Consider the following 144,179-nt stretch of genomic DNA (forward strand, 5'->3'; position numbering starts at 1 on the left):
CCATGACAGCAGTGTGAAGGTCCCTGGAGCAGTTTTAGTGGGTGAGTGCACTTCAGACAGGCAGAGCCAGCACCATCCCCCCCCTACCTGTTACGTTTGTGAAGGAAACAGCGAGCCCTCCAAAACCCACTGTACCCACATCTAGGTGCCCCCCCTTCACCCGTAAGGGCTATGGTAGTGGTGCACAGTTGGGGGTAGTGGGTTTTGGGGGGGGGGGCTCAGCACACAAGTTAAAGGAGCTATATTCCTGGGAGCATTTTATGAAGTCCACTGCAGTGCCCCCTAGGGTGCCCAGTTGGTGTCCTGGCATGTCAGGGGGACCAGTGCAGTGCAAGTGCTGGCTCCTCCCATGACCAAATGGCTTGCATTTAGTCGTTTCTGAGATGGACATCTTTGGTTTTGAAAATCACCGAAAATCAGAAATGTTCATGTCTAAGGACGGCGAAATTTAAGGATTTGGATGTCCATGACAGTATTTTTGAAATGAAAGATGGGCATCCATCTTGTTTTGAAAATACGGGTTTCCCTGCCCCTGGATTGGGATGTTTTGCAAGGACGTCCAAATTGAAACTTGGACGTCCGTTTCGAAAATGCTCCTCTAGGTATCCCAGCCTGTATATGTTCTTACTCATCCCCAATTGAGCAGTCAAATCCTGTGGATCACTTTTATAAAACCCAGACAGACTCCTATGGATTATCTGAACAGTGTAGTGGAAATGAAAAGACATCATTATTCCCCTCCATCCCTCTCCACTCCCCCACCAAAACCCCTTGTAAAGGCGAGGTAGAGACTGGCAACTCCCAAAGCACTCATTATATAGGAAATTATCCAAACCTTTTTAAAACCCTGCTAATCTAACTGCTTTTTACCACATTCACTGGCAATGAATTCCAGAGTTTAATTACACATTGAGTGAAGAAATATTTTCTCTGGGATTTTTTAAATGTACTACTTAGTAGCTTCATTGCGTGCCCTCTAGTCCTATTTTTGGAAAGAGTAAACAAGCGATTCACGTCTACCTGTTCCGCTCCACTCAGTATTTTATAGATCTCTATCATATTTCCCCTCAGTTGTCTCTTCTCCAAGCTGAAAAGCTGTAGCTGCATTAGCTTGTCTTCATAGGGAAGTTGTCCCATCCCCTTTATCATTTTCACTGCCCTTCTCTGTACCTTTCCAAATTCCGCTGTATCTTTTTTGAGATGCAGTGACTAGAACTGCACACAGTATTTGAGGTGCGTATGCACCATGGAGTGATACAAAGGCATTATAGCATTCTCATTTTTATTTTCAATTCCTTTTCTAATAATTCTTAACATTTTATTTGCTTTCTTAGATGGCATTGCACACTGAGCAGAGGGTTTCAACATATCAACAATGACACCTAGATACTTTTCCTGGGTGGTGACTCATAATGTGGAACCTTGCATCACATAGCTGTAATTTGGGTTCCCCTTTCGCACATGCATCACTTTGCACTTGATTACATTAATCGTCATCTGCCATTTGGATGACCAGTCTTGTAAGGTCTTCTTGCAATTTTTCACAATCCTCTTGCAATTCAACAACTTTGAATAACTTTGTGTTATCAGCAAATTTAATTACCTTACTAGTTATTCCCATCTCTACATCATTTATAAATATGTTAAAAAGCAGCAGTCCCAACACAGACCCCTGGGGAACCCCACTATCTACCCTTCATTGAGAATACTGACCGTTTAATCCTACTCTGTTTCTATCTTTTAACCAGTTCTTAATTCACAATAGAACACTATCTCCTATCCTATGACTTCTGATTTCCTAAGGCGTCTTTCATGAAGTACTTTGTCAAATGCCTTTTGAAAATCCAGATACACAATATTGACCAACTCACCTTTATCCACGTTTATTCACCCCTTCAAAGAAATGTAGTAGATTGGTGAGACATTTTCCTTGATTAAGTTCATGTTGGCTTTGTCTCATTAATCCATGCTTATGTATATGCTCTGTAATTTTGTTCTTTAATAAGTCTCTGTCATTTTGCCTGGCACCAACGTCTGGCTCACCAGTCTGTAATTTCCCGGATTACCTCTGGAAACTTTTTAAAAATGTTGGCGTTATATTAGCCACCCTCCAATCTTCAGGTACCTTGCTTGATTTCAAAGATAATTTACATATTTCTCTGACTCATCAGCATTGAATACCATTTCTGGTACTGGTATCTCTCCCACATCTTCCTCAGTGAAAACAGAAGCAAAAAATTCATTTAATCTTTTCACTATGGCCTTGTTTTTCCTGAGTGCCCCTTTTACCCCTAGCAGTCTAACTGATTCTTTTGCTGGCTTCTTGCTTCTAAAATACCTAAAAAATGTTTTTACTATGGGTTTTTGCCTCCAGCGCAATTTTTTTGTGAAGACATATGATTGCTACGGTTCCCTCATTATACCAAAGGCGTGGCCTTTAAGGACGAGGTGTATCCGAAATGTCTGAAGTCTTTTTTTCTCCACTTCTTTTTATGATTGGCCTGCCATATTTGCCCCCAAACAAACTGTATGTAAGGTAGAATTTTTTTTGAAGTTTGTTGATTATTGGTTCTACCTATTCCAGAGATATACACGGTAATTGAAATCACCCATTATTATTGTGCTCCCCAGTTTGTTAGCCTCCCTAATTTCTGATAACATTTCTGCATCCGTTCATCCTGGCCAGGTGGATGGTAGTACATTCCTATCACTATCCTTTACACATGGAAATTTCTATCCATAGGGATTCTAAGACGTGTTTTGTGCCCTGCAGAATTTTTAGTCTATTTGATTCAAGGCCCTCCTTAACATATAATGCTATCACTCCACCAATTCGATCTACCCTATCACTTCGATATAATTTGTTCCCTGGTATGACAGTGTCCCATTGATTATCTTCCTTCCACCAGGTCTCAGAGATGCCTGTTCTATCTATCTTTTAATTTAGCGCATATCTGCCCCTTTAAAGTCTTAGAAGAGAACGTAGGTTTTCCATTTGTTCTCACCAAGTCTTTCCTTCTCTTCCTATCTCATGCTCATTTAATAAATGTCCTGTTTGATTTCATCAAACATCTCTTTTAAATCTTGGTGAACTGGCAATATTAGGGACATAAAAGTACCTGCAAAAAGTAGTATATGTAAACCACTTTGACTATCTACAGAAAGGCAAAGATAAATGTATTTCATTTTTCTGTTCCTATGTATATCCCTCCCTATGCCTGGTCTGCAATCTAGGCCTGTAAACACTCAGATCTGCTGTCATCAGCATAAGTTTTTTTCTCCCTACAGCTGCCTGTATACAGAGTGCATGATCAGTAAATAGCAAATATTGGTATGCACTTCTTGTAAATCACATGACAAGGAGAAACACATGACAAACTGAAGTTATGCAGCCAATATATGGCAGTCAAAAATTGATATAACCTTGATGGTGAAGTGAGACTGAGGACCCCTCCAAAGAAGGAGATGTTCCTCCACAGATGTGTTTAGAGAAGAAGGAACCAGGTGTTTCATGCTAAAGCAAGTTGTATGTGTATGGGGTATGGGAATTGGCCAACGAGCACGTAGTGTGCATGTGAGAAGAAGCTGGTAAAATAAAGGAAGTAACCTTTTTTGTATAATGAAGAAAACAGGAACAGAAATTCCTTTTTAGGTACAAAAGAATAAGAGGCATCACATAGGAGAAATTAAACTTAAAACAGTGTAAAATTACAGAATGAGAAAGCCAATCTGAGCAGCCTTTTGCTCAGCCTATATGTCTTGTTTGGCTGTGTGACAACACTGCTCCAGAGGGAACAATTTTTGTACTGACAGAGAAATTCCAATAAAGATTTATTTGGTTGAGCTTTATCTGAGTCTAATTGTCTCTCTTATTCCAGCCGAGGAATTTACCTCTGAGGGCTGAAGTGTTTTTTCCTCCCAGGGGGCAAGGGATTGAGAAGATAACACCTACATCCAGAGCTGTAGATCACTTATGTGCACTGTTTGCTCTGCCCCCTCATTGTCCAAGCTGAACTCCTGTTCTGACTCCAAGCCATTTGGTGCCATCTTGGATGCACAACATCAGCTACATGACTCTTTACTGCACAGTTTGTCTTTGACATGGGCTGCAACTTTGCTCATTGTACTGCATTTCCCTTAGAAATTAGGCAAAGTTGTCAAGTTTTATGCTAGGAGGAGGAAATTCTGTGTAATAAGCAGACCCTGAGCAGAGCTTCAGCTCAGAGCTACCATCCTGGGAGTTTGTCACTTTCATTTTTCGAAAGAGGATTCCAAATAATCTATTCTAGAGTTTTTCCTCCAGGAAATTGTCCAACTTTTTTTAAACCCAGATATGCTAACCGCTGTTACCACATCCTCTGGCAATGAGTTCCAGAGCTTAACTATTCATTGAGTGAAAAAATATTTCCTCCTATTTGTTTAGGCACACCGATGAGGGTTTGCACTAGTATTCTATAACTTGAATCTGGGTCCCAGATGCCATTCTATAATAATTATAGAATAGGTACTCTCTGCACTGTATTGAGGCACCTACATCTAACCCTTCCCCCCTCCATTATAGAATTATCTGATTCATCTCTAAGAGCTTTGGCAAACCTTTTTATAAACACAGCTATGCTAACTGCTTCTACCCTATTCTCTGGCCATGAATTCCAAAGCTTAACTATGTCATATGTGAAAAAAATACTGTTTCTGATTTGTTTAAAATTTATTATGTAGTATGTTCATGGCATAACCCCTAATCATTGTACCTTTTTTCATACATTACAGGAAAGCTAAGTGTTCATATAACTTTGCTTTTCTCTGTACAATATAGAACTGAAAATAACGTTTAGCAAGAGAATAATTTGGTGGCAATTTAATTTTATTATTTAAAAATTGTATATAAAAATTACTTTTCCAGTATGATGCACTCAATTATTTTTGCATACACACATTTTATACATATCTGGTTCCAAACAATATTACAAGCACAATGGTTATAAGCATCATTAATAAGAGATCCCACTGAAAGCCTAGTATTCTGTCAACCAATAGCTGTTTCCATGCTTCAGTAAACTGTTAGGGGGAAAAAAAAGATATACAGTGATATTATAAACTAGTGGTAAAACTGATATTTCAAAAATAGATTTTAATTAGCTTTAACACTTGTACACCTGCTCTGATGTTTCATTCTATTCCCAGAAGTTTGGCTTATCCCAGCTGTATACATCCAATTTATTTTTTAACTTTTGATGCCAATACTGCTACAACTAGCAACTGTTCAAAACAGTGAAACAGAAATGAAGCTTAGGAGGCAGGGGAGGGGAGATGGTGGACATGAGGGTAAAGGGCCTTGAGCTTCCCCTTCTGTAAGTGCACTGCTAAAGGTTTACCTAGGGCATCAGATATCCTTGGGATGGCCCTGTCCTAACGTAAAATATCACATTACATTCAAGCAAGGATGTCTGCTGCTTTGTGACTAAAATGGGGAAAAAACAGGATGGATTGTATATTTGCATTTCTTACTACTACTTCTTATCATTTCTATAGCACTACTGGATGTACGCAATGCTATACACTTGAACATGAAGAGACAGCCCCTGCTTGACAGAGCTTACAATCTAATCAGGACAAATAAGGGAATTACTTAAGGTGGGAATGATAAAAGACATGAGAACTGAACAAGTGAATAAGGGTTAGGAATTAAAAGCAGCCTCAAAAAGATGGGCTTTTAGCCTAGATTTTAAGAGGGCCAGAGATGGAGCTTGACATACTGACTCAGGAAGTCTATCCAGGCGTATGGTGCAGCAAGATAAAAGGAACGGAGTCTGGAATTGGCAGTGGAGGAGAAGGGTACAGATAAGAGAGATTTATCCAATGAACAGAGTTCTCAGGGAGGAATAAGAGTGGAGAGGTACTGAGGAGCTGCAGAGTAAATGCACTTGTAAGTCAATAGGCGTTTGAACTGTATGCAGAAACATAGGGAACCAATAAAGTGACTTGAGGAGAGGGCTAATATGAGCATAGCGACACTGGTGCAATGTAAGCTGTGCAGCAGCATTTTGAACATTGAAGGTCAGAGAGCTGGCTCAGTGGGAGACCTGTGACAAGCAAGTTGCAATAGTCTAAGCGAGAGGTTAATAGAGTGTGGATAAGGGTTTTGGTAATGTGCTCAGAAAGGAAGGGATGAATTTTAGTGATAATATAGAGAAAGAAACAACAGGTTTTAGCAGTCTGTTGGATATGTGCAGAGAAAGAGAGAGAGGAGTCAAAGATGACCCCAAGGTTAAGAGCTAATGAGACAGGGAGGATGAGAGTGTTATCCACAGAGATAGAGAATGGGGGAAGAGGAGAGGTAGGTTTAAGGGGAAAGATAAGAAGCTCAGTCGTGATCATGTTTAGTTTCAGATGGCAGTGAGACATCCGGGCAGGCTGATACTTGGGCCTGGATTGCTGCTGAAATTTCTGGTGTGGAGATTGATTGATGGTAAGACGTAATTGGGCACATAGGATCCGACTCTGGGGGTGCTTGAGCACCCTCAATATTGAGAAAATTGCTTGTATCTGTCCAGGGAGGGGTTATTTCCATTGGGCTTAGCACCCCCAATAATTTTGAAAAGTTGGCTCCTATGATTGGGCACACATGTTGGTTGCATCATAAAACGATGCCAGAACAAGCCTTCCCAGAGCTCAGAAACTATTGCAAAGTTCTCAGTATGCACACCTATTCCTGCATGTGATAGACTTCTCAGTCCCCTCGTTTTTGTTTTGCTATTCTGATGGACAGATGCAAAACCCAAACTGCCCTATTCTGAAGAGTTTCCTCATGTTTAGTCTTCCAGTGGGATCAGAAGGAAAGGAGTCTGTTTTGAGTGGGTGGGAGGGGGATCATAGGGGGAGGTTCATCCTGTGGGATTTAATTGGAAACCTGGGCCAAAATGCTTTGTGGGTCACGGCTGATATTCAGCGCTGGGACCTGCATAGTTAGCCTAGCCAAGTTAGGACAGCTTTTGAGCTGTTCTAACTTGGCTGGGTTTGCTATGTGGGTCCCGACACTGAATTTTGCTGGTACCCACATAACCACTGGCTCCTCCCTGGTGACATTCTTGTATTGCCTCTGACCTGCCCACTTTCAACATGAGCAATTAGAACATTCAATGGCACTGCCAAGTTAGTGCCACTGAATATCGATGGTTGAATGGCTCAAAGTGATTTATGTTGGCTGGAGCCTCTTCTGCTCGCTTAAATCAGTCTAATCGGCTGATAGGTTTAATATAGTTCTCCCTCTTGTTTGGTTCCTGAACCAGCTGCTCCATAAAGCAGTCATTTATTTCATTTAGAAACTTTACTGCCCTACCCAGCCCATATTTGGGTAATTGAAATCACCCCAATATTCATTATTACTGTATTCTTACATTTGTTAGCTTTCCTAATTTTTGTTAGCATTTCATCATCGGTCTGCTCATTCTGGCCAGGTACAAGGTAGTATTCCCCACTGCTGTCCTCTCCTCTTCATACATGGAATTCTATCTACAAAGATTCCAGAATGCATTTTGTTTCTTGCAGAGCTTTTAACCTGTTTGGCTCCATGCCATTTTTGACATATTGCACCACTGTTCATGAATAGCAGAAGAAAAAAAAAACAGATTCCTGGGTACTCAGCATCATAAAATCTGGTTTCCATCTCAGATTTCTGTCGGTCCCTCCCAAAAAAACTCTAACCTAGCCTCACACACCTCAAACACACATCCACCTCCTTCACAAAATTCTGCTTCTCCTACAAGATAATACAATAGAACATATTCCAGTACAGGAAAGGAATTAAGGGTTCTATTCCAGGCTCTTTTCATTCTCAAAAATACCACAGGATTATATGCTGTCTTGGTCCTCTGAGACCTCAACTATTTCTTTGCAAAGAGAAGTTCAATATGAACATTTCTCTTCTGTGCTCCCCTGTTTAACAAAAGGGGACTGGCTGTATTCGTTGAATCTCCAAGATGCCTACGCACATGTACCAATTCATTCAAAAATGGCAAAAAGTATCTTTCTGCTTTAATTTGCAAACCAACCACAGGGTGCTTTGCTAGAGAATATCAAACCCAGTCTTCTTGGCAGTGTACAACTTTACAACTGATCCACCTACTGGGAGATTATAAAGACTAAATATTTTAAAGGTAATTAATCCATGAGCTGGAAAAGACCACACAATATTATGGGCCAGATATATTTTATTTATTTATTTATTTGTTTGTTGCATTTGTACCCCACATTTCCCCACCTATTTGCAGGCTCAATGTGGCTTACATAGTACAGTCAAAGGCATTTGCCCAGTCGGTTGATAACAAGTACAAGGTTGCAGAGTGATTGTATGAGGTATATGTAGAGGGTCAAGAGGGATGAAGATTGCGTGTTGTCCAGTATGGTCAAAGTCATGCTGTGTTGCTGGGCGAAGAGGTTTACGTGGGGTCGTTGGGGTAGGCCTTTTTGAAGAGGTTGCTTTTTAGTGATTTCCTGAAGGTCAAATGGTTGTGGATTGTTTTCAGGGCTTTTGGGAGGCCATTCCATAGTTGTGCGCTTAAAAAGGAGAAGGTGGATGCGTAAGTTGTTTTAAATTTCAGGCCTTTGCAGTTTGGGTAGTGTAGGTTTAAGTAGGATCTTGACAGTCTGATCGATAAGGTCTATCATGTATCCTGGGACAACGCCATATAGGATTTTGTGGACTAAGGTGCAGATTTTGAAGATGATCCGTTCTTTGATTGGGAGCCAATGTAACTTTTCACGAAAAGGTTTAGCATTTTCGAAGCGTGTTTTGCTGAATATCAGCCTGGCTGCTGTATTTTGGGCGGTCTGGAATATTTTTATGAGTTGTTCTTTGCAACCCGCGTATATTCCGTTGCAGTAGTCTACATGGCTTAGAACCATTGATTGTATTAGGTATTGAAAGGTTGCTCTTGGAAAGAAAGGCTTTAATCGTTTGAGCTTCCACACTGAATAGAACATTTTCTTTATTACAGAGTTTATTTGACTCTCTAGAGTAAGGTTGCAGTCGAGTATGACACAGAGTATTTTCAAGCTATTTGAGGTGGGGAGGGTGTGTCCTGGGGTATTTATGGTTGTGGGTTTTTATTTGTTATGTTGAGAGGAGAGGATGAAGCAGTGTGTTTTTTCGGTATTCAGTTTCAGTTGGAATGAGTTTGCCCAGGAGTCCATGATGTTCAGGCCATCATTGATTTTATTGGTTATTTCTGAGAGATCATGGCTGAATGGGATGTAGATCGTGACATCATCTGTGTAAATGAATGGGTTGAGGCCTTGTTTGGATAAGGACTGTGCCAGTGGAATCATCATCATGTTGAAGAGTATTGGTGATCCCTGTGGTACGCCGCAGATTGCTTTCCATGGTGGTGATATATTTGAATTTGATTTTACTTGATAAGTTCTGGTGGTTAGGAAACCTTTGATCCAGTTAAGTACATGTCCTTCAATACCAAAGTGGACTAGTAGTCTTAGTAGTATGTCGTGGTTTACCATGTCGAATGCACTCGACATGTCGAACTGGAGTAGTAGTATGCTTTTACCTATGGCTATCTCCTGCTTGAATTTGGCCAGGAGGGTAACTAGGACAGTTTCGGTGCTATGGTGGGATCGGAATCCTGATTGTGAATTATGTAATATTGAGAACTTATCCAGGTATTAATGAGCTTTTCCCATTTTGCGTTAATGGAAAAATGATTATTTAATCTGGTTTTACTGGTTGTAGAGGAACTTTGATGTGATTGGCTACGGAGTTTAGTTTGTTGTGTTATACCTGAGTTGTATGAGAAATGACAATGTGTACAGCAATGGGCTTGAGAATCTGGGAAACCAGGATTCAAATCTATCTTCCTCCACTGTCACTCCTTATGACCTTGGATAAATCACTTTGGACTCCTTTTTCTAAGGTGCACTAATGGATTTAGTGCATGCTAATCATTAGCATGTGCTAAATGCTAAGATACCCATAGGAATATAATGGGATGCATGGCATTTAGTGCGCACTAATTGTTAGTGCTCTAAGGGTCTCTTTTACTAAACTGTGCTAGCAATTTCTACGTGGAAAATGGGATGTGGCACATTTGCCATGCCAGGAAGCACTAGTGCGGATTAATGAAAGAGGCCCTAAATCCACTAGTGCAACTTAATAAAAGGACCCCTTTATCTCTGTTCAAGTACCCATTTAGATTATAAGCTCTTTGGAGAAGGGGCATGTACTGAATTCTAAACATGCTGTAAGCTGCCTTGAGCATCATTTAGAAAAGTTATAACTATAATAATTTAACATAATAACATGCATAAAATCAAAATAATTTGTATCATTTTCCCAGATTTATCATAGAAAAGAGCTGTATCTCTATTTACTGTATAGAATTTCAAAAGTACATATGTCAAATTTCAACACTTACCTAATGTTGATATGGACATACTTGTTGCAGTGTCATCTAGAAGTAGGGAAATCCTGGGTTCTCTATAAAAAGAACTGTTCTATCAACTGGGAATGGAACCCATGCAGGATGGGGCTGTACTGGACCTGGTGCTTATGAACAGGGAGTGTTTTTCTGATATAATAGTAGGTGATCATCTGACATTCAGTGATCACCGGATGGTGTGTATCAATATTAAGACATACATGGAGAGGGTAAATTAAAAATGAGGATCTTAGACTTCAGAACACTAACTTTTTCATGATGATGGATTACATCAACAAGTCCTTAGCAGGGTGAGAACATCTAGAGAAAGTGGAAAAGCAGTGGACAATACTGAAAGGAAATATTTTACGGACAACAACCTTTTTTTTGAAGGAAAGTTTTAAATAAGGGTAAGAGGAAAAGGAGGCCACTATGGTTCTCAAAAGAGATTACCCTTTATAAACTACAAGAGATTGCAGAAAGAGGAAGACAGGCCACACTGTCTGGAAAAGCTAATAGAAGCTGGTAAAGTAGCTAGGAAAGCAAAGATGCAAATGGAAGAAAAGAAATAACCAATACGGTTAAATGGGGGAGGGAGAGGAGAAGACATTGTTTCCATATGTCAGTGATAAGAGGAACTGCAAAACTGGCATTGTGAGACTCAAGGACGAAGGTGAGAAATATTTAGGACTACAGAAAACAAACACATATAACACTGCAACAGCTTAACTCTATGATTGGTTCCCTAACGCTCTTATTTCAAGACATACTTTCTCCACCTTGTTCAAAGGTTTACTGCTGGCACTGTCTTCAGAACAACTTTGTTTTCCTGTAGGACTATTTGAGTTTCAGTGAGTGAGCTTTACAGCATACAAACAGGGATCAGTCCTAGGGATGGCTCTTTTTAACGTCTTTGTGAGCGATATTGCGGAAGGGCTGTCTACTACTACTACTACTTAACATTTCTAGAGCGCTACTAGGGTTACGCAGCGCTGTACAATTTAACAAAGAGAGACAGTCCCTGCTCAAAGAGCTTACAATCTAATAGACAAGTGAACGGTCGGTCCGATAGGGGCAGTCTGGATTCACTGAACGGTAAGGGTTAGGTGCCGAACGCAGCATTGAAGAGGTGGGCTGTCTAGTAAGGTTTGTCTCTTTGCGGATGATACTAAACTCTGCAACAGGGTGGACACCATGGAGGGTGTGAATGACATGAGGAAGGACCTAGCAAAGCTGGAGGAATGGCCCGATATTTGGCAACTAAGGTTTAATCCCAAAAAATTGCAGGGTCATGCACTTGGGTCGCAAAAACCCGAGGGAATGGTACAGTATAGGGGGTGTAGTGCTTCAGTGTGCGAAGGAAGAGCGGAACTTGGGGGTGATTGTGTCTGATGACCTTAAAGCTTTCAAACAGGTAGAAAAAGCGATGGCCAAAGCCAGAAGGATGCTTGGGTGCATAAAGAGAGGCATGACCAGCAGGAAAAAGGAGGTGATAGTGCCGTTGTATAAGTCTCTGGTGAGGCCTCATTTGGAGTATTGCATGCAGTTCTGGAGACTGCACCTATTGAAAGATATAAACAGGATGGAGTCAGTCCAGAGGGCGGCTACGAAATTAGTAAGCGGTCTTGAGTGCAAAAATTATGGGGACAGGCTTATGAGGCTTATGTATATGCTGGAAGAGAGGAGACATGATAGAAACATTTAAATATCTCAAGGGCACTTATGTACAGGAAGAGAACCTTCTTCAAATGAAGGAGAGCTCTGGAATGAGGGGGCATATGACAAAGTTAAGAGGGAATAGGCTTAGGAGTAACCTAAGGAAGTATTATTTCACAGAAAGGGTGGTGGAGGCGTGGAATAGCCTCCTGGTGGAGGTGGTGGAGTTGAGGACTGTTCCAGAATTTAAAAAGGCATGGTAAAGCATGTGGGATTGCTTAGGAACAGGAAGAATTAGGGGTTACAGAGGATGGGCAGACTGGATGGGTCATATGGCCTGTATCTGCCGTCATGTTTCTATTCTTGCGAGAATGTGCACACAATGAAGAAGTTGGACACCATGCAGATGAAGCTCACCAAGAGCCTTTTGAGGCTGGAAGAAAACAGAACAGCTGGCCCAGAGGCAATGCCGGTGTGAAGACTCTGGGAAAGGTGAAGGGACATTAACAAACTAAGGGAGGCACAGTTTGGAGGGACAGGAGACAATGATAGCAGTTGACTGGGAACAGAGGCTGGTGGAAGTTGACAAAGACTGGGATAGGTTTAGGGAAGAATGTGTATTGGAGGAAGAGAGTTTTGGGGAAAATATGGGTTGTGAATGTTAAGATGGGCTACGTCTGGACAATAAAACTTCATTTTATTTATACATATTACTCTAAATGTACCTGAGCAGCTTGGCTGGCTACATCATTAGAGAGATATTTTTCTCCCCTCCCCCACCCTGCTCCCCTTATTTCCCAGAGCTCAGGGTACTATCTATTTTATCTAGCACTGGCTCTGGTTTTCACACTGAAGTCCTTTTGCAAATGTAGCCCCTGTTTCAAAAATAGTGAAGATCACTGACATATAGGAAAAGAAATGTGGTAGAGCTGGAATGATCTTCAGAAAATTATGTTCATGGGAAACCATCTAACACTAAAATTAGACAAAGTGATGGCGCCAGATGGGATACATCCAAGGGTTCTGGCAGCTCTGCTGTCTGACCTTTTCAATGCTCCTTTAGAATTAGGAGTGGTCCTAGAGGACTGGAGAAGAGTAGATAATGGTTCTTCTCCATAAAAGCAGAAGTAAGGAGGAGGTTGGGAATTATAGGCCAGTTATAGTCTGATCTCTGTGGTGAGCAAATTAAAGGGAACACTGCAGTTGCTCAAATCAAATGCATTGCAGAATCTTAGGCAGCTTAGTTTTACTAGAGGCAGGTCTTGTCAGATGAATCTGATTAAGTTTATTTGGCTGGATGACCACTGATTTGGATCAAAAGAGAGCAATACATGTAGTGTAGTTATAAATGAAATGAGCATCTTCTTGGTATGGGAGTTAAAGTGACTGAGTTACAAACTGTTTGAGTGGGAGGCAGCAAAGGGTAGTGGTAAATGGCATTCACTCTGATTGATAAGACCATTACTAGTGATTGGTCCTTGGTCTGGTTCTTTTTTTTAACGCATTTGTAAACAATATTGTGGAAGAGCTCTTGGATATGGTTTGTCTCTTCATGGGTTATACCAAAATCTGCAATACAGCAGTGATCCTGGAAGGCATGGATAACAGCAGGAGAGATCTAGTGAAAATTTAAGAAATGGCCTAGATTTGGGCAGCTAAAATGCTAAAAATGCAGGATCATGCATTTGGGTTGCAAAATCCCAAGGAAGAGATACAGTATGAGGGGTGAAATATTTCTGTGCACAAAACAAGAGTGGGACCTGGGAGTGATCGTACTTGATTAGATTTGCCAAACACGTAGAGAAGGCAGAAGGATGCTTGGGTGCACTGGGAGAGGAATGGCCAGCAGCAAAAGGGAGATGAGAGTGCCTCTGTATAAACCTTTGGTGAGACCTCATTTGGAATAAATACTGTGTACAATTCTGGATTCCATACTTTAAAAAAAGATCTAAACAGGATAGAGCAAATCCAGAGGGTGGCTACTAAAATGGGCAGTTGTCCTAATTATAAAACACATAGGCACAGAAGATCTCAATATGTATACTTTGGAAGAGAAGCAGCAGAGGTGATATGATTGAGACATTTAAATACTTCTGCTGCATAAATGTACAGTAAGAAGGAAAGTGAAAGAGGATAGACTTGAAGTAATCTAAGGAAATATTTCTTTATGGAAAGGTTAGTGGATGCTTGGAATGGTCTCCAAGCGAAACTGTGTCTGAGTTCAAGAATACATGGGACAAGCACAATCTCTAACTTAGTAGTTGGTATGGATGGGCAGACTGGCCAAGTTATGTGGTCTTCATCTGCTGTCATTCTCTATGTTTCTACGTGTAAATAGATCCTTTTAAATTATTAAAATTGATCTACTGTTCACATGATAAATTTGTGGAAGCAGTGAAATTAAAAACAGTAGAGCTTCACAGGAAAAGGGATATGACTGGCTTATGGAATGGGTAAACTTATCTTCTCCAGTAGACCACTGTCATCTCATTGATGGTTATTGGCAAGCATAGGGATGTCTGGAAAGAAGTGATAAGAATATTCAAAGAAGACATTAGCGTTGCCATGCTTATTATTGAAATATCAAGTTCTTCCTAAGTATACAGGGTAATGAAATGCCCATGAGCCAAATTCCACTAAGGAAGTTGAGCAGAGAAACATATAGTGTGAATATCCATGAGCTGAAACTATAGGAATTAAAATTCATACTGAATACTCACTGAAACATATCAAGCTTGCATAAACAACAAAGGAGAAGACTAACAGAGTATATGAGTAGTCTTTACAGGGTAAAATGTGTTGAGGTTTTGGTTGATGGGAGAAGAGTTCAAAATACTGGGGGTGGAAGGGGAAATTCATATGTACTTACAAATAGAAGCCAGTTCTGCTAGAGCAGGAAAACCAAAGGAGCCAGAAAAACTTGGGAGCAAAAAAAAAAAACCTGCTATAATTTATTCTGTTTTTATAATCTCTTTTGATGTTAAAGATTTACACCGAGATCCCCAGAGAAGTGGGTCATGTATTAAAATTATTTGAAGCCTAGAGCTTCTATCGATTTGTGAAACTTCCTGTGTGTATTTTTGAGATAGTGATAAGCAAAGTACATTGAAAATATGCACAGTAAAAAGTGAAACATATTCCTTAGAATAAGGCTTAGTGGAACTAATCAAACATACAAAGAACAATACTTACATTGAAATGCAATATTTTTTGAAATAGATGAACAGTCTCCAGTTTTATTAGTGCAAAAAACACAGGCACATATGCTTCTGGGCTTGCTTCTGCAGCCAAATCGTACAACCTTCTAGCCAAAGAAATGTCCTTAAAAACAAAATGTATGCTTTCAAAAAATGTCAGACAACTTAAATGTTACTTTGCTAGATACATAAGTTATTACTGAAGAAAATACATAAACCATGTCATTTATTTGCTTTTCCAAATAACTTGATTCTTATGTTATGCTGTGCAGTAAATATTATGGTGCCTGTTTAGTAAAGTACGGTAAAGTTTTGCACTTTAACTATTGATGTGTTTTCTTCTCTTTAATGTTCTATGTATTATTTCTAATGCACTATTATAATCCGCTCATAATGCAAAATGTAACATTTTAAATAACTTAACTGAAAGACAAAATATATATCTAACACAAAAGACATTTCTTTACTGCGTGTTAATGAAGAGCAGATAACTGATGCAGTGAGCTATATCTCTTGGAGCACAGTAACCGTCCATGCATTTTGAGGTGCATTCCTTGTCGTTCCATATTAAGGAAGTTTATTTATTCATGGTTAGTTATTGTGCATTACCTGTCAGTGGCAAATAATGCACGATTAAGTTGTTATTGCATGCTAACAATTAGTAAATGACCACCTAGGTGATTAATGCGGGAATTACCACACACTGACTATTATAGCACCATGAGGCTTATTTTTGAAAGAGAAAAATGTCCAAAAAGTGTCATAAAGCACCATTTGGATGAATTTCTTCTCAAAACATCCAAATCAGTATTTTTGAAACCTATTTTGCAGACATTTGTCTATGCAATTTGTTTGCAGGTTGTAGGGGGCATGTTGGCAGCATTTTGAAGGCACGATTAGGGCCATAATGGAACAAAACCAAAACATTTACGGTGGAAACTTCAATGTTTTGGTCTTGACCTGTTTTTCTAATGAATAAGACACAAAAAGGTGCCTGAAATGACCACAAAAGGGATGACCTTCCCTGACTCCCCCAGTGGTCGCTCAGCCTCACCCACCCCCAAAAGATGTGAACAAAAATAGTACTCACCAGATTCTATGACAGCCTCAGGTGTTATAGCCAGGTCCATTAGAGCAGCATGCAAGTCCCTGGAGTAATCTAGTGGTGGGGGCCGGTCCATACCACTCCTTATCTGTTACACTTGTAGTGGAAATTGTGAGCCCTCTAAAACTCACTAAAAACCCACTGTACCCACATACAGGTGCCCCCTTCACCCATTAAGGCTACTGTAGTGGTCTACAGTTGGGGGGTAATGGGTTTGGGGTGGGTTTTGAAGGGCTCAGCAAACAAGGTAAGGGAGCAACTGTGAGATTTGTACCTGGGAGTATTTATATGAACTCCACAGCAGTGCCCCTTAGGATACCCCATTGCTCTCCTAGGATGTTTGGGGGACCAGTCTGCTAAGAATGACGGCCCCTCCTACATCCCAATGGCTTGATTTTCTACATTTTTCACGAGCCTTTTTTTTTTTTAATTGTCTAAAAAAATAAACGCACAAAGCACAAAATCTTGTTCAAAACAGTATTTTTGAAAAAAAAAAGATAGCAAATTTAACTATTTTCCAAAAATGAAAAATGTCTATGCGGATTTCGTACATTTAGCACAAATCGTCCAAATTCCAACTTAGATGTCATATTGAAAATGCTCCTCCACGATAAATATTAGTGTGAAGTAATTCCCCACATTAACATCTAATGCTACTTAATGAATAGGGACCTGTGCTTAAAGCATAGTACAACAGTAAACTAACCCCCTCCCCCCATTTTACAAAGCAGCACTAGGAGCCGCCAGTGAAGTAATACCGACACAGCCTATTCACAGTGAATGGGTTGTTTCAGCATTTCCGCACAGCTTTATAAAAATGGTGTGTGTGTGTAGGGGGGGAGGGGGTAAATAATTGACATCTGGAATACACACTTAGCCATGACCTTAGAGAAAACGGCACCACTAAAAAAAGGTCTTATGCCCCACTCACAAACACCTTGGTTTTCTCCAGAGCTTCTGATTCTTAAATGGAAACTGGATGGAAACTGGAAAGGAGATAGCGTAAATCTCGCCTGGATGAATTGAGGCTAAACTGTAGGAAGCACATAACAAAGTACCTCCAAGCCTTAACAACAACCAAAAAACAGTATTTCTCTCAATGCCAATTCAACCAAGCAGTTGTTCAGTATAGTAAACGGCCAACAGAACCCGCCTGCCCAGTCTAAGCTGAACTACAATGATTTTGCTGCATACTTTGTCAACAAAATTTAAAATCTCTGCCAGGATTTACAGGCAATCCCAACCAGTCAACCAGGGGTGCACAGAGTCGCCTCTCCTGACAGACAGATGGGACACTTTTAACCCAATGACAGAGGAGAGCCATGACAAAATCCTAAAAAAAACTTCAACCAACTACCTGTTTCCTCGACCCCTGCCCATCAAAGATAGTGCAGCAGGCAAGTATGGGCCTCACAGAAGGCGCCACAAAAGTTGTCAACACCTCTCTTTCTAATGGGCAACTACTAACAGCATTAAAAAGGGAAGTGGTTTGCTCTTTGCTAAAGAAAAACAACCTTGACTAGGACAAACTTGAAAGTTACCAGCCAGTATCCAGCATCCCATTTCTAGGGAAACTCATAGAACAGATTGTGATCAACTTAATGATTGGCTAGAAGAGAGAAACTTGCTAGATCCATGTCAATCTGGATTCAGACCCAGTTATGGAACAGAAACAGTCCTCATATCCCTACTAGATGATCTCCACAGACACAAGACAGGGGATTTGCCTTGGTGTTAGTACTGCTAGATTCCTCAGCAGCTTTTTACACTGTGGAGCATGATATCATGCTAGCACAACTGACAGAAACAGGAATCAATGGAACAGTACTTGCCTAGTTCAGATCCTATCTATCAGACAGGCAACAATCCATAATGTTTGGCAGCAACTCTTCACCAGCATGGATGCTGACTTGCGGGGTATCACAAGGATCGATACTGTCACCTATTCTGTTCAATATCTACCTCAAGCCACTAGCTGAGCTGATTCGGTCAATGAACACTCAGTTCTACATCTATGCGGATAATGTGCACCTACTCATACTATAACTATGTGCAGCCAAGGATAGAACAATCTCCTCCAGCCACAGGCTCCTGGTACAGTCAAGAAATAAGTGTCCACCAGCAACTTCAATCTTAAAGACTTTATTCCATGCAGGTTCCAACAGCAGCATTCACCTTCATCTTAAGTACATGTAAGCCACCTGAAACTGTGTGGCAAATAGTCCCCTTTAAGCAGTAGGCTATCAGCACATACCAGGATTCAATACAGGCTCACAGTCAGCTCCAGTCTGGGCTCTTTATCCAGTGCACAATAAACAGTAGTTCAATTCCAAATAGAAGCATTTCTTTCAATTCATCATCACAGTTAAATGACAAAGCAGCAGTTTCTACCTTCTACTTTCTTCAGGAGAGTTCAATACTTTAGGGACTCCTTATACCCAAGGGATTTCACCCTGCATCAGCTTCACTGGTAAATTCAATACTTTAGGGTCCTCCCTTACCCAAGGATTTTCAGCCTGCAAATACTTTTGGGACTTCCTCACACCCAAGGCATTTCAGCCTGCTTCAGTACTTTAGGGATCTCTCTTACCCAAGGGTTTTCAGCCTGCAACTGCTTCTCTCTTCCCTGGGACTCCTTCTCACCTGCCTAATCAATCCCTGGCTTCTGCTACCACAACCAATCATTCTCCTTCCATTAGCTTCCCCCACACCCATACCAGCTGAGTTGAGCATTAGACTAATGATGAGCTCCTGCACACAGGTTTTCCTATCTCTATTTCCCCCTAGTGGCAGCCAATCTACACATCCTGCCAGCTTACACCCATGTCTTCCCCTATTGCAGCTAGGAGTTCAGTCCAGGTTCTTCATTTCACCCCCCGGCTCCTTGCCTGCAATGCCTTCTGGGACTTGTATTTCAAACTGACACTGCCTTAACCCAACTATCCTGGATGTGACTTTATCACAATACCCATTGAACCTGACTTACCTAAAGCCTTGAATAAACTGATTACCTGTCTACCATCAATTCAAGAATGGGCTAAACACAACAAACTTTGCCTGAACCCAAGTAAAACTGAGCTTCTCTCAGTCCCTAACACAAAAGGATACATAACTGACATCAAAATCCCTTTTGGGAAGTACGAACTCCCCCTCAAATCACCTTGGAATACAGTTACATTCAACACATACTCTGATTCCCCAAATCTAAGCAACCTTCAAGTGCTGCTTCTACTATTTGCGACAGCTATGCTGCCTCTCTCCTTAAATCGAGAAGGTAAATCTTATCCCAGTTGTGCATGCCATGATAACATCAAGACTGGAATACTGCAATGCACTATACAATGGTCTGACTACAAAGGGCCTGCACCAGCTCCAGTTGATTCAGAATGCAGCAACAAGACTCATAGAAGGTTGCAAGTGACGTGACCACATCACACCATTTTTGCAAAAACTTCAATGGATACCAGTACAATACAGGGCTAAATTTAAAACTCATAAGAAATGGCACTGAGTACCTAAAGAATAGGTTGATCCTCTACATAACGCTAAGAACAGTAAGGTCCTCTCAAGGACTATCACTAACCATACCCTCTCCAAAAGACATTACACGATGTGATAACCACAACGAGCCTTCTCCGGAGTAGCTCCCGCACTCTGGAATGCACTCCCTGAAAGGCTTTGCTTAACACAAGACTACCTCTACTTCAGGAAGCTGGTGAAAGCTTGGTTCTTCAACCAGGCCTTTAATGGAAGAAGTAACTAACTTGTTAGTCTCACTCACACACACAAGGAGTGACAAGGGCTCCACATACTGCAACACTCCTACCCTAGCTAATATATAATCATCTCTCTAACCTCATGTGCAACTTTCTTTAAATTAATCACCTTACTTTCTAACTCTTCTTACTCTCTTACCTATCTATATGTTCCATCTTTGCTTTACTCTTCTCTATCAATTAATATGTTCTATTACTTATTGTGTTGACATTGTAAGTAGTATACTATGCCATACTTTGTATTGTTGTTTGAATATTTTTACTGCTGTAATTGCCTATTGCTCATGTTTGATCTATTCTTACTGTACACTGTCGAGTGAATTCCTTCAAAAAGGCGGTAAATAAATCCTAATAAATAAATTAAACATAGTAAACATACTATGGAGGAGTAGCCTAGTGGTTAGGGTGGTGGACTTTGGTCCTGAGGAACTGAGTTCGATTCCCACTTCAGACACAGGTAGCTCCTTGTGACTCTGGGCAAGTCACTTAACCCTCCATTTCCCCATGTAAGCCGCATTGAGCCTGCCATGAATGGGAAAGCATGGGGTACAAATATAACAAAAATAAAATAAATTACTAGCAATAATCTACATAAAACCAATGCAATCTTATATACAATTCCTAAAGCACATGTATAATCCAACAAATTGAATAATAAAAATATGGTTGTGGAAAGAAGCTGAAATAAGTAGAAAGGCTTATGTAAATAATCAGTATCAGTAAAACAATGTTTTAGATGATTCAACTGAGAGTTAAATGATTAATGAGCCAATATTCAAAGCAGGTTGTGCACTCAGCTGACAGTGAACGAATGAATTGCTTCCCTGTATGTTTTCTAAAGTTATATGCTTAATACTGGCCTATTAAATCGCTAAATAGCCAGATAATGTCTATATAATTAAGGGCTAGGTTAGGAGAGGGTGCACACTCATTATGTATTTAGTTTAGGCTTGTTGAATAGTACTAATTGTGGTACTAAATATACATCTTACATTAAGCACTTAATTTAAGAAAGTGACTGTGCCAGCTGAATATCAGCCCCTAAGTGTGAAAACTCTTATTGTTAAAGCTGTTTCTGTCTGTCCATAAATCTATTTACATATGTGAGTGTGCATATCCATGTGCAGCCAAACATAATTAATGAAAAGGCTGCACATGTTGCAAATCACTGAAAGGAACTGGGAGGGATAAGGAGGAGTCTGTGCGATTGCTCCTGCTGTCATGAGAAAGTGGGAGCAGGTGATGGCGTTCTTCTGGAAGAATTAAAGAAGCAGTGGGAGTTTAAGCTGCCCCTGAGATAGCATGGGGGCAGAATCTGAAATATGCTTCCGTCTCTGTGGAATACCGATGGACCTATGGCATGCATTTTTCAACTTGTTCAAGAATTTTAAAAGCTCCTGTCAACTTTTTCCCTTCTAGGGTTCTTGGCTTTCAAGTAAAAAGGAAGATAGTTTAACTATAATAGAAAATGATTTGTTACATAACCAATTCTTTGCATACAAAAAGCACAGTGAGTCTTCTAAACTGGGTGTCAAAAATTTCGGCAAATGCCTGTGTCAAGTCATAGATATAGTGAAAAGGCTCTTAATCCTTATTCCTTTAAAAAATCAATGTGGATGCAATCACAGTGATACTAAGGTGAATTGCTGCATTCAATCAAAAAGATCAAACCAACATTTGACGCAATCCAATTAAGAAGATTTATTGTGCTTCTTGTATGCGTCTTTGTTGTTTGTACTTTGGATTCCCTCTCCTTGGATGATATAACCAATTCTTTGCCATTTCTCATTATTACTAGAAAAATACATGATAGCAGATAGACCATATGGCCAATCAAGTCTACCCATCAGTACACTACTAGAAAAATACTGAAGACATTTTTGAGCCCGTTATGGACCCTATATAAATACCTGGGAGTGCCGGAGAACATCACCGGAGCCGTTTGGTTGGCTGAGGAGGCGATTTGATGAAGTTTCACGGGTATGCCAGCAAAGACCCCGCGAACGCAGAGGAAACACGGAATGCACCACAAGGCTAAGATGGCGACTGAGCAGGCACCAGCAGGGGAAAATCAGATGCAAGCCCCACCAGTGATCGTGCTGCAAGAAGCGGCGAGTAAAGAAATTATGAAATACATGACGGCTGTGCTGGATGACAAATTGTCGACCCTGCATGCTTTTATGGATGAACTGAAAGAGAATTTGACAGTGCATGGTAACCGCATACATAGTGGGGCCTCACCAACGACTTATACAGGGACATGAACACCCCCTTTCTTCTGCTGGTCACACCTCACTCTATACAGCCTAACAACCTTCTAGCTACGGCCACCGCCTTGTCACACTGTTTCGTCGCCTTCAAATCCTCAGATACTAACACCCCAAGATCCCTCCTACCGCCTGTACCTATCAGACTCTCCCCGCCTAACACATACGTCTCCCGTGGATTTCTAATCCCTAAGTGCATCACTTTGCATTTCTTGGCATTGAATTTTAATTGCCAAACCTTAGACCATTCTTCTAGCTTCCTCAGATCCTTTTTCATGTTTTCCACTCCCTCCTGGGTGTCCACTCTGTTACAGATCTTAGTATCATCTGCAAATAGGCAAATTTTACCTTCTAACCCTTCGGCAATGTCACTCACAAATATATTGAACAGAATCGGCCCCAGCACCGATCCCTGAGGCAATCCACTACTCACCTTTCCTTCCTCCGAGTGAATTCCATTCACCACCACCCTCTGGCGTCTGTCCGTCAACCAGTTAATGGAGGAAAGGATCTCGCATCAGGAAGATTTGGTGACTCAGGTGCTTGCGCTAGAGAAGCGGTGCAGAGTCTTAGAGGATAAAGTTGAAGATCAAGTAAATAGAAGTCGGAGAAATAACATTAGGTTGATGGGAGTGCCAGAGAGTGTGAAGGAAAAGAATTGTGGGAGCTGGTGGAGTCGTGGTTGCCCCGGGAGCTGGGCCTCGAGGTGGAGGGGCAGAGGCTGTGAGCTGAAAGAGTACATCATGTGGGAGTGTTAAAAGATCAGAATGGCAGGCCGCGGCCGGTGATAGCTCGCATCTTTAATTATGCCGAAAAGGCTCAGCTGATGGTCAAATTTCGCCAGCGCAGGAACCTAGTTCACAATGGAGCAAGTATACTGCTGTTCCAGGATTTTTCACCTAGACTGTCTGAGCTTCGTAAGCGCTTGTCTCCGTATTGCTCCCAGCTATACAATAAGGGGGTCAAGTTTTCACTGCAATACCCTGCAAGGGTGCGAGTATTGCATGAGGGGAACATTTTGTACATGGAAAATTCCGAAGAGCTTCGCTCTTTATGGACAAATTGAAGTAAGAGGGAGTACGGAGCAGGCGGGAGTGGGACATCTCCTCTAAATTTTGGGGGGTTATGCGATATGAGGAACACTGCAGATCATTGTCAGCTGTAATATGGAAGTGTATGTTACATTCTAACTTCATACGGGCTTACTATCCACCTTATTTTCGAAAGTGATGGGCGCCCAGATTTCGACCAAAATCGGGATATGGGCATCTTTCTCCCGTGGGCGCCCAAATCGGTATAATCGAAAGCCGATTTTGGACGTCTTCAACTGCAATCTGTCACGGAAACAGCCAAAGTTGACGGGGCATGTCGGAGGCGTGTTGAAGGCGGGACTGGGGCATGTTTATCGGCCGAGGAGAGATGGGCGTCCTCGGCCGATAATTGAAAAAAAAAAGGCGTTTTTTAGCGCGAATTTGGGTCACTTTTTTGGACCCATTTTTTCACAGACAAGTCCCAAAAAAGTGCCCTAAATGACCAGATGACCAATGGAGGGAATCGGGGATGACCACCCCTGACTCCCCCAGTGGTCACTAACCCCCTCCCACCAAAAAAAACAACTTTAAAACCTTTTTTTTCCAGCCTGTATGCCAGCCTCAAATGTCATACCCAGCTCCATCACAGCAGTATGCAGGTCCCTGGAGCAGTTGATAGTGGGTGCAGTGGACTTCAGGCAGGTGGACCCAGGCCCACCCCCCCCTACGTTACACTTGTGGTGGCAAATGGGAGCCCTCCAACCCCCCCCCCCCCAAAACCCACTGTACCCACATCTAGGTGCCCCCCTTCAGCCATAAGTGCTATGGTAATGGTGTAGAGTTGTGGGAGTGGGTTTTGGGGGGGATTTTGGGGGCTCAGCACCCAAGGAAAGGGAGCTATGGACTTCAGAGGTAGTTAACTTTAGTTTTTTAATTGTTACAAGTGCCCCCTAGGGTGCCCGGTTGGTGTCCTGGCATGTGAGGGGGACCAGTGCACTACAAATCCTGGCCCCTCCCACGACCCAATGCCTTGGATTTGGTCGTTTTTGAGCTGGGTGCCTTTGGTTTCCATTATCGCTGAAAAACGATACCACCCAGCTCAAATCCGCAGAAATCTGATGCATTTGGCTGGCACAAACCGTAGTAACGGAAAAAAGATGGACACCAATTTTTTTCCAAAATACGGTTTGCCCCGCCCCTTCACGTACCGGTTCTTGGAGATAGACGCCCATGGAGATGGGCGTTCGCGTTCGATTATGCCCCTCTATATGTTCTTATGTACTTTTGAAAATAAATACACTTTCAAACCAAAAAGATGTCATCTACATGTATCTCAGCTACACTGTCACATACTAAAAGTACACTGAGCAATAAATTATATTTTCTTCTAACTCAGCCATAAAAATAATTTGCAAGGGATGATATATTGCAATGGGTGCTTCTTTCGCAAGACAACCATTGAACAATTTGCTTATTAAATGTAAAAAAGTTATATTTCAATGCAACAGAGATCAAGCCAATTAAGAAAGAGGTAGGAACCACACGAGGATGGGATCTGGAATCCAAATTCCAATAGACACTCTCTATTGCCTCTGGTTTGGGGAATATTTGTATAGAGTGACTGTACATCCATAGACACTAGTGTCATTGGCTGGGTTAACTGCTCTCTCTCTTATATTAACTTCAAAAAAGCAAGTTGTGTCTCTCACATAAGACTTAATATTCATCACCAGAGGTTGGAGAAAATGATTAATATCAATAGAGGAATACTCTATGAATGAATCTCTTGCTGACACAACTGGGTGTCTGGGAAAATGCTGCAGATTTTTAAGAATCATAGGGCCCTGTTTACTAAGCAGCACTAAGGGTGCATTAGCATTTTTAGTGTGCGCTAATGATTAGCACACACTAAATGTTGTCATCCATAGGAACATATGGGCAACTCTAGCATTTAGCGTGCGCTAAAAACGCTGCATGGCTTAGTAAACAGGGCCCACAGACAATGTGTAGAACATAAGAATTTTAGAAAATTATAAATTTTAAAACTTGTACAATAAACTATACATTTTAAAATTTGATTATTTGGAAGAGATGTGGAGGGGCATAATCGAACGGGGTGCCCAAGTTTTCCTTAGGGCGTCTTCGCAGGACATCCCCGAGAAGGGGCAGGGAAACCCGTATTATCGAAACAAGATGGACGTCCATCTTTCGTTTCGATAATACGATCGGGGACGCCCAAATCTCAACATTTAGGTCGCCCTTAGAGATGGTCGTCCCCGGTTTTCGGTCATAATGGAAACCAAGGACGCCCATCTCAAAAACGACCAAATCCAACTCATTTGGTCATGGGAGGAGCCAGCATTCATAGTGCACTGGTCCCCCTGACATGCAAGGACACCAACCGGGCACCCTAGGGGGCACTGCAGTGCACTAACTGATGCACTAACTGAATGGAAAAAGCCCTTCCCTTACCGATCCCTTAGCGATTCAGAAAGGAACGGGCATGCATGAAGGAAATTGCATGCAAATGAGCTGCTCACTGTTAGCTCATTTGCACACAATTTCCTTCCTAAGGAGGGGAAGTCAGTGCAGAGCAGCCAAGCGTTATGCGTGGCTGCTCTGCGCATGCCAAAGATGGCTTCATACACGCAGACAAGCTACGTGTATAATAGCCATCAACAACCTTAAATAAATTGCCATCCACAGCCTTAGAAAAATACAAGTCCAGGTGAAAATGTCCAAGTGCTCGTCAGGGACGTCTTTTTTTTTTTTTTTTAAGAGTATGGGTGAAGGACGTCATTCGCTATGCCTCTGTCCCTGCAACGGCAGTTGAGGACATCCTTCGCTATGCCTCCGTCCCTGGAACAGCAGTTGAGGACATCCAAAATGTGGATGTTTGTGAGAAGGACGTTCATGCCTGTAATGCCTCTGACACCCCCTTTATTTATTTCATTTTGGATCACAAGTAGCAGCAGTGTGATTTGAACTAGCCACCTCTGGATTGCAAGACCAGTGCTCTAATCACTAGGCCACTCCTCCATTCCACTGCAGTCCCTTAAAATTTGGCCGTCCCTGTGGGGGGAGGGGCAGTTCAGGACGTCCAAAATGTTTGAAAGAAGGACGTCTACGCCTTCGCTATGCCTCCGCTGACAAACACATACCTCCCCTCCCAGGGACCTGCATACTGCTGCGATGGACCTGAGTATGACATTTCAGGCTGGCAAAAAAAGTTTTTAAAGTTGTTTTTTTTCAGGGTGGGAGGGGGTTAGTCACCACTGGAGGAGTCAGGTGAGGTCATCCCCGATTCCCTCCGGTGGTCATCTGGTCAGTTCGCACACCTTTTTGAGGCTTGGTCGTAACAAAAAAATGGACCAAGTGAAGTCGACCAAGTGCTTGTCAGGGACGCCCTTCTTTTTTCCATTATCGCTGGAGTATGCCCATCTGTTAGGCACGCCCCAGTCCCGCCTTCACTACGCCTCCGACACGCCCCTGGGAACTTTGGTTGTCCCCGCGACGGGAAGCAGTTGGGGACGCCCAAAATCGGCTTTCGATTATGCCAATTTGGGTGACCCTGAGAGAAGGACGCCCATCTCCTGATTTGTGTCGAAAGATGGGCGCCCTTCCCTTTCAAAAATAAGCCTGATAGTGACAATTGTCAGATATTTATATTTATCAAAGACTGGTTAAAACCCAGCACAGTGATTACAATGAGAAATCCTTACATTGAGAGATGGTTGAGCTGCTGGATTTTTTTTTTTTACTTCTTCTGGATACATTTTTTTTTAATTTGCATTTTCAAAAATTACATCAAATATTCCAAAGCAGGTTGAACATCCAATATCTTAAATGGCTCAGGGAGTCAAAGGTGTCTCAATTTCCATCTGTAGCAGTGCCTTTCCTTTCTAGGAAAAACTGCAATTGAGAAACATCATAAAATATGTAGGTGTGATTATCTAAACAAACAACACAATTACAAAGGTATCTTAACTGAAACTTAGCACTCGCATCAAGTACTCTTTAACAAAGGCTCAGGAAGTGCCTCCGTCTGGAAATATCAGGAAATATTGAAACTTTAGCCTCATAAAAATTCAAATGTTTAGTTTTAAAGTAAAGTCACATTAAAGCTTCTTTATCTTGATTAAAGACAAAACGTCACCAATAAAGTAGACCTTAGTACAACCTCCTCTTGTGATTATTCCTTAATATAAGTCAGTTTCAGACTGTCAGAGGAAACACTCAACATTGATTATTCTCTATTAGGAGTGGATTGTTTCTTTGAAACCAGTTGAAAATAAATTCTATGCAAAGGAGGGAGAGCCTCAGTAGGGTATTTAAACACCTCTTGAAAAACATTTCCTTAGGTGTCATTAACATTGAGGAAAATTTAACAGGTGCAAGTTCAAATAGCTAGTATAGATCTCAGAATTTTCAATTTTCCTTTGAAACAACAGATGGTCTTGTAATAAGGTGAATTTACAATTTTTAACCTGATTAAAAGTACATGGAGGGAAGATAGGATGGGAAGGAACAAGAGGAGTGGGAAGAGCAAAGCTAAGCAAAAAGATAATCAGACCATGGTAAGGAGAAGATATGGAAGGATGAAGGGGAAATGGTGAGTTTGGGAGAAATAAAAGATAAAGTGATCCAAGATGGCTGACGAGTAAAGGAATGCAGAGACGTTAGCTCCCTAAAGAAATTTAAATATACTTCTTCCTTGCCTATTCTGGTACATTTCTTACCTTTCATTTAGAGGAACATGCCGAAGAGAAAGGGGAAACCTAAGGGACCTCTTCCTCCTAAGGTGGAAACTCCTTCCCTTCGACAAACATCTCAGCGTTCCTGGCTTCAACCCCGACAGGCGTTTCCGCTGCCGGTGCAGGGGAGAGCACCGGCTTGGAGAGTGATTTTTCACTCAGCCCTGCTAGCCCATTAACCCCTCCGTTCCCGCAGCCAGCCGGAGTGCCAGTACCAGAGAGAGGATTATCGTTATCTCCGAAGGAGAGGTAGGTCCCAGGTGAACAAACAAAGGCGCGGGAGGAAATGGAGGGTGTCCAGCGATTTCAAGCTACAGCGGTGGTTCCGGAGCAGACAGATATTTCCTCGGCTGAAACTTTGCTGTGTTTGGCGGCAACTCAACCGCTGGTAAGACCAGCTGAAATTTCGTTGGAAGCTATTTGGACTGCCCTAGAAAACCTTCATAAGGTCTGTTTATTGTTTATTTCTGTTTCCTTAAACAATGCTACTCAAATAAAAAGCATGAAAAATGAATTAGAAGCTGCATCAACTAAACAATTGAAATTTGATGGAGAGTTGCAAAAATTACGTCAGGTTCAAACTCAAGTAGTGAGTGATAAATTAATGACTGAGAAAAATTGAAAATCTAGAAAAAGCTTTGAGAAATCAAAACCTGAGAATTTTAAACTTTCCTATCAATGAGCTGATATCCCCAAAAGAGATGTTCTACAGATTTCTGAAGGAAGAGTTTAAATACACGGAGCAGATGTTTCCACCTGTTCAAAAATTTATTATCTGCCAGTAAAGCAAGAAATTTCTAAGGAACAAGGAAATCAAACTCACCTAAAAGATCAAGCAGAAGGTTTGGATTTAACTGCTTTCCTAGAGCAATCTATAGAAGAAGAAAAAAAGAGATCTACACTACTAGTGAAATTCGTTTTCCTTCAAGATAAAGAAGCTCTATTAAAACTTTATTTTCAAAAATCTAACGTGGACTTTTTAGGTGGGAAAATTTCTATTTTCCCAAATGTTTCTAAATGGACACAACAACGAAGAAAAACGTTTTTGGACTTGAGACATGAAGTAGTTTCATAGCAAGCTAGATTTCAATTGCGTTTTCCATGCAAATGTTTGGTAACATTTAAGGATAAGAAATATGTTTTTTATAATGTTAACCAATTGAGTGAATTCATAAAGGTCAAGAAGGAGTAGGACAATCCTTACATCTAATAGGCCTAAAGTAAATAAGAGCAAGCTTAATTCTGTTCTATACTTATTGATTTGTTACCAACTCCCCTTGGTGTATTTCCTAGGACATCTTGGATCCAGTTATGTGGACTATAATAGAGTGAGGAAATTTGTATAGCCTTCTGTTTGAAATTATATTCCTTCTATTGGAGATTTTTTTTCTGAGCTCTGTAATATTTCCTCAAAGATAATGTATCTTTGTTTATTTAATTGGAAAATATAAATAAATAAATAAATAAAAAAAGATAAAGTTAAGAGTGTTCCTAAGATGTGAGTTGGGCATGAGATATACTGCATGAGGTCTAGATTAGATTCGAATGAAAGAAGCTAGACTTTTGAAGTCATTGTGCTGAATAATGGAGACTATCATACATATGATTTATTTGTATTTTTTATAGATGTTTATTTGTACTTGTATATACCTCCCTCCTACTGCTTGTACACAGATGTAAATTTAATTTTCCTGTAATTAGTAAGTGTTGTTGTACACTTACAGTAAGTCACATGATGAGAAGTGACTCATGAGGAAATGAAACTAAAAGACCCAAATATGACCAAATATGGCAAACAATATTTGTTATAACCTGAATGGCGAGTGAGGTTGAGGACCGCCTCCCCCCACCAGTATGTGTTTAGGGGAGGAGGAACTGGGAGGTTCATGCAATTTGCACGCTGTAATAGAAGCGAGCTGCATGTCACGCTTCTCGTGGAACCTTGGGGTTAGTGAGCCCTTGGGCCACTGCCGAAGGGCGGCAGTGGCAGGAGGAATCACCCAAACACAGAAAAGGCAGAACAGACATACCAGCAACTTCAGGACAGGAACTACCAGGCGAGGACTGCAGCCGAGGCAACGCAAGCTGGAGCAAGCAGCACAGGAATTCAGCCCAAACTTCACCTGCACTTAACCGCCGTTCCTCAGGAGTTGAGCCCCTGGGTGCAGGCGGCCGACAGGACTTACCGGACAGGGCAAGAAGGCAGAACTGCAGGAACAGCAGCCGGCTGGCAAACAGCAGGTACTTCCCGAAAACACACCGGGGTTCCAGGCAAGCAGCAGATAAAACCAGAAAACAAGCCGGGTCTGGGCGGGCAGCAGACAGAAGAATAAACCAGGAGACAAGCAGGGTCAAAGCCACAATCAGGAAATAGCACAGCAGCACTGCAACAAACTCTCACCAAAGGAAACTCCTCTGAGGACCTCTGTTGCAAGGCAAACTAGAGACCTTCCCAGGTGGTTAATAAAGGCAGCATACAAGGGAGTTCACCAGGTACGGGTACTGCTTAGTTCCAAAAAACTCCCAAAACAATCTGGAAGGCTGGAAGATCCGGTCCGGACCTGCAAATCTTCTGGAACATGGGAAACGGTAAGCCATCAGTTCAAAGCAGCCACCAGGTCTAACCACCGGGGGGCGAGGTGACTGAGAGCAAGGAACCTGGGCACCACCGTGACACTGCATCAGGGTATCATGTGTAAGGAATAAGGGAAAGGCCAATAAGCACCAAGTGTGCACATACATGGAACAGGAGAGGCTAGTAAGAAAACAGAAAATAACCTTTTAAGTACAATAAAAAAAAACAGGAAATACCCTTTTATGTACAACTAGTAAAAAAGGCCCGTTTCCAACAGAAAGGAAATGGGCACTAGCAAGGTTCCAGGGCCCCCTCCGCCTCCTCATCACCCCTCCTCCCTTCCCTCCTCCCTCCTGATTGGGGGTGAATTTTTTTTTTTTTTTTTTTTTTACAGGTGGTGCATTCCCCCCTGCCCCTCATCCCCCATCCCCCTCCCTCGTCCCCCCTCCACCTCCCTCCGAGTTCCAGGCCTCCTTCCTAGTTCCAGTCCAGTCCCTTCGAGTTCCAGGCCCCCCTCCCTCCCTCCCTCCCCTCGCTCTCTCTCCTTTCCCTCCCAGTTCCAGGGTCCCCCCCTCCCTTCTTTCCAGTTCCAGGGTCCCCCCTCCCTCCCAGTTCCAGGGTTGTCATCCCTCCGTCCGAGTTCCAGTGTAGTCGTCCCTCCCTCCCTCCCTTCCAGTTCCAGGCCGCCTCCCTCTGAATTTTAAAAGTCATCCTGACTTACCTCGTCGGGGTTACGGCGGCTGGCAGCAGCGGTAAAAAGTGTGCAGGCTCGGCCCTTACTTCAGTTTTCCCTTCTCTGTCTCTCAGCTCTGGTCCTGTCCTCATTTCCTGTTTCTGCAAGGGTGGGACCAGAGCTGAGAGACAGAGAAGGGAAAACTGAAGTAAGGGCCGAGCCTGCACACTTTTTACCGCTGCTGCCAGCCGCCGTAACCCCGACGAGGTAAGTCAGGATGACTTTTAAAATTCGGAGGGAGGGGGCCTGGAACTGGGAGGGAGGGAGGGACGACGACCCTGGAACTGGGAGGGAGGGAGGGAGGGGCTTCCCGCCTCCCTGCTTCCAGTAGTAACATCTCCTGACGTAAGGCAAGCAGGCTTCTACTGCGGGAGAGTGACGTCAGGAGATGGTTACGAACGCAGTGAGACACATTGGAACGTTGCAGGAGCAAATTATTATATTAGGTAAGTAAGAATATAAGAAACATATATAAGTGTGAAAGAGGAACAAACTGAGCAGATTTTGCAATTCAGCCTGAGCGTCTTGCTTGCTGTATAGCAAACTGCTCCAGAGGGAAGAATCATTTTTGTACAGACTGAGAGAATAACCAATAAAGATTTACTTGGTGCGCCTGAGTCTCTCTTTTGCCAGCTGAGGAGCTTATCTCCAAGGATGAGGTGCTTTCCCCTCCAAAGGGGCAAAGAAAAGGAAAACATACTCCACTTACATTTTTGTAAATTAAGATGGATGGAATCTAAGTTGATCAAATAAAATGAAATATTGGCAGATGAGGAACTACTAAATTGTGCAACATCCATTGATCTCCATAGAAGATATCCTGTCTTCCATCTGAGTGAGCAGGAGCCCCTTTTCTACTTCATAGTGTTCAGGAAGACAATGAGAGCGGTCCTTCCAGTGCCGGCAGTTAGCTTGGTTGTGCTCAGAAACCAAGCATGTGGTGGGTGTCTACGATCTGGATATTTCTTCCATACTCCAGGTATGGCCTAAAGCAAGAGTGGGCAAACTTTATACACAGAGGGCTGCATGGATGTGAGTACTATCCCTGCAATATTACATAATGCTGGAACTGGAAACGCATAAAGCTCTATAGATCTTCTGTGATAAATAAGTAAATAATTAACTAAAAATGATGGAAACAAATTGCTAGAGTGGTTATGCTGAAAACATTTGTGAAATACAATATTTAACATGACCAAAACTCTGGTTAATTACATTTTCAGTGTATACTTCCCATGGTATCACAGGCCGCATAAACTTCAATGGCAGGGTGTAGATTGCACACTCTGGACTAAAGCCAGGCTCAGGATGAACCATGACCAAAAAAATTAAAACCTTAATATTATTACTGCTACTACTACTAAATTCAATTACAGTAAAGATAACATCAGAAAATAGAGGAATAGGGAGAGATTTGTTCTCACACCCAGCACAGTGAGAAAAAAAGGTTGTTCTGAACAGAGAGAGCTGTTCTGTCCCAGTGCTGTATGATGACATCATCCACTTGTGTACCTCATATCTTGCTTGTCAATGGAATAAAATATGTACATTTTTATACATCTGTTAATACTAACTAGAAAAGTTTATCATGTATCCTGTAACTGTATAACATGCAGATCAGGTTACCTTTTCTGTTCCTAAACCATGCTCATACATATATGCCAGATTGAACATGGCTTGAGCACTACGGTGTTGTTCACTTGCAAGCCGGTAATGACTTGCTGCTGTGGCATGATCTATCTTTGTTCCAATACCATAGAAGTGGTAATCTCCAATTTTAACTCTGGCAAATGCATTACCTAATGAAGATATTTTAAAAAACAGTGGTGATATTGTTCTTATAAGAATATGTCTGTATGTTCTACTACACAAATAATCATATGTTCCACTAGACAAAAATGACATTTTACATACTAAATTGCCTGGAAGAACTAGATGGAAGTCATTGATGGAATGCATAGTAGAATTGAGGAATAGGGAATAGTTGAAGAAACTAAATAGTTGGGCAGATCTAATCTAAAAGTTCTAAAAGTGAGTATTAGAAGCTTGAAGATAATTCACTGATCTAAGGGAAGCCCAATGGAATAATTGATTGTTACGAACAATTAGCATCTAATTAATTTATTCATTTACATGTGCAATTGACCTTATTCTATAAGTTGCACATGCAAATTTATGCACTAGTCAGAAATTTGGGCACACAGTTTACTAGAATTAGGGGGATAGGGAACAATTAAGTGGATGCCTCCATTTGGACACCCCCAGAGCCATGAGAACCTATTCTATAGTGGTATCTGGGTGCCTGGATTCTATTATAGAATATTAGCATGTGAATGTGAACCTTACAATATTCCATAAATGACATGAATAAGTGGGAGCAATGCCTATTGCCCATCCATGTGCATGTTCCCTTGCTGTACCACTTGTGTCCTTACAGAATTAGGCATCCCACTAACACTTACATGCACGAATGTACATTTATATGTGAAAGTGCTAGTATTCTGCAATTTTATGGTTGCAAGTGGTGCATAAATATAGGCAGAAGCAGAAAAAAAAAAAAGAACTGGTTCCCCAAGGAATAATGAGTAGGCAGAGTACATCATGGATGGCCAAGGAAAAAGGAAATAAGGAGACTTGATTCCTAGTGAAAATCCTTTATTCTATATCCAACAGAACAATTCAAAGGACTCAAAACGGACTATGTTTCAGCAATAATGCCTGCATCAGGAGTCCCTGCTCATGCCTGCTGTATTCTGCCTGTGTAAATGTAGGCATCCGGCTATAGAATTGCCCTTATATTGCAACATACATGAGAAAATGACTATAAAATTATCAAATCAGAAAAAATAAACAAGGGGTAGCTAATTATAAAAATATCCTCAGAAACAATGAAACGTAGTTTGCTAACAAAATGGCTAAACACAGGCTATGGGGGGGGGGGGGGGGGGGGGGGGGGGGGCTACAAAGAGGCATATTTTCAAAGCACTTTGGGAGGCTAAGTTCCATAGGTTTCAATGGAACTTTGGGAGGCTAAGTGCTTTGAAAATGAGCCTCAAAACCTCCAAATTTTAATAACCAAAGCCTCAAAGGTCAAAGGGCATTGGTCTGACCAAATTTGTCAGTTTTTCCAAAAGGAATTCCCAGATATTATCATTGCCCTCTATCATCAATCTCCAGAAAGAAGAGAGTAACCAAAAACTCCAAAAAAAGGAGAAAAAAGTTGTTCACCAAAAAAAAACAGAGAAAAATAACCAAAACTCACAGTCTGTTTTAGTCATCAAAAATACTACTCACTTTCTAAATCTTTTGTCTTCCCTTTCAGTTTCTAATGACCACATTTTTCTAGTCACGTTGGAAGTTCAATCGTTATATACCTCTATTCCACTACGCAAAGTTCATATAGTAGTGGAACAGGTGTTGAATGAACATCAAAGACTGCATACGGTTCCTATGGATTTTCTTGTCCAACTATTAGATTTGGCCTTGTTAAATAACCATTTCCTATTTGCTAATAAGATCTATTTCAATTACGAGTAGCAGTGATGGGTGCCTCATTTGCACCATCTATTGCAAATTTATTTATGCCCAATTTGGAAGAATAATGTATTTTTACTCTGAAGACTTTTCAAGCAGTCTGTCGCGTCTCTCGCGCTTGCCGCGCTCTCGAGGACCTTGGCATACCTTCAGGCTTCTTCCCCGGGAGCGCGGGGTTTGTGAGTCCTTTAGGCAAAATCACCTTCCAGGTAGAGAGGAGATAAGACTGGACCGGAACTCCGGACTGGAGTTCTACACGGAACACTCGGAACTGGAACGCACCGGACGGGTGCGCACTGGAGTGGGGCCCACTGGACTGGACACACTGGAGTGGCCCCACTGGACTGAAACATACGGGAGTGGAACCCGCTGGACTGGAACACACTGGAACGGAACCCGCGGAACTGGAACACCCTGGACCTAGGCTTCACCTACACTTGACTGCCTTCCCCCTCGGGTTGAGCCCTCAGGTTCTGGCAGCCGGTAGGACTTACAGGAACAGCAGGAATGAGGGTCCAGGGGTGCCCCCTGGCACCTAGGCGAAGGCAAGGCAGACAAGCCGGGTCTGTCCGGGTTCTGGCAGTCGGCAGGATTCAACACTGTCTCTGGAGGTGGCTAGCAGGACGGCTAGCTCAAGTCACTGTCTCCGCAGGAGGGCTAGCAGGACGGCTAGCCTAACACTAGGAACAAACACAGTCTTGGGATAGTGGCTAGCAAGGGCGGCTAGTCTAACACTAGGAACAAACACAGCCTTGGGATAATGGCTAGCAAGGGCGGCTAGTCTAACACTAGGAACAACCACAGTGAACTAGTAGAGCTATGCACAGGCTACAAGCCAGACGGTGCCTAAGCTGGCTAGTCTATCACTTGGAAACAAACACAGAGAACTAGCAGAGCTATGCACAGGCTACAAGCCACACGGTGCCTAAGCTGGCTAGTCTATCACTTGGAAACAAACACAGAGAACTAGCAGAGCTATGCACAGGCTACAAGCCACACGGTGCCTAAGCTGGCTAGTCTATCACTTGGAAACAAACACAGAGAACTAGCAGAGCTATGCACAGGCTACAAGCCACACGGTGCCTAAGCTGGCTAGTCTATCACTTGGAAACAAACACAGAGAACTAGCAGAGCTATGCACAGGCTACAAGCCACACGGTGCCTAAGCTGGCTAGTCTATCACTTGGAAACAAACACAGAGAACTAGCAGAGCTATGCACAGGCTACAAGCCACACGGTGCCTAAGCTGGCTAGTCTATCACTTGGAAACAAACACAGAGAACTAGCAGAGCTATGCACAGGCTACAAGCCACACGGTGCCTAAGCTGGCTAGTCTATCACTTGGAAACAAACACAGAGAACTAGCAGAGCTATGCACAGGCTACAAGCCACACGGTGCCTAAGCTGGCTAGTCTATCACTTGGAAACAAACACAGAGAACTAGCAGAGCTATGCACAGGCTACAAGCCACACGGTGCCTAAGCTGGCTAGTCTATCACTTGGAAACAAACACAGAGAACTAGCAGAGCTATGCACAGGCTACAAGCCACACGGTGCCTAAGCTGGCTAGTCTATCACTTGGAAACAAACACAGAGAACTAGCAGAGCTATGCACAGGCTACAAGCCACACGGTGCCTAAGCTGGCTAGTCTATCACTTGGAAACAAACACAGAGAACTAGCAGAGCTATGCACAGGCTACAAGCCACACGGTGCCTAAGCTGGCTAGTCTATCACTTGGAAACAAACACAGAGAACTAGCAAAGCTATGCACAGGCTACAAGCCACACGGTGCCTAAGCTGGCTAGTCTATCACTTGGAAACAAACACAGAGAACTAGCAGAGCTATGCACAGGCTACAAGCCAGACGGTGCCTAAGCTAACTAGTCATACACTGGAAACAAACACAGAGAACTAGTAGAGCTATGCACAGGCTACAAGCCTAAGCTAACTAGTCATACACTGGAAACAAACACAGAGAACTAGTAGAGCTATGCACAGGCAACAAGCCAGACGGTGCCTAAGCTAACTAGTCATACACTGGAAACAAACACAGAGAACTAGCAGAGCTCTGCACAGGCTTACAAGCCACACGGTGCCTAAGCTAGCTAGTATACACAAACATAGAAACTCACTCAGAGCAAACACTGAAACTGTGTACAGAGCACTCTATACAGCAGGACCTTTAAATGAGATGAGATGCAAAGGCCAGGACTGTAGTCTCCAAGTGATTAATAAAGCCCTCAACACCAGAGCTACAGCTGCAGCAATCACCTTGCAACCAAACAGAGGCTTGACACTCAGAGCAGGCATCCCATAGAAAGTAACAGCGGGAGCCATCTTGGATACTGGCAGAGACGAAGAGGCGGCAGCCATCTTGGAAGAGGCATAGCCCACACAGGTGAGGTTCAGTAGGGCAATCAGCACACAGAGCCAGAGAGAACCTAAGACAGACACAGACACAGAGACAAGCAGAAGCCAGCACAGACACTGACTCCCAGAAACAGGGTAAGTCTGAAGGTGGTCACGGCCACGGACGTGACACAGTCATTTGTTGACTGAGATATATTGATGATGTGTTTGTATATGGATTGGGCCTAAGAGTGAACTGTGGAGTTTTGTGGAAGAGTTAAATAGATGTTATGCAACTATTAAATTTGATCAAGCTGTATTACGTTTCTGGATGTTGAGGTCAAATTTGAGGAAGGTAGATTTCATATCAATGTGTACACTAAGTCAATGGATAGAAACACCCCATTGCAGTACAACAGCATGCATCCTTATCATCTGAAGAATAGTATATCTTTCTCTCAGCTCCTTAAATATTGCCAGATTTGTGACTCTACAGCGCAATTTGTGGATTCAGCTTAAGAATTAAAAAATAAGTTTGAACAACGGGGAGATCCCAAATCTGTAGTCAAGAAAGTAATTAGATGGGCATTATTTAATAATAGAGATCTCTTATTGCAACCTCGGTCAAATGTAGAAGAGGAAAAGAGGATGGCCATTTTGTCTTCTAAAATTTCTTCCTGTATTAAGCATCATTGGAGGATCATGTTTATGCTCAAAATAGAAATTTAGCTGACAGATTATGTAATTCTGATGTTTGGTCGATCAGTTCAGCACAACAGGGGGGCCACTAGAAATGTGGTAAGTGCTCTATTTGCTTGATTACTCAAAAATGTACCTTATTTTATTATAAGAACAACAACCAATGGGTTCAGCTTAAGAGTGAGACAACTTATGAATCTGTGGGAGTAATTTATACTATTCATTGTCCCTGTGGTTTACTATATGTGGGACAAAATTCCCGGATCTTTAAAACAAGAATCATTGAGCACTACCACTGTGTATCTACAAAAAAATTGGAAACCCCTCTTGTTCAACACAGTATTAAGACTAAACATGAATGTGTTGATTTGCACTGTTGGGTGACTGAACAGAAGAATAAGGGTGGGAGAGGTGGGGATCTAAAAAACATACTCAGACAGTGAGAGCAATACTGGATCTTTTCTCTTAACACTGTTGAACCTATGGGTTTGAATATGGCTGTGGAGTGGAAAGCTTTTATTGAATACTACACCTTTAAGAACTGGCTAGTCTGTGATTGGTTGTTTCTATGAGTGTTTGTTATAAAAGCTGGCAGCCACTTTGGATAATCTTTTAAATCTTGGTTCCACCTCCTGAAGCACCACGTTCCTGGAACAAGTGGCCCTTGTCGAGGTTTTGGACTTCTGGAATATGTTTATGCATCACAGCACTAAAGAGAGATCTCTTATGCCCTGGAGTAATAGTGGTTTTGACGATCCGGTATGGGGACAGGATGCCTTTTCAGTTAAGCTAAGTATTTATGGGACTGTATTTTGATATATTTTATGAATTACCAGTGGTATTTATTGGGACTAATGGGGACCTGATGTGGGAATGTTTGTTTTTGATGACTAAAATAGGCTGTGTGGGTTTTGGCTACTTTTCTCAGGTTCTTTGGTGAGCAACTTTTTTTCTCTGTTTTTGAGAGTGTTTTGGTTGCTCTCTTTTTGCTGGAATTTGATGATTTATTGAGGCCAATGATAATATCTGGGAATTCCTTTGGGGAAAACTGACACATTTGGTCTAAGGTTTGGCAATTAAAATTCAATGCGAAGAAATGCAAAGTGATGCACTTAGGAAGTAGAAATCCACGGGAGACGTATGTGTTAGGCGGGGAGAGTCTGATAGGTACGGGCGGAGAGAGGGATCTTGGGGTGATAGTATCTGAGGATTTGAAGGCGACGAAACAGTGTGACAAGGCGGTGGCCGTAGCTAGAAGGTTGTTAGGCTGTATAAAGAGAGGTGTGACCAGCAGAAGAAAGGGGGTGTTGATGCCCCTGTATAAGTCGTTGGTGAGGCCCCACCTGGAGTATTGTGTTCAGTTTTGGAGGCCGTATCTTGTTAAGGATGTAAAAAGAATTGAAGCGGTGCAAAGAAAAGCTAAGAGAATGGTATGGGATTTGCGTTACAAGACGTATGAGGAGAGACTTGCTGAACTAAACATGTATACTCTGGAGGACAGGAGAAACATGATATGAAACAGGATATGATACAGACGTTCAAATATTTGAAAGGTATTAATCCGCAAACGAACCTTTTCCGGAGATGGGAAGGTGGTAGAACGAGAGGACATGAAATGAGATTGAAGGGGGGCAGACTCAAGAAAAATGTCAGGAAGTATTTTTTCACGGAGAGAGTAGTGGATGCTTGGAATGCCCTCCCGCGGGAGGTGGTGGAAATGAAAACGGTAACGGAATTCAAACATGCGTGGGATAAGCATAAAGGAATCCTGTGCCGAAAGAATGGATCCTCAGGAGCTTAGTCAAGATCGGGAGGCGGGGCTGGTGGTTGGGAGGCGGGGATAGGGCTGGGCAGACTGATACGGTCTGTGCCAGAGCTGGTGGTGGGAGGCAGGGATTGTGCTGGGCAGACTTATACGGTCTGTGCCAGAGCCAGTGGTGGGAAGCGGGACTGGTGGTTGGGAGGCGGGGATAGTGCTGGACAGACTTGTACGGTCTGTGCCAGAGCCGGTGGTTGGGAGGCAGGGCTGGTGGTTGGGAGGTGAGGATAGTGCTGGGCAGACTTATACGGTCTGTGCCAGAGCCGGTGGTTGGGAGGTGGGGCTGGTGGTTGGGAGGCGGGGATAGTGCTGGGCAGACTTATACGGTCTGTGCCCTGAAGAGCACAGGTACAAATCAAATGCTTTTTGAGGATATTTACAAAATTATCCCCAGAGAGTCCAGTGAAGACAGTCCTGCTTTGCCTCCAGCTTTATGTCACCATAGCCTTAGCTTTCAGACCACTATAGATCTCAGCCAGATAGCTCACTTTATTCAAGACACTGGACTTGCTAGAAAATAGGTATTTGGGGCAATTTTCAAACTGTTTGCATGTGGACAAAGACTATGAAAATATATCCATACTTTTTACTTTGAAAATTGATGTGGGTACAAAGTATGCATGTTCAGTCGCACTTACTTAATCTGTGGGTAGATCTTTTGCTGGAGGAGTACACATGTACATTTTAAAATCTCATATTTGTGCATACTTTTCCTCCTGAGGCTTAAACATACTCCTGTCAATACCTCTTCAACACAGCTAAAAATATGTGTATACTTCAGCAGCACTAAACGACAGCAATTTATCTGATAAAGCACCTTATACCAATAAAACGTTTAAAAATGGTCCTCATTAAAAGTTCTGAACACTCAAATTCATATGATTAGTTTTTGTGTTTGCTGATAAAGTAAAATATGATACTGGATGATGCATCAGTTTTTTTTTTTCTAAAAGAGAACCCACATCATCATAAATAATTGAACCGGAGGAGCTTTATTGCACTGATAAAAATGTATTCTAGGAGTGTCTGTCGTCTTCAGCACATGAGTCTGGGCAAATCAAAACACACCAAACAGATTTCAGTGAGTAATGACACTGAAATTATGCATACTATTTCATCCCAGCATAAACATCACCACAAGAAATGCATCTTTTTAACATGCCTAAAAGTACACATGCTGTAAACTGCTTTTGGGGACACTTACTGAGCACAATTTGTTTGCACTGGACAGCTGCGACCTGTATTCTGTTCTGGATACGTATGTGGTTGATCTTTAGTTTTTAATATATTTTCTTTGGAATGATTAATACTGGTTGTTTTTCCTCTGTTCTGTTTGAATTATAATTCTTTTCTGTTTCATAGATTTAGTTTTAAACTGTAAACCATTCCGTTATAATTTTATGAATGGTGGTATATCAAATACATTTTAACCATAGCTATAAAAGCTGGTGTGTACTTTTAGTCAAGCAGAGATGTTTAAGAATGTGAAATTTTTACAAAGGAACAAAACAAGAGGAAATAAAAAAAATGTTGGGTCTAGACCTGTCTCCACCCCCCTCCTTTCCCACAAAAACAAAACATCCTCCTGGGTCTTCTACCCAGATCCCCATCCTCTTAGCTCATCTGGCAGGCCTTCTCAAGGCAGGAGTAATCCCCAGCTGAAACAAACGCTATTTTGGAATACGCTGGTTCCATTTACTCTATTTACAGACTGGGCTTGGAGTTAAAGAGCAGAGAGTTGGTGGAATTTAAGGACCCATTCAGCCTACAGCATGCTTGTTTATTATGTTCAACACATATCATAAACAAAGAAGTCAGTACTACGAAGGGCAGCGATAGCATGTAGTCATTAGTGGCATCAAGGCCTAAGCCAACAGTTAACCTGCTTTGGCTGCAGTGCTGTTGCTTTCTGTCCAAGGTAAAGCTCAATTATTTTGTTCCCTATCTTGATTAGTAAGGCTATCTGTGTCTTTGATTCCTGCTACCAGTGTAATGAGGCTGTAGCTGGGCTCTGACCATAAAACTATTGTATTTGGAAGGCATGGGGCTACTAATGCTAGGAGTGGCCTAGTGGTTAGGGTGGTGTACTTTGGTCCTGAGGAACTGAGTTCAATTCCCACTTCAGGCACAGGCAGCTAGCTCCTTGTGACTCTGGGCAAGTCACTTAACCCTCCATTGCCCCATGTAAGCCGCACTGAGCCTGCCATGAGTGGGAAAGCGTGGGGTACAAATGTAACAACAAAAAAAAAAAGCAGTAAGCAAGCAAATTCCAGAGCATTGTCACAGGACACAGCAGCTGATCCCAGTCTCCACCACATGACATGCTTGGCAGATTAAGGCAACTGAATTTAAGAAAGCGTTACACAACCACATGGGATCTCTTAGGGAGAGTAAATGCAAGAAGGCTGTTAAATTTCATTATTCCAATATGCCATGTAGGCATAGGCGCCCCGTATAAGAGGCTTGGGGAGGCTAAGCCTCCCCAGCCCAGCTGTGAGCTTCCCCGCCTGCCTCTTGCTCCAAATGTCCAGCAGCATTGCAGCAACTAAAACCCAGCCTACCAGCTCTTACTGCAGCGATCGGTGTGTGTGTGTCCCCTCACGATCTCCAGGCTCTGTAGTAGGCTTCAGATGCAGGCATCTGTAGTCGGTCGTCCGATCGAATCGATGGTGCTGCTAATTTGCCTTGATCGCTGTCAGTAGCGACTCTGCAGCGCAGCAGCGATTAAGGCAGGCTGCCTCGATCTTCCCAGTGATGCCTCCCGCCCTCTTCTGATGCAACTTCCTGTTCCGCGCGGGCGGGAGGCATCACTGGGAAGATTGAGGCAGCCTGCCTTAATCGCTGCAGTGTTGCTACCCTTCAGCGATCAAGCTTTTCTTTATTCTCGCGCAGGATGCTGGTGTGAAACAGCCAAGGGCAGGAAGCAGCCCTCCGCTCCTCCTCGTCTGAGAATAAGAAGGTAGATGGGGGGGGGGGGGGGGGGAGAGTGAGAATTGACAGAATGGAAGAAAGTGGGAGATATATTGGAGACCCAAGAGAGAGCAATACTGGAAGGCATTCAGGCCCCAGAGTAGGAGTGCAGGAGGAAGGAAAGACAGAGGAAGGTCAGGGAAACCGAAGAGATGCAGGGCATGGAGAAAGCATAGGGAAAGGGACACACAGGGGCAATGCTGGCACAATGAGGTAGGGTAGGGTGGGGAGGGACAAACAGGATGAAATGCAGGAAAGAGCAACACAGAGAGACACAGGGGGAAGATGCTGAATGTAATGGGAGGACAGAGACACTAAGAGGGCAGATGGGACAGGGACACACAGAATGGAGATGCTGGACGGGACCAGTAGGGACACAGATGGAAGATCAATGGTGGACAAGACAGAAGAAATGTCAGACAGGGGATACTGCAAAAACAGGAAAAACAGAAAATAGACACTGGACCAGCCTGACTACAAAAATAAAATGCGCAGACAACAAGGTAGAAAGAAGAATTTTATTCTGAATTTATTAATTGAAATATCAGCTTTTGGAAATGTGCATCTGTGATATTTTGCATGTAAGTTTCAATTTTTCTAGTATTGCTACATGCCGAGTCTGACTTCTTGTGGTAACTTTCCAGTTTTGCCTTCATATCTGTTGTGTCATGTGTTTTTCATGCGTGATCAAGATGCAGTATTCTGCTAGTGTGTAGTATTTGCCGGCATTTTGTTTTGTTTTTTTGTTTCACTAGGTTGTGTACTGGTGTTTTAGAGCCCGGTGTAATTACAGTTCTGCCTTTCCACGCATAAGGTTGTGCTCCTCCTGTCCTTGGAATTAGTGCTGTTATGGTTTGGTAAGGTTATGAGTGTGTTTTTGCATAGGTTTGTGTATAGTGTTTTGCAGTGGAGAGATTGTGTGTTGGCCTTACTGAGGTGGCACCAAAACATCAGAAAGGGTTTTAGAGCCTAAATCATGACACACTACCTCTTGAAGGATCTACATATGGTCGTTAATAAAAGGAGCTCATTGTGAACACTATCCACCCTAAAAGGGTGTTTTGTGGCTCTACATGAGAATTGTGGTATTATGATCCCTTGTTTCATATTGTTAACGGTCTGCATTTTCCGTATGGGTGGTATATTGGTGTATTAGGGTATGCCTAGTGTTATGGTACAGTAAGATTCTGAGTGTGTTTTTGCACAAATTTGTGCATAGTGTTTTACAGTTGAGCGATTGTGGTTAGTATATGCTTTGAGCAACCACTTTATTCTTTGACATATGATACATATCTAATATCTAAATTTAATAAAAGATATTAATTTGTGACTTTTATTTTTACTTATTTTTTTTTCTGTGTGTTGTCAATTGTGGATATAAGCTCCGCCCCTGGCTCCACCCATAACCCCGCCCCCTTTAGCCTCCCAAACAGTTGGGCCACCGACCGCCTATGCATGTAGGAAAGTGGACACTGTGGCCCGATGACTCCCTTTCCCATGTGACACCTGGGCAGCTCCTCTGTTGCCCCCTCCCCTAGACCCGGTGCTGAGTGCTTCTAGTGGATGAGTGGCAGCAGGATATGTAAGAAGTGTGATTCTATTGAGGATTCTTATCTTCGGAGTCCACAGCTTTGTTTCAAGCAAGCTACATGCTGGATTTTAGTTCAACCTCATATGAGTTAGGCTATATCCACAATGAGTTGAAAATTTTTTTTATGGTTTGGATATATGGGTTTGAGGTTTATTTATTTATGCTACACCGTGACACTTTAATGCCCTTTTAAGTGATTTATCAGATTTTAATTCAAAGCATCTGCTTACAAGAGTGATCCAGTGTACTAAAAAATCTCCTGTTGGTATTAAAGACCTCAGACATAAAGATCTAGCAAAATGTAATTTCTGGAAATTTACCAGGGCTGCACTTAGGGTAGAGCAAGCAGCATGATTGCCCAAGGGGCCGTGCAGCAAGGGCCACCACCTGTTATCCTGAACCTTTGCTGTTTATCTGTCTCGTCACTACTATTCGTATTAATGCTGCTGCTGCTTGTCTTCCAGCATTCCCCTCCCCTGACTTCCCTCCTTTTATTGAATATATTGTAATTTGTCTTAGGACTAGATCTTTATTCAACCTGGTCTGGTGCCAGGATAGAGAAACTAGTGGGTGAGAGGGTGCACAAACCAGAAGAGATAGTCCCTTCACCCCATCACAAACTGTTCTCTGCTGTTGACATGCTCACTTTAGATTAGCTCTTGCCTTGTCATTTTTGCTCCTGACCCTTCCAGGCCCTGCTGCTGCCTACATAAAAAAAGAATGAATGAGATTACAAGGAGGCTCCTTACCGCTGGGATCAGGGATCAACAGGGAGAGGCCACATTACTCTCACATGGATTGATGGGGAGGGGAGGGGAAGGGTAGGGGGTTCCATTGACATTCTAACCCAGTGTACTACCTGTACCAGAGCTGGTCTTCAACTTCTCCCCCTTTCTCTTTCCTACTTATGTGCTACAATAAGTAGTCTACATAGAAATTTGAAATACCAGATTTGTATGGCTAACTTGATACCTTTATTTGCATGAATAACCATCCTGAAACATATATCAGAGAGCATCTAATAGTTGTGAACAGTTATGCACAAATTATGCTTATCTTGATAGTGTTACCTTGAGCTGCAGCTCGATTCCATAGAAGAAATGCCAATGGATACACTGCATCTTTCCTGAGAATATTAGAACTTTCTAGAAAATAGATATAAAATTTGCAGGCTTAGGAAATAGCATTGTGACTTCCAAAAGAATATTTAGTATTTAAAAGCATCTGAAATGATCTTACGAGATTCCATAATGTATGCCGCATTGCTTTGAGCTGTTTCGTATCCCATTTCTGCTAACAACATATACTGAACAAGAGATAAATCTATTTTGCCATCTTTGTACGCAAAGTATGCTGTCAAGAATTTCTCAGACCAACTTCCCAGTTCACAAACAGTTTTGTAAAGCTGCACAGAGGAGATAGAAATAAGACTAAAACCAATCTATAGAAACATTACATGTAAATCAAAATTTAAAGAAGCACCTACAAGTTCATAATGAATTCACAAATCCTCAGTAAGGGGGTAATTCTATAAAGCATTTTCTGCATGGAAAGAGTGTGCTACATGTGAAAAAATGACTATTATAAAATTACATGGGTGTGTATTGGCCTAGAAGTATATGTGCTAACAACAATGTGGGGGTATAAGTGGGGCCTCCTTTTAGGTGCCTTAATGCCACATGACGACAGCCTATTTTATAATGGCATTTGGGCATACAGATCTCATTACAGAATACTAATGTAACCCGGTATTGGCACGCCTTGTATTTAGGCACCTGTAGTTACACTAGCCATACACCTTGTATAACTGCAAGCGCTGAAATGCGGCATGGACATGTGTAAGTTACTATAGTCTATTAAGTTGTGTGTGTAAGTGGCAGCCTTACCCATGGCTCTCCCATGCTCCACCCATGTGAACGCCCACCTTGCATTTCTTACACACACCCTTACAGAATAGAGCTTAGGTCAGAGGTTCCCAAACTTCCTTGGGTCATGGCCCCTTTAGTGTCTAGTAATTTTTTCATAGCGTCCCTAGGCCACACATTTCCACTTAGCAGTTCTCGCCCACTGATGCCGCAGTGTTGAGTTCTACCTTTGCTGGTAGAGATGCCCAAGCTCTGTGAGCTAAAGAAATCCACTGCCCAAGGGAAGTTGGTGATGTACTTTAGCCACCGATGCCAGCACTCCTGCACATGCTCAGTTCATGTACTGAGCGTGCGCAGAAGTGGTGGCTGAAGCACACAGCTGACTTCCTCTGCTCAGGCAGCATGGATGGGGAGCTCAGGCAGCAGATCTCTTCAGCTGGGGGGGCTTGGGCATCCCTGCCAGCCATTTCGGAGGTGGCCTTAAAATATCCTGCAGTTCCCTTGTGAGTTAGCTGCAGCACCCCAGGAATTTTAGGAAACTGTTTGAGAATGGATGGCTTAGGTGTTTTGCTGCCACTTACACACAAAAGTGTCAATATTCTGTACACTTACGCATTCAAGTGACAGGTAAATGTGGATGCCCTTTTATAGAATTGCCCTTCCCACGCCCTTTTTCCAGACCACATGTAGTGTGAGCAAAGCAGATGTAGAGCTGCAATGTACAAACATACTTTAAAAGATGTGTGTACACATTTACATACATTTAATTCAGTTTTAGAGCAGGCAAAAATTTGCATGAAATAATTTCTGCACTGTTACAGATTATTCCAGGAGCCTGTTTTATAAAAGGCACATATTGCCTTTATCAAATAGAAGCAATTTTTAAAAAACTTTATAGCTGCCCAGTTATAAAATTAGCCCTCAGCTAGTTGTAAAGTTACCATGACCATGATATAATAATCTGGCACAAGCTGACAGTAGTATTAGTTTCAAAAGATAACCAAGCATTAACATGGACTATTCAGTATCATTCATCTCTTTAGATAGCTCTCGTAAATTAATATTAGTATGATCATAGACTTTTTAGGGGATTTTATCTTTTTTCCCTCCTCAGAGAAACCATAGTTATGAGTTGAAAATGTGTTCCATTGTTTGAAGATGAACTTTTTTATGATTTTATTAACAGTTGTGAACATACAAATGCCTTTATACATATATATGAATAAACAGAAAGCATGTATATACAAATACAGAGGGCAAGTTTCAAAGCCTTTTCCTCAAGTATTGTTTGCACATGGAAAAAGGGCTATTCAAAATTGCTTTTCCTTTTTGTGGGTAAATGTGCCCATGCTGTTTGGCAGAGTGGGTACTGTTACCTGTGGTCAGAAGGGGTGAGTCTGAGGTGGGTCTAGGATGGGGGAAGTGAAGAATCAGCCAATAATGAGCAGCGATTTCATTTTGGATTACCTTCACCCCTATAATTATTTGAGTTTAATCACATTATTTCTAGTTCTACAGCCAAAAGCTTGTTCTCCTTGCAGTTTCTTGTTGCCTATAAAAGGATGCAAAATAATGTTTTTATGTCCCATAGCACTGCTTCCAACACCACCTTATTTATATATGGGAGAGGTTATATTAATAGAGACAAAGAGCCAGATGCACAAAGGTCCCGTTAAGGATCCGTCTGCGTTTCCAAATCGGTAAAAATTAACCGATTTGGAAACACAGAGGGATTCACAAAGAAAATCACATGCAGATGAGCTGCTCGTTGCTTTTGTGACCCAGCTCATTTGCATGCAATATGGGGGATGCAAGTCGGTGAGCTGAGCATGCGCAGAACAGTCAATCGCTATGTGTGGCTGCTCTGCACATGCTACAGACAACTCTCATACACGCAGCTTGTAGCAGTAGATTTAACCTTTTCTTTTTTTTGCAAGCACAAAAGCGATTTTTTTTGAATGGGCATACCTGTATTGCAACTCCCTGCTTCCCGCTGCTGGGAAAAAGTGGGAAAAACCTCTCTGCTGCTCTCTGCTCTTCTGTGAGGAATCAGCAACATCAGGTTTGGTTCTACCCCCAGCTGTTCCTGCTGCTTCCTTCTATTGGCTGGCTAACATCCCAGAACGCCCATCTCCCTGAAGATGGACTCTTATTGACTGGCTGCTGTCCCAACTCCTCCTCCCTGCAGGGCTTCCCTGATAACATAACTTTAGAGCTATGAACTGATTGGATCCGAACTTCCTGGTGTCACCCTCCAGTAGTGAGTGGGTGAGACATCCCAGGCTGATACTGTCCAATCGGTTTAGCCCCTCTCTGTGGAGGGGCACACCAGGAAGTTCGGATCCAATCAGTTCACAGCTCTAAAGTGATGTCATCAGGGAAGCCCTGCAGGGAGGAGGAGTTGGGACAGCAGCCAGCCAATCAGGGGTGTAGCCATGGGCGGGCCTGGATGGGCCCAGGCCCAGTCACTTTCCCTCCAGGCCCGCCCAGCCAACATCCCGGGTGTCAGCAGATGGGGCGGTGCTCCGCTGGCGCCGCAGTCCCCACCAGCCTACCAGCTCCCCCGATGGACACGACCCTCTTCTTCCCCTGCCACCCGGCACCTGACCTAACCCAGCCTTAAAAAAAAAAAAGTCCGTGAAGTGCCTGGCGTCTGCTCTGCTGCTGTAAAGCAAGCAAATCGCCTCCCTCATCGTGTTCGCGTCGGCCCTTCCTTCACTGTGTCCCGCCCTCGCGGAAATAGGAAGTTACACCAGAGGGCGGGACACAGTGAAGGAAGGGCCGACGCGAACGCGATGAGGGAGGTGATTTGCTTGCTTTACAGCAGCAGTGCCGAGCAGAGCAGAGCAGACGCCAGGAGCTTCACGGACTTTTTTTTTAAGGCTGGGTCAGGTGCCAGGTGGCAGGGGAAGAAGAGGGTCGTCTGTCCGTCGGAGGGTCTGGTAGGCAGGTGGGGACTGGGTCGGGGAGGGGGGCTCAGATGGGAGAAGGGGGCAGGAGGGAGAATGGGTCTGGGGCTGAAAAGGGGGGGGGGCCTAATGCATGTGAAGGGAACAGGGAGAAATGGCTGGGGCTGAAGCTCCAGACTGGTGGGAGAAAAGGGGCTGGGGCTGAAACTGGGGACTGATGGGATAGTGGGGCTGAAACTGGGGGCTTAAAAGGAGGGGCATGTGGGAGATGTGGGCTGTGGCTGGAACTAGGGGCAGGTGGGATATGGGGCTGGAACTGAGGGCTGAAAAGAAGGGGCAGCGAGAGGGAGGGCAGACCCTGGATGGATGGGAGAGGGAGGGCAAATGGTGGATTGAAGGGGCAGAGAGAAAGGGCAGACAGTGGATGGAAGGGACGGCAGAGAGGGCAGACACTGGATGGCAGAGAGAGAGAGAGCGAAGATGCTGGATGGAAGGAAGACGGTGAAAAGAAGATGAGGAAAGCAGAAACCAGAGACTACGAACTGTAAATAAAATATATTTTTTTATTTTTTTGCTTTAGGATAAAGTAGTATTGTATTTGTCAGGCATTTACCTGTTTTATGAATACAGCTTAACCAGGCATTGCATTTCTTACAAGCAAAGTTTGAAGGATATGTACCATACAAATATAACAAAAATAAATTGACATGTTTGCCTTATAGTAGTCATATTTGGTCAAGTTTAAGATATGGGATAAAATCACTATATTTAAAAATGTCGGTGTTCCATGAACCAGGTATATGGTTTGTGTTAATGCAAGAGAGCTGTTGCACAGACTGTTTACTTACAAATCCATCATCAAGTGCACTCTAATGCATTATTAGAGTATCCCAAGAAACACTACTCACACCTAGTGCCCACTCATATTAGCGCTGGGCCCACCCAAAATGTCAGGTCTGGCTACGCTACTGTAATAAGAGTCCATCTTCAGGGAGATGGGCGTTCTAGGATGTCAGCCAGCCAATAGAAGGAAGCAGCAGGAACAGCTGGGGGTGGTACCAAGCCCGTTTCCCACAGACGCTGTTTCTTTGATGGACCCTTGTCTTCCTTGCATTTTTGGTAAGTCACCATTACTATTATGCTTTACATTTCGGTATCCCCCTCCCCCATTTCTTGCCAGTAAAATGTAATTTGAAAAAGAAACATATGGCAAAGAAGCTGCGTGCAAACTGGTATACTTTTTTTTTGTGCTCCATCTTCCCTGCCTTGTTTCTCTCCTTCTCCTACTTGCGATAATGAAGAACTGATAGGTCCAGACCTCCCGTTAAAATTTTCACGGTAAAGGTAGGGAATGCTTTTGTGTATGGGGTCAGAAACGGTAGTGCATCACATCGTATTCACATTATAATAGTAATTAACTCACTATAATAACTTTGCATTCCGTTTTCGTTAGCTACTACCGTGACAGGAAAATGGCTCGGAGAACCCTTTTGTGCATGTCCCGGTTTACTACTTGTGCACTAAACTGGCTAGAACTAGTTTAAAAAACACGTTGCTGGCTCATTAAGTTTAGTGCACCTGGCCCAAAGAAAGCTCTCTGTGTCCCTGTGCTAATAAAAAAACTGAAAAAAACACTGACAGCAGAATAAGATAAAGTGCAGGAGGCCAAGAGGAGTAAAGGAAATAAAATGATGGGGGAAGGGAGTGACATGGAGAGGATGCAACATAAATGAAAAATAAAATGAAAGAAAAGACAACAGGAAAATAAGAGAAGGAAAAGTGAGTGACTGTGAAGACACAGTAGGGTCCTTTTACTAAGCTGCAGTAAAAAGTGGTCTGCGGTAGTATAGGTGTATGTATTGGGAATGCGCCGGGTCAGTTTTTAACGCATCTACAAAAAAGGGATTTTTTTTTAATGGGACGGGAAAAGGGTATGAGGTAAAACTAAAACCGGCACGCAGCCAAAACCGGTCCAAGTCTTTAATACCGCCCATTGATCTAGTGGTAAGGGCTCATGCACTACATGCTCGGTGCCCAGTTGACGCGTGTCAACTGCCAATTACTGCTGAAAACAATGCACATGGGAGGAAATAAAATAAATAAATATACGAACAGTGGATCCAAAAGAAGTCCTCTCACAAATGATGTTTCCCAAACAAGGTCTTGATTTAAATAAAGACCTTGTTTGGGAAACCTCATTTGTGAGAGGACTTCTTTTGGATCCACTGTTCGTATATTTGTCTTCCTTTTCTCCTGTGGAGAGATCACCTTCTGTAGGTGTTGGCTTCAAGGAAATAAATACATCATCCAGGCGTTATGGGCCCAAGTTAAACCTAAAACTACCACCAGGGGGAGCAGTAGCCTGGCGGTAGTCTCATTTAGGTGTATGCTGCACATGCGTAGCACCTAACACACCTTTGTAAAAGGGCCCCAGTGTGTTGTAAGCCTGTAAAATGGATATTTTTCTGCATTAATTATGTCCTGAAGTGTATTTCTCCATTTGGCCAGCAGGTGGTGCTTATTTGCAGTAAAGCTGTTCTCTCTTTAGTTTAACACAAACAGGAAGCAAGAAGCAGTATATGTTTGAAATGCTTGTCCTGGGCTCTGATTGGCCCAGGAGCTCATTTTCATTTGGAGAGTATTGGCTTTTGTTCCAGTCTTAGCCAGGAAGAAATGCTAATGCCTATTTTTTACAATATGCACATAGGAATTCTCAGCAGCTGAGAATAGGTGGAGGTTGATATTCAGCCGGTAGTGGTAAGTGGTTTTTTATTGCGTCCACTGGCATTATTCCCAGATATTCAATGCCAGGCCATGTCTGGGCACTAAAATTGAAGACTGGGTTAATGTGACTAGGTACCTCTCCTGTGGTTAAGTGCAGTTAATACTGACTTTTATGCAGTCCAATTTGACTACTAAACTTAGGAAGTTTAGTGTTCAGTATTGGCACTTAACTGCATAAGTGCCAATTTCATCCACAGACCTCTCACAAAATAACCAGCTTTGAGTTTAGTGGTCAGTAGTGATATTCAGTGGCACTAACCAGTTAAGTGCCACTGAATTTCAGCAGATAGCTCCACACAAGCAATTTAACCGACCAGGAGCCATTTTTGGCTAGTTAAATTGCTTTGAATATCAACACAGTAGAGTATATGTCACAAAGTTACTCCTGCCTCAGCAGCCTCTGCATCCCACAACCCTCATGGGGGGAATCATTGAATTAAATAAAGGATCCCACTGGACGCCTGTCTATTGGGGGAAGGGGGAATCTCTGATTCATGATGTCTAGTGTGCCTCCTGCCCTAATATGGGGTACAAGGCCGGTCTTAGGGCGAGGCGACTGCATAGTGCCTCACGCTCAAGGGGGCCCCGCGCAGCGCGCCTGAAGTCGCCCCGCCCTGACCGTCCAAGCTCCAGTCCCCCCGCCCTCTGAATTTTAAAAGTTACCTTGTCGTCGACGTCGGGTTACAGCGGCCGGCAGGTAGCAGCAGCAGCAGTGAAAAGCGTGCGAGCTGCTGGGCGGCGCTTCGGGAGACTTCCTTTCCCTCAAGGGAAAGGAAGTCTCCCAAAGCACAGCCCAGCAGCTCGCACGCTTTTCACTGCTGCTGCTACCTGCCGGCCGCTGTAACCTGACGTCGATGACGAGGTAACTTTTAAAATTCAGAGGGAGGGATGGGGAGAGGAGGGAGTGAAGAAGAAAATGATCTTAAAAATTTTTGATGATAATAATGCCATAGCTGCAACTTGTTAGAATAATGCTTTATCAGATTGGATGTTTGGTTCTCTGTAAAAGTGCTGTTGAAGTGTATTTTCATCAATAAAAAATTATTTCCGGTAAAATTCAGAGGGAGGGGGGCCTTGGAGCTGGTGGGTGGGAGGGAGAGAGAGACAGGCCTTGGAGCGGGGAGGGAGAGAGAGAAAGAGAGAGAGGCCGGCCGGCCTTGGAGCTGGGTGGGAGGGAGGCCTTGGAGCTGAGTGGGAGGGGGGCCTTGGAGCTGGTGGGAGGGAGGGAGGGAGGGAGGGAGAGAGACAGAGACCAGCCTTGGAGCTGGGTGGGAGGCCTGGAGGCCTTGGAGCTGGGAGGCCTGGAGGGAGCTGGGGAGCCTAGCCCTGGAGCTAGGGAGCCCTGGGGATGGCCCGGGAGCTCGGAGGGAGGGGTGGCTGCCCTGTAGCTCAGAGGGAGGGGTGGCCGGCCCTGCAGCTAGGGTGGGGACGTGGCTAGGATGGGGCCCCATCAGATTGGTCTGCATAGGGCCCCGCACTTGCTAAGACCGGCCCTGATGGGGTATAAAAGTCTGCAGTAACACCCCCCTCCCCCATGAAGCCTTGTCTCTTAAAATAATCTGAGGTCAGCCCCCCCCCCCTTAACACTTTTTTTCCCCAGGTGGAGGCACCAGGTACCAATCATTACAGGGTCTGATGGAGCCTGCCTGAGGAAGACTTCAGCCAGGTCAGCCCCGGACTCAGGGTAGCTCACAAAAGGGCGTTACAAAAATAACAAATTCACGCTCATGATCCAAATCCTCTCTTCCATTCTCTTCGATTATGCCCCTCTATGACTGTTAAGTATATTCTATGTTTTCTCAGCTTTGATTTGTTTTTCATATATGGCATTTAGCACTGAAAATTGTAGTGCATTTTACAAAGCACATATCAATTACTTATTATAATTTGTTTACTGCCTTTTTGATGAAATTTGTCCAAGGTGGTTTACCAGGCAGGCATCTCTCTAGGAGAATCTTGAAAAATGATATTGTTAAACAGAAAAACTTTATGATTATTTAAATACTATTGCAAGCAATTTACATTATTTACCTCTACTGCAGTTTGGCATGATCTGAATACTGCAGTTCCAGTTGCATACATATTAGCCAAATTATAGAGTCCAAGAGGATGTCCACTTTGTGATGCCAAGAGAAAATAGCGGAAGGCAGTTTTATAATCTTTCTTTACTCCAAACCCAACTGTAGGTCAAAACGTTATCTTACTTTTAGTGAAAAACTAACTTTCAAAAGAATAATGATTTTTAACTTAGAAAATGAGAACATTACTGTGCTTACAATAGTACATGATTCCAAGATGAAACTGTGCACTTGCCAAACCTTTCTCTGCTGCTTTCTGGAAATATATAAAAGCATGGCCATAATTCTGAAAGACAGACATTATATCATGCACCAATCAGTTTTGTATTGTGATCATTCTGAACAAGTAATCAATATGTCAAAAGGAAACATACAGCTGAGTTAAATAGGAAGATTCAGATATGGTAATAAAAAACATACTATGCCCTTTTGGATACACTATTCACCTTTTTTGTCAATGATTATTTTTTATACTGTGTGGAATTGACTACTGTGTTTATGCCGCAGTTTGATGAGACTTTTCCCCCTTATTGTATCTTATATAGACACTTTTTCGCTGCAGGTGTGATTTTTGAGATGAATAATGTTAGCAAGCGGTAGAACTGATCTGTGTGGATTATTACTGACTAAAGTTAGGACAACCCGTTTGTTGTTCTAACTTTATCCGGGCACTTACCCTTATAGCGGGCAGAATATCTCTGCTAATTGAGTAAATTCCAGCGCCACCCCAACTACAACTTTGCACTACCCCGGCACTATGCGGTTAAGTGCCAATGAAAATCCAGAGATGGCCCATTCACTACAATGTAACCAGGCAGGAGCCTCTCCTGCCTGGTTAAATTGTTCTGAATATTTATACTTAAAACTTAAAAGTAGGGTTGCTTTAAGATCCAGAATAACCTATTTGAACTATTCCAGATGTGGCAGAGCCTGGCCTTTTCTGTAGCCATCCCCAGTCTCTCACACATAGTTATATACATCATAAGTAGATATCAGCAGAAAGGACCATGTGGCCCTTCAGTTTGCCTAGTTACTCTGGTCTAATTTTTCTCCTACCTTCACTCTCTGCACTAAGGATACCTTTCTGCTTTCAGCTTGATTACTTGCAGGAAATTCTCTCCTTCTCTTTGTTGGCATTATCTGGGGAATATGGTCAAATTATCCTGTGGTCCATGTGAAATAACCTGTCACTTCTTCCAGTTATATCCAAGAACTTTACCAAAGCCTTACAACTATTCCATGCTGGTTGATTTTGCCACCCCTTCCTGAAATCTTGAGCAGCTACACCACTGCTCAGTTAAATTAGGCACTGTTCACCCCTGTTTAAATCCTCTAATTTGCAGTAGATGGGTACACATTTTATTCTTTACAAACCAACATTCTTCTGGAAAGAAATTACACATAAGGGCTAAAAAGAAAAATATGTCTGTCTATCTCTGCCTGAGGCAAAATAACTCTCTGAAAACTTAATGGAATGGGACCAAATTCAAGGTGAAGGGAAAACCAGGGAAAGACAAATCAAGTTTAAAAAATGAGCCAGAGGGGAAGTCACGTGATGTGCTAGAGGGAGCAGGACGCGAGGAGAGCTCTCTCTGAGGAATCTGGCCCCTTTGCAACTTTATACTAACCCTGCAAAAGCGGAATAGCGGACCAAAACACCAGGGGGTAGCCCAAAGCGGTATGGACAAATTTGTGGACTCCACTTCTAAAGGAATGGCGAGTAGAACGAGCAAACGCGAGAAAGAAAAGACTCGGGTGGACGACGTACCGGCGGAAACAAAATGGCCGCCGGGTGGAAGCGCGGGATTCAACAAAGAACAACTCGCACAGCTGACAGCAGTAGTGGAAGCCGCCATAGAACCGAGGCTGGAAAAACTCTCGACGCAAATTGCAAACTTTACCGCTTCGCAGGCAGAGCTTACCCGGAGAACCGGAGAACTTGAACAACGCATCTCAAATTTGGAAGACGCCACCGCGACAACACCGGCGGCAGTAAATAAGCTTAAAGAGTCGGTAGTCTCGCTCACTGCAAAAATAGATGAGCTCGAAAATAGGTCCAGACGGTCCAATCTACGGCTGATAGGCGTGCCGGAGTCAGTGGGAGACAGAACTCTTATCACGGAGCTGGAGGCCTGGCTAAAAAACGAGTTTGCCCTTTCTGATCATGCGGGGGCCCTGAGCCTAGAGAGAGCACACAGACTGGGACGCGCTCGAGAAGATCGCCAGACACCGAGGCCAGTGATAATCAAAGTTCATAATTATGTCCACAAAACAGAAATACTAAACGGATACCGTTTGAAACGGGAGGCCACAAAGCTTAAAGGTAATCCGGTACGAATATACCAGGACTATTCTGCTGCTTTGCAAGAGAGACGGAAGGTATTTACCCCGCTGTGTAGCAGATTACATACCTTGCAAATACCCTTCATGTTAATATACCCAGCCGTGTTAAAAATTAAACAGAATGGAGTCTGGAGATCGTTTGATTCAGAACAAGCGGCTAAAGACTTTGTGAGTAGCATTGAAAGTAACGGAGCCAGTGACAACACCGGCTGAATAGAAGAATTGGCGCAGCATGAATGACCACTGGTTTGGGACAAGAGCCGAAGTTCAGGTCCAGGAACATCTATGAGGAACAGTTTGCAGGGTAATAATCTCTTGGATATGGGGGTCAGAGAACCTCAACATTAAGGTGACTTTCACACTGTTGTTGTTGTTGTTGTTCGGGAGGGAGAGGGGGGAAAGGGGGAGGGAGGGGGACCTGGGTGGGGGGAGAGAAGGAAGGGGCAAGCAAAAGGGGGGGAGGGGATTTAAATTAGAAGAGAGAGTGGACGGAGTGAATGGAGAAAGCGAGATTTATGAGAGGTGGCAGTGGTCCCCAGTAGGGACGCAATATAGATCTCCCTGGGAGAGGGGCTGGGCTCCTGGGGAGCCAGACATTGATATTCTAAAGGCACTTATGAGAAGGAAGAGATATTAATCGTAATAAACTAAGGATTGTATCTTGGAACGTCTCTGGTATTACATCACCAGTGAAAAGGTACAAGATCCTCACACAACTTAAGAGGCAGGGAACACATATAGCATGTTTACAAGAAACAAAATTGACAGACACAGAACATGCAAAACTCAAACAGCAATGGGTGGGTGATTGTTACTTCTCTTCATCAGGGAATAGGAAAAGTGGAGTAGTTGTCCTGGTTGGGAAGGGACTGCCATGTCAAACAAAACTGATATATAAGGACACAGAGGGACGGATTGTTTTACTACATATTAACTACCAGGGGCAAAACTTTTACCTGTGCACAGTTTATGGCCCAAATAATTATAACCCACACTTCTTTCAGTCTCTCATTGCGTTGGGAATGAAACACACTGATGCACCCTGGGTGTGGGCAGGTGATTTCAATCAAGTGCAGGACCCTACACTAGACAGACTCTCCACCCAGGCGACTCCAGGGGTGGGAAGGGGGAGAGGACTACCGATACTTTGCGATCAACTACATCTGACAGACGCATGGAGATCCCTACACCCCACCACCAAAGACTATACTCACCAATCCAAGGCCCACCAATCGTGGTCTAGGATAGATTACATCTTGATATCTACCTCGTGGTTCTTTAAAGTCCATATGGCAGCAATAGGCCCAATGGTGATATCGGATCACGCTATGATCTGGATTGACTTGGAGCTCTCGGGGGGGATCCCAGGGGGTGGACGCTGGAAATTTCCCTCATACCTATACCAGGATTCCCAATTTAAAGAATATTTAATTAAGAAATGGCAATTTTATGTTGATACGAATTTAGACACTTGTGAATCACCAATAATATTCTGGGAGGCCTCTAAGGCAGTCATGAGGGGGCATGTGATAGCATATATGAGTGCTAGGAAGAAACGCCTAGCCTCGAGTATTCTGAGACTAGAAAGAGAATATGGATCAGCAAGGAGGAGATATTTATTACACCCAAACGAGTCCAATAGGGAGCTGATGTCTGCGGCCCAGGTAGCACTGAATTCCCTTATACATGCTCAGGCGTTGAAACAACTAATGGTTAGACGCCTGAACTTTCAGCGCTTTGGAAATAAGTCGGGTAAACTTTTAGCGAGAATAGCAAGAGCAAACATGCCAAGACACTTCATACCAGCAGTTGTGAATTATAAGGGTAAGAAAGTAACTCAGCCGCAGGAGATTGCACAAACATTCCATACTTACTTCACGGACATATTTGCTGCACAGGAGCGATTTCAGGGCCCACTAACACGAGACTATTTGGAGGATGCCAGAATGCCCAAATTAACGGAGGGGGCACAACGGGCGTTGACAGCTCCAATAAGAGCGCAGGAGGTTTGTAGAGTCCTGAGATCGCTGTGTCTGGGTTCCGCACCGGGGGCAGATGGGCTCTCTAATGAATACTATCGGTTGTTGACGCAGGAAGTGACTGGGCCCCTGGTGGAATACTTTGATGCGGTAGTGGACCGGGGGTTCTTCTCGCCTGGAGAGAATACTGCCTTAATAACACTAATCCCGAAGCCAGATAAACCACAGGACCAGGTTGAGGCATATCGACCCATATCACTACTAAATGTAGACATTAAAGTACTGTCTCGGGTGCTGGCAGACAGGCTGATGATATATATACCTAACCTTATTGGAGAACACCAAGTAGGGTTTGTGAGAGGGAGACAGGCCACACAACATGTGCGCAGGGTGCTACTAGCAGAGGCATATGGGCAGAACACGGGAGACCCACTATTATTGGTAAGTCTAGATGCCGCTAAGGCCTTTGATAAGGTAAACTGGGATTATTTGTTTGAGGTGCTAGAATACATCGGGTTGGGGGGCTGGTACCTAGAGGCGGTGAAAGCATTGTATAAGGATACCCAGGCAGAGATATTAATAAACGGAACTAGATCTGCCTCCCTTCGAGTGGAGCGAGGGGTTCGACAGGGCTGCCCGATGTCACCATTATTGTTTTTAGTATATCTCGAACCTCTACTCCGTACTATTCTGTTAGACCAAGAGATACAGGGGGTAACCCTATATAGGGAAAGTATTAAAATACTAGCCTTTGCAGACGATATGTTTCTTACTCTCACTCACCCAAGAGCATCAGTAGAGAGACTGTTGGAGGTGATAGATGAGTTCAGCTTCTTCTCTGGGTTACAACTCAACCTGCAAAAATCACTAGCTCTGCCAATACCAACGACGCTGAGCTCAGAGTGGGAGGGACATTTTCCATTTCAATGGGCTACAGAACGCTTAAAATATTTAGGGATTATTATCACGGCAGACATAGCCAATGTATACCGAGAAAACATAGACCCATTGAGGAGACGTACACAAGAGCTCTTACAGGGGTGGCAGGGACTACCATTGTCTTTACAAGGTAGAATTGCATTATACAATATGTTCATATTCCCCAAATGGACATATGTATTTCAAATGATCCCTGCAGTGTTGGGGTACAAAGAGGAGAGGTGGCTCCACAAAGCATTGAAAAGGTTCTTGTGGCAGGGTAAGAGAGCACGTATAGGGCTTAAACAATTAATGAAAACACACAAGAAGGGAGGTTTGGGGTTGCTGGACCTAAAACTGTTCACGATAGCTAGTAGTGCTAGATATCTGTCAGATTGGTTCCGCACAAAAGAGTTTTACTCATGTACGGGGGTGGAAACAACATTAATGGCTCCCTTAAATTTTGCATACTGGCTACACGCTCCGTCGGTTGAATTGCCCACGGTGGGAGCGTATGGTCACATAATCAACCCCCTGCGGAAAGTGTGGCGCTGGATGTGTAAAGCCTTTACATGGAATAGTGCGGCCTCACCCCTGCTTCCCTTGAGGGGTAATCTGGCCTTCCCCGAGGGGGGAACATCTAAGCTATTTCAGAGATGGACCGCCCGGGGAATACAATATCTATTCCAGGTAGTCACAGAAAGGGGGACCCCTAAAACCTTTCAAAGTATGTGTGATGAGTTTGGGTTAGATCAGGGGGACTACTTTGCTTACCTACAGATTAATCACTATTTAAAGACCCTACCGGGCCAGGGCCTGACTCAGGATATATGGGACACTATGAATGACTTTTTAGGTCTGGAGGCGCAGTTGAAAATACCTTTGAAATACTTTCACCGTACCCTGCGGGATTTGCAGGAAGCAAACGACTGTACTAAAGTGTCAACCCTCTGGCAAACAGAACTACAGTGGAAGATAGATCCGGGACAGTTGGCAATTTGCCTATCTACAGTACATAAAGTAACAGAGAATGCAATCTGGAGAGAAATGCAATACAAATTTGTTATGCGAATGTATATATCGCCTCACCGAGCCTATAGAGCAACTTTGAAACAGACTGATGATTGCCAAAAATGCGGGAGAGTCGGGGCCACCTTGGGACACATGTTTTGGGCCTGCCCCCTGGTGAAACAGTTTTGGACAGAGCTGGGACTTAAAATTTCACAGATGTGGAAAGTCCGGTGGCGCCCCTCTCCGGGTCAACTGTTTGATAAGTTCATTGTGCAAGGACAATCGCCTGAAGGCTTAAGGGCGTTCTTGAAGCGTACTGTCTTGATGGGAAAGCGAACAATTTTACAACTATGGCTGCAAAAAGAGGGGCCGAGTGTTTCACAGTGGAGAGGAACCATGATGCAATGTTGTATGCTGGAAAAAAGAGGAGTTGGAGACCTAGCCTCAAGAAGGGGAGACGGCTTTTGCAAGATCTGGGCTCCATATTGGGACACCCTGACACCAGTTGCAAGAAGCAGACTTCTAAACTGTTAAAAACTGAGTCCACCAGCCGAACAATAGAAAGCTCCTAAGAATGGGAGGGAGGGAGGGGAGGACTGGGGGGGGGGGGGGGGGGGTGGGAGGGGGGGGAAAAGAGGGGGAAAACGTTAGCAACAGATGAGAATGTTTTGAGTGTACAGATGGTGCCAATCACAAAATGTTATTATTGTGTTGGAATGTTTATTATTGTTGCAATAAACAAGATTAATTAAAAAAAAAAATGAGCCAGATTGACTTGGGGTTCTAGAGAAATTAAGCCCCAGAAAAACAATCCAATGTATTTCTATGGGCGAGGGAGTAAGATCGATAAATTGAAACATAGCTGCTAACAAATTGCTCCTTTCAAACTGTCCCAGCCTGCTCGCAAACATATAAACAAACACAAACATATATGCACACACACTGGCATAGAAAAATGTATACACAGATGTACACACATAGGCCCTCATGATCAAAAGCAAACTCCGGCGCTAGAGGCTTTTAACACCATACTAGCGCCGGAGTTTGCTGCCGACCCATGATCAGAGCCCTCGAGCGCCTGAAACAACGCACTTGAGGGCTCTTAGCGCAAGTAGCATGCAAGTGCATGCTAAACAGAGCTTCTAGCGCAATTAGCTTGCAAATGCACGCTAATCAGCACTTAATGCATTCATCCCCAATGATCAGCGTCCAGCATGCCAAAGATTGGGTCGCTGGCCGCGGCAAAATCAATGCCAGCTCCGAGCTGGCGTTAGACTTTGTGGATCATTGGGGAGGAATGGTGAGCCCTGTCCAGCATGCAGTTGCATGCTGGCAGGCCCCCGTTCCCCTCCAAAGCAAACACGAACAGGGGGCTGGAGGTCCGGTGGACCTCCGGTCCCCCCGACGATCCCACCCCTCCCCCATGTTCAGAGAGGGCTGGAGATCTGGTGGGTCTCCAGCCTCCCCCCCAAACCCCCAGAAATCGTGAAGTGGCCGCCTCCGGCCAAAGGCTCTCCCACCCTCCCATCCATCGACAGGGGTGGGGGCTGGAGGTCCGGTGGGTCTCCAGCCCTCCAAGCCCCCAGAAATCATTGAGTGGCCGCCTCCGGCTAAAGGCTCTCCCACCCTCCCATCCATCGATGGGGGGGTGGGGCTGGAGGTCCACCGGACCTCCAGTCCACCTCAACTCCTCCCCCCCAGCGTTCTCCTTTGAATACCTGGTGGTCCATGGTGACAACCCCCCCTCCCGGCCCCCCTACCTTTCGTTGGAGGAGGGACGCAGCCTGCCTACCTCCCTCCTCTTCCAGTTGACGCCGCTGCAAAATGGCAGCGCCCAGCCCCACCCATTGCATCCTGGGATGCGTTGGGTGGGGCTACAGACCATGGCAGGGAATCGCTCCCTTGCATGGTCTGTAGTCCTGCCCAGCGCATCCCAGGATGCAATGGGCAGGGCTGGGCGCCGCCATTTTGCAGTGGCGTCGACTGGAAGAGGAGGGAGGCAGGCAGGCTGCGTCCCTCCTCCAACGAAAGGTAGGGGGGCTGGGAGGGGGGGTTGTCACCACGGACCACCAGGTATTCAAAGGAGAACGCTGGGGGGGAGGAGTTGGGGTGGACTGGATGTCCACCGGACCTCCAGCCCCCACCCTGTTGATGGATGGGAGGGTGGGAGAGCCTTTGGCTGGAGGCGGCCACTCCACGATTTCTGGGGGTTTGGGGGCTGGAGACCCATCGGACCTCCAGCCCCCCCCCCCCCCCCCCCATTGCTGGGTGGGAGGGTGTGAGAGCGTTTGGCTGGAGGCGGCCACTTCACGATTTCTGGGGGTTTGGGGGGGGGGGCTGGAGACCCACCGGATGTCCAGCCCTCCCTGAACATGGAAGGGGTGGGATCGTCGGGGGGACTGGACCTCCAGCCCCCCCCCCCCCCCGTCGCTGGGTGGGCGGGTGGGAGAGAGTTTGGCCACAATGTTTTCTGGGGGTTTGTAGGGGGGGGGGGCTGGAGACACACCGGAGCTCCAGCCCTCGTTGTTTGGGCCTCAGCAGGCTGTTTGACAGGTTTGGGCTTTTGACAGCCCAGACCTGTCAAACAAGTGTGGGAGGATTGTGCTGAGCGCATGCTCAGGCACAATTCTCCCGCACTTCTACATGATAATCAAAGATAATAGTGCTGCTTAGATTTGCATGCATTATCTTTGATCATCGATGCAGAAAAGCCCTGCGCTGTCCCAGCGCTATTTTTAGAGTGCTGTTCGGAACAGCGCAGGGCTTTGGATCATCTGGGCCATAGACACACAGATATACACACACATCCACAGAAGTTGGAGATAATTCCATAAGGTATGCTCCATGTGCTTTCTCCATCACACAACACCTACTTCTGCCACACTCTTATCCCTACTTGGCTCCCTCATTGTGATTAAGATTTCAAATTCTTAGTTGTAAATTCTGTGAAACATAGTGAATGAACTGTATAAATTATCAAGTGTTCGCTATGTAAAGTGACTTATTCCAGACGTGAGCCCCTTGAGCCCAGACCGAGGCCTAGTATAGGATTTAGGCCAAGGCCTAGGGTGGACCGAACAGGCCCTACTCACCACCCCAGCCACCAAACCCCGCACACTCACAACAGCCAACAGGCACCATCAGAAAGGGGAAGATAGAGCATTCAGGCGGGCCTCATGGCCAATCTGGAACCCACTCATGCAGAGACCAAGCAAGTGGGCCTCACTGCTGACCGGGAACCGAGTCACACTCTGGGAAGGGAGAAAGAATAACAAGGGTTCCACATGGAACTGGGTCACAAGCAGTGCACACAGTGCAGAGTAGAATCACAAAGGAAAGTGTGAGAGGCAGAAGCCTCTAAAGGAATACAAGGCTGTGCCACAGGCGAACAACAATACAGGAAGCCCCAGAAGGAAACACTCTAGGCTTATACTACACAGCACTCAAGGAAAAAGGAAACCAATTATAGGAATACACTCTGGGTAGAACCATTTAGCACACAAGGGAACTAGGCTGTACCTATAGCATACAACAATACAGGGAGTCCCCACAAGGGAATACACTGGGCTGTCTATACAGCATACAAAAGGGAAAGGGAGAACTACCTAAGGAATACACACTAGGCTGAACCATTCAGCACACAAAAGAACTAGGCTGTACCTACAGCATACAACGTTACAGGGAACACACTAGGCTGAATATACAGCATACAAAGGGAAAGGGAGAACTACCTGGCGGAAATCTCGGGCCCTTGCTGATTTCTTACACTTTAAGTTCATGCTGACCTCCTTCCAATCTGCTCTTTTACGTGCCAAACAGGATTATTATATCCAACTGACCAACTCTCTTGGCTCTAATCCTCGACTTCTCTTCACCACATTGAACTCTCTCCTCAAGGTTCCCCCTTCATTATCTCCTCAGACCCTTGCTGAATTCTTTCACAACAAGGTTCAAAAGATAAACCTTGCTTTCTCTACCTCACCAGCTCTCCCTCCACTAGTCCGTTCCCCTCTCTCTCCTTCCCCTCATTCCCTTTCCTCCTTTCCTGAAGTTACTATTGAGGAAACTACACTTCTCCTTTCTTCCTCAAAATGTACCACCTGTTCCTCTGATCCCATTCCCACCCACCTTCTTAATGCCATCTCTCCTACTCTTATTCCTTTTATCTGTCACATTCTCAACCTCTCACTTTCTACTGCGACTGTCCCTGCTGCCTTTAAACATGCTGTGGTCACACCTCTCCTTAAGAAGCCTTCACTTGACCCTACTTGTCCCTCTAATTACCGACCCATCTCCCTCCTTCCTTTTCTCTCCAAATTACTTGAGCGTGCTGTTCACTGCCGCTGCCTTGATTTTCTCTCCTCACATGCTATTCTTGACCCACTACAATCTGGTTTTCGCCCTCTCCACTCAACTGAAACTGCGCTTACTAAAGTCTCCAATGACCTATTACTGGCTAAATCCAGAGGTCAATATTCCATCCTCATTCTTCTTGATCTTTCCGCTGCTTTTGACACTGTCGATCACAGCATACTTCTCGATACCCTGTCCTCACTTGGATTCCAGGGCTCTGTCCTTTCCTGGTTCTCTTCCTACCTCTCCCTCCGCACCTTTAGTGTTCACTCTGGTGGATCCTCTTCTACTTCTATCCCTCTGCCTGTCGGCGTACCTCAGGGTTCTGTTCTTGGTCCCCTCCTCTTTTCTATCTACACTTCTTCCCTTGGTTCATTAATCTCATCCCATGGCTTTTCCTACCATCTCTATGCTGATGACTCCCAAATCTACCTTTCTACCCCTGATATCTCACCTTGCATCCAAACCAAAGTTTCAGTGTGCTTGTCTGACATTGCTGCCTGGATGTCTCAACGCCACCTGAAATTAAATATGACCAAAACCGAGCTTCTCATTTTCCCCCCCAAACCCACCTCCCCGCTCCCCCCGTTTTCTATTTCTGTTGATGGCTCTCTCATTCTCCCTGTCTCCTCAGCTCGAAACCTTGGGGTCATCTTTGACTCTTCTCTCTCCTTCTCTGCTCATATCCAGCAGACCGCCAAGACCTGTCGTTTCTTTCTTTACAACATCCGTAAAATCCGCCCCTTTCTTTCCGAGCACTCTACCAAAACCCTCATCCACACCCTTGTCACCTCTCGTTTAGACTACTGCAATCTGCTTCTTGCTGGCCTCCCACTTAGTCACCTCTCCCCTCTCCAGTCGGTTCAAAACTCTGCTGCCCGTCTCATCTTCCGCCAGGGTCGCTTTACTCATACTACCCCTCTCCTCAAGACCCTTCACTGGCTCCCTATCCGTTTTCGCATCCTGTTCAAACTTCTTCTACTAACCTATAAATGTACTCACTCTGCTGCTCCCCAGTATCTCTCCACACTCGTACTTCCCTACACCCCTTCCCGTGCACTCCGCTCCATGGATAAATCCTTCTTATCTGTTCCCTTCTCCACTACTGCCAACTCCAGACTTCGCGCCTTCTGTCTCGCTGCACCTTACGCCTGGAATAAACTTCCTGAGCCCCTACGTCTTGCCCCATCCTTGGCCACCTTTAAATCTAGACTGAAAGCCCACCTCTTTAACATTGCTTTTGATTCGTAACCACTTGTAACCACTCGCCTCCACCTACCCTCCTCTTCCTTCCCGTTCACATTAATTGATTTGATTTGCTTACTTTATTTATTTTTTGTCTATTAGATTGTAAGCTCTTTGAGCAGGGTCTGTCTTTTTTCTATGTTTGTGCAGCGCTGCGTATGCCTTGTAGCGCTATAGAAATGCTAAATAGTAGTAGTAGTAGTAGTAATATACAAAGCTGACCCCACAACCCCCAAGGGAAAAAGGGAACTGCTAAAGGGGAAAAACAGGGCAGAGCACTCAGCAGACAAAGACAGAGGAAGCTGCCTTGACACACACAGACCAGAAAAGGAATGTTGTCGTATACAGGAGACAGCTACAGCAAACAAAGAGAACTAAAACAAACAAACAAGAGCAAAATACAAGGACAGGGGGAGGTAGAACCACAGGGGGCAGAGCAGAAGCTCAGCACAACAAAGGGAACAAGGAGGGAGAAAAAGTTAAACAAACAAACTAAAACGACTCAAGGCACAGGCTTACCCCAGACAGCACTAGTTAGAGAAAGAGAAAGCAAACAAGGTGTGGGGAGTGAGGCAATCAGGCTCATGCTGGGAGAACCCAGCATGCATGCACGAGCACACATACACATAGAATAAGTTCAAGTAGAGAGACTAAACTCCAACATGCACAGCACACAAGCGACCAAGCGCAGACTGGCTTCAGCAAGCAATCAGAGCAATCAAACGCCAAAGCAATGATTGCAGGGGAAAGGCAGGCTTAAATGGATCAGCCTTCTGACGTCTGCTGGCTCAGCCCCTGGCAAGCCAATCAGGAGTGAGTCCCAAACATTCCCCTGCCTATCCAGCAGAATCATAACAGTGACATCTAGTTATCAGTGTAGTCTGCTACTGGTTGCTATGTTTACGGCCACCTAGTGGTAGAAAAGCATGCCAATACCTGTTGCCTTGCTACAATGGCACCCTGTGGCTAAAACATATAGGTTTGGCTTCTGTAAATGGTGACAAACTCCAGTGCTGAAAAAATCAGCACTGAACAATATTCTATAATAGGCATTCTGGATTGGTGCTCTTTATAGAATAGTGCATAGCACCAGTATCTGCACTCAACTTTGGGCGCGAGGAGTTACAACAACAGAAACCAGGTGTAAATCCCAGCACACAAATTGGGAGCAGATCCACACCATTCTATAACACTGAGCACATTTTATCCGTAGATAATTTTGTGGACAAAGGTGCAGATTTTGAAGATGATCCGTTCTTTGATTGGGAGCCAGTGTAACTTTTCTCGGAGGGGTTTAGCACTTTCGAAGTGTGATTTACCAAATATCAGCCTGGCAGTTGTGTTTTGAGCGGTCTGGAGTTTTTTTTTGTGAGTTGTTCTTTACATCCCGCATAGATTGCGTTGCAGTAGTCTGCATGGCTTAGGTTGTGGGTTTGTACTTGTTATGTGGAGATGAGAGGATGAGGCAGTGTGTTTTTTCAGTGTTCAGTTTCAGTTGGAAAGAATTTGCCCAGGAGTCCATGATATTCAGGCCGTCATTGATTTAATTAGTTATTTCTGTTAAGTTCTGACTGAAGGGAATGTAGATTGTGATGTCATCTGCATAGATGAACGGATTGAGGCCTCGGTTGGATAGGGACTTTGCCAGTGGGATCATCATCATGTTGAAGAGTATTGATGATAATGGTGATCCTTGAGGCAGAGCCGTAGCGAGGGGAGCTGACACCCGGGGCGGGTCGCCGCCCCCGGGTGCAGCACGGCGCATACCTCCCCCCCCCTGGAGCGCATACCTGCGGCGAGGGACAGGCGGGAGGGCCGATCTGCCACAACTGCACATTGCTGGGGTGTGTCGGCTCCGCGCTGGTGCACTGCTCTCTCTGTCCAGGAACAGGAAGTAACCTGTTCCGGGGCAGAGAGGGCAGTGCACCAGCGCGGAGCCGACACCCCCCAGCGGCGTGCACCCGGGGCGGACCCCCCGCCCCCCCTTCCTACGCCACTGCCTTGAGGTACTCCACAGGTAGCTTTCCACGGTGGTGATATGTTTGAGTTTGATTTTACTCGGTAAGTTCTGGTGGTTAGAAAACCCTTTTTCCAGTTAAGTACATTTCCATCAATCCCGAAGTGGCCAAGGAGTCTTAGTAGTATATTGTGGTTTACCATGTCGAATGCACTCGACATGTCGAATTGGAGGAGAAGTATACTTTTACCTGTGGCTACTTCTTGCTTGAATTTGGCCAACAGCATGACTAGGACAGTTTCAGTACTGTGGTGGGGACGGAATCCCGACTGTGAGTCGTGTAACATAGTAGATGACGGCAGAAAAAGACCTGCACGGTCCACCCAGTCTGCCCAACAAGATAAACTCACATGTGCCATTTTTTGTGTATACCTTACCTTGATTTGTACCTGTCTTTTTCAGGGCACAGACCCTATAAGTCTGGCCAGCACTATCCCCGCCTCCCAACCACCAGCCCTGCCTCCCACCACCGGCTAAGCTTCTGGGGATCCTTTCCTTCTGAGCAGGATTCCTTTAGGTTTATCCCACGCATGTTTGAATTCCGTTACCGTTTTCCTCTCCACCACCTCATCCACCACTCTCTCCGTGAAAAAATACTTCCTGACATTTTTCTTGAGTCTGCCCCCCTTCAGTCTCATTTCATGTCCTCTAGTTCTACCGAGCTGTTTGGTCACCAAGCTCTCCATCAGTTTGACTACTAGTGGGATAGACGCAACTGGGCGGTAATTGGTTAGGTCGTTTGTGTTTTTCTTAACGTCTTTTGGTATTGGGGTGAGTAGGATGTTGCCATATTCCTCGGGGAAGAGACCTTGTTGTAGCATGAAGTTTAGATGGGATGTGAGATCTAATATGAAGTGGTCAGGGGCGGATTTGAGTAGATGACTGGGACATATGTCCAGTTTGCAGTGAGTGTTGGCAAACCTATGAGTCGTTTTTGTAACTGATTCAGTGGTGAGGAGAGTAAATGTTGTCCAGTTGCGGTCAGCTGGGCATCCACCCGGGATTAGGTAAAGGTCGTTGAAGAAGATTTCGATGTCATTGTTGTACTGAGGAAGTGTGCTGCGTAATTTTATTATTTTTTCGTTAAAGTAGTTAGCAAGTTTGTCTGTGGGTGGGATGTCTGTGTTGGTTGTGGTGATAGGGGTGGTGTCTAATAACTTACTTACAAGTTGAAATGCCCTCCCTTACTTATCTTTACCATTCATCTGTATCTGTTCCAGTGGCGTAGCGGGGGGGGGGGCTGCCACCCGGGGCGGGGCGGGGCGGTTCGCCATTGCACCCCCCCCGGGTGTAGCACGATGACATCCCACACCCTCCTCCCCCCGACCAGCTCCCGCACCCTACCTTTAAAAAGAATGTCGGAATTCAAGGCGAGGCGCAGCCCCTTGCGCCTGCCCTGCACGTAAAAGAAATGTGGACCGTCGGGCCTTCTCTCGCTCTGTCTGTCCCGCCCTTGCGGAAATAGGAAGTTGCGTCAGCGGAGGGCGGGACAGATAGAGCGAGGGAAGGCCCGACGGTCCACATTTCTTTTACGTGCAGGGCAGGCGCAAGGCGCTGCGCCTCGCCTGGGATTCCGACATTCTTTTTAAAGGTAGGGTGCGGGAGCTGGTCGGGGGGGTGTCGATGCGCTGAGGGGGGGGGGAGCTGGCAGGGAGCACCCCCCCCCCGAGCTGACAACCGGGGCAGACCGCCCCTCCCGCCCCCCCTTGCTACGCCACTGATCTGTTCCAAGCATCCTGTCACAGTTTGGTTGACTACCATCTCTGCTGATATGTACATAAGTACATAAGTAGTGCCATACTGGGAAAGACCAAAGGTCCATCTAGCCCAGCATCCTGTCACCGACAGTGGCCAATCCAGGTCAAGGGCACCTGGCACGCTCCCCAAACGTAAAAACATTCCAGACAAGTTATACCTAAAAATGCGGAATTTTTCCAAGTCCATTTAATAGCGGTCTATGGACTTGTCCTTTAGGAATCTACCTAACCCCTTTTTAAACTCCGTCAAGCTAACCGCCCGTACCACGTTCTCCGGCAACGAATTCCAGAGTCTAATTACACGTTGGGTGAAGAAACATTTTCTCCGATTCGTTTTAAATTTACCACACTGTAGTTTCAACTCATGCCCTCTAGTCCTAGTATTTTTGGATAGCGTGAACAGTCGCTTCACATCCACCCGATCCATTCCACTCATTATTTTATACACTTCTATCATATCTCCCCTCAGCCGTCTCTTCTCCAAGCTGAAAAGCCCTAGCCTTCTCAGCCTCTCTTCATAGGAAAGTCGTCCCATCCCCACTATCATTTTCGTCGCCCTTCGCTGTACCTTTTCCAATTCTACTATATCTTTTTTGAGATACGGAGACCAGTACTGAACACAATATTCCAGGTGCGGTCGCACCATGGAGCGATACAACGGCATTATAACATCCGCGCACCTGGACTCCATATGCTATTCTAGGCATGCACCACTGTCTCAATATACAAGAATTTTCTCAAATTTCTTTTCATTCTCTCCCTCCTTCTTTCATATCATGAGCCATTGCTCATGAGTACTTTTTTTATATGCTACTTTTTTTTATTTATAACAAAATTTATATTACTTCTCAAGTAGAACACTTGACAACAGAAAATGCCATCTATTCCAAAAAACTATCAGTCAAAAACAAAAAGGAAATTCAAATATGGACATAGACAGCATAAACAACCTCAATAAAACAGAAAAAAAGAGAGGGACAAAGGAAAATGGAAAGGAGGAGAACCTATTCCAATATATTAGGAAAATAAACAGGAAATTTCTTCCAGAGGCTACAGTTACATTAACATTTATACACAGAAGATTAACTATTCTGTGTCCACCCCATTCACTATGAGAGAGGGCACTAGAGTCAGATCTGGCAGTTTCCTAGCCTCCACAAAATTACTTAAATGTCCGGGGTTAACAAAGGAATAAACCTTAGCTCCCAATTTTACAACACATTTACAAGGAAATTGTAGGAAATAAGTAGCTCTCAAGGCCAAAACTTCAGGTTTAAGAGCCATAAACACCTTTCTCCTCATTTGTATGGCCCTGGATAAATCAAGAAATACATGGATTTTTTGACCAAGAAACATTTGATCCTTAAAGCAAAAATACAAATGAAGAGCACAGAAATTATTTGGTTCCAAGACGGCAATTAAGGTGGCATTGGTGACAACCTCTCCAGAACTCTGCAAGAATTCTATTATGTTAAAATTCTGTTGAGACCCAACTTTATTGCCATCTTTCACTCTCAGGGTCTGAACAGAATCTCCAACATAACACTTTCTAGTAATAGGTGGAATAGAGTTCACAGTTATTTTCAGGACTTCAATTAAATATTTCTTAACATCTCCAAAGGTGACAGTATAGGTGACCTTGGAATGTTTAAAAATCTCAGATTCTGGTGTCTTTCATAGCTCCCCAAAGCCTCCAATTTTTTATGAGACACAAGATTGTCTTTCACTAAACCTGCCTGAATAGACTTCAGTTCTTGAATTGACCGCTCTAAATTTGAAATTCTCTCCTCTTGTTTCTTAACAGCCTCTCCATGGGTATGTATCTGTGTTTGAAGAGAGTGAGGACCTTCCAAAATTCTGTCAAAGTTCTGCAACATAGTACTTTCCAATGATCCAATGGCAGCCAGTACCTCTCTCAAGACTGTAAGTCCACCCACAGCAACCTGTCCCAAGAGTGCAAGTTGCCCAAACTCCTTCTCTCTCAGCTGAACAACTGGATCACCTCCATCAGCAGTCACTGCCACCTCCAGAGGAATCACCTAAGGAGAGGATATGCCAGTTCCTGCTGCACCATCGAGCAAGTTCATCACAGCTGCACTTCTGGCTTCAATGGCGTTCCCTTGCAACACTGAGCCGCCCACACTACCGGGTCTGGAAGGAGTCTTCGACGATCCTGGACTCAGTGTGGTGTCTAATGCTGCAGGAAAGGACTCTCCACTGCCCAGCTCCTTTGCCCGGTTTGCTACAGTAACCAAAGTTGCAAAGCCCGTCAGTGTCTGTTGTACCAGGTTTGGCACAGGTGAATCTGCAGATGGAAACATCCATACCTTGCCCTTGTGTTTCACCATCGCTATTCCCGCAGAAAACCGTTCCAAAATCCAGACGCTAAAGGAATGATGTTAACAAGCCTCCACTCTCAGCCTTCTTGCCCCTATTTGCTACCTTATTGAAGTGTGCTGGGTATTTGAATGTTTCTATGATATTCCCCTTTCTTCCTTACCTCCAAAAAATTCATCTCGAGTTCCTTATGCCTTCTTTGTACAGCATTCACTATATAAAGTATTTTAGTGGCTCCCTCTGATATAATTAACGTACAGGTCAATATTTAAACACCACAGTTGATATTTATTTGAACTATTGGTCATGGCATTTGAACATATACGCAAATATTCAGCACTGGCTGATATCCGGTTATCAGTGCTGAATATCCAACTATGGCAGCGACCATCATCATTATCTGGTCAGTAGTGATATGCAGTGCCACTATTCGGATAACAGGAAAGCATTTTATACTGCCCAGATAATTATTTAGATACTGGAGCTAAATATCACTGGTCTCAACATATATTCTGGTTCCACCCATGTTCCATCTTTGAACTGGCACAATCTGGATGGCTGTAGTAATTTGTTTCAGCAACATTATCCAGATAATGCCACTGAAAACCTGATGGCCCTGGTCAGCACTGCTTATCCAGGCTGTAGAACCTGCTACCTGGATAAGTAGTTTTGAATATCAGCCCAGTAGCATCTATGGTGGCTCATTCTCCTGCAAGTTCCAAATACGGTTGCTCAGGATACGATGAATATCATTATTTTATTAAAAGTTTCTTGAAAATTTGCTTTTAAAGTAGGTGTTACATTTATAAATAGATAAATAGATAAATGTATAAATAAATACATTATATAAAATTTGGGTTTGATATTCACAATAGTTTAACAGGACAGGAGAGACTCCTGCGTGGTCAAACTCTACTGAACTAGTCAGTACTGGATATTCAAAGGCACTTAACCGATTAGTTTTTCTGAATATCCCCGGTAACCAGCTATCCCCTACCTGGCTAGGTTACAGGTGGGTTGGAGACTAACCTGTGTTAGTGGGCATACCTGGATTTTCAATGTCAGGACCTATGCATACCCCAGCATTGAATATCCAGGGTTAGATTAGCCCGTGGCTGGAAGAGGTCTGCAAGTTGCTTACCGCCGCAAGCTGAATATTACCCCATTTATGAACAAATTTTCCCATATTCACCCTCCAGAATCCTAGGGTGGATCAAACCTTTAAAGCAGATCTAGTTTAGTAAACATTATACATTCTGAATACTGATTCAAATTGATTTATGTCTAATGGTCATACTTGTTAAATTTCCTGCTACAAGACTAAACTAATCCTCGTATGGTACATAAAGCAATACTCACCACTGTGACTCCTTGTCCTTGAAGGGACATAACACCCAAACCCCATAGTCCAATTGGATTACCCTAAAACAAGTTAAGAATGTAGTTCAGATTCTTTTCACTTCACTCTATGTATAAATAATCCTATAACTACAGATTCAAATGTCTTGTATTTGTATAGCACATATATTATAAATAAGGTTTCTATTCTTAAGTATTTATAGCTTGTAAATTTTAAGTATTTACTTTCCAGCTAATTAGGGATTCTTTGAGGGTATATAAAATTGATGTTTATTGATGTTTTTGTGATAATAACATAAGAATAGCCATACTGGGTCAGACCGATGGCCCATCTAGCCCAGTATCCTGCTTCCAACAGTGGCCAATTCAGGTCACAAGTACCTGGCAGAAACCCAATTAGTAGCAACATTCCACGCTACCAATCCCAGGGCAAACAGTGGCTTCTCTCAACTTTGCCAAGATGGGGGCATTTCTCAAGGAAGTGTTGGTTGGATAGGAACAGCTGAAGGAAGTAGAACAGCAGTGGGCGAAACTGAAAGCCGTTTTAAAGGCAACTAACCTTTATGTCAGAATATTACATAAGAGTAAGAGGAAAAGAAGGCTGCTCTGAATCTCAAATGCAGTAGCTGAAAAGGTAAGGGAAAGAAGATTAGCTTTCATAAGTTACAAGGGGACTCAGAAAGAGAAAGACAGGCAAAAATACCTCAAGCTAAGAAGCTGGAGAAGATGTCAGGAAAGTGAAGTGACAAATAGGAGAAAGATAGCCGATACAGAAAAATTGGGGGACAAGACTTTTTCAGATATATAAGTGACAGGACGACGTGCCAAAATAGGATTGTGAGGCTCAAAGCTGAGGGGGAGAAATATGTAGAAGCCAATAAGGATAAAGCTGAACTGCTTAACAATTATTTCTGTTCTGTGTTCACAGATGAAAGGCCGCGGGTAGGATGGCAGAAAACAAATGCTAAGGGGGATGGATGTGTGGTAGACTGGGAACGATTCTCAGAAGACTGTGTTCATGAGGAGCTAGCTAAACTAAAAGTAGACAAAGCGATGGGGCCTGATGGGATACATTCGAGAGTACTCAAGGAACTCTGAGATGTTCTGGTGGCTCTGCTGCTGACCTCTTCAATGCCTCATTAGAGTCTGAAGTGGTCCCGGAGGACTGGAGAAAAGCAGATGTGGTCCCTCTGCACAACAGCGGAAGTAAGGAGGAGGTTGGGAATTACAGACCGTCAGTCTGACCTCTGTGGTGAGTAAACTAATGGAAATGCTTCTAAAGCAAAGGATCATGAGGTTTCTCAAATCAAATGGACTTCAGGACCCAAGGCAGTATGGCTTCACTAGAGGCAGGTCATGTCAGACGAATCTGATTGATTTCTTTGACTGGGTGACCAAACAGTTGGACATAGGAGGGGTGCTAGATGTGATGTACTTGGATTTTAGCAAAGCATTTGACACGGTTCCACACAGGCGACTGATAAACTGAGTGCCCTTGGTATGGGACCTAAAGTGACTGACTGGGTTAAAAACTGGTTAAATGGGAGGAGACAGAGGGTAATGGTAAATGGAGCTTGCTCTGAGGAAAGGGATGTTATCAGTGGTGTGCTGCATGGATTGGTCCTCAGGCTGGCCCTTTTTAATATCTTTGTGTGTGATATTGCGGAAAGGCTGTCTGGTAAGATTTGTCTCTTTGCAGATGATACCAAACTCTGTAATATGGTGGACACCCCAGAGGATGTGGATGGCATGTGGAAGGATTTAGCAAAGCTTGACGACTGGTCTGAAAATTGGCAACTAAGATTTAATGCTAAGAAATGCAGGGTGTGCATTTGGGTTACAATAATCCAAGGGAGTGGTACAGTATAGGGGGTGAAGTTCTTTTGTGTATGGAAGAAGAGCGGGACTTGGGGGTGATTGTGTCCGAAGACCTTATGGTGTCCAAGCAGGAAGAAAAGGCGATGGTCAAAGCTAGAAAGATGCTTGGGTGCATAAGGAGAGGGAAACCAGCAGGAAAAAAGAGATGATAGTGCCCTTGTATAAGTATCTGGTGAGGCCCCATTTAGAGTACTGTGTGCAGTTCTGGGGATCGCACCCACGAAAAGATATAAAAGGATGGAGTTGGTCCAGAAGGCAGCTACCAAATTGGTAAATGGTCTCTCACATAAAACATATGGGGACAGGCTCATGGACCTCAACATGTATACGCTGGAAGAGAGGCAGGAGAGGGGGATATGATAGACACATTTAAATATCTCAGTGGAAATAATACACAGGAGGTGTGCCTTTTTCAAATGAAGGAAAACTCTGGAATGAGATGGTATAGGATGAAGTTAAGAGGAAATAGGCTTAGGAAGAATCTAAGGTGGTGGATGCGTGGAATAGCCTTCTGGTGGAGGTCATGGAGATGAGGACTGTGTCAGAATTTAAGAAAGCTTGGGACATGCATGTGGGAAGAGCTAGTGATTATAGAGGAAGGCCTTATCTGCCCGACGGTTGGACATTTGGAGGAGGCCCGTTAGAACCTGCACTACCTGGATCCCTTGGATTGATTGGGCAGCTGGACTTCTCTTCTGTGGCTGCTCTGTGCTTATGACGAAGGGGCCCGTTTCCTCCTGGTTTCCTGCCTTGAGTGTCCCGGCGAGTCAAGACCTGATTTAGGACTCCTGCTTTCTCTTCTTCTTCTTTTTGTTTTCTATTTCTACTTATGATATATTGTATTCTAACTCTCCCCCTCCTTCCCTTATTCCTCCGGTCCTTCTCTTCTGCCATTGTAACTGATTTATTTGTTCATTGTAAGCCGCTTAGCGGCTGCTCTGTGTGATAATAGGCGGGGTATAAATGATATAAATAAATAAATTATGATTCTATGTTTCTATGTCCATCTCAATAACAGACTGTGGACTTTTCCTCCAGGAACACATCCAAACTTTTTTTTAACCCAAGGATGCTAATCGCTGTTACCACATCATCCAGCAGTGAGTTCCAGAGCTTAAGTATTCTTTGAGTGAAAAAATATTTCCTTCTATTTGTTTTAAAACTATTTCCATGTAATTTCATTGAATGTCCCATGGTCTTTGGAGTGGAGGAGTAGCCTAGTAGTTAGTGCAGTGGACGTTGATCCTGGGGAACTGGGTTCGATTCCCACTGCAGCTGCTTGTGACTGTGGGCAAGTCTCTTAACCCTCCATTGCCCCAGGTACAAAATAAGTACCTGTATATATGTAAACCGCTTTGAATGTACTTGCAAAATACCACAGAAAGGCGGTAAATCAAGTCCCATTTCCCTTCCCCCCTTTGTAAAATCGATTCACTTCTACCCGTTCTACACCACTCAGAATTTTATAAAGCTCAGTCATGTCCCAAATCATACATCTCTTTTCCAAGCTGAAGAGCCCTAACCTCTTTAGCCTTTCCTCATATGGGAGGAGTTCCATCCCCTTTATCATTTTGTTAGCTCTTCTTTGAAACTTTTTGAATTCTGCTAGATCTTTTTTAAATACAGCGAACAGAATTGAACACAATCCTCAAGGTGAGATCGCATCATGGAGCGATACAGAGGCATTATAATATTCTTGGTCTTATTTTGCATCCCTTTCCTAATAATTCCTAGCATCCTGTTTGCTTTTTTGTTTGCCACCACACACTGGACAGAAGATTTCAGCGTATTGTCTACAATGACACCTAGATCTCTTTCTTGAATGCTGACTCCTAAGGTGGGCCCTAGCATCAAGTAACTATGATTCGGATTATTCTTCCCAAAATGCATCTTTTTGCATTTGTCCAAATTAAATTTAATCTGCCATCTGGATGCCCAGTCTTCAAGTTTCCTAAGGTCTTCCTGCAACTTTTCACAATCCACATGAGTTTTGACAAGTTTGAATAGTTTTGTGTCATCTGCAATCGTCACTTTGATTTCCAGATCATTTATAAGTATGTTAAAAAGCACTGGTCCCAGTACAGATCCCTGTGGCACTCCACTAGTCACCTTCCTCAAATGAGAAAAATGGCCATTTAACCCTACCCAATTTTCGATCCAATAACCAATTCCTAATCCATAGGAAAACATTACCTCTATCCCATGACTTTTTAATTTTCTCTGGAGCCTCTCATGAAGAACTTTGTCCAAAAATTTCTGAAAATCTAGATACACAACATCAACTGGCTCACCACTATCCACATGTTTATTCACGCCTTCAATGAAATGAAGCAAATTAGTGAGGTAAGACTTCCCTTAGCTGAACCCATGATGATTCTGTCCCATAAACATGTTTATCTACATATTCTGTAGTTTTATTCTTTATAATAGTTTCTATTATTTTGCCAGGCACTGAAGTCAGGCTTACCAGTCTAATTTCCCAAATCACCCTGGAACCCTTTTTTAAAAATTGGTGTTACATTGGCCACCCTCCATTCTTCAGATACTACAGATGATTTTAATGACAGGTTACAGATCACTAACAGCAGATCAATAATTTCATGTTTGAGTTCTTTTAGTACCCTGAGGTGTATATCATCCACTTCAGGTGATTTCCTCACAGGCTTTCTGCTTCTGATGTACCTGAATAAGGTGTTACTATGAGTTTTTTTTTCACTTCGGCAAGTTCTTTATATTCTCTTTTAGCCTTCTTTATCAATGTCTTGCATCTAGCTCAACAGTGCTTATGTTGCTTCTTATTTTCTTCATTCAGATCCTTTTTCCATTCTTTGAAGGATGCTGTTTTGCTCTAATAGCCACTTTCACTTCACCTTTTAACCATGCTGGCTGTCGTTTGATAATACATGGAATACATGCCTGCTTTAAAGTCCTAACCTTTGCAGACAATCCTTTTTAGCTTCTTTTTAACCATTTTCCTACATTTGCTACAGTAGATTTCCTTAGTGACTTCACTCCAGATAGTTCAAATTCGGTCATGTTATAATCAGTTTCTCAGCGGATCCAACACTGTTACCTCTCATACCATGCCCTGGATTCCACTAAGGACTAGATCTAAAATAGCTTCCCTTCTTGTCATTTCTTGGACCAGTTGCTCCAAGAAGCAATCATCTATTACATCTAAGAATGTTACCTCCCTAGTGCTCCCTGATATCTGCATCGGACAACAGCAAGTAGTTGACAAGTTAGAAGACTTGGAAAACCGGAGCAGACGATGTAATCTAAGATTCCGTGGCCTGCCTGAAACGCCTACATACCAAGATGCAGAGTCAGCGGGTGGTCAGCTCACTGCTCTCCACAACGGAGTCACCAATTACACCTGAAAAGGTGATTTTGGAGAGATCCCACCGTACGTTGGGACCGAACAGGAACAATCACCCAAAAGTATCATTGCCTGTTTCCAAGATTTCAAACTGAAGGAAAGAGTACTAAAAGCAGCGCGACAAGCTGAGGATTTTAAATGGGACTCGTACAATGTGGAGATATATCAGAATTTGGCGGCAGCTACCTTGAAACGGCAGGCAGAGTTGAAACCAGTGACAGCCAAGCTGCAGAGATGGGAATTAGATATCGCCGGAGACATCCATTTGCGCTGGTTTTCTTTAAAGATGGGAAACAGCACCAGGTTAAGTTGATTGCGGAAGCACGTGACATTATCCCGGAAGGAGAGATAGCGGCATCACCGTCAAACTCTGAGAGTCAACAGCTGGCTATAGGACTGAGCTCCCACCTGAAGTGGCAAAGAGTGGGGCGCAAGAGGCTGCAACGCCAGCAGTAAGCAAGTCGCCTACCATGAAGCAGTCTGAAGATCCTACTATCAGGCTAGTGCTTGGGCTGACCCTGGCAATGCCCTACTATGAGTATATGAACTGAAATTGACTAATGAAAGTTGGGATGCAGGCTATCAGGGATGAGAAGGGGGATGGTCAGATGTTGGGGGTAGCGGGTTGGGGAACAGGGAGTCAGAAGGAGATGACTACAGTGGGGTGAAATATGTTAGTGAAGGGGGAATCTATGTAAGAAATCAATCAGCTGTGGACATGAGGATCACTTCCTCTCATGAAGCACCTATTCAGATATGGAAGAGGTGCTATGGATTAAGGGGATGGGGCAGGGAAGGAGGGGAGGGAGGGGAAGAGCATGGGTGAACAGGAGACTAGGAGCGTTCAGAGGGGGGGGGAAGGGGGGATGGGGGGAAGGGATGGGGCAGGGGGTTTCCTTAGCATGTGGTGATGGTTGGGAGGGCGGGGATAATACAAAATGTTATGATGGAATACAAGTGTGTAACTGTAAATGTGCGAGGCCTTAACTCCCCGCAAAAACGTAAACAGATGTTTAGAGAAATGATACGCTTAAAGGCAGATGTAGTATTTCTTTAAGAGACACATCTAAAACGGAGCCATGAACATTTGGTGAGACATGGATGCTACCCTATAGTCCACTGTGCCTCCAGCATGGATGGCAAAAAAAAGAGAGGGGTACTTATAGCTCTATCAAACGCGCTGCCATGGTCCATACATCAAACGGTAAATGACACAGCGGGCAGATATGTGTTGATGGTAGCCTCCATACATAATATATACTATACTATACTATGCTATGTGTTTATGCACCTAATGAGGAACAGAAGTTGTTTCTAGGAGAGGTGGAAAAGGTCATACAAAAACATGCAAAGGGCCAATTGTTGGTAGGGGGTGATCTAAATCTCACGATAGATCCCCAAGTAGACAATTCTGGCGGCAATGTGTGCTATGCTAAGGGTGATAGAGCAGTCCTAAGGGCGTGGATGGCAAGATGGGGACTAGTAGATCTATGGAGGGAACGACTAAATGAAGCAATGCTAATGGACCCACAGAATATAGCTGAGATAGAACAATATATAGTAGAATACATTAGAATTAATGATATGGAGGATGTGCAGCCCGCAAGCCTATGGGAAGGGTTGAAAGCGGTCCTGAGAGGACAATTAATTGCGCTTCAGGCCCATCTTACTAGGAAGAGGGCAGGGTGGGAGTCTACTCTCAGAAAAGCATTGGCAGATCTGGAAAGAGAACATAAAACAGATCCGACAGATAGGAAAAAGGGGCAAGAAATACATCAGATTAGGGCACAACTTAATGAAATACAGATGTCAGATATTGCAATACAGATGCAACAAGTGCAGTAGGAGTACTTTGAATTTGGAAACAGAGCGAGTAGGCTTCTGGCACATAAACTTAAAAAGCATGCACAGCGTAATTGGATACCCAATATTACCGATAAGTCTGGAAAGAGTCACCCAAATAACAGAAATGCAGGAAGTATTTCGGGACTTCTACACGCAGCTATATCAATCAGAGCAGGCTGCGTCACTGCGGGAAATGGAACAGTACATGCAGGAGGTGGATCTACCCAGACTACCAGGGGGGAGTTGGAGAGGCTATCTAGGGCCATAACTCTTGAGGAGATAGAAGAGACAATTGCGGACCTTCCTAACAATAAGGCACCAGGATTAGATGGGTTCCCCGCTTGATTTTATAAATTGTGTACTAAATGGCTAGCTCCAGTGCTGCTGAAGGTCATTACCTCCTTTGATGAAATGCAAGAACTGCCATACTCTTGGAGAATGGTGGAGATAATCCTGCTTTTGAAACTGGGCAAAGATGCATTACAATGTGGCTCATATAGGCCAATTTTGCTCTTAAATATAGATTACAACATCTTTATCAAAATACTTGCACATAGGCTCCAGGGTGTGCTGCCAAGATTAATACACGAAGACCAGGCAGGATTCATCGCAGGTAGACAGACGTATGATAACATTAGAAGTTTGCTACATGTGATTCAATATACCACAGAGGAGTCCACCCCAGTAATCCTTTTTTCGGTGGATGCAGAAAAAGCGTTTGATCGAGTGGAATGGCCATTCCTCTTTACAATATTGAAATAGACAAGCATGGGAGGGAGATTCCTGTCCTGGCTCCAGTTCCTATATACTAATCCGATGGCAACTCTGAAGATAAATGGCACCCATACTAAACCGTTAGAACTTGGCCGGGGAACAAGACAAGGATGTGTGATGTCACCCCTGCTATTTGCATTGTCGATTCAACTACTAGCTAAGAAGATCAGAGAAAATGAGAATATATGGGGAGTGGTCAGAGGCAAATGAGAGTACAAGATCATGCTCTTTGCTGACAATATATTATTGACCTTAGCCCACCCAAAACACTCACTGAAGCAGGTAATGAAGCTGATAGTACAATATGGTTCCATGTCAATCTCCACTTCCCTAAGTGCAAAGGCATAAAATAGAAAGTAATACACTCATCAACCTTCTCTTATATGAGCACGCAATTCTGGAATACACTACCACGCAACCTGAAAACGACCTACGAATTAACCGACTTCCGCAAATTATTGAAGACTCATCTCTTTGATAAAACTTATCGCAAGGATCAAAACACATGAAGTCCATACACACTAATATAAATGTATTAATACACTCTCTTCTGAATTCTCTTCCCCCATATTTTCACCACACTTAAAACTCTACCTATAGTTAAAATTGTTATACCCAAATGTTTCTTACTATTGTTCTATCGCCTTATCATTTTCCCATTGTTACACTCCATTGTTCTATTTCCCTAATGATATTTTGACTTTGTCTTCCTATAACCCTCACAATGTAACCCATAATTGAATTGTAACAAAATGTATTTCCATCATTCACTATGTATTGTAAGCCACACTGAGCCCGCAAATAGGTGGGAAAATGTGGGATACAAATGCAATAAATAAATAAATAAATGTCGGGATTTAAAATTAATGTAACTAAATCGGAGATACTTAATCTCACAGTATCCCTGTGTGAGGTCAAGCTGATGCAAGAGACATATCCATTTAAATGGGCAGCCAAGTGGTATTTGGGAGTAATGGTTACCCCTAAAATAGAGAACTTGTTTCAGGCCAACTACCCTAAGAAGGTAAAAGAGCTTTTTGCTGACTTAGATAGGTGGGAGGGTCTAACGATATCGTGGTTGGGAAGAATTCATGCTATAAAAATGATGCTATTGCCAAAGCTATTGTACTTGTTTTTGGCCCTACCAATACCAATTCCCCAGGCCTTCTTCAAAAAATTGAATCGAAAAATGTTTGCGTATATATGGAGGAAGAGACCGCCTAGGGTGCGTGGGACGATGATGTTCCAAACACCTATGAGGGGAGGCATGGGAGTTCCTAATTTTTATCTTTATTATCAGGCGGCTCAATTAAGGATAATGACAGATTGAGACCCAGGGGTCACTAAGAAGTGGTTGCATTGGGAGAGAGCATGGATGGGAACTCGCTTTTCGGGAGATATATTATGGAGGTCGGGGAGAGATATATTGGCCGCTACACGAAGAGCACCGGTAGGGATTAGCCACCCGCTCCACACTTGGCTCCAAATATGAAAAAAGGTATTTCCAGAAAGAAAGTACTTCTTTCAGATGGCAATAATTGGAGCACCGGGATTCCCATTGGGGGAAGCGGAGAAAAGTTACCAACAGTGGGCTTATAAAGGGCTGTATAAGCTGGGACAGGTATGGGTTAATAGGAAAGTAAAGGACTTTGGGGAATTACAGGAGGAATATGGATTGGAGGACAGAGAGTTAGTGTACTACCAGTGTCTGAGGAATTATATCCTCCGACGGGCAAGGGAGGAATTAGAGTTAGAGGAAACGAGGCTGGAAAGGGCGATGAGAGGAGGCGGAGGTAGGGGCAGTATAACACGGTTGTATAAGGCATTGTTACTCCTCTCAACACCGCAAGAATTCTATACTGGCAGGTGGGAGGGGGGTACTTCAGAAAAAATACACCTCGGAGTGGTGGGCGAGTAGTTATAGGCATTTGTTGAAGCCCTCCATCACCCAGTCACTAATTGAAAATGGTTATAAGATACTGTGCTGGTGGTATTATATGCCAGACAGGTTACAAAAGATATACCCACAGGTCTCAGCAGACTGTTGGAGGGAATGTGGAGGGCGAGGAACATTCATGCACATCTGGTGGGAATGCCCAAAGGTACAGACATACTGGGCCAAAGTACTTGATGTGGTTAGAGAGGTGGTAAAGGTAGAATATCCTTGCCAGGCAGAATGTTGCTTACTGCATTCGAGGCCCCCGAAAAGCCAGATGCACTGCCATAAGTTGACGATCCAATTCTTTGTGAAGGTGGCATTGGCAAGTGCTTGGAAACAATTGGCGGTCCCAAGTATGCAGGTGGTAGTGGGCAGAATGAACTCTCTTCATCAGATGTCGAAACTGACAGCTTTGAGAAAAGGGCAGCTCCACTTATTTCAGAAAATTTGGCAACCATATGAGCACGCGAGAGATGGATTACTAGTTTCACTATAATGCTGGGAGGAGAGGGAGGGGGGAGGGGAGGGAAGGATAAATAATGAATAAGATGTGTTATGGGTAATAGAACACAAGTTTACTACTATAATTATTGTAGTCCCATTTGGATATGAGGAATGTTATGCAGAAACTATTGAATAAAATTAAAATTAAAAAAATAACTGTATACTGTAATCTACCAAGAATTGTAGATTGTGTGGATTATAAATTTTTGAATAAATAAAGTAGGGATTTCTGTAAACTTCAGAAAGGGAAAAATAAATTATCCCCCCCCCCCCCAAAAAAAAAAAAAAAAAAACTCCCTGAAGGAAATAGCAGTAACATTAAAACATATTTTCAAAAATTTTAATAAAGGTTTTTGGAGGTGGAAGAATGAAGTAAAAATGTAACATGGAAGTTGTCCTCTCCCTTTCTTTGTTTCCCTCCCATTCTGTGCATTATCTATCTCCCTGAGCACCCATACCATGTATAATAAGCCTCTATATCCTTAAACCCCTATCATCTCATGTAGGTCTACTTCTGGCCCATGCTGCCCCATGTAAGTCTCATTCTTGCTGTCCCTTGCCACCTCATCCCATATAGGTCTCCATACCCTGTCCCTCCCTGCTACATTTTGCTGTTTCCCCCTTTACACACATTTCAAGTTGGTCTCCTCTCCTTGCCAGCCCTATCTCACAATCACTGCTTGAAAAGAAAGCATCTTCCCCATAACGTGTCTTTTAATTATCGGTGGTGGTAAAAGCTGGATCTGGTGATGATGTTGATCCTACTACTACTACTATTTAGCATTTCTATAGCGCTACAAGGGGTTTTGGTGCTAATACAAGAATGTCCCCAGCAGCTCTAACAGAGCATGTCTCTTGGCAGTGTGGCCTCCCATGGTTGGCAGGATTCTGTAATCTCATCTCACAAGATGAGCCCTGCACAGTGAAGGAAACTGACATGCTATTAAATTGTCCTTTCTCCTGTTGGCCACAGGGTTGAGTCATGCACAGAATCTCAGCACCCTAGGTCAGTGTTTCCCAAGTCCAGTCCTGGAGTACCCCCTGCCAGTCAGGTTTTCAGGATATCCACAATGAATATGCATGAGCTTGATTTGCATACACTGCCTCCATTATATGCAAATCTATTTCATGCATATTCATACTTACCTGATGCTAGGGTCCATCTTGGGGGTCAGAGCTCAAGAAAAAGATCTAGGTATTATTGTAGACAATACCCTGAAATCTTCTGCTCAGTGTGCGGCGGTGGTCAAAAAAGAAAACAGGATGCTAGGAATTATTAGGAAAGGAATGGTGAATAAGACCGAAAATACTATAATGCCGTTGTATCACTCCATGGTGCATCCGCACCTTGAGTATTGTGTTCAGTTCTGGTCGCCGTATCTCAAAAAAGATATAGCAGAATTAGAAAAGGTTCAAAGAAGAGTGACAAAAATGATAAAGGGGATGGAACTCCTCTCATATCAGGAAAGGCTAAAGAGGTTAGGGATCTTCAGCATGAAAAAAGAAACGGATGAGGGGAGATATGAATGAGGTTTACAAAATCCTGAGTGGCGTAGAATGAGTAGAAGTAAATCAATTTTTTACTCGTTAGAAAAGTACAACGACTAGGGGACACTCGAGGAAGTTACATGGAAACACTTTTAAAACAAATAGGAGGAAATATTCTTTCACTCAACGAATAGTTAAGCTCTGGAAGTCTTTGACAGAGGATGTGGTAACAGCGGTTAGTGTATTCCTGGAGGAAAAGTCCATAGTCTGCTATTGAGACAGACATAAGAAGCAACTGCTTGCCCTGCGATTTGTAGTATGGAGTGTTGCCATGATTTGAGTTTCTGCCACGTACTTGTGACCTGGCTTGGCCACTGTTTGGAAAACAGGATACTGGGCTAGATTGACCATTGGTCTGACCAAGTATGACTACTCTTATGTTCAAGCCAGAACCCCAACCCTCCAACTCTCACTTAGCCCCCCACTCATGGACCTTGACATCCCTTCAGAAATTTAGGGTCTTCCAAGCTCTGTAAATAGTCACCTGAAACCCCCCTAGTACAACTCCGCCCTCTGCTGCTGACAAACCCCACCCCTGTCATTCAGGAAGGTGCTCCCCCTTTCCTACTCTCCTTCTAACCCCATCCTTACCTACCTGGGGATCCACAGGGTTAATTTGTTCTCCAGGGTGGCAGCAGTCCCCCTGCACTGCCGCCTGGGTCAGTGCCTCCTCCAAGATGGTGCCTGATTCCCTGTTACTTGACTGCACCATGGTACATGCAGTGCTCAATAGCATGGGAGAGCCCTTGCTATATTAGGCACTACATGTAATGCGGCACCTTTGTAGTAACCATTTGCCCTGTGCAGGACAGTTCACAGTTCACTTTTATTCAATATACTGAAAATAAAATAATTGTCTAAGCAGTCACAATCAATCATAAAATTGATTAAACTGAGATGGAGGGGAAGAAGATACAAAAGAAGTCAGGGAGTACAATAGGAGAACTATTAATCTAAGAGGAAAAACTTTAATTGAATTCAAGGGAAGGATACAAAAAGTAGGAAAGGAGTAATGAAAAGGCAGTGGGACAGTGGTGGTCACACCCCCTGCATTAACCACACAGCCTTTTCTCTTGGTGCATTTTGGCATGAACCATATGGCAAGTGCAATATTTACCACAGCTTAGTAAAAGGAACCTTAAGTATGTTATACAGGAATGAACCCAGCTCATTATGAAGTAGAAAATGGATCCTATTAAAATAGGAATATTTGCCATTAATCTTCTCCCATTTTATATAATTTCTTTAATTCTTACTCTTTCAGCAGCCATTGTGAAGTACCTAAAGGCAGCAGAATTGTTCTGTGGCACAATAGCATTTCCTTTTAAATACATCTGTATAACAGAAAAAAAGGACATATTATTGTACTATTCTTTGCATCTCTTGACACCTATATTTTTCTATCTCTTGATCTTTAGCTTAAGTCTCCTATCTTTTCCTCTATAAGGAAATCTGTACTCCCTGTTCGAAAAGAGGGACCTTCCCCTATCTTTGATGGGCCGGGTGGCTTTGGTAAAGATGATTATGGTACTGAAATTGTTATATCCTTTACAAACCATGCCTCTTTGGTTGAAGTGCAAAGATGAGGTCAAATTTAATTCCACTACATCCGATTTCATATGGAAGGACAAAGCACCCTGATTAGCATGGCTAAACTTGTCCTGGATCAGTCTCAGGGAGGACTTAATGTGCCGGACATAAGATTTTATAATGTGGCTGCCCTTGCGCATTGGTTGCATGAGGCCTTTACTGGAATGTTTTTGGAATAATCATAATGAATATGTATGGATATATGTATGCACATGAATATGCTAATATGCCACACCCCACGCTTTGGCCCCCCAAATGAAACAAACTATGCCCATGCCAGTTTGACCATTCTTTACACCTACTAAGCTCTACAATCCCCTCCTTCTCCTTAGAGATCCTCTGTGCTTGTCCTATGCTTTTTTGAATTCAGAAACAGCCCTCGTCTCCACCACCTCCACTGAGAAGGCTGTTCCATACATTTACCACTCTTTCTGTAAAGAAATGTTAAATTACTCCAGTCCATTCACTTTTACCTTAATCCCATGCCACTTCATTCTAGAGTTTGCCTTCTGTGCATTTATGCCAGGTATTTAAAAACCTCTATCGTATCTCTCCTCTCCCACCTTTCTTTTCCAAAGTATACATATTGAGATCTTTCAGTCGGTTTCTATCTGGCTGACTTTCAAAGTGAGCTAACTGGCTGGGAATGACCACCGACCAGTCAGCTCGTTTATCTATCATTTTCAGCAGCACTTAACCAGTTATCTTCGCTGAAAATGCATTCCAGGGATGTTTCGGGGGTGAAGTCCAGTTAGCTACCGATATTCAGAGCTAACCAGACAGTGTTAGCACACAAGTAAGACCGCATGAATAGCAGTCTTATCTGCATGTGCTAACGAATAGCCAGATAGCTCTGAATATCGAGTTAACCAGGCATACACTAGCCGGCTTAAAAAAAAAATGGATATTCACCGCCAGCAACCAGATATGGCCTGGCATTGAATAACTGGGTTCAACACCAGTGGCGGACATTAATAGCACTGCCTGCCAGTGGCTGAATATCAGGGGGGTGGTATATGTTTATAATGAAGGGCATTGACCACTATGCTGTTCAGGGTCTATCCTGAAAGTTGGCCTGACCAAGGCTTCAGGGGCTACTGAGAGAATTAGTCTGACGAAGGCCTTTGGGAGATATGACAGATAGCTCTGACCCTGGTCTATTCCATGGTGATGTCACTGTAAACCTTTTGGCTTACTTTGCATGTTATAGCAGGAGTACTTGGGAGCAATGAGAGAGACCTAGACATACATGGGCCGACATTCAAAGTGAATTAAGCAGGCAGGTCTCTGCCAGATTAAATAGCTTCCCAATGACTAACTGAGGATATTCAGTGGAACTTAACTGAAGAGTGCCACTGAATAGCCCTTCAGACCACCCAGACAAAACGTGGGCAGGTCATGGGCGGCGCTGGGGGTGGCACTAGGGAAGAACCCCATAGTGCCGGCAACCGCATAGCTAAGCGGTTTCATTTAGGACTGCTCAAGAGCCATCCAAAATAAGGTCGCTTAGCTATGTGGGTGCCGGCTTTGAATATCAGGCTAGCACCCACATAAATTCTTTTATTAAAGCTCCTGAGCCCCCTCAAGTACCCCCCCCTTAAGGTCCCCTCCTTCCCTCCCCCTCCCAGCCCATGTCGACCCCCTCCTAGAAGACCCCCTACCCCCCCCCCCCCCCCAAGTGAGATATCGCAGCAGCCATTTTAGAGAAGAACTGCAAGGGGCAGGAGCAAGAGAGCTACACTCCTGTCCCCAATGACCCCGCTGGACCACCAGGGATACCCCTGCCTGCATAGCTGGGGGGCCTTCCGGGGGGGGGGGGTATATTGATGTAGGCTGGGAGGGGGGAAGGAAAGAGGGAACATTGGTGGGGGGCTTGGGGACTTAAAAAAAAGAAAAAAAAAGAAAAAAAAAAGTTATGCGGGCCAACTGGCCTGATATTCATTTAGGGCCACATAGCTCTTATGTGGCCCCGGCTGAATATCGGCTGAGCCCACATAAGTGCCAGGTGCCCAGCCAGGGCTTTTTTTGAGGGGGTACTTGGGGGTACTGAGTACTGGTACCTTTTCCATTGTCTGCTAAAATTGACCCATGGCCCCCAAGTTTTATTGATAGAGCTCAGGCTCTACACACCAATTCTGTACTGTAATAGATTCTGTGACTGGTTGCAGGGGGCCTGGCTATTATGGGGTAGGTCCATCAGTGATCACCCCACTCCTGAAGGGTGGCCTAGCATTTGAGTACCGGCACCTTTTTTGCATGAAAAAACACACTGTGCCCAGCCCACCCAAAATTATCCCCCGATATTCAGTGCTGGTGCCAGACATGACCCGGCATTTGAATACTGAAGAATACTTTAGCCAGCGATGATCAGCGTTTAATAAAAGCACTGACTGCCGCCTGCTGAATATCAGAAGGACAGTCTCCAGAGAACTGGGCCTTCAAAAGAATTTACACTTCCTTGGAATTAGAGAGACATCAGATCAAACAGACCAAATTGAGGGAAGGTGCCGGAAAAAGGAAAATCAGGTATATAAACATAGAAAGGGCCAAAGACAGACAGACATTCATATCCACACACACATTCACACACACCCCTCTCCTCAGACATTCACTCATACACACAGACTGAGATGGACAGGCACAGACTTATATTCAGCTCCGGCATAAACAAAGAATCAGCTTTGTAATAACTTTCTGCTCCAAGTACTGTACAAGCTTATTTCTATATAAAATACTCCTTCCAAGCCATAGTTGTATGTTTATTATTTTGCTACAAACCCCAGGGCTGGTCTTAGCAATTGCGGGGCCCTGTGCAGACCAGTTATATACCAGAATCTCCAGTTAAGTCCAGGTTTTTAAAGCACTACCTGTTTACCAATTTCACTACCGCAATTACAAAATGCAAGGAAAAAATGTTATACCTTGCCCAGAAGTGCCATAGCATTGGCACTTCCACTGTTGGCTGCTTTCATCAAATAGTAATATGCTTTCTAAGGAAAAACAAACAAAAATAATAGTTTTTTGATAGGAAATATACCATAATAATTTTCAGCACTGTGATAAACATCTATCATATCAGCACAATTTATGTTCTTTGATTTATTTGGTTACACAGTGGAGATATTCTTTGCACACAAAGCAGATTTAAAACATACTTCTATATCTTATTGACTTAGCCAGAAATCAAGAACATGATGTTTGTTTCCTGATATTTTCTTAGAGAGACAATGTAATGTTTAATGTTACTATAAGGGAAATTCTATAAGCTGGCGCCTAGAGGTGTACGTCACTTAGGTGTGTCAAAGGAGCCATTAATTGACAGGCATTATGTGCATTAGGTGCTATTCTATAAGGTAGTGCTGAAGTGCAAAAGTGCCTAACTGTAAGGGGGTGTACACCTGGATGAAGCATTGTACTAGAAGTGAATTTAAAGATTGTTTTTCAACTCTGCCTTGACTGACAAGTGCACTTGGGGTCTGTATTTCTGATTAGAAGTAATTCTGTTTGTATGAAAATGTTTTGGAATGTAGAAGAAGATAAGACACAGCTCTACTTAATTTGGTATGTGAAAGGAGACGTGGAGCCTGTTTCAAGTTCAGACTGGCCACCTGGACTGAGAAACATGTGACCACATTCCCACAGTATGGCTTGTTTACCAAAACAGAAAAATTCTCAAGCATTCTGTAATTTTCCTTAGCTCTGAACATGAGTTCTAAGCCTAATAAAAAAAGGGGGGGGGGGCTTTTACAGTGAAGCTGGAAGCTCATCTATGGGTGGACGCATCGCATAGAACCAGACTCCTGCTTCGCTAAAAAAGGGGCTTCTCTCAGCTGATTTAAAAAGCCTGGATGATGTAAGGACCAGTGATGGATGTATGTACAATGATTGTTTATTGCTTCCTTTCCTGGTCTAGAAACTCCTAGCATTGCTTGGATGTAGGGACCAGTGATGTAATGATTGTTTATAGGTATTGTTTCATTTCAGTTATAATAATTGTGCATATAGCTTAATCATTGCATATATATATATATATATATTTATTTATTTATTTATTTATTTATTTATTGTGTATCTTAGAACCTCTAATAAAAGTCTCTTTCACCTAATACACATCCAAAAGAATCCACAGTAATTACTGAGTAGTCTGTGTCAATAAAACAGGCTGTAAAACCAAGTCAGAACAAGCATGGGCAAGCCATGGACATACCTCCCAGTTACTCACATAGTTCACAGAATTCTATAAATTTGTGTGTGTCACTTGGCACACCAACTTATGCCTGCCATTGACATGGTGTAAGAGGGAGTACCAAAGCCAACTTAAGCCAATATTCTATATTGGAATCTTGGGGCACCAATTTATAGAATTGCTGCCTATATATTTTATATTATGTCATGTTATGTTTGTATACCACCTTCATTAGACATAGTCCAACACAATTCACAAAACAAAAGAGCATTATATTCAAAGGCAATTTACCCAAATAACAATAGTTATCTAGATACATGCTTTAGATGCTACTCTTTTGATATTCAGTGCCAATATTCACACCAGTATCTGGATAGTTATCCTGGTAAAGTTAGGACAGAAAAATTGCTAGCTTATCATTATCTGGAGAGCTATCTAGAAAGAGGTTTGAATATCGCTGCTATCCAGAGAGCTGTGGCACTCCCTATTCTGCGTGGATATGCAACACCATCGACTATCTGGACAGCGGTGCTGAATATCTCATGAATAATTCAAATGCTGCAGCAGATTGTTTACAACAATGTTGAACCATCCTTTTTCATCATGTATTACATAGCAGCCTTGAAGAGTGAAATAATGGAGGATATAATGAGGGTGGGGGAGTTGATAAGACTGTATCAAAACCCAACCAAATGTTGACTGTATATATCAAAGTCCAAGGTTTTTTTACAGTATTCAGTAAAGTTTTGCAAAGAAATTACAAATCCTTGGTGTGTTGAGCGGTTCTTTAGGAGAGAGAGAGAGAGAGAGAGAGAGAAAGAAAAAGAAAGAAAGAAAGAAAGAAAACAAAGAGCTACTTCTGGAATGCTGAGGGATACTCACTAATAAGACCAGCTTAACATCCTACAGCTTTCCAGATTATTATCCAGTCCCAGCCTGCACTCCAGCTCGAATCAGAAAGACTAAACGGCGTGGAGAGTGTGAAAAGGAGGGAGAAAGAAGTTTCTGTTTGTGGTGATCCAGGTTGGTATAAGTGAGAACTAAGCTACTCGGTGGTGACTCGGGTTATTTATGTAAACTGTAATAACGTTATCATTCTTCTGTTAATTTAATCTGATGCAGAGACTGATTGCATAAACATACAGTTAAAGTTTCTGGACAGAAGGACAGGGTCGGGTAGACAATCTTTATGTCAGAACATGTTTTCTTTGTAGCTCAAGATATAAGACAATAACTCTAATAATACAAATTATGGTAACTGGCTGGCAGGCATCTGTCACAGAGAAAACAGCACTTCAAGACATCAAGAATGGCATGAACATCCCACAGCACCAAAAAAGGGCAAAGGTCACTAATAGTGGAATGAAGACAACAGGGTTAGGTTAGTGTCAGAATGTTGTAGGGAAATGATCTAATGTGAGTGTTGCATGAAGGAGTATCTAAGTCTCTCTACAGACAAGTTTATCATGGAGAATTTGATTGCAAGAGCCTACCTTTTGTCCCTCTGCCAAAAACATTACATGAAAGGATTTAGGTCCTTACTTTGAAATGAATATTGGATCGCAACCCAAAGATTCATCTATACTTTTCCTCTATTACTATTGACTAGTTCGAAGTACAGCTTCTGCGATAATAGGGATCGCAACCTAAAGATTCATTTGTACTTTTTCTCCGTTACTATTGACCAGCCTAAAGTACAGCTTCTAGGACAATAGGATTGTATAATTATAAAGTATGAAATCAAACAGTGGAATACAGACCACAAAACCTCAGGAGAAGGGCAACGCACTTCTATAGACTCAAACAGCATGCTAGAAAGCTGTTCGCCTGAATATAGGTCTCACAAACTTCATCAATCAGTGCATAGCCCTCTCTGAGCCCTGAAAATACCAGGGTAATCCCTGCCACTATGTGGACAAGGCATCTGCCTATGGTACCATAGTTTGGAGGTGGCGGCATGGCTCCGGCATGTGTGTAAACTTCCTCCTGCTAGACCTGCCACTGCCACCACCCCATCTGTGCCTTCCACGAGTTAAAAATGAGTCAGTGCTATGTGGGCCCCGTAAATACAGGCCTGTGCTGAAGTGCTGCCATATTCTACTCCTTTGAAAGGCAGACTACCTATCAGAAGGGGATGGGACATGGCAGCGAGGGTCTATACTTGCAGGGCCTGCATAGAACTCAATTTTCTTTAAATTGAGGATGGTGCTGGAGAAGGTAAGGGGCCCAGATGCAGTGAAGGAATAGGTGGTGGAGGGTAGGAATATGGAGATCATGTAAGATTCCAGGCAATTGGGTGTAGTGGGGTGAGGGGTTAGAGGGTAAGAAGAAATGCTGGCATGCTGGTGGGGAGATAAATAGGGAAGAGGAGACACTGACAACCTGAGGGGCAGAGAGAGGGGGAAGAGGAGTTGCTGGTAACCTGGGAGGAATAGGAAGGGGAAGGGAAGGTCCTGTCAACTTGGAAGGCATAGGGAAGGAAAGAGAAGATTAGAGGCTAACCAAATTTCGATTTCAATTTCAGTTATTTTAATTTTCGACCATGTTTTCAGTTTAGGCCAAAATTGACCATGTGTTTTTGGTGGAAGGCAAAAATTTGTACTTCGTCCTATTTGTCTCCCTCCCTCTCCCCCCCAAATAGGGAATTTCTTTTTCTCCCGGACACACACGCTCTGACAATCTCCAGTGGCCTTCGTTGGTTCACATTCAGGCAATCAAACTTGAGTTTTCGGTTTTGGCTTCTGCCAAAACCAGGTGATGAGTTTTGGCTGCAGTTTCGTTTTTGACAAACTGAAAAAAAAAAACAACAATTTTGGTTGGCCTCTTAAGGAGATGCTGCAAATTGCGAGGAGAAGGGAAAGTTCTGGCCACTTTGGGGATGGGGTAGAGAGAAGGGGAATGGGAAATGATGGCCATGAGGAGGGGGAGGTAGACAGGAGAAGGGGAGATGCTAGCAACCTGGAGGTAAAGGGAGGAGAAGGAATATGGGGAACTACAGGGAGGGGTGGTAGGGCCTTTAACTGCCCATGGGGGGTGGCACATGGTTCATGGTTTACCAAAGGCTTCCGATACCCTTGAGCTGGCCTTGATGTGTGCTGTTGCTTTCTTTCCCCTGAAGCTTATACCTTTCTAAAATGAGATCCTATGCCCCAATTCCAACAGAGGAATAACACAAAATAGTTGTGGTTTAAGTATCCCGCTGACATCATCAGCCACAGGATCAGGAAGAAGTGAGGTTGGGATAGGCTTAGTCACCAGCTTGTCAAAAGTTTGTCCGCTTGCCAAAAGTTTCAACATGATAAATCAATTGATTCCTGTTTCTTCATTGCCCTGCCATAAGATAGCTCCACTGAGTCTGAATAATCAAACAGATTGGCTGTTTTCCTGGACCCATAATACAATGGTACTGAAAAAGAAGGGAAATAAATGATTTCCAGACCCACATCCATTTGGTTTACTTAAAGGGGAACAATTGTTCCCATTCATTATGATTTACCATTTCTTTTTAAACAAATAAACATACCTGCTTTATACTATATGTATGTATTTATGTTTAAAGTATTTTTATTAAGAGTCAAACAAACAAAATAACAATGACAATATCAAACGTAGAATGTAAGTACCTGTCCAACCATTTTAGTAATATATAAAAAAGAACAACCCCTCCCTTATATGTCACCTCAACTTCCCTTCCCTCCTTTTCTCCATGATCCCCTTTCCCTGTACCCAAAGCAATTCATATTTTGATAATGAGTCCAAAATAATATATGAAAGAAGTATGCGTGGTCTGTTAGTGATTTAAAGATTGAGAAGATGTCTGCGAACCTTGGGTGAAATCGTACTCCAAAATGGCTCCCACGTTGCTCACATGTTGGGCCCTGTCCTCAAGTCATGTCGCGAACCCTCAAGCATTTTATAGATAAATCTTTCAGCATCAAAAGCCGTCTTCAGGCCTGTGGGGGTCATCCAGTTGTGGAGAATGGATTTGACAGCAAAAAGCACTGTGTGGCACAAAAACCTGTTACTGCCTGGTCAACACACTGCATTCAAATTATAGATCCTGAAAAGAAGTTGATGCATGCTAGCCACTGATATCGACCAAATTTTCACTAAAAAGAATAGTCATCCAGAATGTTTGAATGTGAGGGCAGGCCCAGAACATATGTCCCAGATGAGCTCTCGGCTCCTGGCATTTTGGGCAATGGCCAGTAGTATCCAAGGCTGCTCTATATGCTCTGTATAGTGTGATGTAGACACCTAAGGCAAATTTATATAACATTTCATGATGAAGGACACAGTCTGAGTAGGTCTTAAGGCTTTGTAAGAATTGAGTACCAGTGATCTCAATATGCAAATCTGCACTCCACTGTTGTGCTAAGCGCTGATAGTCAATATCCGGTGTAGAGTTAAGCAGATACCTGTGGTAAAATTGTAAAGGAACGAGCTGTTGAGATCCTAATGTAAAAGCCTTACCTAACGTCTTCTGCATATCTTCTGTAAGATCTGTACATTGCAAGGATCGTATATAATGACGTGCCTGCCAATATGCAAAAATATCTGTTGCTGGTAAGTTAAATTCATTCTGCAGAGTAGGGAATGATTTAACCTTCCCCTCAGAGTCTATCAGGTGGAGTATGTAGACAAGTCCTTTTCTGCTCCAGCGGGCAAACACACTCAGTCCCTGTCATGGAGAAAACTCCACGTTATTGCAGAATGATTTCTTTGAGCAGGGACTGTCTTTCTTCTATGTTTGTGCAGCACTGCGTACGCCTTGTAGCGCTATAGAAATGCTAAATAGTAGTAGTAGTAGTAGTAGGTTGTGGTTCGTGATGAAAAGGAAGACTTCCTACACACCCATTTCCAAACCTTATGTCCCCCTCTAATAATAGGATGGGCTTTAAAGATTCCAGAAGGCAGGGAAGGAAAACCAGGCAATAGTGCACTAAACTATATCCCCTGTACTTGGTATGTCTCCAAGTCCCCTTCAGAAAAATAACTGCCCCCCCCCCCTGTACCAGTCATTAACATGTCACATTCCACTCATCACTGTTAAATATCTTAAATTCAACAGGCCTAACCCACCATGCTTAATGGGAGTTTGCAAGATCTTCAACAGTAGTCTGGATCTTGTTAATCTTCAAATCATCACTACCTTTCAAAAACAAGAGCAACATTTGGAAGGTATACAGCCATTGTGGGGCTACTATCATATTAAATAATTTGATGTAGCCCACAGAGATACAGGATATGCCCTCCAAAGTGTAGCCTTATACAAGTATCTTTTAGAAAGGGTTTAACATTAACATCATAGAGGTATGAAGATAATGCCTAAATAAGTGAGGGCTGTCAATTCCCACAAATGGAAATGGGGCCCTCCAATCTTCATACACTTTCCTGGAAAGTGGCATGGCCCTGGACTTTAAAAAATTCAGGGAGAAACTTGAGATACTGCCATATCTAGTCACCAGGTCAAGGAGGGCAGGTAAAGACTGCTGAGGGTCTGTCAAAGCCACTATTAAATCATCTGCAAATGCCATCCTCTTCACCTGGTACCTCAACATAACCACCCCTTGAATCCTTCCATCATTATTAAGAATATTAATCAAAGGTTCTAAGATAAATAAAAGGGGGGAGAGTGGACAACCCTGTCTTGCACCTTTCTCTATAGCAAACCCAGATGACCGCCCTCCATTGATCATAAGTTGCACCCTAGGAGCTACATATAAGAAGTGAATGGCCAGCAAAAAACATCCTTGGATCCCAAATCAAGTCAGCACTTTGAAAAGATATGGCTATTGGACTTTATCAAAGACCTTCTCAGCATTCAGGCTAACCAGCATGGCCAGTATGTCCTGGAATTGACAATGATTCATGGCAAGCAGTATCTTGACACTGAGGACAGAGTGATGCAACTGTACGAATCACACTTCCATGTCTGTCACTAATTGTGGAATACGTTTTCCCAGCCTGTTTGCCAAATTTTTGCTAGCAATTTTAAGTCTACATTATTTAATGAGATTGGCCTATATGAGTCCGTGCGTTCTCCAGATTTTTTGAACTTTGGAATGAGTGTAATTAAAGCTGTACTGGCATAGAGTGGAAGCTCACCCTGCTCTACAACCGCAGTATGATATGATATTAAGGGTCCCACTAATGGGACCTGAAGCATTTTAAAGAGCTTCCCTGAAAAACTGTCTGTTCCTGGGGCTGAGCAATTCTTAAAAGATCAAATTGCCTGCTGAAGCTCCTTAGCCTGAATCACTTGATTGATGATCTCATGATCCTCGAAGGACACACTGGGGAGTTTGGCTGCTTCAAGAAATACTTCTATCCTAGGTAGTCTGGGTACCAGACACATAAAGTGATGAAAAGTAGTCAAATAAAATTTGAGTAATGTGATCGTTCTTACACATAACCCCACCCTGAGGGTCATGCAGTGCGGATATTGTTCTGTTACCTCCCCTTGTTTTAATTAATTGGGCCATAGTTTTGCCAGTCTTGTGTCAGGTTCCTCATCGAACCTCTGGGTTAGTGAGCCCTTGGACCACTGCCGAGGAGCGGCAGTGGCAGGAGAATCACCCAAACACAAGACAAGACACACCAGACGTACCGGCAAACCCAGGACCAGAACTCCCAATCGGAGACTGCAGCCAAGGCAACTCAAGCAGGAACAAGCAAGACAGGAAATCAGCCCAAACTTCACCTGCACTTGACCGCAGTTTTTCGGGGGTTGAGCCCCCAGGTGCAGGCGGCCGGCAGGACTTACCAGACAGGGCAGGAAGGCTGAACCGCAGGAAACAGCCGGAGGGAGAAACCAGGAAACAAGCCGGGTCTTGGGCAGGCAGCAGACAGAAGAATAAACCAGGAGACAAGCCGGGTCTTGGGCAGGCAGCAGACAGAAGAATAAACCAGGAGACAGGCTGGGTCAACGCCGCAACCGGGAAAAACACAGCAGCACTGCAACTAACTCTCACCAAAGGAAACTCCTCGGTGGTTAATAAAGGCAGCATATGAGGGAGTTCAACAGGTAAGGGTGCTGCTAAGTTCCAAAACATCCCCAAGACAATCTGGAAGGCTGGAAGGTCCGGACCAGATCAGCATGACTTCTGGAACATGGGAAACAGCAACCAGACAGCCCATCGCAGCCACCAGGTCTGACCACCAGGTGGCGAGATGAATAAAAGCATGAAACTTGGCCTAAATCGTGACATCTTGTTCCCATAATAGTAAAGGCGATACTTTCTAAAGATAGCTGAGCGCGTTACATAAGTATTCAATTTGACCAATACAGCATGATAATGTTTTTGGGTGTCAGTGTTTGGAGTCTTAGCTAGACTTTGCCATAGCTAGATCCCCTTTTAGTGACTGAATTGTAGCAGCACATTTCGTATTCATTGCACTCGTATAGGTGATAATCTCCTCCTGCAAGACCACTTTTCCAGAATCCCAGGGCAGGGCTATTCTATATGTTCCCCATTCGTGTGTACAAAATCCTCCCATTTCTTCTGTAAAAGTTTTTGGAAGGAAGGATTCTTAACTAAATAGGCTAGGAAGCGCCAATTATGACGCGCTTGGTATTCAAGTAGAGGCTCTAGGTCCACCCACACCAGAGAGTGATCTGAGACTCCACCTGACCCATTCTGCACTCTGATAACTTGCTGAAATAAGGTGTGCTGCATTAACACATGGTTGAGCCGGTACAGTGTCCCATGGGCTCTAGAGATATGTGTGTAATCCCTCTCGCAGAGCCCGGTGTCAAGACAGGTGGAGACTCGCTCAATGCCAGTGCACTCCCAGTTGTTACTGGTGCCACAGCAGCTTTGGAGGTCGATGCTGACAATGCCGAAGATGATGGCCCGGTCTTCAAACAGCCAAAAAACTTCTTCTGTTGAGCAAATCACACTGTCTGTGTCCTGACCTACATATGAAGACAAAGGTCACAAACAGAGGGGTCATGACCTGGCCCAAGGCACCTAATGCACCAGTTATGCAGGTCTGTGAGTGAAATAACACGATGACATTTAGCACACTGCTTGAAGCCACTGTGAGCCTTATGGGATTTTGAAAAAAGAATTTCGGCTAAATTAAACTCCTCAATCTTGAACAATTATAAAAAGGGAGTGTTCAAATTGAGGTCGGGGCTGTGACCTAATCGCGCAGCCACTCGCGAACAATAAAGGAAAACAAAAAAAGCTGAAAATCTGGAGAAAAATATTAAGAAGGGAAAGCAGGAGAAATTAACAAAAGAAAAAAGATGATTACCCACAAGGGAAGGCACTCATGATAGCAAAAAAATCTTTTTGAAACATGCAGCATGAGGAGAAGACTACACGAACACGTCCTCTCAGCTTCATGGAAAAAAAAAAAAGAGACTGAGGGACCCACACTTGAGTGTTGGGCAGGAAGGCACGAGCGCATGCATATTAGGACACTGCTAGAACTTTCTCTAGTGCTAGCGATTCAACATTCACAACGGGGCTCCGTCAAATGATGTCACCCACATGTGGGAATAAAGCAGCCTGCTTGTTCTTGGAGAAGTGTTTTTTTTCACCATTTGGACAGAATATCAAAAATGCCCCTCTTTATGTTCTAATGTAGATTATTGGGCAAACCAAAGATTTTTATTTTTTGAAGGACTGTGAAGAAGGAAAATCAATACTGACCCTTATACAGTCTTTAAATATCTGAGAATGGTGGTATTATCTAAGAGAGTAAAAGAAAGTTTAAGCTAGCTTTTCTATTTTCCCCAAATTGAAGAAATAATGGGAGTAGTTTGGCTACAGTACAGTACTAGCCAGATTCTAATTTTAGTTTAATTTTAATAATTTATTTGATATCTGTCATTCTTCATAATATCAAAGTGGATTACAATGTAATCATCAAGCACAGTGTCATAGTAAGATAAAGTACAAGACAGCCAACAATACACAGGGCCGGTCTTAGCAAGTACGGGGCCCTATGCAGACCAATTTGGTGGGGCCCCATCCTAGCCCCGCCTACCCTAGCTCCGCCCCATTGATAAGATTATTCCATTTTTAGAACATTTTTTTATTTATGAAATTTCAAATAAAGACAAATGAAGCTAAACTTGTACAAAAAAACTGATTGAAATAATAAGCACAATGCTATCATGAAACCTCCCCTCCCCAGAAATTATTCAGTTCAAGTCCACTACAATTAGTAGTTCCAATTCTCATAACAAAGGAGAATAAAGGAAAAATATTAAGAAAAGATCCAGTACTTTCAAATTCCCCTATTACTCTGTAACCCACCAAACCAGAGAAGCAAGTAGCCACATCAGTTACTAAATAGTTTGAACTGATTGTACGTACTTTATATCAGATTTTGCTACTTCATGATTTCCATTCTCAGATTTTAGCTTAGTAATCTTTTCTTCCTGTGATTGCAGTCTAGCTTCCAAATGATTAATTCGAGGTGTGATATCATTAATTACTGGAAGCAGTGTTTTAGCTAAATCTGCTATTGCCATCCAAATTTTTATCAGGAGAAATATCTGCAGATCTATGTGAAAATAACCCAGATATGTTAGAAACAGCCTCTTCCAAGCCAGAAGATCTTACTTGCTCAGTTTCTCTAGCAACTAATGTTGTTGGGCCAAATCCCTCTCAGGGAGGCAGACATTTCCAACCCTTGCACCGTCCGCAAGCGTCGTTAGATGAGAGAGACACTTCTCCTGATCTCCTGCCTGCATGGAATCCGATTTCGATTTGGCATAAGTGCACAACTGTTGGCGTCAGCAACGATGGCTCACCTCACGTCCTCACCACCTCCGACCAGGCTCCAGCTTTTCCCGCTCAGTGACTCCTGCCCTTGCGTCCGGAAACAGGAAATGCGTCCGGAAACAGGAAATACATCAGAAGGTGGGACATTGAGCGGGAAGCTGGAGCCTGGAGGTGAGCCGTCGCGCTGCAACTGTCTGTCGTTGCCGTCAGGGGCGGGGCCGTCGCTGCCTGGGCTGGCTTGCTGGCATCACTCAGTTAGTCGCCGGGGTCCGGGGACTCGGGAGCTGACGGCGGGCTCAGCAGGCCCAAGCCGGGGGTGGGTGCCGCGCCGGTGGTGGCGAGAGCGGAGTGGCCGAGCCGCGGGAATGGGGATCATCTCAGGCGACTAAGGCGAGTAGCGGCGGAGGTCGGAGCAGAGGCACGAGCGAGGCAGAGTTGAGGCGCCGTGCGGGGCCCCCTTAGGAGCGGGGCCCTATGCGGTCGCCTTGGTCGCCTCTGCCTAAGACCGGCCCTGACAATACAGTAACTATTTGCATAGGACTACACAGAAGAGGAGAGGGTCAGAATCGCAGGAAAAAATATATTAGAGTCTGATCACTTATGAGTTGACTACATACATGTATCTGGATAAATGGGTTCTTATGGGCATGGCTATGGACAACGTGGATGGGGCTAATGACACATCTGTGGGCACTACTTCTCCTGCAGGCTCTGAATAAAAATGTTCTTGTAGCCTAAGATTTTGTAAGAGTTCTAAAGCAATTTTTTCCATTATTTTAATTCCAAAGATCAAAAACAATTTTGGTTAATCAAGACAATAGAGATATGAAGGAAATCTAATTGTTGATAGAAAAAAATATTGGAAACAAAATGGTTTGAAAGAGAACATTCAAACAGGTTTGGTTAAGCAAACAACTCTCAAGTAGAAAACGAAAGATTTCAATCCAACTATCATATATAAGACTGCATGATCATTCTAGCAAATCTTCAGTCTACCAAGCTAAGAACATATCAGAATTGCCTTCTATCTCAGATTCTTTTATCTTTATCTCAAACCTCCAGTTTTATACTGCTGAGTATGCCTATATTACATAAGTACATAAGTACATAAGTAGTGCCATACTGGGAAAGACCAAAGGTCCATCTAGCCCAGCATCCTGTCACCGACAGTGGCCAATCCAGGTCAAGGGCACCTGGCACGCTCCCCAAACGTAAAAACATTCCAGACAAGTTATATGCTGCAATCAGAGCCAGTCCTACAATTGAGCAACTGTGGTTTCTGCACCAGGTCTCACTTTTCAGCCCCAACTGACTTAAGCAAATAAAGTCTGCACATGATCCCCATCCCTTCATATCCTCCAAAGGCCACCTGTGGCTGCAACTGGCAACTCCCAAGTAATGTTGATATACAAAGACAATTTTCAAAGTACCCACACTGTTGCAAAGTCTGCAGATCAGTAGTGTAGCCAGACAAAAATATTTTGGGTGAATCTAGGGGCAGAATAGATGGGCATGAAATGTCCTCTCCCCCTGGTCCCCCATTCTCTACTCCCTTCCCATCCACTGACCACTCCCAACTTACAATATAAATACCTGAGCCCCTGTCAGTTGAACATCTACTCCAATCCTCTGAAGGCACCCAGAATGGCACGTTTGTGACAGCATTCCTGTGCCAACACCTAGCGCATGCTCACTTCATGTGCATGTACAAGAAGTGAGCATGAGCTAGGTACCAGCTCAGGAATGCTGCCTCCACCTTCAGAGAAATGGAGAAGGTCTTCAGCTGGTGAGGCTTGCGGATCCCACCAGGAATAATAAGGGTGCAACACTGCTGGGTGGGCCCCTATCCTGCTTATAATCGAAAGAGAAAAACGCCTATATAGGGACCCAAATCGGGAGAAGGGCGTCTTTCTCCCGTGGACGCTCAAATCGGTATAATCGAAAGCCGATTTTGGGCGTTTCCAACTGCAATCCTTCGCGGAAACGGGTAAAGTTGACGGGGGGGTGTCGAAGGCGTGGTTAAGGCGGAACTGGGGCGTGGTTATCGGCTGAGGAGAGATGGGTGACTTTAGCTGATAATCGGAAAAAAAGGCGTTTATACCGCGATTTTGGGTCACTTTTTTGGGTCCTTTTTTTTCACGAACAAGTCCCAAAAAAGTGCCCCAACTGCCCAGATGACCACTGGAGGGAATCGGGGATGACCTCCCCGGACTCCTCCAGTGGTCACTAACCCCCTCCCACCAAAAAAAACCCACTTTAAAAACTTTTTTCCAGCCTCTATGCCAGCCTCAAATGCCGTACCCACCTCTATGACAGCAGAATGTGTTCTATCCTGTGACAGCCTTTCCCTGGTTCTGATGTGGCTCTCGGGTGAGTGTGACACCTTTTCTGTTATGTGGGTGTAGGGTATTGGGCTCCGTGATTCCACTAGCTTGTGGTAAATGCTCACGATGTTGGTAGTTGGTAGGCTCTACTCCCATGGTGCTTTTCCCCCTGCTTACTGGGTCAGAGTGTGCCCTGTTTTGTTTCCGGTAGTCCATGTGGTAGTGGCCATTTTTGTAAGCCAGTTTTAGATCCCTTTCACGTGTTAGCCACGTTACAGAACTTAGTTCTTACCTTGAATGTGGCTGAAAGAGGGCATTGTACAGCATTCTGCCAGCTCGGACCTACTGCTCATCTCAGTACCAGGGAGACTCTTTGCCAGTGGGGCACAACCTCTGATCTGCAGTTAACTGTGAGTAAGCGTGCTTATTCCAATAAAGGACGTTTTCGGAGAGATTAGTCTTCAGATGTCAACTGGTGTGCCAATGTTATATAGCAGCAACAAGTCCTAGAGGCCTGCGTGTATGCAGGTCCCTGGAGCACTTTTAGTGGGTACCGCAGTGCACTTCAGCCAGGTGGACCCAGGCCCATCCCCCCCTACCTGTAACACTTGTGCTGGTAAATGGGAGGTCTCCAAAACCCACTGTACCCACATGTAGGTGCCCCCTTCACCCCTAAGAGCTATGGTAATGTTGTACATTTGTGGGTAGTGGGTTTTGGGGGAGGGGGTTGGGTGCGCAGCACCCGTGATAAGGGAGCTATGCATGCGGGAGCTGTTTCTGAAGTCCACCGCACTGACCTCTAGGGTGCCCAGTTGGTGTCCTGGCATATCAGGGGGGCCAATGTACTACGAATCCTGGCCCCTCCCATGACCAAATGGCTCAGATTAGGACGTTTTTGAGCTGGGCGTTTTTAGTTTCCATTATCGCTAAAAAAAACAAACGCCCAGCTCAAAAACTTCCATTTTTTTCGAAAATACGGTCTGTCCCGCCTCTTTACGTACCCGTTTTCGGACATAGACGCCCATGGAGATAGGCGTTCGCGTTCAATTATGCCCCTCCACGCCAAATACCTTTTTACCCAAAGCTTTACACTACTTTTCAAAGTGAAAGTATTGACAGAATGTACTATCACTTTGAAATTTGCTAAAAGAAAAAGAACCTGGAGAGATTTACATTTGCGTTTTCTCTGAGTACTTTATCTGACAAAAACAACATGCACAGTTTTGAAAATCCCAAAATACAGACATTTTATTCTCTCTTAATCTACCCGACCCCAGGAATTCATCCACTACAATGCAGATAAAAACAAGATTGAAGTACGGGGTGTACTTTTACAGGGTAGGCAATTTTCAGAAAGCTGATTTATAGGGATAAAATGCTTTTTACCTGTCAAAATTGCTATGAAACTTGCCTTCCCTATCCTGAAACTTTACATTCTTGCAAAGGAAAGGTCTTGTCAGGGATGTGTTATTTTATTATAAAGTGGATTTTGCCAGTTCACATTTTTTTATCCAGGGGTTTTCAATTCCCCTCAATGAGAAACCTTTTGTTTTAATAAAACAAATGAACAAGAACTTATGCCTTGAGAACCTTAGGTAGCCCCTTCCAACAAATTACTCATTCATAATACTCATTTATAAGAAATTCTTTTATGGCAGATGAAAAGGTAGCAAACCGTGAAATCAGTGGCGGCCCTACCATTAAGCCAACTGAGGCGGGGGCCTCAGGCGGAACTTTTCCTTTCCCTCTTCAACCCTCTTCTTCACTTTTACCTTTTTTTTTTTTTTTTGCCAAAAGGCAGCAGCAGCAGTGATTCCCATAGGCTGCCGTGCCACCAGCACTGTCCTCTTCTCCCTACTGTGGCCCGCCTCTTGATGTAACTCTTGTTTCCTCAAAGACGGGATGTAGTAGAGTGAAGAAGCTGGTGCCGGTGGCACCACGACAGTGCAGCCTATGGGAATCGCTGCCACTGCCACATTTTGGAAATTAAAAAATAAGATAAATGCATGGAAGAGGGTTGAGGAGGGAAGGGGAGAGATGCCAGACTAGGTGCAAGCAACATCTCATCCCTGTCTCGTGTGGCAGATTGCTTTGGGCCACTCCTGCACAGAATTCTGGGCAGATGAGGGTGATCTAAGGTTGTAAAAGTAGACAGTTCACAGTGAAGGAATATAAAATGTAAACTTACATAATAATCTTGTTCTAATCCCCTCCTTCCTACAAGGTGTAATTTTCCAAGAAATACCTAAAAAAATAATTCAAAAGGTTTCATTTATTTTTATAACACATTTTATACTCTACTAACCTAATAAAACAGTAAATCCTTTTTTGGACTTTGAATTATTAGAATTATCAAAATATTGTATTAGGACTAAGATTTTATATCCAGTGTAGTATATTCTACATTCTGTTGCATAATTTTGTACAATTTCCTCTTTCTATAACTCTTGCTCTCATAGTCATTTCTTTATAAGTTCAACAAGAAGAAAATGACAACTTCGACTAGATGTGCAAGGAATAATGTTCTTTATTAAACCAAAAATGTAGTCAACAGAAATAAAATGGAGATGCCCAGTTATGGCATTGCCCCTAAACAAATACTTGGGTAAGTGGGTACCACAAGAAGGTCATGCTGTCAGGATCATAACAGGTAGGTAGATTTACCGAATGCCAATAAATCCATCCAATATTCACACCCATATGAGGCAAATATTTAAAAACTAATGACAAAATTTTAAACTGTAGCCTTTGGGCCATAGGTAGCTAATTACAATCTCTCACTAAAGAAGTAAATTGATCAAAACTCTCCTTCTTGAGAATCGCCATTGGTAAAAGACATGAGTGGTGCTTAGTTTAAGTATGAGAATTTAGATGCTCATCTAGCCAAAATAGTAGAGAACCACCAAGGAAGAAAACTGGACACACTGGGTAAGGCAACTGGTCCAGGGCCGCTGAGAGGCAGGTGGGGGACAAGATTTCCCAGGCCTGGCCTCCAAGGGGGGGGGGGGGGGGAGGGACCCAGCACCAACAAGGTTTCCGGCGACAGGCAGAAGGTTCTGCTCCCTCAGTCTGCCTCTTTCCTGCTCCTGTGTGTCAGGACCAGGTGATTGCATTAACTCAATAACCTGGGTCCTGGCATACAGGAGCAGGAGAGTGACAGACTGAGGGAGGAGCAGACACAGAAAGGTAAGGGGAGTGTGGGGTGGCCAAAGTGGGGGGGGGGGGGGCGGTAGCCTGAGTGGAGGGGGGTGGTGGCTGCCCGAGTGGTGGTGGGGTGGCAGCCCTGCTCTAGGCCCGGCTCTGTCTCTCGGCGGCCCACAATTGGTCCTTGTTTGCCATCATCTGCCATATATTTTAACATTTTTCTAAAGAACAATGTTATATTTCACATGTTAATGACAATTATGTAAAACTAGTGGAACCCAGCCTGTTTCCTCAACAATGAAACGGGCCCTAGAAAGGCTCTCTTGTAAGCGATTTTTTGTCTTTCCCCTGCCCTCCCCTCCATGTCCAGCGATTCTTCCCTTCCCTGCCCTCCCATCCGTGTCCCGTGATTCTCTTCTCTCTTGTCCTCTCCTCCCATCCCATCCATGTCCATCGATTCTGTTCTGCTCTGCCCTCCCCTTGATGTGCCGCGATTCTCTCTTCCTTTGTACCTCATTGTTTTCTGGCTGGCCTGGCTGGCTTCCCTTCCGTTGGTAACATCCTGACGTCAGCTCGCCTCCAGCGTTCCCTTCCCTCTCACTGCTCCGCCCTCTGACATCATTACGTTTTGATGCGAGGGCAGGGCAATGAGGGGGAATGGAATGCTGGAGGTTGGCTGACGTCATCAGATGTTACGAACCCAGGCAGCCAGACAGCGATGGAATGTTGGAGATGCAAATTATTATATAGGATAATTGCATAATAAAATTAAATGCATATTTAATAAAACATTGTACAGTACAGATCTTTTAAGTATGCAGATATTCAGCTTTCTGCATCCTGAAGTATATTCATAAATAATACCTGTGCATATCGGTCACCCTTTTCTGCCAGAAATCTGTAATATTGATACACATCCCAATCCAGAATTTCATGATTTACACTGGAAATTTCTGGTCTCTCTGTAAGTTTCACTTTTTCAGCTGGAATGATTTCATAGTTGTCTAGTTCACCTACAACTGTATATAAAAATGGTTTATTAAGTACAATAATAAGACAACAGACTAAAAATGCCACTCAAAATTAAATCTAAATTCTTCACTATTCTGTGGAACCATTTGTTAAAATGGCACATGCTAGAAAAATGAACCATTCAAATAAAATTAAAGTAATAATGATACTAATCATATAGTAAATTACTTACTCTAATTCATATTAAAGCAATATAACCATGGAGAACTATTTCACCATTATTTATTTATTAGGATTTATTTACCGCCTTTTTGAAGGAATTGACTCAAGGCGGTGTACAATAAGAATAAATCAAACATGAGCAATAGAAAATTACAGCAGTAAAAATATTCAAATAACAATACAAAGCATGGCATAGTATACTACTTACAGAGAGACGAAGCGGGGTTCACACTCTCCACAGCAATCGAACACAACAGAAATAGGGTGGAGAGGGCCCAATGTCAAGAGATCAGTCACCACACACAAGGGTAAGATGCTCCAAAAAACCTTTAATCAGGACCCAACACGGTCCGTGTTTCGGCTATATCAGCCTTCCTCAGGGGTCAATCAATTAGGATTCAGCAATACATCAACTGAAGGAGCACTTAATAATTAGTAACAGGGGCGTATCTGGACTCTGGCGGTAGGGGGGGCCAGAGCCAGAGGGAGAGGGCACATTTTAGCCCCCCCCGGCGCCACCGATCCCCCCCCCCCCCCGCCATTTCCGGACCCCCCCCCCCGCCACTGCCAGACCCCCCCCTCTCGCCACCAATGACACTCTCCACCCCCTCCTGCCGCCGCCAACCCTCCCCGCCAGCTGAGGTCCTCTCTTCCATGCAGGCTGCAAGTTGCAATGCTTCCTGTTCTTCTGAGTCTGACGTCCTGCACGTACAATGCGCAGGATGTCAGACTGAGTTCCAAATTCTGAGTCTGACGTCCTGCACGTTGTACGTGCAGGACGTCAGACTCAGAAGAACAGGAAGCGTTGCAACTTGCATCCGGCACGGAAGAGAGGACTTCGGCTGGCGGGGGCTTGGGGTCCCCCGCCAGCAAAGATCGGCGACGGGTTGGTTGGCGGGCGGGAGGGAGGGGGAGGTGGAGAGGGTCGGTGGTAGGGGGGTCCAGGGCGAAATCTGCGGGGGCCCAGGCCCCTGTGGCCCCACGCAGATACGCCCCTGATTAGTAATGATCACAAAAACCTGAGAGGCTGCACAGCAACAATCCCACAGCTTTTTCTTCTCCGGTGCCCCATTTTGGTTCGTATAGTGAAAAATGGCTTCCACTTGTTTCTTATTTTACACTGTAAAGTGAAGTGTACTAAGCTTCATGTATTTTATAGCTTATGCATGCTTTATGTTTTGATGTATATCCTCCTTCCCTCCCCCCTTCTTTTTTTTTTTCTCTTTTCTTTTCTAGCCTAAACTTGGAATTGTTTACTGTCTCTTGAATATGAGCTCTTGTATTGCCATATATTGCATATTGTTACTTGATGTTATGTTGTGAGCTCTTACTTCTGTATTGTAACTCAATAAAGAAATTAAACTAAAAAAAAATAAATAAATAAAAGGGAACGATAAAGAATTTCCCTTAGCTTGGTGAGGACCAACCGTGTACACCATTGCAAAACAAGAACGATTGAATAAATGAATGAAGTTTTCTTTCCTTATTTATTGGGATTTATTAACTTTCTGAAAGCAGTGTACAAGTATAGCTTGACATAAACAACTAACCCTTTCTAGGTTAACAAACAACTAACCCTTCCTAACTAACATGCCTAGGTGGTAGTCATGGATGAGTGGTTAAGGTGATAGACTAGAAATCCATTGGGGTCTTCTCTCACAGGTTCAAATCCTGCTGACTATAGGGCTACAGATTTGTATTATGATCAAATATATAATACTAGTAAAAAAGGCCCATTTCTGTCAGAAATGAAACGGGCGCTAGCAAGGTTTTCCTCAGAGTGTATGTTTGAGAGTTTGTGTGAGAGATGGAGAGTGTGATAGACAGAGAGTGTGTCAGAGAGACTGTATGTGAGAGACAGAGAGTGAGTGAGTGTGTGCCCCCTCCCTTTATGGTTTGAGGCCCCCCTTCCACCCCCACCTCTCTGGTCTCAGGACCCCCCTCACCCCCTCCCTCCAGCCACCCATGTCCAGCGACCCTCCTCTCCCCCTGCCCCCCCTACAGCCACCCATGTCCAGCGACCCTCCTCTCCCCTGTCCCCTCTACAGCCACGCATGTCCAACGACCCTGCTCTCTCACCTGCCCCTCCATCATCCACCCAGGGTGTGTAACCAATTCTTCGGGGCAGGCAGGAAAGATCCCTGGTCCTGCCTGCCCGCTGTTGGCGCTGGTGCTCCCCCGCTGCCGGATCGCTGTTCAAAGTGGCCGCCGAGACTTCCAATGGCGGACTCGCGAGACTTCTGCTAAAGTCTTGGAGGCCGCCCTTGTAAGTATCGGTAGCCATTTTGAACAGCGATCCGGCAGCGGGGGAGCATCAGCGCCAGCAGCGGGCAGGCAGACCGGGGATCTTTCCTGCCTGCCCCGAAGAATTGGTTACACAACCTGGGTGGGTGGATGAAGGAGGGGCAGGTGAGAGAGCAGGGTCGTTGGACATGGGTGGCTAGAGGGGAGGCAGGGGGAGAGTAGGGTCGCAGGACATGGGTGGCTAGAGGGGGGGCAGGGGAGAGGAGGGTCGTTGTTTGATGCGCCGCTCCCTGCCATTTGCTCCGCATGTTTCCCTACTCCTCCCCTTGCCTGGGAATCAGCTGTGAGTGGCGTCATCCTGGCTACGGAGCCTAGCTCAGCAACTCTGAAGGAGCCACAGACAAAGGCAGACACATTAGAACGTTGGTGGTGATAATTATTATATAGGATCATGTTCATTGTTGATTTATCATGAATTGATAAGTGTGACTGTTGGGCAGACTGGATGGACCGCTCAGATCTTTATCTGCTGTCACTTACTATGTTACTATTTTCTTCTAAAATATGCTAGAATCTGTGGGACTTTCCTACACACTAAGCCCAGATTTAATGTGGCTGTTTACAGAGGGGTTTGTGGGTGGGGGGTTTCTTTAAGGTCCTATGCTACATTTTCCATTAGCTCATGAGACCTGCAAAACATTAACATTGGGAACACTTATTGTCTCTTATTTAGGAGGCGCCAAGTACTCCCACATTAAATTTTCCACCCATGGCAAACCTCCTCCAAAAAATATTTTTGAAAACGTAGTTCACGTGTGATTACCATGTAGAAAAGGGAAAAATACCGCAAAACACCTTAATGCATTTTGCAGTAGCCTGCTTTCCCATGCTAAATGTGCATTAAAGGCCTAACACAGTTTAGTAAAGGATCTGTATTGTGTTAACAATAGTAAAATGCAGCTTTGCGCAGTGGCAGTATCGTAGCCAATGAGATTAATCCAAGGCGCGATTATTGTTAAATAGTAGTAAAATGACCAAGTCAGTTATTTTAGAAGTCCTATTCATGATTTGGATATGCATAAACTGGTATTTAAATGTGGTACCTAAAGTACTTGCAGGACTTGAAGTTCCTTGAGGCTGTTGCTAGAGGTTGCAGCAGCCATTTTGAAGAGCTGGCCAAGCCAGGCAGGAGCAAGTGGGCTGAGGCCAGCTTAGATTTTCTTTAGGGGCTGGGTTGAAAGAGGGATCACTGGACCTTATTGACTGCTACCAAGACACAGATGCCTTTTGTTGAGTCATTAGTTCCTCTCACTGTGGGCACTGGATGTAGAAGTATCTGACAACACAATTATCATCCCTTATGAACACCCCCCCCCCCCTTCCTATCATAATTATTGTAGTTCTCCCCTCTTCACCTCTTGTCATGTTCGTCTTTTCTATAATGCTATCCATTTTTTAGCCTATAAGCCACCCAGATGGCTTGTCTGATAGGTGGGGAACCAAATTATTAATGAAACTTGAAATTTCAGACTGCTACCCAGTTAACCTCACAACATAAAGTTAGGACAGCCATTTTTCTGTCCTAACTTTATGCAGTTACCTAGCTGGTTGGTAGACTGAACATTGCCGCCAGCCAGCTAGGTCACCACTAACTAACTAGGTCACCAATCTGTCCAAACTTTGTCCCCAACCCACCCCTAAGCATTCCCGCAACAGTTCCTCAACATATATCCTGGTATCTGTACCCTTCAGGACACTGTACAAACAGAGGTTAGACAACCACCTGTGGTTCTCCTGATCCTCCAATCGATCTTTCAGAATGCATCTGTGTTTGCAACACCTGAACTAATGAGCTCTCCATCTCCATCCAGTCCTCCAGTGTGCTGACTCTCTGCTCCACATCCATCAATCTTGCAACCAAGATTTCAAAGAGTACATCACACTTAGTAAGTACTGTTTGCAGTATCTCCTTTGTGTCTCCTATTTCCTAGAGGACTTCCAGTATTCCCTCCTCTTTTTCCAATTGGCACTCTGTCATCCCCAACCACCACAGCCTCAGGTGATTCCACTCATCTGCTCTTGGCTGAGTCTGTGCCCTGGCCTTTGTAGTGTGTATATCTTTTAAGGTTTTGAAAATTCTACCCTTCACTGACTTCAGCATAGTTTGTCTACTGTTTGGAAGGCACAAACTCACCTCTTACATGGTAGCAACCAGGTTAATTGAGGAAGGAGAGGCGGCAGGGTTTGGAGTGCCCTTTATCCACATACTACTACTACTTGACATTTCTAAAGCGCTACTAGGGTTACGCAGCGCTGTACAATTTAACATAGAAGGACAGTCCCTTCTCAAAGGAGCTTACAATCTAAAGGACAAATGTACAGTCAGTCAAATAGGGGCAGTCTACATTTCCTGAAAGGTATAAAGGTTAGGTGCCGAAAGCAACATTGAAGAGGTGGGCTTTGAGCAAGGATTGCATGTGCTCCAAACTAGAAGTCACAGTTCTCCCTTCTAACTACACATTAAACTTACATGGACTGTCAGCTTGGAGGCTGAGAGACTCAAGCTTATTTTATTCCTGATCCCAAGTTTTCACATAATGGCACAGCACTTGCCATTGTGCTAGGAGGTCAATGCCTCTGTCAGGTCCTCGAGGCAGGCCCGGAATACGTGAGCCCTTGGACCACTGCTGAGGAGCGGCAGCGGCAGGCAAAACCACCCTGGAACTGGATACACGGAAGGACAGGGCTGGCCCTTTGGACTGGAGTTGGAACTGAGGCAGGCAACTGGAACCGGCAGAACAGTAACAGCTTCACCTGCACTTGACCACCGTTCCCCTGGAGTTGAGCTCCAGCATGCGGGTGGCCGGCAGGACTTGCAGGACGAGGCCGGAACTGGAGATCCAGAGGACCCACCCTGGGTCAGGGAACAAAAGGAAGCTAGACTCACTACTAGACTCAGACTGAAAGCTGCTGCACTGCCACTAGCAAGGAACACAAGCCATACCAGGGAGACAAGACGAACAAAAGCGTAACAGGAGCAAGGACTAGGGCACACAGCAAGCTAGGCGGAACGGGGTTCAGGGAATACCCACAGGGTAAACCCACTAGCTAGGTAGAGGCAGGATACAGGATAAACACCCAGAAAATACACACTAGCTAGACAGAGACAGGATTCAGGATGTACTCTCAGGATATCCAAGCAGGATTCAGGATATACACTCAGGGTAAACGCCCTAGCTAGGCAGAGGCAGGGTTCAGGATAACCCTCAGGGTAAATGCCCTAGCTAGGCAGAAGCAGGGTTCAGGATATACCCTCAGGATATACAAACAGGGTTCGACAGGAACCGGCAGAGGACAGGGCTGGCAGCAAGCGAGGAAAGTCAGGGACAAGCAGGAGTCAAACTCGTCAGGCAAACATAAGGAGTAACCAGGAACTAACAGAGTCTTAGGGCTGGCGGCAAACAGAAGGAGTAACCAGGAACTAACAGAGTCTTAGGGCTGGCAGCAGGCAGAAGAGCATATCGGGGTTCAGGCAATAGTCAGAGACAGGCAGCAAGCAGAGAGTATCGGGGTTCAGGCAATAGTCAGAGGCAGGCAGCAAGCAGAGAATATCGGGGTTCAGGCAATAGTCAGTCAGGCCGCAGACGATAGAATCCACCAGGAACTAGCAGAGTCAGGCTGAAGCTACAGACTCCCACTACAAACCAAGGGAGAGTGGCTGAAGGCTTCAGACTCCAAACACAGAGCAAGGGAGTAGAAGGACAAGCAGTCCACAGACACAGAGTAACAGGGCAGAGCCCCCCACGGAAGGACTAGCAGTCCCCAGACACAAACAGAAGGACAGAGCCCACACAGAAGGACCAGCAGTCCATAGACACAAAGAGATGCTGGGCCAGAACCCAGAGAAAGGCTAAGCAGTAGTGCAGCAGAACACTAACTAACCTGACCTGGCCTAAAGGCATAACACCATGCAAAGGCCCTGAATGCTAGCACAGCATTTCCTTATGAAGGTCCTCACTGATGATGTCACCTGCGCAGGACAGGAGCAGGAAACACACTCACACCAAGGGGAGGCTGGGAACACATAGGAAGTGAACACAGGAAAGACAAGCAGGAGCCATCTTGGAAGCTGGCATAGAGTAGGCGGCAGCCATCTTAGATGCTAGCTCCCCAGAGAGGCATAGCCCGCACAGGTGAGGTCTAGTGAAGTAATCAGAACCCAGAGCCAGAGACAAACTAACACAGAGACAGACAGAAGCCAGCTCAGAGGCTGACTCCCAGAAACAAGGTAAGGCTGAGGGTGGTCACAGCCACAGACGTGACAGCCTAGGGATGCTGGAAACTAGCAATGGGAAAAAAAGCTTGAATCAATTGGCAAACGTGGGGGGGAAACCCCCCAAAATCAATAACTATATAGAGAACTGAGCAGTGGAGCACCAACAATACACCAAAAATTAAACTCCACAAAGCACTCATGGACTTCTAATCAGCAATAGTCAAGAAATAACATAAACACTGGAAGTCATTAAAAAAAGGAGGAAAACAGAATCAGAACCCCATCAGGAGCTTATAAATTCTAGCTCAATGACTAGAAAGGGTATTTACCTCATTGGCTGAAAAATCTCCATCCTCCTCAGGTAGACATACTGCGGCTGTGTAGTAAATTACTGCCACGTTTTATAAAACTGCAGCAATCTGTAGTTTATTTCAGACTATCCCCTTCCTGTCAGTGCTTGAGTGGTGATTGGCAAACACAATGACAGGTAGGGTGACATTTTTTTTTAAAAGCAAACCACTGGCATAGTTTCTGCATGAGCTCTAGTAGTCTAGCAGCCCCCCCCCCCCCCCCCCCCACAGAACCGATTCCCCTGACAATTAAAAAAAATCCCTAGTGGCACCTCCCACCTACCCAACCCTTTCTCCTGGCCCACCAAATCCTCTTACTGTACCTTACAGAAACAAGAGAAATGCCCACCCACTTCTGCCTCTAGTGCTGCCATCTTGGAAAATGGTGGTGCCTAATCCCACCTGGAGCATCCTAGGATTCACTGAGTGAGGGTCGGTCTGCCAAATAAGGGAATTTTTCTCTTATTTGGTCATCTCCACCCAGACTACCTAATAAGGGAAAATTCCCTTATTTGGCAGACTGAGCCCCACTCAGTGCATCTCAGATGCACTGGTGGAGTTAGGCACTGCTGTTTTCCAACATAGCAGCACCAGAGGCAGGAGTACGTAGGCATCACCGCTGCCTTGTCAAAGTATGATGGGGGGAAGGGATGGGAGGTTGGGGTGCTGCTAACCATCAGAGATTGTTCAATGTTGGAAGGAGGGAAGTCAGGTTGGGTCATGGTGGGGAGAGGGAGGGGGCAGTGGTGTAGCAAGGAGGGCTGCCACCCGGGGTGGTTCGCAGTTGCACCCCCCCCCCCAGGTGCAGCATGATGACATCCCCCCCTCGGCGCATCAACACCCCCCTGACCCAGTGCCTACGCTCCTCAGCTCCCTCCAACCAGCTCCCGCACCCTACCTTTAAAGAAATTTCGGAAGCCGTGGCGAGGCAGCGCCTCGCGCCTGCATGTAAAAGAAGCGTGGATCGTCATCGGGCCTTCCCTCACGCTGTCTGTCCCAACCTTGCGGAAATAGGAAGTTGCGTCAGCGGAGGGCGGGACAGACAGCGTGAGGGAAGGCCCGATGACGATCCACGCTTCTTTTAAATGCAGGGGCGAGGCACTGCGCGGGAGCTGGTTGGAGCCGGAGGGAGTTGAGGAGGGTAGGCACTGGGTCGGGGGGGGGGGTGTCATCATGCTGCACCCGGGGGGGGGGGAGCTGGCAGGGAGCACCCCCCCTGAGCTGACACCCGGGGCGGACCGCCCTACGCCACTGGGAGGGGGGCCATTAGACTACCAGGGATTGATGCTGATGCAGAAACTAGAGTGATTGAAGCATCTGCAGTCTGGGGGCCCAGAGGAGTCTTATTAGTTTTTCTATCCTAATGCAGAATGTGAACCAACTCTTCTATGCTGCTTCAGACCTGGTAGTAATTTTCCTGCATTCTGCTCTCTTAAAATCTCTGCACTGGGGCAGGATAGCAAATAGCCTAACATTTATTTTAATGCACTGTATGCCAGAATCTACTACGCAAGTTAACTACTGTGTCAAACCTGTTTCTGCATCGTTCACCCACTATCGTGTGTTACTTGCATGCTGCTGCCTGTGGTAACTATCTGCATCATTCCCTCAATTTGGCACCAGGTGAGGTCATGTAACCCACTTGCCTGATTCACAAACTGCTTGCTTCAGAGAAACTGAATTACTAACCTATGAACAGCAAAATCTATGAAATGCTTACTTTTATTTGCCACATTCCTGTATTTAATAAGTGCAGCTTCACAGTTGCGAGGAACATTCAGTCCTGTCCAATGTCTATACCCCTAATGAAAAGAAGTCATACAGATATTTAATGGCTTTGTTTTTAAAAAGTGAAAGAAACTACTATGCTTCTAAGATATGTAATATACAAACCAAAATCAGCTGTGATATCAGGTTTCCACCTAGTGCTCCAAATGTGTAATACACCAGTGCCTGAAAAGATTAGCAGAGTATGCTTAAATATAGGCAGGATCATTGCCTGCTCAGCCTATTATAAATGAAATAGCCACCATCTCTAACTAACCTTTTTACCCACCTTAGCTGGATTATATTCCATATCTATTCCAGTTGCTGCCATAAATCCTAAGGCCTGTGTCAAGAAAAAAAAAAAGAGAAGCGTGATCAAGATTCTTTCAGTGTATCTCTTATTTGCAAACATTTGTTTTGTCAATTCACAATTAAAACAGGTAGCAAATGGTAAACCTTGTTAGCTAAGAACTATATACTAAACAATTTAAAGACTACATTCAGATGACCATTCTTGGTTTGTCATCTTCTTGTGAAAGAATATCTTGAATACGTTTTCCAGTTTAAGTCATAAAATACCTGGACACATCTGTTAACTCTATATTTCTTCCTCTAAATATATATTTAGTGCACTTTATTTTCTTAATATAAATTTCTTAGCCCTTATTTTTATATAAGCAACAGGACCACGAGAATCAACATCTATAAAAAGGGGAACTAAGGAGATATGACCAGCCTACAGTTGTATTTATTAAGAGGCAAGAGCTTAAGAGGGGCATTTTTGATATAACATCTAAATCTGATTTTGGATGTTTTGCAAAAAAAACATCCAAAAATCCAGTAGCAAACATGGCCATTTTCAAACCAGAAAAACATCCAACTTTTTGTTTTGAAAAGTGCCATTTGCTAAATGTTTTGGTACTCAGTGCATCTATCTTTTAGTACCATTAAAAAACAAACAAACATCCAAGGGAAGAATGCACAAAAACAAGCCACTGGGATATATTGGGGGGGGGGGGGGCAGCATTCTTAGCAGGCTCACCACACAGACATCCTAGCAGAGCAGTCTGGCACCCTAGGGGGCATTGCAGTGGACTTCACATAAAAGGCCCCAGGTACATATCTCACCATTACCCCCCTTATATTGAATGGGGAACCCTGCAAAAACCTACTGTACCCAACTGTACACCACTACAACTGCCCTTATACCTGCAGGTGTCACCTATATGTAGGTACAGTAGGTATTTAGTGTTTTTTGGAGGGCTCACACATTTCACCACAAGTGCACCAGTTAGAGTGGGATATGGGCCTGGGTCTCCTTCTCTACAATACACTGCAATGACCACTAGGCTACTCCTGGGACCTATTTTCTGCTCTAATAGGAATGGCCATCATTATCTGAAGCTATCATAGAGCCTGGTACATACTATCACTGTCATATCTTAGGGGGTTGGGAGGGGGTCAGTGAGCAATGGGATAGTAAGGGGGTTATGCTTTAATCCCTCCAGTGATCATTTGGTCATTTAGGGCAACTTTTAGTCACTTAATGATTGAAACAGGCCTAGCCAAAAACATCTTAATTTTGGCCCTAAACATTTTCATTTTGTTCCATTATTGAAGCAAAATGTCAATATTTTGGTGCTGCTAATGTCCTGTCCAAAACACGCCCCCTTGAAATTTGGATGAACTATGGAGCAAAACGACTAAAATCGGGCTGTCGAAAATCACAACTTGGACTTTTTTTTTTGTCTTGAAAATGAGCACCTAAATTCTACCAAATGTGAGAGTGTACAGAAAGTATCTTAATGGAATGGCAGTCTGAGCATATACAATATTTGTATCTTTTAGTCAGAGTTCTACTGAAACAGAGCTGCTTATCTGTGACAGGGAATCAGTCACACAAGTGGGTGATGCCATCTAAAGACAGCAACATGAGATGCATTTTTTAAACCTAGAAAATGTCTATTTCCGTTCATTTTATTGTATGTTTCTTCCCATTATTTAGAAGCTAGGAACATGCTAGAATGCAAAAAATTCCACACACAATTGATTTAACAAAGATGTGACACTCCCCTTCCTCAACACACAAACACACGGGAGTTTCCGTTTTGTAGCTGCTGCATTTAGCTAAAAGTTGCCTGCTAACAAAAAAGGAGAAAACGAACAATTTCCATAACAGCTTTAGCTAAATGTTGGAGAGCAGATTGTATCACATTTCCTATGCCCTACCCTAGGAGGTCTGGCCTCCAGTTTTGTCATTACTTGCTGACTTCTTGTATTATCCATATAGAAAATTTGCAATCCCCTTGAAAAATATATAATGACAATGAATTTATGTCCTTTTTCTTCACAGAAATCTGCTGCAATGAATTGCCATGGTCTGTCAGGAAGTATATCTGTCTTTAGTGGTACTTCCTTTTGTGTCACTTAATGACCTGACAGTTGCAGCATTTAGCCTTTGTTTTTATATCATGGCTGATCCCTAATCGCAATACCACAGAACTCACTCGGTCTGCCTTTAATTATTATTTATTTAATTATAATCTGCCTATCTCAATACAGCCTAGACAAGGTACATAAGTACATAAGTAGTGCCATACTGGGAAAGACCAAAGGTCCATCTAGCCCAGCATCCTGTCACCGACAGTGGCCAATCCAGGTCAAGGGCACCTGGCACGCTCCCCAAACGTAAAAACATTCCAGACAAGTTATACCTAAAAATGCGGAATTTTTCCAAGTCCATTTAATAGCGGTCTATGGACTTGTCCTTTAGGAATCTATCTAACCCCTTTTTAAACTCCGTCAAGATAACCGCCCGTACCTCGTTCTCCGGCAACGAATTCCAGAGTCTAATTACACGTTGGGTGAAGAAAAATTTTCTCCGATTCGTTTTAAATTTACCACACTGTAGCTTCAACTCATGCCCTCTAGTCCTAGTATTTTTGGATAGCGTGAACAGTCGCTTCACATCCACCCGATCCATTCCACTCATTATTTTATACACTTCTATCATATCTCCCCTTTCAAAAGAAACCCACTGGCCCCCACTTTCCCCATCATGCTGCTTACAAATTACTTGTTCTGGTCTATACATTTGCCACACTGATGAGCCCTCCTTTCTCTCATGTGTCCTTATATCTTGTTGGCCACCCCGCACCCTACAATCCTCACAGCAAGATCTCTTTGTGGTTCTTCTTTTCCATGACATTTCTTCTATTACCATTTGGCACTCTATAATTTCAGTGCAGGGCCCCCAGTTGTGGAACCAACTACCACTAAGCCTTTAAGACTCTCCCTACTCTGGCCTAGTTTAAAGCAGAGCTGAAGACATATCTCTTTTTGGATGCTCGTAGACAGTGAGGCCTGTGTGGCATACTGGATGATATGTTATCCTGGAGTATTCACCCTCCATCTCCCTCTCTCTTCTTTCCTGTCAGCATTGTAGTTCTTCCCCTGCTCCTATTGTAGTGGTGTGTTATGTCTTGTCTGTATTTTTCTCTTGGTCTGCTTTCTCTGCTTATTTTAGATTGCAAGCCACCCAGACACACATTTGATTGGTGGGATAGAAAATTCTTCAATACACTTGAAACTACAAAAACTCCTATACAATAAGGCCCAAGTGTCCTTCATGCATATGTCTTAGAGAAATTTAGATCTACAATGCATGTAAACATTTGTCAATAGGCCATTACATTCTGACAACTGGCTCTGTACCAGGTGAGGGTTTTGCAGACCTCACATATGTATCTGGGCCAGCAGTGCTTGATGTGAGCTAGAACGGCTTGCTTCACATCATCCTCTCTAGTGGGTTTCTGTAGCTGAACCAATTTGGCTTTTGCAGCTCCATATCATCTTCAGTATTTGTAGCAACCCTCTCTGACAGTGGGTGTCTGGATAGGCTATCTGCATCAATAACAGATTTCACTAACACATGTTTGGCAAGTACATTAAACTTCTATAGCCAGCTTTTTACATTTACTGATTATCAGTTGTAGCCATGTCATGAACAGAAGTGGGTACTTGCTAAATGCAACTTTATGTTTGAGAAATTGGGGGAAAAAACCCTTTCAAGAGCTCAAAGGAATTTATATTTATTAGTTGGTGGTGAGTGTAAGGTGATCCATTGATTTATCTTACTAGAAATGTGCTTCTCTCATGAGAAAGCACTGGGCAAAATTAAATACCATTGGTGAGGTGCATAAGTGAAGTATTCTAAAAGCACGTAGAAGGTGTTCCCCCAGGAATCTGTGGTGTACAAATGGAAACGGGCCCTACAACTAATAACGTTTATATGTAAAAAACAAGAATGTAAGAATGAAAATATTTTAATAATCAATGAAACCACAAAGAACACAAAGGATAAGGAATTTATTGTGGAGGGTAATTCAATAAAGAAGCACCTTCGACATGCCTATTGGAACGTAGAATACCAGCATAACATACAGGAATGCGCCCATATTCTGCAATAGGTGCAATCACTTACACCAGCCATAGAGCTGGTGTAAATAATCACATCTGGATTGTTAAAGAACATACATAGATTACAGTATTTCAGTGGTTTATTTATTTATTTACTTACAGCATTTATAACCCACAATTTCCCATCCATGGGCAGGCCCAATGTGGCTTACAACAATCTACATAAAAACACAGCATGTCAGGGGTAAACAATTAATGTCCTAGAAGTATAATGGGGAAAAGGCAAAGTGAGGTAAAGTAAAAGAGAAAGAGCAGCGGTGAGTAATGTGACACCGGGGTAAGACAGATCAGAAGGTAGAGATGCCTGGCGGGAGTGAGGCATACGCTTTGCCAAATAGAAAGGTCTTGAGGCGCTTTTTGAAAGTAGGGTGATCAGTAGTAAGTTTCACCAGATTAGGCTTTTCATTCTAGAGATGAACGCTAGAGTAGGAGAAAGTTGATGCATAGGTGCTTTTGTATTTAAGTCCATTATATACTGGGTAATAGAGGTTTAAGTACGTTCGTAAGGATCTGTGGGAGTTCCTTGGTGGCAAGTTGATTAGGGTGTCTATGTATGCAGGGGCTTCACCATAGAAACTACTATGTTAGTATGTATATAGGGCTCCCTTTACAAAACTGCACTAGCAATTCCCTTGCAGCAAATGCGATGAAGCCCATAGAAATTGAATGAGCTTCGTTGCATTTGTTGTGCCAGAATTGCTGGCACAGCTTTGTAAAAGGAGCCCATAGATTATAGAATACTGCAGTGGTTCCCAAACCTGGTCCTGGAGGCACCCAGTGGGTTTCTTGTATATAGATGTTTGTATACAGCCATCACTGATTTAATATTTTGACACACAATAAACAGGACTTAATAAGGATCTGGGTTTTCTAACCCATTATAAACCATAAGCTGTATTTCTCTGTTTATTACCCTCCTCTCATCTACCAACACCCATTCTGTTAGAATATCAATGAAATGCTTTGATGTCCCCATGCATACCCCCACCCTCCCACTCTGTCAGACTGTCAAAGTAATGATTTGATGTTTCTCTTATATATCCTACCTGCTACCACATTTGCTTATTTCCGATCTGACGAAGAAGGGCAACCTTTGAAAGCTAATCAAGAAATGTATTAAGTTATGTCCAATAAAAAAGGTATCATCTTATTTTCTTTTCCATGTTTTATTTTGTTTAACTATCCATGTTGCAAAAGGCACTTTCATCTTTGCGAATTACCACTTGTCTACATGATCCTATTTCTTCTCAGATGTCTTGAATAACATAGCATGGTCTCCTTCCATTAGACCTGTCTCTGATCAATAACAGTTTATCCTGTTGTGAGATTTCAGAGTCTTAGAAAAAAGCAATAGTTCATCCAATCCTGGAGAAATCCCCTTGGATCCCTCAATTCCCTTTAACTACCGATCTGTTTATCTCTCCTTTATTGCAAAGCTGGCTGAAAAGGTAGTTTTTCAACAGCTTTCTCAGAGTGACACAGCAAAACCTTCATGCCAGGAACTACCCCAACAATGTCAGCATAAGGTGGCTTAAAAACCTCCAATTATAAGCCAAAGCATATTCAGGTTTGCATGCTGTTCATTTGAAGAGAAACAAACAAAAAATGGCCTTATTTGTCATATTTTGCAATTCATTTTCAATGAATGCACATCCCTATCTGGGTGTATATGCTATTCACTTTGACATCCTCATCCTTCTCGATCTATCTGCTGCTTTTGACACTGTTGATCACAGCCTACTCCTTGATACGCTGTCCTCACTTGGATTTCAGGGCTCTGTTCTTTCCTGGTTTTCTTCTTATCTCTCCCAGCGTACCTTTAGTGTATACTCTAGTGGATCCTCCTCTACTTCTATCCCACTGTCAGTTGGTGTACCTCAGGGATCTGTCCTGGGACCTCTTCTTTTCTCCATCTATACTTCTTCCCTTGGTACTCTGATCTCATCCCATGGTTTTCAGTATCATCTTTACGTTGACGACTCCCACATCTACCTCTCCACACCAGAAATCTCAGCCAAAGTATCAGCCTGCCTGTCTGACATTGCTACCTGGATGTCTCACCGCCATCTGAAACTAAACATGACCAAGACTGAGCTTCTTATCTTTCCCCCTAAACCAACCTCTCCTCCTCCCCCATTCTCTATTTCTGTGGATAACACTCTCATCCTTCCTGTCTTATCAGTTCGTAACCTTGGGGTCATCTTCGATTCCTCCCTCTCCTTCTCTGCACATATTCAACAGACTGCTAAAACCTGTCGTTTTTTTCTCTATAATATCACCAAAATTCACCATTTCCTTTCTGAGCACACTACCAGAACCCTCATCCACATTCTTATCACCTCTCGCTTAGACTATTGCAGCTTGCTTCTCACAGGTCTCCCACTTAGTCATCACTCTCCTCTTCAATCTGTTCAAAATTCTGCTGCACGACTATATTTCGCCAGTGTCATTGTGCTCATATTAGCCCTCTCCTCAAGTCACTTCACTGGCTTCCTATCCGTTTCCGCATACAGTTCAAACTCTTCTTATTGACCTATAAGTGCATTCGCTCTGCAGCTACTCAGTACCTCTCCACTCTCATCTTTCCCTACATTCCTGCCCGGGAACTCTATTCACTGGGTAAATCTCTGTTATCTGCACCCTTCTCCTCCACTGCAAACTCCAGACTCCGTTCCTTTTATCTTGCTGCACCATATGCCTGGAATAGACTTCCTGAGCTGGTACATCAAGCTCCATCTCTAGCCGTCTTCAAATCTAAGCTAAAAGCCCACCTTTTTGATGCTGCTTTTAACTCCTAACCCTTATTCACTTGTTCAGAACCCTTGTTTTATCATCCTCACTTTAATATTCCCTTATCTCTTGTTTGTCCTAATTAGATTGTAAGCTCTGTCGAGCAGGGACTGTCTCTTCATGTTCAAGTGTACAGTACTGCGTACGTCTAGTAGCGCTATAGAAATGATAAGTAGTAGTTTGGCATCTAGTCTTTTTTGGCTGGAGTCCATGGCCAAAGGTTTTCCTTTCTTTATATCAACTAGGGCACAGATAAAAGATAAGACTGGGCCCTGGCTTTTCTTGATATTATACAAAGTTTGTCACAGCTGGCTTTACCAATGACTGACAATATTTCTCACATATGGCCCCAATTTTTGACTCTGCCTTTCAGTTTATGCCTTATATATTTGAGGAGCACAATTAGGTTCTGCATATGGCCCTACATCCCTCTGTATCCCCCTCAGGCCGCCCTGGTGCATGCATACACATATCATCTGCCCTTCTTTTGTTATCCATAGGATTTCTAGAGGCCTGTGAAAGAGGGATATTTATGGTATTTGAAATGCCTGCATAGAGCTCCATGGCTGTATTGTCAGAGATAGATTACCATATTTTGTCCCCCAAAACGGAGGACACATGCCCCGCCCCCACCACACACCCACCCGCCCCCTTTCACAACCTGCCCCACCCTTGTCACATTTCCCCCTCCCCCCTGTTACACCCCGTCACCCCCCCTCCCCTTACTACTGCCCTGGTGGTCTAGTGACCTCTTCGGGGCAGGAAAGAGCCCCCTCTTTCCTGCCCTGCATACATCCTTCCTGTTGCTGATCTCGGCGCCGATTCAAAATGGCCGCCGAGAGTTGAAGTCTTGCGAGGTCACTTCAACTCTCGGCGGCCATTTTGAATCAGCGGCGAAATCAGCAACAGGAAGTATGCATGCAGGGCAGTGCTCCGGGCAGGAAAGAGGGGGCAGTAGTAAGTAAGGGGAGGGGAGGCTAGCAATTTGTCCGTTTGTCCGCCCACCAGCCTGCCTGTTTGTCCAGAAATCCGAACGGGCAGATTGGCAAAACCCGCACGGTTGCCCGGACATGTCCTCAAAAAGAGGACATGTCCAGGTAAATCCGGAAATATGGTAACCCTAGTCAGAGAACACTGTAATCTTATACCATGAGATCCAGTTGCTCCTCCTTCCTGAAGCAGCATTTAAAACACTTAAAGGGCCAGTAATCTACTAATAGTCAGCATTTAAAACCTTAATTTAACAATTGGTTACTGTAGATTTTAATACTTGTCCTAATATATGCTGTTAAAATGATTATGGAGCTCATTTTCAAAAGAGAAAAATGTCCAAAGAGTGTCATAAATCTGCATCTGGATGTTTCTCTCGCAAAACAACCAATTTTCAAAACCAATTTTTAGATGTTTTTCTAAGAAGTCCATCAGAAGTACATTCAAATCATAAGGGGGTGTGTTAAAGGCGGGATCTGGGCGTTCCTAACACTTGGAAGTTTTTTAGCCATAATGGAACAAAACAAAAATGTCCAGGACTAAAACAAAGACCTTTTAAGCTAGACCTGTTTTTATAATGAATAAGGCACAAAAGGGTGCCCGAAATAACTAGACAACCACTAGAGGGAATTTATTTATTTGTTGCATTTGTATCCCACATTATCCCACCTTTTTGCAGGCTCAATGTGGCTTACAATACATCATGAATAGTGAGAATACATGAGAAAGTATACATTTAGTATAACAGAAGGATTTTGGGTAACATGAATGGTAGAACATGATAGTACATTAGCAAGCAATCATAGTAAGACATATTTAAGAATTGTATAAGAATTATATAGAAAATGTGCAATTAGTAATAGTGAAAAAACATGATAGTGGTTTGGCAGTCAGATATTATAAGGGCAGTCCTGGGTATGTGTACAGGAGTTCATATTTGTTGATCCTTGTTGTATGCCTTGTTGAAGAGATCGGTCTTCAGTAGACTTCGGAAGTTGGCTTGTTCATAGATCGTTTTTAGGTTTCGCGGCAACGCATTCCAGAATTGTGTGCTCAGGTAGGAAAAGGTTGACGCATGCGTCAGTTTGTATTTGAGACCTTTACAATTTGGGAAGTGAAGATTAAGGAATGTACGGGATGATTTTTTAGCGTTCCTGGGTGGTAAGTCTATTAGGTCTGACATGTAGGCTGGTGCGTCTCCGTGAACTAGGGTGCATGTTTTGAACATGATACCTTCTTTGAGTGAGAGCCAGTGTAGTTTTTCTCATAGGGGTTTAGCGCTTTCGTATTTTGTTTTATCGAATATGAGTCTGGCTGCAGTATTCTGAGCTGTCTGAAGTTTCTTGATTATTTGCTCTTTGCAGCCGGCGTAGAGTGTGTTGCACTAATCTAGATGACTGAGTACCATTGATTGTACCAGCTTCCGGAAGACGGTTCTTGGGAAGAAAGGTCTTACTCTTTTTAATTTCCACATTGAGTGGAACATCTTCTTGGTTGTGTTTTACGCGTGATCCTCAAGTGTTAGGTGTCGGTCAATGGTAACTCCGAGAATTTTTAGGGTGTCCGAGATTGGAAGGTAAAATTATGTATCATACCTGATAATTTTCTTTCCATTAATCATAGCTGATCAATCCATAGACTGGTGGGTTGTGTCCATCTACCAGCAGGTGGAGATAGAGAGCAATCTTTTTGCCTCCCTATATGTGGTCATGTGCTGCCGGAAACTCCTCAGTATGTCGATATCCAAGCTCCATCCGCAGGACTCAGCACTTAGAGAATTACACCCACAAAGGGACACTCTGCCCAGCTCACAACCGCCGAAACGGGGGAGGGGAATTAACCCAGCTCATCCCCACACAAGTGGGGGAGGGGAATCCGTCCAGCTCATCCCCGCGGAGCGGGGGAGGGACACCACCCCGCCGATGCGGGGGGATCTGGCTTATCCTGCAACCGCAACCGCGGGAGGAGCTGACTGACCCTAACACCGCCGAAGCGGGAGGGAGCGCCGGCAGAATTTATATCTCAATCCAGCCCCGTAAAACGGAGGGGAGAGGAATGCAGCAGCTCACTGTAACACAAACTCGTCTCAACTCTTGAAGAATCCAATTGAAAAAACTTGAACACGAAGTCCTCCTGAACAGGAACTGAAGAATAAACTTGAACCTGAAATGCAACCAGAATATAAACAGTACAGATATCTGGGAGGGGCTATGGATTGATCAGCTATGATTAATGGAAAGAAAATTATCAGGTATGATACATAATTTTACCTTCCATATCATCATGCTGATCAATCCATAGACTGGTGGGATGTACCGAAGCAGTACTCACCCAGGGCGGGACATTGAAATCCCTGACCGCAACACTGAAGCTCCAAACCGGGCCTCCGCACGAGCAGCCACAGTCAAACGGTAATGCCTGGAGAAGGTATGGGCCGATGCCCAAGTTGCTGCCTTGCAAATCTCTTCCAAGGAGACGGACCCGGCCTCTGCCATCGAGGCCGCCTGAGCTCTAGTGGAGTGAGCCTTCAGCTGGATAGGCGGCACCTTCCCCGCGGCCACATAAGCCGCTGCAATGGCTTCCTTGACCCATCTTGCCACTGTAGGCTTAGCAGCCTGCAGACCCTTACGAGGACCTGCAAACAGATGATCCGACTTCCGGAAATCATTGGTCACTTCCAAGTATCTGATGATGACTCGTCTCACATCCAGATATTTGAGAGCAGAGTATTCCTCTGGGTAGTCCTCCCTACAAAAGGAAGGGAGACAGAGCTGCTGATTCACATGGAAGCGAGAAACAATCTTGGGCAGGAAGGAAGGCACTGTGCGAATAGTCACTCCTGCCTCAGTGAACTGCAGAAAAGGCTCTCGACATGAGAGTGCCTGGAGCTCGGAAACTCTTCTGGCTGAAGTGATAGCCACCAAAAAGACTGCTTTCAATGTCAGGTCTTTTAGAGATGCCCTCGACAAGGGTTCAAAAGGCGGCTTCTGCAAGGCTCTTAGCACCAGGTTGAGATTCCACGCAGGCACCACTGAGTGCAGAGGAGGGCGCAGGTGATTAACTCCCTTGAGAAAACGCACCACATCTGGCTGCGAAGCCAGGGAAGCACCCTTTAGGCGGCCCCTGAAGCAAGCCAGAGCCACTACCTGGACTTTAAGGGAACTGAGCGACAGGCCTTTCTCCAGACCTTCTTGCAGGAACGCCAACATTGAAGAAATTGGCGCAGTGAAGGGAGAAAGTGAGCCTGCTTCACACCACGCTGCAAAGGTACGCCAAACCATGGCGTAAGCAGTAGAAGTAGAGCGCTTCCTCGCTCTCAGCATAGTGGCGATGACCTTGTCTGAGAAGCCCTTCTTCCTCAGACGCTGCCGCTCAATAGCCAGGCCGTAAGACCAAAGGGGGAGGGATCCTCCATCACCACGGGACCCTGATGCAACAGGCCCTGCTCCACTGGCAGTCGCAGAGGGTCGTCCACTGAGAGCCTGATCAAGTCCGCATACCAGGGACGTCTGGGCCAGTCCGGACCCACCAGGATTATCCGGCCCGGATGCTTTGCCACCCGGTCTAGCACCCTGCCCAACATGGGCCAGGGCGGGAACACATAGAGAAGCTCCTGTGTCGGCCACTGTTGGAGAAGAGCATCTACTCCCAGGGATCGAGGGTCCCGTCCTCTGCTGAAAAAGCGCGGCACTTGGCAATTGGCCGATGACGCCATCAGATCTAGGCTCGGCTGGCCCCAGCGCTTCGTGATGTCCAAGAACGCCTGAGCCAATAACTGCCACTCTCTGGGATGCAAGGTATGGCGACTGAGAAAGTCCGCCTTGACATTCATGACTCCGGCAATGTGGGCCGCTGACAGCTGCTCCAGGCTCGTTTCCGCCCACTGGCATAGATTCATGGCCTCCTTGGCTAGAGGGGCGCTCTTGGTACCTCCCTGGCGGTTGACATAGGCCACAGCCGTGGCATTGTCCGACAGGACCTGTACTGGCTTCAACGCCAGTATCGGGAGGAACTGCAATAGCGCCAACTGAATGGCTCTGAGTTCCAGGAGGTTGATAGACCACTTTGCCTCTGCAGGAGACCAGAGCCCCTGCGCTGTCCTTCCCAAACAGTGGGCTCCCCAGCCCGTCAAAGAGGCGTCTGTCGTGACGGCAATCCACTCCGGGGTCACAAGAGGCATCCCTGCCGACAACTTGTCTGTCTTCAGCCACCAACTCAGCGCCTTGTGCACTGCTGGGTCCAAGGGAAGGCGCACAGCATAATCCTCCAACACCGGAGTCCAGCGCTGCAGCAGAGAGTGTAGAAGTGGTCTCATATGAGCCCTGGCCCAGGGCACTACTTCCATCGTGGCCGTCATAGAGCCCAACAGCTGCACATAGTCCCAAGCCCGAAGCGGAGAGGCTACTAGGAACTGGCCAACCTGAGCCTGAAGTTTGACAATCCGATTGTCCGGCAGGAACACTCTGCCCATTTGGGTGTCGAATTTGAACTCCCAGATACTCCAGGGACTGAGTCGGGCGCAGCTGGCTTTTCTCCCAGTTGATGATCCACCCCAGGGAGCTCAAAAGAGCAACCACCCGGTCCACAGCTTTGCCGCACTCTGCATAAGAGGGGGCTCGGATGAACAGTCGTCCAGATAAGGATGGACTTGTACTCCTTCCTTTCGCAGGAAGGCCGCGATGACCACCATTACTTTGGAGAAGGTCCGCGGAGCAGTATCCAACCCGAACGGGAGGGCTCTGAACTGGAAGTGTCGGCCCAGGACTGCAAAACGCAGAAAGCGTTGATGAGGAGGCCAGATGGGAATATGCAAGTACGCTTCCTTGATGTCCAAGGATGCCAGGAACTCCCCTGCCTTCACTGCCGCTATAACAGAGCGGAGAGTCTCCATGCGAAAGTGCCGAACTTTCAAGGCCCGACTGACCCCATTGAGGTCGAGGATAGGCCGTACAGAACCTCCTTTCTTTGGTACCACAAAGTAAATGGAGTAACGTCCCTTGCCAAGCTGATTTTCTGGCACCGGAACAACCGCACCCAGGCGGATCAGATTGTCCAAGGTCTGCTGCACTGCCACAGCTTTGACCGGAGACTTGCAGGGAGAGAGTACAAACCCGTCTCTTAAGGGTCGGCAGAACTCTAGCTTGTAGCCATCTCTGCTGACTTCCAGCATCCAAGCGTCTGAAGTTACCCTGGTCCACTCGCTCAGAAACGAGGACAGGCGTCCTCCAATCTGCACTGGGCCATGGACTAGGACCCCGTCATTGGGTACGAGACCCTGGGGGAGGACCGGAGGGCGCACCTCCGGGACGGCGGTCTCTGCGAAAGGAATGCTGCTTGGGGGAGAAGTTCCTCTTGAAGGAAGAGGGGGCAGAGGAGCCCGACTTGCCCGGGCGGTACCGACGGGCTTCCTGAAACAGTCCTCTGGAGTTACCGGGGCGAGCACTGGTCCGAGCCCTGACGTCTGGTAACCTCTTGCCCTTAGACGTGCCGAGATCAGTCACAATTTTGTCCAGCTCGACCCCAAAGAGCAGCTTGCCTTTAAAAGGCAACTTAGCCAGGCGGGACTTAGAGGCATGGTCAGCAGACCAATGCTTCAGCCAAAGCCACCGCCGCGCAGAGACTGTCTGAGCCATACCTTTAGCTGAGGCTCTCAAGACATCATACAGTAAGTCTGCCAAATAAGCCAAGCCCGATTCCAGGGCCGGCCAATCAGCCCTCAAGGAAGGATCCGAGGGAGAAGCCCGCTGCACAATCGTCAGGCACGCCCTGGCCACATAGGAACCGCAAACTGAGGCCTGCAAACTTAAAGCAGCCGCCTCGAAGGATGACCTTAAGGCCGCCTCCAATCTTCTGTCTTGGGCGTCCTTTAGGGCCGTGCCACCTTCCACTGGCAACGCCGTTTTCTTAGTCACCGCAGTGATTAAAGAATCCACGGTAGGCCAAAGAAAGGCCTCCAGTTCACTTTCAGGCAAAGGATAGAGGCGGGACATAGCCCTAGCCACTTTGAGGCTCACTTCCGGGACATCCCATTGAGCCGAAATTAAGGTGCGCATGGCATCATGCACGTGGAAGGTTCTAGGCGGGCGCTTCGTCCCCAGCATAATGGCGGAGCCAACAGGGGCTGAGGGAGAGACGTCCTCTGGAGAGGAAATCTTCAAAATGCTCATGGCCTGCACTAACAGGTTGGGCAAATCCTCTGAGCGAAAGATCCGCGCTGCAAAGGGGTCATCCGCTCCATCCGAGTGGGAATCCGTCTCCTCCAAGGAATCCCCAAAGGATCGTTGGGAGAACTCAGATACGCTGCCCTCATCTACATCAGAGGAGACAGAGTCCTCTAAGGCCTGGGAATCCACCCGAGGGCGTTTACTTCCGGGGGCCTCAACCCCTTTATCGGCCAAGGGAGCAGGGGCAGCGTTTTGCATAAGGAAGGCCTGATGCAGCAGCAAAATAAACTCGGGGGAGAAACCCCCCAGACTGTGCACTTCAGCAGCCTGGGCCACAGCCCTAGACGCACCCTCAACCGGCGCTCGCAAGAGCGGGGGAGAAACATGCTGCGCATCCAAGATGGCGTCCGGCCCGACACTCCGCGAAGGAGCCGCGCGGGAAGAACGGCGCTTAACTTTAGCCGCTTTTTTGCCGTCGCCCAAATCAAGGGCGGCTATGGCATGAACGTCTCCCAGCTCAAGGGCGGCCCAAGAAGAAGCCGTCCGAGCAGAGTGGCCGGCCAAGATGGCGGAGGCGAGCAGCGGGAGATGGGCGTTTATGGCGGGAAAAACCGCCACACCGGAGGAAGAACCGGGACACTGACCGGCCTCCAAACTGACACCCAACATGGGCGAATCAGACTTTAAGACCCCCGCATCCCCGCTAGAAGCGCACACGCGGTCCGGGGAGCGATTCTTCGGGCCTCGCCCTCCGACGCCATAGGCCACGTGGAGATCGATCGGGGAACCCCCTGCCCGCTATAAAAAGGTAAAAATTACCTGCTTCTCGCGCCGAGCTGTAACGAACTGGTGTCCCAGTGAGTAGCTGCAATAAACGTTTAAATAAACGTTGAAATAAACGCCCTTAAGGACGTCCAAAAATTTTTTTTTTTCAACGGAGCCAGCGGGAGGGGGGAGAAAAGGAGGGACCTGGCACCACCAGGTTTGCACTTGCTCAAGAAGAGCCCTCAACCCCAGGTACTCAACAAAACCTAAAAATTAGGCTTGGAGACCTAGCCAGAGCTGCTGCTGTGTGTGACCACCACCTGCTGAGATAGAGAACATACTGAGGAGTTTCCGGCAGCACATGACCACATATAGGGAGGCAAAAAGATTGCTCTCTATCTCCACCTGCTGGTAGATGGACACAACCCACCAGTCTATGGATTGATCAGCATGATGATATGGAAGATTCAGTTTTGGTGTCTCAATGGTGGTGAATTTCTTCGTGTTGTATTGCGAGTTGAATACTAGGCATTGGGTTTTCTCTGCGTTGAGTTTCAACTTGAATGCATCCACCCATGTGTACATGATGTGTAGGCTTTGGTTGATGTCATTGGAGATTTCCTTTAGATCTTAATTAAATGGAATATAGATCGTTACGTCATCTGCATAAATGTATGGGTTAAGGTTTTGGTTTGATGGTAGTTTCGCCAAGGGTATCATCATTAAGTTTAATAAAGTCGGTGAGAGGGGAGATCCCTGTGGAACTCCACACTCAGGTATCCATGTAGCTGATGTGGTCGAATTACATGTCACTTGGTATGATCGTGTGGTTAGGAATCCCTTGAACCAGTTGAGAACATTTCCTCCGATTCCAAAATATTCGAGGATATGTAATAGTATTCCATGATCAACTATGTTGAAGGCGCTAGACATGTCTAATTGTAGCAGTGTACAGTGACCCCCAATACCCCCCCAGTGGTCACTGAGTCCCCTCCCATCCCCCACAAATGTGAATACAAATATTATTTAGCAGCCTCTATGACACCCTCAGATGTTAGTGACAGGTCTATTTTTTAGAGCAGCATGCAGTCCCTGGAGTAGAGTAGTGGTCAGTGCAGTGCACCATGGAGTGGGGGACTCTGGTCCCTATCTCCCTCTACCTGTCACAGCTGTGGCGTAACTGTGAGCCTTCCAAAACTCACCAGAAACCCACTGTACCCACATATAGGTGTCCTCTTCACGCATAAGGGCTATTGTAGTGGTGTACAGTTGTGGGCAGCGGGTTTTGGGGGCTCAGCAAACAAGATAAGGGAGCAACAGTGAGATGTGTACCTGGTTAGCATGTTTTTGAACTCCACTGCAGTGCCCTTAGGGTGCCCCATTTATCTCCTGGGATGTCTGGGAGACCAGTCTGCTAAAAATGATGGCCCCTCCTACATCCCAATGGCTTGATTTTCTACGTTTTTCACTTGGATATTTTCTTTTTGAAAATGGACCAAAAACAAAATGTCCAAAGCACAAAACCTTGTTAGAAACAGTATATTCGAAAACAAAAGATAGATGTTTTTCTTTTTTTGAAAATTAACTTCTTTCCTATTTAGATTTTGGACGTTTTTTGCAGAATGTCTAAAGTCGGACCTAGACGTCATATCAAAAATGCCCTTCCACATGAATTTAATTAGCAATTGATAATTGTTGTAATCAAAGCAATCTTAATAAACATAGGAGCATAACGTGAAATAAATAAAAAAATGCTCCATAGTTACAGGAATCCAGTTAAAAAAAAGTTTATAGGTATGTCATTTGACAACAACAAAAATAGACATCACTTACTGTTTGTGCTCTATGTGAGCCTTTGTTAGCCAAAGAAACATATAATTTTTTGGCTTTTGTTATGTTCTGAGGCATATGATCACCAAATAGCAAAGCAGAAGCAATTCTTTCTGCAGCTCTGATATTTCCTATATCAGCTGCTCTGGCAAGAAGTTGGTAGGCTCTGTTTCAAGACAATACAAAGGTAAGAATTAGTCATCTGATTTTAGTTCATCTCACTATCTACAATATCCAAATTAATAATTAAGCAGTCAGATATTGTGCTGAAGATCTTTGCCAATGAGATTTCTTTATTGTGTGAGAGGGTACTTACACTTTCTCGATAAGTGACTTTTACAGGTAAAACAAATACATCAAACACACAAACAGGCAGGTGGTAATATACCAACACTAGAAGCAACAGATAGTACTAGCAAAAAAAACAGGCTTATTTTCGAAAGAGAAGGGCGCCCATCTTTCGACACATCGCAAGATGGGCATCCTTTTCACAGGGTCACCCAAATCGGCATAATTGAAAGCCGATTTTGGGCGTCCTCAACTGCTTTCCATCGCGGGGATGACCAAAATTCACGGGGGCGTGTCAGAGGTGTAGCAAAAGCGGGACTGGGGCGTGCCTAACACATGGGCATCCTCGACCAATAATGGAAAAAAGAAGGGCGTCTGTGACAAACACTTGGACGACTTTACCTGGTCCTTTTTCCTTACGACCAAGCCACAAAAATGTGCCCTAAATGATCAGATGACCACCGGACGGAATAGGGGATGACCTCCCCTTACTCCCTTCAGTGGTCATTAACCCCCTCCCACCCTAAAAAAAATTTTTTAAATATTTTTTCCAGCCTCCATGCCAGCCTCAAATATCATACCCAGCAGTATGCAGGTCCCTGGAGCAGTTTTAGTGGGTGCAGAGCACTTCAGACAGGCGGACCCAGGCCCATCCACCCCTACCTGTTACACTTGTGGTGGTAAATATGAGCCCTTCAAAACCCACCACAAACCTACTGTACCCACATATAGATGCCCCCTTCACCCATAAGGACTATAGTAGTGGTGTATAGTTGTGGTGAGTGGGTTTGGGGGGGGGGCTCAGCACACAAGGTAAGGGAGCTATGCACCGGAGAGCAATTGCTGAAGTCCACTGCAGTGCCCCCTAGGGTGCCCGGTTGGTGTCTTGGCATGTCAGGGGGACAAGTGCACTACGAATGCTGGCTCCTCCCACAACCAAAGGGCTTGGATTTGGTCATTTCTGAGATGGGCGTCCTCAGTTTCCATTATTGCCGAAAATCAGGGACGACCATTTCTAAGGTCGACTTAAATTTTGCGACTTGGGCGTCCCCAACCGTATTATCAAAACGAAAGATGGACACCCATCTTGTTTCAATAATACGGGTTTCCCCACCCCTGCGAGGACGTCCTCAGGAAAACGTGGGCTCCCCTTTCGATTATGCCCCTCAAAGTAGTTCAAAATAAGAGTTCCAAAGTTTATTTATAAAAATATGTCCGACGTGGCCACGTTTTGCCTAATTAGGCAGCATCCAGAGTCAGTAGTCATTTATAAAACACAAGAACAGTATGACAAAAGTCTTCCAACAAAAGGGATAAACCAACTACTCTATGAATGTTTTCCTCAGACAATGGGGCACAGAACTGCTGCTGCTAAGTCGTCCCATTCTCTTTATCATTTTGTTGGCCTTCTCTGTACCTTTTCTAATTCTGCTATACCTTTATTGAGATTCAGTGACCAGAATTGCACACAACATTCAAGATGTGGTCACACCATGGAGCAATACAAAGACATTATAATATTCTTTGTTTTGTTCTTCATTCCTTTCCTAATAATTCCCAACATTTTATTTGCTTTATTAGCTGCCATGGTGCACTGAACAGAAGGTTTCAACATATCATCAACAATGATGCCTAGATCCCTTTCCTGGGCTGTTACTTGTAATGTGAAACCTTGTATCATGTAGTTATAGTTTGGGCTCCTCTTCCATATATGCATCATTTGCTCCCATTAAATTTAATTTGCCATTTAGATGCCTAATCTCTCAGTACTGTAAGGTTTTCCTGCAATTTCTCACCATCCTCATGGGATTTAACAACTCTGAATAGTTTTGTGTCATCAGCAAATTTGATCACTTCATTCATTATACCTGTTTCCAGGTCATTTATAAATGCTATAAAGCAGTAATCTCAGCACAGATCCCTGGGGACAGCTACTGTTTATTCTTTTGCATTGAGGATATTGATCATTTAATTCTACTCTCTGTTTTCTATCTTTTAACCAGCTCTTAATCCACAATAAGATAGTGCCTCCTATCTCATGACTTTTTAATTTCCTCAGGAGTTGTTCATAAGGCACTTTGTCAAGTACTTTCTGAAAACCCAGACAATTAAACCAGTTCACCTTTATCCACGTTTATTCACCCCTTCAAACAAATATAGCAGATTCGTAAGGCAAGATATCCCTTGGCTAAAACCATATTTGCTTTGTCCTATTCATCCATGCCTATGTATATATAAAGTAATTTTGTTCTTTACAATAGACTTTACCATTCTGCCCAGCACTAACATCAGGTTCACTAGTCTATAATTTCCCAAGTCACCTCCAAAACCATTTAAAAAATTGGAATCACATTGTCCACACTTCAATCTTCAGTACCATGCTTGATTTTAAAGATAAATTGATATGCAATTTAAAGTTTTAGTTACATCAGTACTCTAGGATGTATACATCTGGTCCAGGTGATTTGCTATTCTTTAGTTTGTCAAGTTGCCCTATTACATCTTCCAAATTTGCAGAGATTTGTTTCAGATTAACTCTCTAATTCTAAAGTTGCACATCCAACTTTGACTATCATGCAAAGATGCACACATAATTTATAGAATAGGATGAGTTACTTGTATAACTTAACTAGCTAATTGGTATTAACAAGCCATTGTTGGCAATAATTGATCTCAATTGGCACTAATTGGCAGTAATTAGTTATGTCCATAACTGCCCCTAGTCTGTATTCTATAACCCATGAGCACAAATTCAAGAGCACACAAGTACAAGGGGGACTAGACCTGGGAGAGGCATGGGCAGAACAGGGGCATGGTAGAAGTTGCACATGAGTGTTATAGAATACTTGAATTTACATGTCTAACTGCCTACAGTTAGGTGTGACCATTTACACCAGCCATTTGGCTAGCATAAGTGCTTGCACCTAAAGTTGGGTGTGTAAACGTGGACTTATACTAGCATTCTCTAATAGCAATTGTTCGTGCAATTGCTGTCATAATAATCCATGCCTAACATGCAACATCCCAGCGCCCAACTTTAGGCAACATTTTAAGAATTACTCACATCCCCAGATATTATATATGGTGCCCAAAATTGGGCACTGATCCAAGATGTGCACTCTACTAAATTGGCTAGCGAGCCAATTAGTGCCAATAATTGCTACAAGCTATTCTATAACAATGTGTGCCCAAATCCCATAGTACGCAACCCAAAAGGGGGCATGGCAATGAGAGGTGCATGTGTGGGTCTGGGGCATTTCTAAATTTTGCACATAATGTTATAAAATACTAGGGATATGTGGCCAAATTGAGCGCCAGGAATTACACTTGGTTTTAGCAGCCTGAAGTCCTGGCATCCAAATTTGGGCACCATAATTGGCACTTAATGCTATTCTATAATGGGCGCTCAACTTTGAGTACCAATTTGTGGTAACATGATTCCGCAGACGGGCAGAGAGCACTCACAGACACAGGTAGGCAAGGGGAAGAGTAAACAGTACTGCTTTCCAACATACAAAAACCTGTTGTATCACAGCTCAGTGCAGTGGTAGCAGTGTTCTTGCTGAACACTAAGGAAGCAGTCTTGCTAGGGCTGGCTTGTGGCCATGCCACAAAAACAATGTTACCATTCCAAACACAGTCCAACACTTCATATGAGTCTTCAGGGCAGTGGTGTAGCTATGTGGGGCCACTGGGGCCTGGGCTCCCTCAAATTTCCTCTGGGCCCCTGGTTTGCTGACGGGGGTCCCCAACTGTCACCAGCTGAAGCCTTGTCCAGCAACGGTCTCCGGCGCCGCTACAATGCCTGCCCTACTCTTTCTTCCCCCTCACGTCCTGCATACTTCTTTTAGTGAAATTGAGCATATCCAACAGACCCCCCCCAGTGATATCATCGCATTGCCGTTAAGTGTGCAGGCTCTCTTCCTGCTTTCCAGCTTCCCTTGCTGCAGGGAAGCCATATTTGATCTGAGACTGTGCTTCTCTGCAAGAGAACCATACTTTGCAGCTGATACCCCTTCATGCACCCCTCATCACCACTAAGATGCATGTAACTTCTCCAGTGTTCCAGTACCGTATGTGCAGTAATTTATGGACCTGAGACCCCATTTTTTCAGTGAGGAAACCATTTTTGATCTAAGACCATGATTCTCTGCAAGGGAACCATCATTTTTGCACCTTGGACCTCGCTTTTTCAGTGAGCAAACCGTTTTTGATCTGAGACCATGCTTCTCTGCTAGGGAACCATAACATTTGGACCTGGAACCCCTCTTTTGCAGCAAAGGAACCATTTTTGTTCTGAGACACTGCTTCTAACAATCTTGTTTGAGTAGGGTTACCATATTTGTGGAGAAAAGAGGACCCAAAAAATAAAATGTCATCTCGCCCCCCAGCCCCACCCCTGCTGTGCTGTGCGGCACAGTCACCTTGACCCCCCAAGAAAGCCAGATTATATAGGCAGTGAAAATACTGGTAACAAAAATGCATTTTCTTCCATACACTGCTAAATACAAAATTAGAAAAGATGTACATTTCCAAAAAAGTAAACATCCATGAGCAGCATTTCCCCTTTCCTTTCCCTCCCATCCATGAACAGTATATCACCTTCTCCTCTCCATCTTCTATTCACGTGATGTACTTTCCCTATTTTCCCTTTCTCCCAGGTACATCCCCCTCCCCAATCTTTTTTCCAGCCCCATCCCTTCCTGAACCTACATTTCATCCACCTTTTACAGCCCCCTCATGGGGAGAGGTCACATAATGCGTTGTGAGTAGTGGCTGTGTTTCAGCGCTGCTCCAGGGTCCTCGTTCCTAACTTCAATTTCTAACGGAAACCCAGACCTGTATCGGATGCTGCACATCCTCCAGTAATTGCTGAAACCAGTATATGGACCAATATCTTGTTCCGATGCCGTCCAGAGCACCACGTCATGGAATTAAAACAGAAAAAGAAAAATCCTCATCGCCAAGTGCTACTTCCAAGATGGCGGAGGCAAAAGGCGATGGCGGTGGTGAGTTTTCGGATAAGCAATTGGCCCAGATTACTGCAGCAGTCAAAGTGGCTATAACCCCCCGATTTGATCTGTTGGCCGGCCAATTAGAAAAATTAGACGGGGTGCTGACCGAAACAGTCAGTCACACGACTGAGGCTGAACGGAGGATATCGGAGCTGGAGGACACGTGGGCTCAATCCGAACCAGAGATTTCGCGCCTAAAAGAACAGATAAGAACACAGCATGAAAAGCTGGAAGATATTGAAAATCGAACGAGGAGGTACAATTTGAGAATAGTTGAATGCCAGAAAAACTGCAGGAGAAATCATTGGGGCATTTCTTAGAGCAATGGTTTTGCAAAGAGTTTGCCCTTTCAGACAGTTATGGGGCGCTGTGTATTGAACGCGCTCACCGAGTCGGGAGGCCACAACCTGACAATCAAAGATCACGGGTGATCATAATAAAAGTACATAATTATCTTCATAAAGAAGAAATTTTGAGAGGCTACAGGATGAAGCGTGAAAATCTAATGTATGAAGGTGCCCAGATTAGAATCTTTCAAGATTACTCGGCGGGAGTACAAGAGAGGAGACGGTGATTCCATCCAATCTGTTCCTCAATGGTGGAGAAGAAAATTCGCTTCATGCTCCTATACCCTGCAATTTTGAAGATACAGCATGATGGGAGGTGGAGATCCTTTGAAACAGCTTCTGAAGCACAGGAATTTTTGAATAAAGAACTGCAGGTCAGCACGGCTTAAAAATTTTCAGAGGAGTAGAGGAGCTTCACATGAAGTAACACTGAATTACACTTATGGTGAATGGGAGAAGTTGGAGGACTTGGAACTTACATGGACTCTGGCAGAGTATACTGAAGGGATCCTAAACTGTTTAGCGGAATGTATGTATGTCATTGAAGTATGAAGGTTACCTGGTTTAAAAGGCTGAGGGGGGGGGGAAATGCTCTGGGTAAGGATAAAGTATATTTGCGAGAGGAAGGGGGGGCCCTTGCATGATCGTGACCTGACTCAGATATTAAGAGGGTAATTAGAGGGGGAATTAACACTAGGGGAGGAGGGAGGGGTTAGTAGTGAGAAGCACTGGGGGAAAAAGTAAAAGGGGAAGGGGAGTGAGAACTTGAGACACGTAGAATGTCCTAATGTGAGGGTGATAGAATATACGTATTACTTACTGGAGTGTGATATCAGGAAACGAGTTATGAGGAGAGTAACAAGGCATATCAAGCCACCGGGGCAGGGCTAGGACCCGGGGGTTATAATTTCCGACTGCAAGCTGAGTTGGGGACTGTCCTGGGTTAACACACTGTAAGATAATTACCTGGAATGTGTGTGGGGGGGGGGATTTCCTCCCCGATTAAACAGAAGAAGATCTTATCACACTTGAAGCGCCTCAAAGTGGATATAGCCGGCCTTCAAGAAACTAGGCTTACAGACCAAGAGCATCATAAACTTAAGCAAGGTTGGGTGGGACAAATTAAATGTGCCTCCTCGGATGGGCGCAAAGGGGACATGGCCATACTATTTCATAAGCAACTGGCATGTACTGTTGAGACAATCTTAGAAGACTCTCAGGGTCGTTACATTCTGATTAAATTATGGCTGCAGGGGAGAGAAGTGTATCTTTTGAATATCTATGCCCCCACACCTTATGATACTCAGTTTTTTCCAGGGTTGCTGAAAGATCTTCTTCCATACCAAAGGAAATTGTTAATTATTGTGGGAGATATGAACACACTGATGGATCCAACAGAGGATTGTACAGGTGCAAGGCAGGGGGGATTCACGGGGCGGAGAGAGAGAGGGATGTTAAGGGAGTTCGCTGCTTCTCTCTCTGTGGTACACGTGTGGAGGTTACTGAATCCAGATGGGCGAGACTTTACACACAGATCTAGAGCTCATGGTTCATGGGCTCGCCTTGATTACATGCTGGTGGCTACAGATCTGTTTCCCTGGGTTTCACGGGGCGGAGAGAGAGAGGGATGTTAAGGGAGTTCGCTGCTTCTCTCTCTGTGGTACATGTGTGGAGGTTACTGCATCCAGATGGGCGAGACTTTACACACAGATCTAGAGCTCATGGTTCATGGGCTCGCCTTGATTACATGCTGGTGGCTACAGATCTGTTTCCCTGGGTTATGGAGTCTGGGATAGAGGAGGTGGTGGTCTGACCATGCTCCGGTATGGTTTGAACTGGAAGCCCTGAGGTGTTTTCGCCTAACTAGGGGTTGGAGATTTCCCAGTTACCTATCTAAGCATAAAGACTTTCAAAAATTTCTGCATGTAAAATGGGAAGATTATGTAACGCATAATAAAGTACATAAATCTAACCCGCAACTATTTTCGTGCACTGCCAAGGCAGTGATACGGGGAGAACTGATTGCATATATAGCAGCGAGGCGTAAGAGAATCGTGGCCAGCATTATTCATTTAAATTGGCAACTGTGGCGAGCCAAGATCATGTACATAGCCTCCCCTATGGTGACTCATAGGGATAATTATCAGTCAGCACAAGTGACCATCAACTCCCTATTACACGAACAAACTCAACAATCCCTAGTTTATCAGAAGTACCGCTTTGCCAGATTTGGTAATAGATCGGGGGGATGTTGGCCCGGTTGGTAAAGGCGCGAGGTGGAAACCGGACGATATCAGTGTTAAAGGATAAACAGGGTAAAGTTGAGAACCGGCCCAATCTTATTCAAAAAAATATTACGTAATCACTTTCAACAGCTCTATGCGGAGGATGAAAAAATAGAAAGAGGCAAGGTGAGGAAATTTTTGGAGAGGGCGGGAATGCCTCGTCTTAGTGAGGAGGCAGTGAAGAGGTTGGAGTCCCCATTGTAGCTTAGAGAGTTGCAACAAGCTATCAAGGGGCTGAAGTCCTTCTCAGCATCGGGTGTGGATGGGTTCTCCAGCGAGTTTTATAAGATACTACAGCATTCGCTTTTGGGACCATTGTTTGAATATCATCAATCAGTTATTGAAGTGGGGGGATTCCCGATGTTTGAGAATATGGCGCAGATCTCTCTTTTGCAAAAACCAGGGAAGGCACCTGAGGAGCCGGAGTCATATCGTCCCATTTCTTTAATTAATGTGGACATTAAATTACTAGCAAAGATCTTAGCTGATAGATTGATGACCTATCTCCCGGATATACTCATATCACCCCTCTCCTCAGGTCACTTCACTGGATTCCAATTAGATACCGCATACAGTTCAAGCTTCTCCTTCTTACCTACAAATGCACTCAGTCTGCAGCCCCTCATTACCCCTTACATTCCCGCCAGTAACCTCTGCTCACAGGACAAATCCCTCCTCTCAGTACCCTTCTCCACCACCGCCAACTCCAGGCTCCGCTCATTCTGCCTCGCCTCAACCTATGCTTGGAATAAACTTCCTGAGCCCTTACGCCAAGCCCCCTCCCTACCCATCTTCAAATCTTTGCTCAAAGCCCACCTCTTCAATGTTGCTTTCGGCACCTAACCTTTATACCTTTCAGGAAATCTAGACTGCCCCAATTTGACTGCCCCTATTTGACTGACTGTACATTTGTCCTTTAGATTGTAAGCTCCTTGAGCAGGGACTGTTCTTCTATGTTAAATTGTACAGCGCTACGTAACCCTAGTAGCGCCTTAGAAATGTCAAGTAGTAGTAGTAGTAGTAGTATTTGGTTGGGCCTGCATAAGTTGGCTTTGTCCCCAAGCGCCATTCTGTCGTACATATACGTAAAATTCTTCTAGCGATGGCCCACAGTATTTACCATAAAGACCCGACGATAGTAGTCAGCTTGGATGCAGCTAAGGCATTTGACTGTGTGGGGTGGGGGTTTCTGTTTCAAGTTCTTGATTGGGTGGACTTGCCTAGGGGTTTTACACAGGCGGTGAGGGCGTTATACAATGGGATGGACACACACATAGCAGTTAATGGAGGGAAGTCTGAGAGTTTTGAAGTGCATCGGGGAACCAGGCAGGGGTGCCCATTGTCTCCATTATTGTTTGATATAGCTTTGGAACCACTGATCCGTTCATTGAACTCCAATGTCGGGGTGCGGAGAGTACAGGTGGGGGGTCAGGAGGTGAAAGCTCTTGCGTATGCCGATGACATTTTGCTTATCCTATCTGACCCTCAGCCTTCTCTCACATGTACCTTAGATTTGTCAGGATTCACCCTAAATCATGTCAGGTGTAATGGCAGTGGACGAAGAGATAAAAAGATCTTGGAAAGGGGAGTTTCCGCTTAAATGGGTAGATTCGACGATTCCGTACTTAGGGGTATCCATTACCAGGGATATAGGGGCCCTGTATGAAGCTAATGTTATTCCACTGTTGGACATGACTCGGAGTAGGCTGGAAATATGGAGGGCTCTGCCTCTCTCACTGTGGGGACGGATTGCTTTATTTAATATGGTCTTAGCTCCAAAATGGCTATGTGTGTTTCAACAACTTCCCTTCTTTCTTAAACATCGTGATGAGCAAGCTTTGAAGAGAATCCTACAGGATTTCTTGTGGCAAGGAAAACGGCCCTGGCTTACACTAGACATGATTTCTACACCGAGGGATGGGGGGGGGGGGGGGAATGGGCCTTTTGAATATTAGATTTCTAACAATTGCATGTGCGATGAGTCATATAAATGATTGGTACAGGGGATCATCTGACTTCTCTTTAACATCCGTGGAGGTAGACATATTCCCGGAGGTACATTTTAGTCATCTCATACATTCAGGCGGCACCCGACCAAAGCATGCTTTTAGGAGACACCCATTATTGAAGCCTTTAAGAGCTGCCTGGCGATGGTTGTGTAGGCGGCATCAATTCTCGGCGGTTAGTTCACCCTGGCTTTCGATATGTAAAAATCCGGCATTTCCTCCGAGACAGGGAAAAAGTGTGTTCGGTATGTGGGCAAAGAGGGGAATTGTGTACTTAGCACATGTAGTCACAGATGAAGGCCATATGCGTACATACTCAGAGTTGCAGTCGCAATATGGTATTCCCTCAGGGCATTCTTTTGAGTATATACAACTAAAACATTATGTCGGGACTTTATCCTGGACGGACTTGACGGAGGATGCTGTGGAAGTACTTTCGAAGGCCTTTTCATTGGGAGCTCAACACTCAGTCCCTCTGAAATTCCATCATCAATTCTTGAAAGACACTACGGTAGAGGTGGATTATATGCGCTTGGCTCTTTGCTGGTCGATGGAGCTGAGGTGTGGTGTCAGCTGAGTTGTGTAGATCTTATTTAAAGTGCTTTGCTCAGACAAATGGTGACGGACCCCACGAGGGAGGGAGCGACGCTGGATCTGGTGCTCACAAATGGGGATAGCGTGTCAAATATCCGAGTGGGTGCCCACCTGGGCAGCAGTGACCATCAAACGGTTTGGTTTGATATAACATAAGTACATAAGTAATGCCATACTGGGAAAAGACCAAGGGTCCATCGAGCCCAGCATCTTGTCCACGACAGCGGCCAATCCAGGCCAAGGGCACCTGGCAAGCTTCCCAAACGTACAAACATTCTATACATGTTATTCCTGGGATTTTGGATTTTTCCAAGTCCGTTTAGTAGCGGAGTGGAGAGCGGCCACTCAAAACTCAAAGTCTTGGATTTCAAGCATGCTGACTTTAGTAAAATGGGGGAATACCTGAGGAAGGAGATGATGGGCTGGGAGGAAGTACGAGAAGTGGAAGGACAGTGGTCCAGGCTGAAAGAAGCTATAAATAGGGTCACGAACCTTTATGTA

The 144,179-nt window shown here is 44.4% G+C and overlaps 1 protein-coding gene across 1 annotated transcript; it reads right to left on the minus strand.

The window, feature by feature from the left end:
* Positions 1-4,930: 4,930 nt before the first annotated feature.
* On the minus strand, positions 4,931-116,514 carry SEL1L2 (SEL1L2 adaptor subunit of ERAD E3 ligase). Its single transcript, XM_030196347.1, has 16 exons — positions 116,415-116,514; positions 116,252-116,311; positions 116,079-116,160; positions 107,159-107,313; positions 105,339-105,395; positions 89,819-89,887; positions 86,564-86,641; positions 73,441-73,503; positions 54,320-54,407; positions 54,075-54,223; positions 45,725-45,890; positions 45,556-45,630; positions 33,148-33,320; positions 15,276-15,404; positions 14,953-15,002; positions 4,931-5,058 (listed from the first exon to the last, which is right to left on the minus strand). The coding sequence occupies exons 1-16, from the start codon at positions 116,454-116,456 to the stop codon at positions 5,016-5,018; spliced, it is 1,479 nt and encodes a 492-aa protein (XP_030052207.1). The 5' UTR covers positions 116,457-116,514; the 3' UTR covers positions 4,931-5,015.
* Positions 116,515-144,179: the final 27,665 nt, after the last annotated feature.

The sequence above is a fragment of the Microcaecilia unicolor genome, chromosome 3 (assembly GCF_901765095.1).
Source record: "Microcaecilia unicolor chromosome 3, aMicUni1.1, whole genome shotgun sequence".
Classification (NCBI taxonomy): Eukaryota; Metazoa; Chordata; class Amphibia; order Gymnophiona; family Siphonopidae; genus Microcaecilia; species Microcaecilia unicolor.

What these genes read in the sequence shown, in the direction of transcription:
- SEL1L2 (XM_030196347.1), bottom strand. Translation starts at nt 116,456, where the DNA reads ATGGCAGCAACTGGAATAGATATGGAATATAATCCAGCTAAG. An exon ending in TCACAATGGCTGCTGAAAGA is followed by an intron (nt 73,504 to 86,563) that starts GTAAGAATTAAA and finishes AACTTGTTTTAG; the next exon opens with GGTAATCCAATTGGACTATG. An exon ending in AAGGACAAGGAGTCACAGTG is followed by an intron (nt 54,408 to 73,440) that starts GTGAGTATTGCT and finishes TCTGTCTTTCAG; the next exon opens with AATTATGGCCATGCTTTTAT.